Genomic DNA, 144,179 nt, shown 5'->3' with positions numbered 1-144,179 from the left:
ATGGGTTGCAGTTCCAGTCCCACACTTGGGAGTCTTTAGTACTACGCACTGCTTTTTTCACTGTTAGTAGTTTTTACATGAACACTGAGAGATTTGAACATTAAATTTTGCATCAGTAAAAGTGAAGATTCTTTCACATCTATGTTAAGCACTATATTTTCATCTTATTCCATTGTCTATTTTATACCTGTCATCAATGCCCAGCTTTATGCATCCTTCGTTTATCTGGTTCCTGGAAATGCCTTAAGGATTCTAAGCATGAATGCACAGACACCATTCCACAACACACAATCTTTCCAGGATATCTTTTATATGTGCGTGTTATCACTTGCAAAACAGGCCATAGGGATACCACAGGTATATTAGAATGTTCCTCTTGCAAACTTACTCATGAGAAGTGTTACATTTAAACTGTGTATCTGAACTATGCCTATCTAGCTGGCATCCTAATGACATTCATCAATGAGAAGGCATTCAATTTAAACATGATGCTAAGAAAATGCATAGCTTTCCAGATAACTTTCTTCATCATGATCAGTGTCACCTTCAAATTAGAGAAACAATGCAAAATCAATCTTCCTTGGAACAAAGATGCCATATTTCAAAAGAAAGATGAGGATGTAGGGACAAAATAGAACACACATCATGCACAACAAAAGCAGAAGAAAGGGAAGGAAAGACAACTTGGTACACCTGCCATTGAGATGGTTAAAATCCTTTGAATTCAGGCCAACAACGAGCAGGTGTATTGCATTTAGTTCAGGAATGGACACAACCTGTTTTGCAGGAAAAATATTAACAAATTGTAACAGCTTAAAGGGGTCTACTGAACAGGTGGATGCAAGAGAGATCTAGGGCACAGAGATCTGTATTTATTTATTTACTTATTTTATTTCCATCATTTCTATCCCGCCCTTCTCACCCAAGGGGACTCAGGGCAGTTTACAGATCTGGCAGAATTCGATGCCAATACACCACAGTACAATAAAATAAAACAATAAAACAGTTAAAAGCAGTTAAACGAAATTACAATATACAAAATTTAAAACAATATAAAGTACTTGAACCAGTGATTTCATGGCATTGGATCAGAGAGGGAAGACTCTATCACATGAAGCCACAATTCCCCAGCAGTCATGCAATCATTGATAGCAGCTTGTTATTGCACGTTCTTCCATGCACACAATTGCATTGATTTGTGATTCTGCATTTGTATACCCTTGTAATTAATTTCAAAAGCAATTTTCAAATTCCAGCTATGGTTAATATTGAAAAGCCAAATGCTAAAGTAAATTTAAAATTACCAGCTCAGGAATAGTGAATGGGAGAGTGGGAGAAGAGGATAAACCATACCCTGACAAAATTTCAGTGCTGGCACAGAAGTAGAAGGGACGATGAAAACTTTGCAGGATTAGCAGTTATTGATAAGTTAATCACAGGAAGGAGGCAGACTAGCTGTAGGATGTGTGTGGACTCTTATGATAGAGCTGTTTTACCTCCTTCGTGTGATAAACTCCACAGACTAGGAACTCTGATGGTGAAACGATTCTCCTAATGTCCATCAATCTCTCTGCATGAGTTATAAAGCACAGGTTTTTTTGAAAATATGTCTAAATTGCACTGGAGGTTCTGATGACAGCCATAACATTGTTGGTGACATAAAGGGTCAGCATTGCAGAATCAGAGTGGATCTCTTAGAGTGGCTGCTTGGATACAGGCTGTCCGAGACCTACCATCATGGAAAGATCTCATCCTTATTTGAATATCTTGTTCTCCAAAATAAAAAGGAAGATCATGAATTGTAGATCATAGCATTGTGAAAGAAAAGATAGGGAAGACAAGGCATGTCCTAAGATGGCTGTTAAGACTATCACACTGTTTTTTTGTTGCTGCTGCTGCTCCTGTCCTTTACTATGCTTGTGCCATAAGTCCCTTTCTCCTCTCCCACTGTGAACTTTTCAGCCTTGTCAGATTACTCACCAGCTGTGTAACAGGAACCCTTCAGCTGTTTGATGTATGTGGGGTGAGCATGTCTGTGCTTCATCCTGTCCTTTTGAGACCCTGTGTCCAAATACCTGATGCTGGGTGAAGATAGAAAGAAGACATTTGTTAACCCTTTATCTATGGTCAATAACTTGAGATGCTGCTGTCATAATCCTGTTCCTCCAAGTTTATCTTTGGCTCCAATAGGCTGTCTAGAGTCCTGATAATGCTCACTACTTTCCCCTCCATGCTGTGATCACACTTGTCATTGGCAAATTTATGCCATTGATTGGTTGAGTATCCTCAAGCTACTTTCATGATACAGATATCATCTGCCCTGCTTAGATCCATATCTCCAATCCCTTGATATGAGCAAATGGACAGTTGTTACTTTCAAGATTCTCTTTATTGTGATCCTTCAAAACCTCATGATGGAACTGTGCTATTCAGAACTTCACAGTCATTTAGTCCATTTAATGGCTTAGGTCCCATTCTCCTTGCAACCCCCACAGTGCCAAAGACCTCCATGAAGACATTCTTGCTAAACACAGTATCCAGGGGCAAAGAGTATTTCCTTTTAGCTGTCTAGCATGACCCTACAGAACTAGCTCTTTTTGAAACACTGGAGAGAGATGAATCAAACCTTACCACTTTCATGGTGCTGAGCCTGCAAGAAGAATCCTAATAGAAGTGTACAGAGATGAGACAGTGAGTTTAGGAGAGTATGGCTCCAGCATTATTTGCTTACCAAGCGCCAAGATTCCTGGGTGTTCTCTGGTTACAGGGAGAGAGGCACACTCCAAGGATAGGCATTCCTCTTCACATGTGCTGTTGGGAATGGCTGATCCCTGGAGGCATTTCCACTAATGCTGAAAACATGGCTGAGCACAGCTCCAGCAAGCTGCAAATCCCATAGGGAATGTTTCTGGAAATGCATTAATGCCCTAGCTCAGTTAAAGATCTGGGTTGTTGTTTTATTGGAATTTCAAAACTATACCGCAAACAATATGAACTTTTGCCAGATGACACACAAATGCTATCACTGTATCTCAGATTTGTGAGATAGCTTCTCACAGACACAGGGCATGAATGGCGCCAACCATGAGGCTTGGCTGATTCCATTTCCCTGAACTGGACCCACCAATCCACATCAGTGTAGGACCATGATGACAAATGTTTTTGATGGAACAAAACTCTTAAAGTTGCAGTCTCTCTTCTTTGGCATTTATCTTATTTCCCTACTGCTGATTCAATTCTACTTCCTTCAAATTTCATTTCATTTCCACTGATATCAAGATGAATCATGTCTTCCAGACCACAATAGACTCCTAGCACCTCCCAGCATTCCTCATAATTGACTATGCAGGTTGGAAGGGAGCTATAGCCCAACTATATTTGGAGGGATGAATGTGATACAAATCAGACTGCGTATACCTTTCATCTGAGGCCAGGTGAGCAGAACTGAATTTACCCAAGCGCTTCAAAAATAGATTCTTGTCTTTTTTGAAACCACAATATTCTTGACAGACTAAAAGAACATGATGATACTATAGATGCTGTTGCTTCTGACTTTGTAAAACAAGCATATGGAATCTTTTGTTCTCATGTATCCGTCAGGCCAATCCAGTATGTCTTATCTTGAAGGTTGTGGAAATCACAGTGTAGAACATGCAATTATTCAAAGTTGCCCCAACACAATGAGAAAAAGAGAAACATCATGTGGTTCCCTGATATGGATTATAGGCTGTTAACTGTTCAAGTGAGGCTTTTGCGACAAAGCCCTGCCGGAAGTAGCTGTATGTCGTGGGATGGGAGCCAGAGGGCTCCATTGCAAGTAAAGAGGAACTGTCACATGCTGCCGAAAAGTACCCCGTCTGATGAGGTCCTAATGGGAATGGCAACAACATCTGTACATGGTGCATTCTGCTACCTACTCAACCAGTAATAATGTTCTGCCTTCAATTCTGAGTTGCCTGATTATTGGACTACCAGAGGCTAGAGATCCAAATCAGCTAGCAATAAAATTTTAAACACAAATGATAAAGCAATTATTATTGTTGCCTTGAAATAATTTCTGACATATCATAGAATTTTCTTGATGTAATTTGTTAAGTGGGGGGTTTGCTTTTGCTTTCTTCTGAGGATGTGAGAGTGTAGCTTGCCCAAAGTCACCCAGTGGGAATTCAACTCCAGGTCTTCCAGTGTTCAAGTTAAACTTTTACATCACATTGGCCTCAGCTAAAATAGTAGTTGGTGCAAATGTCTGAAAGACATTAAAATCAATTCAATTAAAGTATTGTGTTTAAACATTAATTTAAAACAATTAGAAACACATAAATATGCATCAGTTAGTACATGATCCCTGAAGTTCTAATGGAAGGAGTGGTGCATTGTTAATATGATAGACTTATGTACATGATTCCCCAAAACAAAAGAGTACAAAATAATCTAAAGATTCTCAATATGATATCAATATTAGAGCAGAAGTAGGCAACATCATGTCTAAAACCACCACTAGGGACCTCTTCACACGGGGCTAAAATTAGCGTCATGTGCTGGTTTAGCCCAGGTCACCCACGGAACCCGCCAGTTCTCATCAAATGATGCTGGTGTGGCTTTGTGGATGAAGGAGGGCTGAGCCGGCACATGCCAGTCATGGAAGCCACGCGCTCCACGCTGCACCCCATCTGATCACCCTCAGCTGGAGCTGGGTTCCCCATGCTCCTCAACAAAGCAGAGCACTTCCGGTGGTCATGTGACAAGGTCATCGGTGATATTCAGAAATTTTTTACTGTTGCCATTTTTTTCAGGACATCAGCACTGAGGTAAGGAAACCCCATTTGAGATCAGTATGGCAGTCTAGATTACTGGGGATTAAAATATTGATCAATAACATTAAACCACGACACATTAGTTCTTTGGATTCAGAATTCATCTAAAACACTAAAGGCAGCACACTGAATGAGAAACAACAAATTCCAGAACATAATAGAAAGGTTTTGTTCTCAACATTTGTATCGATAATGTTTGCAAGGCTCAGAGATGAAAACAATTACAGTAGGACCTCTCTTTCCAGCTTTGGATAGGAAGCATTCTCACAGGCTTTGCCCACATCATAGAGGAAATCATCTGGATGCTTTTCATTATGTTGGCGGTGAAACACTGGAGTGCCAAACGTCCTTGTTATGTGAATAAGTCTGTCTTTAATAGAGAGCGAGGCATTAGAAAAATCCTCAAACAATCCCAATGGCTTTATATCTGGATAGGGCCCTATCCATGTGTGTAGAGTCTATTCCAACAGGGATGCCTTTCGGTAATTCACAACACAAACATAGCCAGAGAATGCAGAGTCTGTGATCCTTGTTGGCCTTACAACAATGAGCAGACAAAGGCACAAGCACAATGTGCTAATTGGGGGAAACAGCTTATGTATTCCTAGGTCAGGCTATCCACCAACTGCTAAAATATCTGGCAGAACAGCTTGACCATTGCTCGCTGGACATTATAAGGACTTCTGAGCACATGCCCTCTTCCAGTAGCTGTGAAAGGTTGTGGCTCTATATTTGTTGATCACATAAAATGAGTTATCCAACTTTGTATGGTCTTTATTCTTCAGTCTATATTGCTTCCCTTAAAGGATTGAATCTTTTATCATGTGATCAGGAAGAGAGAAAAGCAATGTGACCAGAATGTGCAATTTCTAGAGGCTTTTGGGAACCACAACCTATATCCTGCATAACCTTCTGCTAAAATGATGGTTTGCAGGGAAATTTGTAACATTTGAGAATTATTGGGTAACTAATTTGTGACCTGGGGTGACTCCTACCTTCTCAGTCTCAGAGGAAGACAATAGCAACCTATGCACATTTTGCCAAGAAAATCTATGATAGATTTGCCTTAGGGTTGCCATAGATTGGAAATAACTTGAAGGCATACAACAAAAAGGAAAACAACACCTGTTCAAAAACCCACATGTCAGCCTTCTAATAGGAAGTATTCCCCATAGCATATATTGTTAGAGTCTAAATACATTGATATATTTTGTGGCCCGTGTGTTTTACTGCTGTTCAAAAAGAAATGATTAAAAAAGGGAAATATTGTGATGTAGGTGGGGATAAAGAAACCAAACAGGCAGTGTTGGGCGAAACTTTTCAAAAAATGTAAACCTGCAGTAGATCAGATGTGATAGAAATGAAGTCTAATAATGAAAGGGATTTCACCCATTCTTCTGCTTTTTTAGTTTTATTCCTACCTATATTGTAGCCTACATACCTGAAGAAAGGGATTAAATTACTATTCTTAAGTCATTCTCAATAGAGCCTTACCATTCTGGAAAAAGGAGATACGAGCATACATTGGTTTATTTCCTATTTTAAGCCTGTTACAAACAGTATTGTTTGTTCAGTCTTCTTTCTATCTGCCAAAGACAGTGGGCTTTTGAAAACTAGAACAAGTAGTAACTATTTAATGACAGAACCTCTGGGACATCAAACTTCACTTATGAAATTGCAAAGAGATGTAGACTAAATAACATATGATTACTTTAAGTTGAATAACAAAACAATAGAGTGGCTAGAGTAGACCTGAATAAAGCCAACTTATATATGGTTGATCTTGATGTCAGGTTACACACCTTTGCCTTTTGGCCAGATAGTTGCAGCCAACACATTTGATGACAAAATATGGAGATATTCATGACCTCTTCCTCATAGTATATCCTGTGGCATTATGTTGAAGCTTTTGAAGAACCTTCTAACTGCAGTGATAAAGTTGGCAACACAAAGCTTGGAAAACTATTTAAAGAGAAATTAATATCCATTACTAAGCAAAGGTAGAATGATGTTCTGAGTTCCAAAATTCCAATTATGGATGGCTTAGAATACTTATTCATCTTAAAAGCAAATTTCAAAAAAAAGAAGAAGACGGGATTGCCTAGACTTTGTCTTGAAACAGTTGGTGATTTTTGGTTATCAGGCGAGCCTCTACATTTGCAGGCTGAGTTCTTTCCACCTTATATTCTGGGGGGGGGGGGGGATCCCCTTTCAACCAACACTGAAAAACCAAAAAGAAAAAAAAACAAGGCATCACTCATGTTAACCACAGAGCCTATCATTTATTTCTTTTGAATTGGGCTTTGAATGTTTGTCCCCCAGAAAAGTGATGTTTTTGTTTCACTTAAAAAAATATTTTGCCTTGGTGCAATTATATGGAAAATGCTAAATGTACATAGATGTTTTATTTGGCTAATGTAAAATTCTGGCAAAACATATTTAATTTGGTTGCACTTATGCTAAGGTTTGTATATGTACAGAATATGTAGAACAGATTTTAATAGGATAGTAACTCATCTCATGATCTGATAAAAATAACATTATACTATTTGGAAAAAAGATTGTGTTTTAATTTATTAATTGTTACCATTTTATGGATTCAATACTTACTGGATAAACTTTGATAATTCCAAAGGAAACTGGGAGTGACTAGGAGTGATGATGGTGGCTGAGTGTCAATGTGTACTAAAATGGCATGTACATTGTTAAAATAAGACCCCAGTTTCTGTCTGATATTGGAAGCTGATCAGGATTGGTCCTATTTAGTACTTGAATGGAGACTGCAAGTTAATACTGGGTCTTGTAGGATATATTTGGTAGAAAGGAACTGGCAGATTTACCTCTGAGTATTGTTTGACAAAGAAAATTCTTTGAAATTCATAGAGTGACAAGAGATTGGCAGGTGAGTTGAAAACACACATACAATGATACCACCCAATATCGTGTCACTGTATGCAATTATATCTATAGAACAGTTTCTTAACCTGTGGGTCTCCAGGTGTTTTGGTCTACAACTCCCAGAAATCCAGCCAGTTTACCAGCTGTTCAGATTTCTGGGAGTTGTAGGCCAAAACGACAAGGGACCCACAGGTTGAGAATCACTGCTATAGAGAGTCAATACTCTACAGTCCAGATCTATTAAATCAGTGGATTTTTTAAAAACTCCTCCTCCTCCTCCTCCTCCTCCTCCTCCTCCTCCTCCTCCTCCTCCTCCTCCTCCTCCTCTTCTTCGTCTTCGTCTTCGTCTTCTAGCTTCATAAGCAAGTGCTCCACTTCAAAAGACTCTCAAAACAATGGCCCATTATGCTTTTCTACAGTTAATCCACTAAAATAGAGGTCATCCAACACCTACCACATTACATCAAACATCCTTGATTATGGGACAGAAGAAGCATGAGATTAGTTACTGTTATTAATATTGTTTTACAGCTAATTGCACTAATTTTCTAATTATCGTTGGAAATTAAAAATGTGTACAATATCTCTGCCAGCAACTTTACTCTCTCAAAGTCTGTGGCCAGGGCATTTGCACCACCCTCAGTCAAAGAAATCAAATCCTCTTGGGATGTGAGAACTGGTGATCAAGTTGTTTCTAAGCAACACATTTTCTAGAGATGGATTTTCACTCTTAATCTTTGCAAGGACAGAGGCGATCAAAGAAGTCCTTTTAATGACCATTTCACTGGGCATTTACAGGAATATGGCTAGGAAAAAAATGTGAAACATCTTGAAAGAAAGTCTAACCGTTTTTATCCCTGCTTTGAAATGGAGTACATTTGTTACTTTTGCGCAGGCAGGGAATTAGACATTACTTATCTGTCATATATCCAAAGACTTCTGACCAAAGAAGGTCCTACACATCATACTGCAACAGCAAGATCTATTCAAAGGATAATTCCGTAAGCAGTGTAGATAATCTATGTGAAAGCATCGTTTCTTTAAATGAACCTGCAACGTGTAAAACAAATGTATGAATCCAAGAGTTCTTATATTTGGCCCAGATCGTATTCCCTCTGCAGCTGGCAGACATATGTTGTGCTCACTCACTCTGTTGGGAGCCCCAAACACCCACTGCAAGTAATAACATGTCAGCGAAATACAAGCTTCTTATGGCTGAAACCTTACCCTAGGGAGTAGTGATAATGGCACACATAAAAATAGCTCAACTGGACTACAAGTTCCTTCAAGACGTGCGTGTGAAGGAATTACTGGTCCCAGGATAGGAGCACAAGTTTTCATACCAAATCAGGTTCTCCCTGTGAAGGGCACTTTCTTTTGTGTGTGAAAGATCTCTTTAAGCAAGAACTCAAGGTGCTTTCAGGTGGAGAACCCCCTTTTCCTTTTCTTCCTAGCTGTCTTTTTTTCTGATAAGAAAAAGATTAAAGAAGCAGCAGAAACACAGAGAAGAATTCCTTATGGAAGACACCATTGTCTAAAGTCCTCTTATCAAACTGCAGAATAAAAAATTCTCATCTGGAAGTCCATTCCAAGTACTTTCAAACCAAAGTTTTGTTTTTGTTTTTTTTTTTGTTTTTTAAATGCATTCCTGCCACATTGACATTTTTAACTGGTGCAGCAGGATTTTCAAGAGATATCTTTTCCCTTTTGTAGCCCTTCTTTTTTTCTCTTAGAACAATAAATCTGTTAAGGAAGTGAGGGAGCTGATTAATGTGTCTTCACTAAAACACTATTCTATCTGTCTTTTCTAGTAATAGCATAACAAGAGATAAGGATTCGCTTTCCTTCATTGTCTTTTCACTACCTGCTTCTCACACTGAGCTGCAAGTTTGCTTGCAGATGGAAAATACAAGATATAGAAAACATCATTTTCCCTGGAGGTATGCTTCACAAGTTGGTTAAGAGTATGAACAGGCACATGTGAATTAATTTAGTGTATGTGTATATGTATATGTTTGCGTGTGTGTCAAGAAATATAGGAACAGTGTTTTAGTGGAGTTCAGCTGGCCCAGTAAGATACTATGGTCAATTGTATAAATGGGCTCTAAGAAATCCAGCAAAACCAATAGTGACACATTTACTTATTCAGTTCCCAATGTAGATTATCTACCAAGGTGACCCAAGCTGTCTCCACTTCATAGCTAAGCCTGAAACTAGAATGAAATGCATCTAGATGCTTCTAGAAATGCATCATCCAGGAACCCTTGGAGTGAAGAAACAACCACATGTTCTAGTACCTTGCCCAGATATGGAAAATTGAAGACCGGTTCCAGGAATCTTTAGAAATTGGATAAATGTGGATTCCAGTTGGCAGCTCTGAACTCATGTTCTATACATATCACAATAAATATCCCATGTGTTCAAAGAAAGCTGCCTTATTACACTGAATTCTACACTGGATTTAGCCTATCTGACTAAAATATTCATTCAGGAGGCTTTCTCAGCCCTGGGTTTGATCTGGGACTTTCTGCTTGCAACATTTATGTTAACTATGGATGTTTTTGAAGATATGTTTTAAACAGCTGCAGAACAGATGCTACTCAGCAGTAAAACTATTTCTATCCTTACATTGCCAGGTTGGAAAATTAAAGGCATTCAGAATGATGGCTGAGAAAAATTACCAACTAAGCATTATAAAGTATAAGAAACAGGAAGCCTGTACCTTGGCTAAATCATAAATCAGTGTCTTTACAAGGCTAGGGTAGCTGATGGCGGTAATTAATTTCCCCATGACTTTGATTTTAGTGCCCAAACTGAAGTTGAAATCTGAGAAATATTGTCCTCTAACTAGACATGTACATTGCTGAAAAGTGGGAAACACTAGGCATTCTGTATTAGGTTTATGAAACACTTGCCCTTTGGAGAAGTACTTTTGTATGACAAGCTATAGAGTCTACAAAATATATAGTACAAGAAAGAAGAGAATTGGGTTAGTAGAGGCAGCATCAGCTACCACTGTGAAACTGTTTCTAACCCATAAGTGAGTTAATAGTGAGTTATTTAACTGAGAAAGGAGAAAAAAGAAGCAATTGAAAAGGTCAAAGAAAGAGGGGTTAGGAGAGAATTACTATATGGTTGTAAAGGATGTCTCCAGACTTGACTGCAAGAGAAAGTGGGGAGATTTTCTGGTTTTCTTTAACAAAGTGCCCAAATTGAAGTTGAACTCCCTTGAAAGCTTTTTAAAAAAAAGAAACCCTGGTTCAGCTTCTTGGAATGAAAAGTTGCGCTGTTCTTCTAACGCCACCACTTTGCCTCCTGTGCAACTTGTGCATCCTCTCAATGTCACTATAACCTGGCAATCTTTCATCACATGACATTGAAACTCCTTAGCACAACAGCTTGCCTGGGTGTTTATGGTCTGTGAGGCTAGAAAAAGCGGACATCCTACTTGAGTTGCTAGGAAAACTAGGTAGAGATGCCATAAAGTAAGCTAAACTTTTAATAATATTTGACAACACATACAAAGTTATTTCTGTGTCAGGGACTTCTCTTGTCAGACAGATTCACCCAACACCAGTATTTTATGTGGAGAATCCATAACATGTGATGGAACAAGATATGCCATTAAACACATAAGGATACTGGTGAGGTAGGGAATCTGGATTGGCCACGTCTTCCTGGTGGACGTCCAAGGGGTGTGTCAGAATATGTGTCCACATAAAGTGTGGAGTGGCTTTAAGCTGCTAGAAGACCTCCCAGGTTTCAATCATCACACTCAAGCATTTATCCACTTTAATCCACTTTCAGTGCTGTGACTGCCTCGTGCAGAATTCTGGGACTTGTAGTTTAGGGAGGGGCCTTTAAACTAGTCATCCAGAGAAGCCTTGGGCTGCCCTAAACTGTAAACTCCAGAATTCTGCAGGAGGCAGTTACAGCATTGAAAGTGGATTGAAGTGGAAAGATGCTCAAGTGTGATGAGGTCCGATTCAATTCCCTGCTCAACCATAGGAACCCACTAGATGACCTTAGGCACACACACACTTAGTCACACAAACCTTGTGATAGGTTTGTGTTAGGGTTGCCATAAGCCAGAAGGTAAACAACAACAAAACTTACAAGACCCTTCTCTAGTTATAGAATCCAGGTTCCTCAAGTGTGATGAGGTCATAGGTTTCATAGCAAATGAACCAGTGCTTTGTATGCTCCCTCAGATAGAACTTACCCAATGTTCCATATGATTTCACCTTATTTAAAAAAAAATTGAAAGAACGAAACCTGCTTAGACAAGCTAAAGAGAAACAGAAGATCTTTTTAAGAAGAATGCAAATGGTACACAATTCATGCTATGCTTCATTACATGCTGCTATTTGCAGTGTTTTGCTATTATTTGAATACTAAATAATATTCATTGGTTTGCTATTTTTTAACATGACAGCATATCATTCAAATGCATACATCACACTTTAAGCCTCAGCTTCATAGAGCCAGTACAGGAATAATAATATATTTTCACTTCATACAGCACATTAATACAATAAAATAAAAATGTTCTTCCATCAGTTGCATTATACTTTATGAACAATTGTCTGTATTAGATCTTGTCCAGTTATCATATTCCATGGTAATATCAGTTGGGTGATAATCCTTCTCTTTGTGAATGCTCATCTCAATAGATTTCAGTGCAGAGCTAAACAAGCTGTGCCCTTCAGATGTGCAAGTATGGTTAGTAATTAGAGGACAAAGCACTTGGAGGTGATGGTGAGGGGGCTTGCGTGTTCCAATGAACCTGAGGGCACAACCACAGGAGTCACACACTCGCAGGAGTGGCCACAGGAGAGGATCCAGACCAGGAACAATCCGAAGACCCAAAGACCTCAATGGCGGAGCAGGCGGAAGATAACATGGTACATGTTACAATGGCTGTGAAGAAGGAAGAAGGCTGCAACAGACTGAGAAGCCACTCTCGTTGTGTTAACCACACCACTGCTGGAACCTCAATCTGTGAAGACTGTGTGTTGACCAACTGTGCACCGACCTCCACACATTAAAAAAAAAATCATGCACAGGCGTCTTCCAAGAAATGGAGGACCATCATCCTCGAACTACGAGGGATTGCCTAAGAAGAACTTCTGTTATAAGGAATGCCTTGGCAGTATTTGTGTATGCTGATTGGCAAACTTAAAAGTAAATAATCTGTTTTCATAAAAGCTATCCTAAGGTTTAGCATCTCCATAGCATCTGGATATGGTCTACAGGACATATATTTCTCATGTTATATATGACAAATATATGTCATATATGTCATAACTGCTGTTCCAAAGATTTATTGATTACATCAGATAAAGCAACCATCTCCTTTGTTCTTTAACATCATTAGAGTATTCACCATCAATTTGTATTTCTGGGCATGGAGTACCAGGGTCGATCTGGCATGTTGATTACAGAAAGAACCGATGTACAAATGCAACTAGAACCAAGCCCTAGTGGTCATTTAGAAATACATATACCGGTACATTAAGAGAAGTTTTTTTCACTCTCATGAAAAGTAATTTGAACATTTTGCCATACAGTTAATGTAATTTTTACTTTGCAATTTTAGTTATTTTAATACATATAAACAACTACTATCGGTTAAGGAAGTTTTTTTTAAAAAAAAACTTCATTTTTTTCATTTAATTATTTGTTTCTGTCAGCTTTCCATTGTTCTTTCTTATACAAAACCTTTCAAGTCAGCATTCAACACTATCAACATTATCTACACTGACTGCTTGAATTGAGACCAGTCTGGAGCAACAATCATCCAGGGCTGGCTCCAGAGGCAGGCACCTATTTTGTACCCAACCCATGGTGGTGACAGGGTCTACACAGTCCAGCTGGGCCAAAATGGTTTCAGCACCTTATATTCCTTGCTGCTGTTTCTGGAGGATGGCATAGCTCTGGAAGGTGTCCAGTGCTGATATCATCAAAGGTGTCTTAGGTAATCAGAGAAAAGGAGGTGGCAACGAATGCCCAATCTATCCTCTGATGAGGACAGGAAAATGGAGATGTGGTGGCAACCCATGTGGACATTGCGCTGTTCTATATCAGACCAATTTATGCTGGCAATGCTCTGTTGAAAGTACAGGGGTACAACTCCAGAGCATTTCCCAACTTTGTTTAGCACAGGGCTAAATCAGTTTAATCAATTTAAACATGTAGATATCCAGGAGTGACTTCTGGGTCACTGTGGAGTTTTTGGCAGTGTAGGCAATCCCTAAGTAACAACAGAACACATAAAGTATGTAGGTTCTTTTTGGCTTTTGCCTCAAATAGTCTAATGCAACTCTTGATAATTTTTCTTCTTTAATTGTTCTATACTACAGATGGACATCCATTTTGAAGTCACTGGGGTTTCCTAGATTTCAGTCTTGTTTTTGTGATTAAAAAAAACTGTTGCTAAAAAGGCTACAATTTGCTAGCCCTATCCTTAAGTTTTCAATTCATGGCTGCCCTCAATGGGATATGACCCAGGTTTAGAAAACACATCATGGACTCCACCGCCTAGCTTCATCCAAAACAGGTCTTCACCATAATCTTCTTTTTGAAAGAGCAGCTCAATTTGAGACCACTTGTATTTCTAATAATTCAAGCATTGTACTGAATATGCTGCCCTTGCTGTGGTCAAGTAGACTCTGTTCAATGATCTCGCTGTTCTCTTTATATCATGCAGAATACATGGATATTAATTTTTTTGTGCAAAGTTTCAGAAGGAATATGTGGAAGAAGAAGGAAGCAGAAAAGAGGACCATGAAAAATGTTCCTATTGTATAAGACCATTTATTTGAACTCTAGTGTTTTCAGTTGTGTATCTCAACAAGGTCTTCTATTTATTATTTATTTTCTCTCAGTATGACAGCTGGAAATTAGATCTCCATAATTACTCTATTAGGAACACAAGCTGCAGTGGATGTGTATTTAGTACATACTATAATTTTAGGCAGAAACTTGGCACAGAAGCAAAGTCATGGTATCAAATGATACGGATCCCAGACTTGTCTCAGATACATGCTCTGGGGTATCTTCTTGGAGATGGTTTATGTGGCAGTGCTGCTGAGTTTGAGATAACTCATCCATCAGACAAGTGTTACTTACCTATACTGTGTTCCTTGCAAGGTGCTCATCTTCTATTCTAACTGAATTGCACATTATTCTATTTGAAGAATAATTTGATCAGTAGTTTTTATGATAGTTTCAGTGCCTATAATGCAGCAAAGAAACTCACCCAGCTACATGAGAACCATATTTGCCAGACTGCTAGAAAAATCCTATCTCAGCAGAATATCAGTTTCTTTGATATTGAGCTGATGCAGGGATAGGCACTCTTCTTATCAGTTCCCAATAAAATCTTTGACAGTAATCTAAGACCCGATATGCCTGAGGTGAAAATGTGAGAGCAAGCAACACCATGGCTTATATAAACTTTCTGTATTAACCTCCTTCCCCATTCTGATTCCCCTATCCTTCACCCTTGTCAAAACAGATGCTACACATTTGCATGCAAATTTATGGATTAAATGGAAACTGAAAGTTTCACTTATTCAAGAATGTATTCACTCTAGAACTACTTGTGAGGCTCAGTTCCCCCCCCCCCCCCCGTGAAATGGCAAATACTGCCTCCTAATAAAAGGACATGTTAAACATAAGTTATATGATCAATCCCAAGGAAATCATATCACTGTACATACATTAGAACTGCTTTTCTGAAAATGGAAATTCACTCTCCTGGGATTAAAGTTTGGCAAATTAAAAACCTACAACTACAGCGCTTACCACACCGAACAATAGTGTAAAACTGCCTTATAGAGTACATTTGTTGACTGAACTGGAGATGTTTGTGACTAATGAGAAAAATATTTGAATAACCAATCTTATGGAATTATAATATTCTTAAAATATTATAACTAAATAAAATATTAAAAACAGGAAACAATCTAGGAAGGGGTATTTGTGTATTGCAATTATTTTACATTTGTTTGAAGTTATTCATATTGGTCTTTGTTGTGGAAGTTGTTGAAGAAATGTGCATGCTTAATCTCACATCTCTTCTGAGTCATTCATTGAACAACATCAATTAGGCACAGATATCTATGTCAACGTTCAAGAAAATGGTGTAAAGTAGATATAAACTATCAAAACGATTTTTAAATTTCCACTCTCATGTTAAAGTAAGTTCTAGCTGTCCATGTAATGCTATTTCTGAAGAAATAATAATGTTAATTTTACCATTCAAACATAAGCATACATGGATGTCAAAAGGCAAAATTGTCCATAATCTCTAGTATAAGCACAACAGGTAATCCTGGGTGTGCTACATGTGCTGCATGTGTATATTATATAGATGAATGAGTACCTGGTTGGGCTTGTAAGAGAGAGGTTCTCTAACACAGCCAAGAAATATACATGTCTATATCTTCTTTATGATAATATATTATACTTATGTTTGAATGGTGAAATTGACATTATTATTTCTTCAGAGACAGCATTACATAGACAGCTAGAACTTGAGAGTGGAAATTTTAAAATCATTTTGATAATTCATTCATTGAAAAAATCAAAAGTGCAATTGTCGAACTTTTAACAAAATTATTCAATTAAATACAGTGGAACCTCAAATTAAGAGTGCTCCAACTTTGAGTCCAGGTTGTGATTTGACACACAAGCAGCGTTTTGAGTTAAATGCTGGTGCCAGAGGACAGGGCTTTAGGGCTTCAGGAGACCAGCCTCCATGCTTTTGAGGAACTTTGGGTTAGTTGATTTTGTGTGGTTTTTATTCCTGATACGTTTGGCTTCATGAAGAGAAAGAGAGAGCAAGCAAGAGAGGGAGGCAGGAATGAGTTACCTATGAAGAAAATTATGTTTCTTCCTCTTCATTTTGAGCTTTGTGCTTCCTTGCCACAACTTTGTGCTTCTAGCATTTTAAAGTTGATCTTTCTTTTTATTATTACATGTGAATGTGTATTTATACATTATTTGTTATTTAGAAAGTACATTTTCTTATTTTAAAACACATAACAAAATTGTGTGTGTGTGTGTGGCCATAATGGATTAATAATATACTTGTACATTTGTATAGAATCGCTATCCATTTCTGTTTGTGTCATTAGTAAGGCCCCCATTTTCGTTTTCTAGCTCTTTCTGAAAATGGGCGCCTTTCCGAATTGGCGTTTTCATTCCACATCTGAAAATACAAAACTTTCTGGTCCATTGGCAGAAATGGGTGGCCTTCCTCAGGCTCCCATTCCTCTCAGTTTTAGGGCTAGAGGAGTGAAAATCACCACACATGGAGGGTCCATCAACCACTCTTAGCCCACTACTCAGACTACTCACTGGAGCAACTTACAGGGAGCAGTCAACCCCCCTGTTTGAGGAGCTCCACTGGCTGTCGTTCATTTTCTGGGCCCAATTCAAGGTTCAGGTGATCATTTACAAAGCCCTAAACATTTCTGGACCTGCCTACCTTCATGACCGTATCTCCTCCTATAAGCGTGCACGATCTCTGTTCATCAGAGGAGGCTCTCCTCTCGCTTCCACCCCCTGTCACAAGTGTGACTGGTGGGGATGACGGAGAGGTCCTTCTCTGTGGTGGCCCCCCGACTCTGGAACTCGCTCCCCAGGGAGATTAGGTAAGCCCCCACCCTGATAGCATTTAGGAAGAACCTAAATACTTGGCTCTTCCAACAGGCTTTTGGAGAATGAACTCCCTATCCCCATGATAGACCTTATATTTGCGGCCATTTCCTCATTTACTGCACTTTATCTTGCCCTATCAGTTTGTTTACAGGGTCCGCTCCTCCCAAGTTGCTTTCTCATTGACGGTTGTATTCAATCAACTACTTGTGTTATAATATTCACTCGTTGCACTTTGCCCAGTTCGTTTTTTACCTCTTTACTTGGGTGCCAAATCCATGTTTTATTATGTTTTAATATGATTATTATTTTATTCTTTTGTTATGCTTTTTTATATTTAGAGCATTGAATTTTAATAGCTATGTCTGTATTTTTTGATGTTTTTATTTGGTTTGCTGTTTTTATCCGGGCTTGGCCTCATGTAAGCCTCCCCGAGTCCCTTTGGGGAGATGGAGGCGGAGTATAAAAATAAAGTACTATTATTATTGTTATTTTATAATGTTTGGGTTATGTTATATCCCAGCCAGCCATGGCTTAAGAGCCTGATCAGGAGCTGAACTCTAACAAAGATGAGGCTTATTATGACTTTTCACCCAGTTCTGAGAATCCTTTGCAGCTCCAGGTGCCTGGAGAGATCAGCCAGTAAGAGCCGTTAATTGGAAGAGTCTCCTACTCTTCCTCCCTTGTCTGTGCCAGATGTTCTTAGCTCGCCTGAGAATGCGGATTTTAATCGAAGAGAATTTCAAATCGTGAGAGAAGCGCAAAACAAGGTCTTCGTAAAAGTCAACATCTGGCGTCCCAAGGGGATAGAGTTCCCATGGGAAGTTTTTGGGAGTATTGTTCTCCCTATTTTGGATTCAGTTTAGGATCCATAAAAGTGTTTTGCTCAGTGACTTCTTTGCGGTGTCAACTTTGCTCTTCCTTGAGGGAGGTTTTCCCAACTCTAGCTCCTGTTTGTTTCCAAGCCGAGTTTCCAGTTCCGTCGGGCTGGGCCGTGACTCTCGAGTAGAACCAGATTTCAACCTAGTTTCCACCTTGTTCCTGATCCAAGCTTTGCCACAGTTTCATCTACGTTCTTGTCTGTTTGCTAAGAAGTATTCTAGTGAATTTGAACTTTGCTATTTCCAGCCTTGTTTCCTTGTTTCAACTCAAGAACATTCTAACTGCTTTGGAGTGAACTTTTGCCCTCTGGACTTTGGATTATAATATTGGACCTTTTCTTTCACCTTATTGGACTAATCATTGACTTTCCTAAAAGAACTATTTCCTCCTCAAACTTTATACCTATTTTCATCTGGATTTATATTTGCTTTAATAAAGATATTATATGTTATATTGATTCCTGTCTGGTTTTTGCGTCTTCACGCTGCCTTGGGGTGCAACAGGTTATCCCTCGCTTTTTAGGGATTTTTTCTTTCTATAAATAAAATCTCCTTAAAAACATCCACCCTTTCCCCCTGCTGGCCTTGCCCTTCAACTTCTCTGGAAGCAGTAGTAGGAGGGAGGCAGGGCAGGGCACTATTCCTTCCTGCCAAATATCAGAGATGCTCCACACACCACACACACAACCCAGTGTCCAGCCCCACCATTTCACTTCTTCTTTAACTGGCTGCAATGGGGGGATTCCCCTCCCCTTCCCATCATTGTTGGCTATGTCATGGTTTGTCCTTATATCCTTTATTACGACCTGGCTTAAAAGCATCAGAGTTACTTAAAATACCACTATTTCTGTAATGCTTTCTCCTCCATCTGCAGAAAAAACTGGGTTTAAAGACAGGGCTTAAGATGCCGCTATTTCTGTGATGCTTTCACCTCTGTCTGTAGAAGAGAACTGGGCTTAAAGACAGGGCTTAAAATACAGTACCACTATTTCTGTGATGCTTTCCCCTTCATCTGCAGAAGAGGACTGAGTTTAAAGACAGAGCTTAAGATACTGCTATTTCTGTGATGCTTTTCCCTCCATCTGCAGAAGATAACTGGGTTTAAAGACAGGGCTTAAGATTCCACTATTTATGTGATGCTTTCACCTCTGTCTGCAGAAGAGAACTGGGTTTAAAGACAGCGCTTAAGATTCCACTATTTATGTGATGCTTTCACCTCTGTCTGCAGAAGAGAACTGGGTTTAAAGACAGGGCTTAAGATACAGCTATTTCTGTGATGGGGGGATCTGCAGAGCAGTGATGGGCAAGGCGAGGCAGGCAGCAAGCAAGACATTCTTCTCCTCCGATTGGCCTAACAGGCAGGGCTCAGAAGGAAATAGCAATTCTCCACGGGCCATGTGAGGAGTGCCACGTGGTATGAAAATCAGGCAAGGAAATGGTACCTGCTCCCACTTTCTGTACCAAGCTTATTTCCATTCCTGAGGAGGGATTCCCATTTCGGGCTCCTGCCCGAAACAAAAGGAACAAAAGAACGAATGAAATGGGAGAAACGGGTGCCTCACACATTTCTAATTAATAGCATTTCAATGCATTTTAATGGAAAATTCATTTTGACATAAGAGAGTTTGAGTTAAGAGCTCGGTCATGGAATAAATTAAACTCTGAAGTCAAGGTATCACTGTATTCAAGAAATCCAAAGATACAAATGTGTTGCATCTTTGGCTTTCTTGCCTGAGATTTCAACTAGTTTTTCATCCATTTTAAAGCTCCTAGTTCCTTTTAAATTTAATTTTAGTCACCACTGTCTGCTCAATAGAGGTGTGGATGTATACTCTTGCACACAGCCAGACACAGGGCACAGGTCTGTGATGAAATCGTGTTTTTATTTCCTCATCAAAATCCAGAGCAGGGCTGCTGGGGAGGAGGTGCTTACTCCACTCTGCACATTTTCTTATTGTAAGATTATCCCCAGAATTGCTTTTAGTCCCACAAAAGACACAGAAAAATATGAATTAGAATAAAGAGATAAAATTATAGGGCAATCCAAAGCAATGGTTTGATTTTTATGTTATACTAATTCATATAAAATAACATTTTCTAGCGCTCTTTAATATAGAATATTAAGAATTTGCTTCAGCAACTCTTTTGGGTTCATCACTTTTGAAGGTGCTCAGCAAACATAATCCATATTGTTGGAATTCAAACCCACATTGCCCAAGTCTGCAGTCCTCAATGAAGAGTAGTTAGTTAATTTAGAATAGGCTGAGGGTGTTCCCTCTCCCTTGACTCCGGAATGACTGTTGGAATGTATCTATTTCTTCTCTGCTCTCTGTTTCTGCTCTCATTCTGATTGGTTGAACAGAATAGATACTTTGCAGGTGCATGCCTTTTGTCTTTTGACTTCTACTTTTACATCTCAGTGTGTGTAGTGTGTATTGAGATCTCGCTCTGCTTGTGTGTCAGGAGAGATGTAGTGCTTGGTGATTTTTCCCTCTCTTTTTAAAAGTAATCTTTATTGGAAGTTCCTGAACCAGGCATAGTTAAAAGATAGAGGAGGTTGGGACGGGGGTGTTGGTTTTTATATTTTTAATTCTCTTTGTAATTTTTTTAAAATAAAAAATCATCTTTCCCCTTATCTTAGTCTATTTTCAGGGACCTTTCATTTCTGTCTTCTTTAGATTTATATCTGCAAATTCATATAGTTCTTCAATAGCTGCTAGTCAGTTACGTTCATGGATCTTCCTGTATGTTTCTTCATTAAAAATGTTGGTCTATCCATGTCCATAATTTCCATGGTTTTGTCTAACCAGTGATCTTCTGTTGGTATTTCTTCCACTTTCCAGTACTGCACATAAACCATCCTTGCTGCTGTTGTCAGATAGATAAACAGGATGTCTTTATATGTATCCAAATCAATATCTGTATCTATCAGTCCTAATAAGAAATATTCGGGTTTCAATGGAATTTTTATTTTCAAAATCTTCTGGCATGCCTCCTGTATCATTTTCAAATATTTTCTTGCTTTTTTACAAGTCCACCACATATGGTAAAATTACCCCTCTTGTGTTTTGCACTTCCAACATTTGTTACCTAGTTTCTGTGGAGTCATGTACCATTGGTAGAACATCTTTGTACCAGTTTTCTTTTAGATCTATTGCATTGTATATTTCAATTTCTTATTTCACATCTGGTCCCATTCCTTTAAACTTATGAGCCTCCCAATGTTTGTGGCCCACTTAATCATGCAATTTTTTTTATCAGTTCCATTTCAGTGGACTATTCTAATAATTTGTTGTAGATGCATGTTATAGTAATCTCTTTGAATCCTAGAAGAGATGGAGTGGTAGAGTCGCTAGGACCCAATTCTTTACAATTAAGAAATGTAGTTATTATTTTTGTAAATAAACCTTTTGGAATCTTCAAGATTTAACCCTGCATGTTTGCCTCCTAAGTTCTAACTTTATGCTCTGCTTGCTGTGAGCTGAATGCTCAACTATAAGTATCCCGCTTTTGTATTTTTGGATGCTCTGCTGTATTTTTGGGAGTTTTCTCTAACAGAAAATCCTAACACATATCAGAAGACACGTAGTAGTCTAAATGTTACCAATCAGGGCCCTTCCACACAGCAACACAACCCAGAATATCAAGGCAGATAGTCCACAATAGCTGCTTTGGACTGGATTATCTGAGTCCACACTACCATATAATTGAGTTTAATCTGGATTTTATACAGCTGTGTGGAAAGAGCCCTAATGGGTGTAGAAAACTGAGAGAATATAACCACTAGATAGAGAACATAAAGCCCTTAAGTTTGATAATGAAGATTGTTTGTAGTTTGTAGGTATTGGGGGTTTTTATGTTCAGGATGTAGCACTATTATTCTAGAAAAAGTATTTTTAATCTTTTCAGAATTCAGAATTATAAAATTAAAAAAAATTGGACACAGAGTTGACAACACACAACCAGATGAGTCAATATGTAGCTTCTAAATTCTCCTCGCAGGATACATCAATATAATGTCCTAGTGACTTTCAGGTATGTAACTTCAGTCCTGTAACTTGACATGAGACTTAAACATTTCTTTATTTTCAACTTATATATTAATTTATGAAATCTTTTCCACATAAAGCATATTTGTTACAAAGTACTTCACTTCAGTTCCACTTGGTATTATTGCTATTGTCTTTCACTCTTTTGGATACATAAAACTGTTATTATATAACTTCCAGAACAGTTATTTCGATTTGGTTATGCAACTTTCTTCTCTTTCTAATGTATATTTCTCCTCAGCCATCAAGCTGAATAACTTATATCTTATAGTCACTCTTTTCCATCGATAGTTTGAATGAAAACTTAGTCCCATAGGTCTCGCAGCTTCACCTGGCTGAAGACTTAGACTCAAAGTAGTCTTTTTTTTTCCTTCAGTACTACAACTGAAGCCTCGATCTTAAACAAATATCCCCTTCACTCTAGCTCCCTGGCTAGAGACTTACTAATTACAAACTGTTTCCTCTTTTTCCTCACAGCTAGCTCCACCCCTTTTTCTTGCTAGCCACTCTAAAATGGATACATTTCTATTGCAAAGGCTGCGTAACCATGGTGATGCATTGACCAATCAGATGTAGCCAACTCCTACCTGTTCTTGCCATAATATCAACATTACTATACCTAGACAAAATCCCCATTATAATTAGTTTTTACATTACATAGGTTTTATTTTAATGTCTTAATAAAATATTTAATTATTAAAAAAGAGAAGAGTGGGTGGGTAAGAGGGTGAATAAGACAAAGTTGGACCCTTGTAGTTTCTTCCAACTCTCTGATTGTATGAAGGTAAACAGTGGCAAATGCAATAGCTTTCTTGAATAAAGTGAATGAAACCTGGAACTCATTTATGTGCATGTCAAGTGAATGAAACCTGGAACTGATTTAAACTGTTGAGATGACAATGCTGTGAAATGCCTTTCTTTCAGGCCCAGTTGTGCATGAATTCTAAAACAAAATCTGATTCTGGAGTATTAAAATCCAGAGCATAAACTAATAGAATGATGTTTAATAAAACTTTTTTTATGACAATGAAAAATTATAAGTGCTGAACTTTTTGTAATATTTTATAAGAGAACAAAATTAGACAAATTAATGCTGCTACTGAATCAATAGATTTGGAACACTGGGAACACATTAAGACATGAGAAAGATACAAAATGGTCATCTGGAAAGATGAGTGAGCCTGACATTAGGGCAGTCTTGCTTTTCCACAGTGTTAGTAATGTATGCTTATGGCTAAGGCAAAGGAAGAGCGGTTGCATCTCACATTACAGAGGTGGGTGCAGGGACGATCATTGCAAGAGGCACAGGAGAATCCTTCTTCAGCTTTATCACTCTTGCATGATGACCCTTTTGGAAGCTGTGAATTCTTTCAATTAGATAAACTCTGGGGCAAATCCTTACTGCTCTTACATGTTTCCCCCCCTCCCCCCAAAATAACTTGTTTTCTGAGATACATTTATTCCTTTATGTCCTGAGACCTTACATCAAAAAGGCACTTCAGTTGCAGGGATAGTGGATTTTCTTAGTTTTGAATGAATTGTAGCTTGTACACCCATGAGCATCTTCCATGGGGAAAAAAACAGGTTGTTTACCTGTAACTATGATTTTTCAAGTAGTCATCTGTGAAATCAATTGTGACTTGATTACTTTGGACAATATCTACTGTGTGATGTAATTAGAAATAAATAACAGCAAACCTTGCCCTGTTTTTAGGCATTTAATGACCTTTAAAACCCACCAATTAAAACCATTACAGGTTGAGCATTCTTTTTCTTTAATTACAAAATCTGAAACTATCCACACAGGTGGCTATGGCTAAAATAGTGATATCTTTGCTTTCCGATTGTTCAGTGAACACATGCACAAAATTATTACAATATTCTATAAAATTATGTCTGGCTACGTATATAAAGCATATATGAAACACATAAAATTTTTGTGTTTAGATTTGGGTCCATCTATGTTTTATTATGTACATATGCAAATACAGGTATTCAAAAAAATAATAATCTGAAGTTCAAAACATTTCTGGTCCCAAGAATTTTGGCTAAATGGAGACATATATCCACCATGCACTCAAACATGCCTTGTTTTTTCCACAGTGCAGCTGGCTGCTCCTCTTCTGTTATTTGGACTAAATTTTGAATGGGCTTTGTATTGTTGTCATCCATAATGCAACCCCCTCCACACTTGCTGTTGTGCAGAAAAACTTGGTGGACAGAGTAAGGAGAGATTAACTTCTCTAGCTTCCTCCAGCCAGATGGTATAGGCCAGGATGGCAGGCTCATCTAGAATCAATTCCTAATTACACTGTCTTTTTTTTTTCATTTACTGATCTGGCATTCAACAGCATCATTTTCAATCCAGAGGGACTAAGGGTATCTAGGCTATTTTGTGCATGAGGCAGTTTGGGGGTGACAAATATTCTCTTACTCTGTCTTTCACTACCATATCTACCTGAAATGATCTTCCAGAACAACTAAATTAAGAGGACAGCAGCCCTAAAGATTCAATGGGTGATCAGTTCCAATTTTACACATAGTACACTTTAATAACATGATAGTGATGAACTTGGTTTTAAAGTCAATTAAATAGCAAATACAAAATGTTAACTAAAAAGCAATTTGTAAATCTTACTGATATTTTACAGCTGAGTTGTATGAGCTATATGTGTGCCACACATTTGTTTAGAATATAAGTTTATATTAATAATATTAATATAATATTAATGCTGCAATACATGCATATAAGTGCCAAGGTTATTACTGTTTTTGTGCTCAAGGATTTCTTTCAGTTCCTGAAAACTTTTATCCAATTCTATGTAATTTATATCAAAGATGAAGGCAATTTGGAGGTTGTGATCTGGAAAGCTAATTCCTGAAACAGTTTAAGGCTCCTAATTTCTGACACATTTGGTTCATCCAACCTGCCACTCTCTCAGAATAACAGCATTTCTAAATAGCCAGACAGATTGGTTAAATTTCTGAGTCTGCAAATTCACATGTTCTCAGAAAATTCAACTACTGGAAGTCTCAATTCACTTAGACATATAGAGCCAAACAACAAAGAGCAAATGTTTTTATAGAAAGAAATGACAAATAAAATATATCTAATTTTGGTATACAGACTGATTTTGGTATATACAAGATCAGTTCTGTAGGTTTGTTCTTAGGTTGAGTTCGTATGTAAGTCAGAAAGTTACATTTTTTAATGTAACTCCAGCTATCTATCTATAACTATATCTTTATCAATCATCTTTGGAAAGCAGAGGAAAGGGTTAACATTTCCGTGAGGTTGTTTTGCTGTCAGTGTCCCTGTTCAGAAAATTTCACCCCACTTTAATTGGATTTTGAAATATCTGGCTTGTTGTGGAAGAAAAATAAATTCTAAAACTTCAGTTAGGACATCTTTTCCTCACAATAGCTCTTCCAGGAGTCAATTTATCTCATTGGCTGTTGTCTCGCTCCTGTTATTAACCATGAGTTGTTTGTAAGTCGGATGTTTGTAACGGGGGGATTGCCTGTACAAGACTGGATATTTATCAGTGTAGTCTGGCTCTTTGGAGAAGATAATGCTTGGAGAAGAGAATGATGATGGGGAAAATGGAAGGAAAAAGGAAGAGGGGTCGACCAAGGGAAAGATGGATGGATGGTATCCTTGAAGTGACTGGCTTGACCTTGAAGGAGCTGGAGGTGGCCATGGCTGACAGGGAGCTCTGGCGTAGGCTGGTCCATGAGGTCACGAAGAGTCAGAAGTGACTGAACGAATAAACAACAAGTCTGGCTCTTAGCAATGCCAGTTGGATACTAAACCTATATGCAAATAGGCTAGAGATGAGTTACAGTAGAAGTCTAGAGGGACATATTAGTTCTCCATAAGATTTTGAAGGTCTGCACCACATTTGTGGGAAATGTGTTCCCACAAATAAACAAACGAAATAGGCGTTTTTTTTTCCCCTCATGCCTTATGGGCACATGGGTCATCCTGGACACCATTAGGAGGCATTTTAAAAGTATTTTTTATTGCAAAAAATGTTTTGAGTTCTAGAAGGGGCCAAGAGGCCTCAGAAATGTTGGAAATACATTCCCATTTTGGACCATTTTTTTTAAAAAACAAACAAACACGATCCTTGAGGGCCCATTGAGGGTCTGCATTTTGTCCAGCCCTGAAATAGGGAACACTCTGTCTGATTCCTACAAGCATGGGTGGAATAACACACCAGACTAACATATCAGAGAACTAGTGAACAGACATATTCTTTTTGAATAATTTTCCCAACCATGTTAACTTGTAGATTTAGATAAGTAGCCAATGGAAGCACTTCTACTTCAAACGGCTAAGGGAGGGGTTGAAAACAGACGAACTGGGAGGGGGAGGTGACCCCCATATCTAGTATCATGGATGTTGGTGTCCTTTTGTTTTGACCAAAAAACACCATAATATATCATGTGAAGCAGTTTACAGTGTACTAATGATTGTGACCTACATATTTCACAAGCATGCAATTGACCCAAAACCATTCCACAGCATATTGCATAGAATAGTAGTTAGACCTTGGAATGAAACTGGTAGCGTCTAGGCCCTCCATGAAATCTTGTACATTGGTAGTTGAGCTTCCCTCAATGGATCAGTATTGAACTAGTTTTAACTTTGTATGAGTATGAGGTGTCATAGTAAATTATGTTGATGACTTATTATGGTTGTGTTATATGTTTTGTATTGGTAATTGAATGTTTTGCCTATGTCGTAAATCATGCTGAGTCCCTTTGGGGAAATAGAGAAGTATATAAATAAAGATGATGATGATGATGATGATTATGCAATAAACAAGATGCTCCCTGAAGAGTTGTACTGCCTATCTGTACAAGAGTACTATACATGTGAACTCAACTGAGAAAGATGTTTATCTTTACCTCTTTGAGCGTTAATATCTTTAACTTGGAAAGATACCTGAAAATGTGTCTGAAGTCAACATAATTTTCTGTAGAGCTCTTCATGATACAACTCATTTTCATGAACCATTAAGAGGTGATACATTTTCATTATCTGAGCTTCAGCGCTTGTGTATTTAATTGTTTATTCCAATGATTACCAAAGTCATATGGAAACATTTAAACTGCTTAAAAGATTAGGATTTCCTACTATTAGCTGTTTACAGGTTTATATGGAGCATTTGATTTTAGAAATTACATCCACAACAGAACTCTTAATCATCCATTTGATCTCCTGAATTTCCCATATCTGAATTGCTTGTTTCTCATACTTTCACACATTCACGTGGCTTACTAGAGAAAAAGTGCCCAAGGCAAATGTTTTTATTTTAAAATAATCTTTTAGGATTGTTTTTGTTTTTTCCCCTCCCTCCCTCTCCCTATCACAACATTTCCTCAGCATCTGGCTGCCCTTGATTTTGCACGTTTGCTTGGGCTGGAAGCTTGGCCTGGTGATTTCCAACCCTTTTGCAAAGACAGATCCAGAGCCATACCATGTGGACTTAAAATGTTTTTAATTGCTATGCTTCTCTCAGATATGCCTAGTGGCTCTTAGTACTCCTTGAAGAATCCTGGCAATGGCATGGATCTGATGCCACTGACTGGGCAGAATGATGGAGCTATGCCAAGGTATCAAGGGATGCCAGACCATGCAGTCAATCTCACAGATAATCTTATGGGGATTTCATCAGAACACACCAGCTAGATATATATGCAGTCTCCCTTTATATATATTTATACACAGAAATATGCACATATTCCTTGCTCTTGGAGTTACCCTCAGATTAATTTTACATATCTCTTTCAGCTCTTTCTAATGGCCACATCACAATCGATACAATTTGCAGATTGTTGCATCTTCATTAAATATGAATGTTATAAAGCACCCTGGTGAATATTCATTTGTTGCTCCTCTACAAATGAAACTATTTAAAAATAAAATAAAATAATTATTACAGCATCAAGACCAATCTGGTGTGTAATCTGTCCTGCCCTAATCTGAAGCATTTCTGTCAGTACCAGTCTAACACACAAGCTACAATTTTAGGGATCTGTAAATATATAAAAAATACAATTTACTAAATTTCAGGGCTTACATAATTCACATCTTGGTAACACTATGCAGCTTCCTAAATGTAATTCAGTTAAATGCCTAAACATATTTTAACTCTGACTCTTGACTCTGAAAATACTACATTTAAATCTGAATTTGTGTTATTTTAATCCAACCAGCATTCTGACTCACTTCCGTGCCAGACTAAAGAACTCTTAACAATGTGTCTATATGCTTTGTTTTACAAAATGATTATATTAAATACCCCACCCCATCTCTGTGACAGGGAATCTCATATGCTTAGCCTTGTGTGCACAAGATTCTTATGGGGTTGTTGTATGTCTTTCGGGCTGTGTGGCCATGTTCCAGAAGCATTCTCTCCTGACGTTTCGCCCACATCTATGGCAGGCATCCTCAGAGGTTGTGAGGTATGGAGAAAACTAAGCAAAGAGGTTAATATATATCTGTGGAAAGTCTAGGGTGAGAGAGGTCAGTGTGAATGTGTAGTTAATCACTTAAATTAGCATTGAAAAGCTTATCTGCTGTCTTCTTCCTGCCTCTGGGGCATCCTTTGTTTAGAGTCGTTAACTGCCCTTGGTTGATTCATGTCTGGAAACCCTCTGTTTTCAGAGTACTGCTTTTTATTTACTGTTCTGATTTTTGAGTTTTGTAATACTGGTAGCCAGATTTTGTTCATTTTCATGGTTTCTTCCTTTCTGTTGAAGTTGTCCACATGCTTGTGGATTTCAATGGCTTCTCTGTGTAGTCTGACATGATAGTTGTTAGAATGGTCCAGCATTTTTGTGTTCTCAAATAGTATTCTGTGTCCAGGCTGGTTCATCAAATGCTCTGCTATGGCTGATTTCTCTGGTTGAATTAGTCTGCAGTGCCTTTCATGTTCTTTGACTCTTGTTTGGGCGCTGCGTTTGGTGGTCCCTATGTAGACTTGTCCACAGCTGCATGGTATCCGGTAGACTCCTGCAGAAGAGAGAGGATCCCTCTTGTCCTTCGCTGACCGTAGCATTTGTTGGATTTTCTTCGTGGGTTTGTAGATAGTTTGTAGGTTGTGCTTCTTCATCAGCTTCCCTATGCGGTCAGTAGTTCCCTTGATGTATGGTAAGTACACCTTTCCTCTGGGTGATACGTAGATGACACCTTCACGATTTGGAGCCATGGAGAGGAAGAACTCAGCAAGTTCCTGGACCATCTTAACAGCATCCACCCAAACATCCAATTCACCATGGAAAAAGAAAAGGAAGGAAAACTGCCATTTCTAGATGTTCTGGTCATCCGCAAACCCAATCAACAATTGGGCCACACAGTTTACAGAAAACCTACACACACAGATAGATACCTTCATAAAAACTCCAACCATCACCCAAGTCAAAAAAGGAGCACAATCAAAGCCCTGACAGACCGTGCACAAAGAATCTGCGAACCTCACCTCCTCCAAGGTGAACTCAACCACCTAAACTGGGCTCTACAGGCCAATGGATACTCCACCACAGACATCAGAAGAGCTGCAAGGCCAAGAACAAGCCATGAGAGTCAAGACAAAGATCCACCCAGAGGAAAGGTGTACTTACCATACATCAAGGGAACTACTGACCGCATAGGGAAGCTGATGAAGAAGCACAACCTACAAACTATCTACAAACCCACGAAGAAAATCCAACAAATGCTACGGTCAGCGAAGGACAAGAGGGATCCTCTCTCTTCTGCAGGAGTCTACCGGATACCATGCAGCTGTGGACAAGTCTACATAGGGACCACCAAACGCAGCGCCCAAACAAGAGTCAAAGAACATGAAAGGCACTGCAGACTAATTCAACCAGAGAAATCAGCCATAGCAGAGCATTTGATGAACCAGCCTGGACACAGAATACTATTTGAGAACACAAAAATGCTGGACCATTCTAACAACTATCATGTCAGACTACACAGAGAAGCCATTGAAATCCACAAGCATGTGGACAACTTCAACAGAAAGGAAGAAACCATGAAAATGAACAAAATCTGGCTACCAGTATTACAAAACTCAAAAATCAGAACAGTAAATAAAAAGCAGTACTCTGAAAACAGAGGGTTTCCAGACATGAATCAACCAAGGGCAGTTAACGACTCTAAACAAAGGATGCCCCAGAGGCAGGAAGAAGACAGCAGATAAGCTTTTCAATGCTAATTTAAGTGATTAACTACACATTCACACTGACCTCTCTCACCCTAGACTTTCCACAGATATATATTAACCTCTTTGCTTAGTTTTCTCCATACCTCACAACCTCTGAGGATGCCTGCCATAGATGTGGGCGAAACGTCAGGAGAGAATGCTTCTGGAACATGGCCACACAGCCCGAAAGACATACAACAACCCTGTGATCCCGGCCATGAAAGCCTTCGACAACACAAGATTCTTATGGATTATATCATTAGCCAGGTCTATAATAATCCAATTTAATTATTTTTGTCATTCTTCATTTAACTTGTTTCAATGTACAGTAGAGTCTCACTTATCCAACCTTTGCTTATCCAATGTTCTGTATTATCCAACGCAGTCCGCCTCCCGCCCGGATCCTCAGCTGTTTCTCTAGGCAGCAACGCACAGAGGGCCAGCACGCCCAACAACAACACAAGTACAGCCACATTCCCAAACAAGTGGCAGACATGTTGTAAAACGATGTTTTGGTGCTTAATTTGTAAAATCATAACGTAATTTGATGTTTAATAGGCTTTTCCTTAATCCCTCCTATTATCCAACATTTTTGCTTATTCAACGTTCTGCCGGCCCGTTTATGCTAGATAAGTGAGACTCTACTGTACATAAAAATGGAATCCTTAGAAGTGTGTATAGTACTATATAGTGCCCTTTATGCTGTCTAGTGATGTTCTATTTCCTTTTGTGCACATTTGAATGCATTGGAAACGTATCCAACCTTTTTTTACCTGTATATTTGATTTAGATCCACAACTGTGAAGAAACATGAGAAATAGCTACATTTTGGATTTTCCAAGGCAACATATTATTATGTCAGAAACTTTCATTTTGATGCAGCTGTGATATATGGCTGCTAGTGCCTACATAAAGCTGACATCTAGGATGTATATTTCTCATAATCATGTACTGAAAGAGGGGACGTGGTGGCACAGCAGATTAAACTGCTAAGATGCAGAACTTGCTGGCCAGAAGGTCGGTGGTTCGAATCTGCAGGATGGGGCGAGTTCCTGTTGTTAGCCCCAGCTTCTGCCAACCTAGCAGTTTGAAAGCATGCAAATGTGAGCAGATCAATAGGTACCACTTCAGCAGGAAGGAAATGGCGCTCCATGCAATCATACCAGCCACATGACCCAGGAGACATCTACGGACAATGATGTCTCTTTGGCTTAGAAATGGAGATGAGATGAGCACCACCCCCCAGAGTTGGACTCAACTAGACTTAATATCAGGGGGAAACCTTTTACCTTATGGACTGAAAGAAGCACCAAATTTCCTCATCAATTTCTCTTTCTGTAGATCATGAGAGTACAGATTTAGATGTGTGTTCATAAGATTGTACTGAAATCCATGACTATAATACAGTAGACCCTTGTTATCTACTTGACTTTGGTTTAAGGACTCCCTGTGGATATGAGTGCTCAGGTCACATTATATAAATGATGTCTCTTATGCAAAATAGCAAAACATAGGTTGCTTTTTGGATAAAAACATTTTCAAGCTGTGGATAGTGGAATCAGTGGATGCAGAATTTGTTGATATGGAGGGCCAAGTGCTGATTTCATCAGAACACACCATAGTGTACATATTCAAGGGTAGTGTTTTCCATCTGCATGCACAAAACTACTTATGCAACTTTAAACTGAATGTAAGTACCCTGCATTAGTCAAAGATGTCCAACTGCTTCTGTTAAGGAATTTATTTATGCATAAATCACCAACAGAATTCCTGACATTGTGTGTAAAACCATGCAACTTCTCACTGGAGGTTTCTACAGATCAAAATAGTCACATAAATCAGTTTTAAATGGCATCTCTCACCTTTGCCAAGATTTTAGAAGAGCTATGCCAAAGTTTCTTAGAAAAACAATAGGATGTTTCATTTTGATTGTGGCTGAATGTTAGTTTTTCTCAAATATTTTATCACAGGCACTTTACAGTGAATAGGAAGCATTGTTAATCCCATTTTCTTCCCTTGCTCACTATCCTCAAACAGAATGGTGCTATAAAAAGTAGTAGTGTTCAAGAGGTTGTTCAGCAATGACAACACCAGCAATAGAACTCAACTGAGTCCTTGTCTCATACTCTGGCTTTCTTGAATAGTCCAGATTCTCTCCTTTAAGGCCCTTATGAAATTATTTATAGGGCATTTACTCACATAGTCTGAAGGACATCAAATATTTCTAATTATATCCAGTCATGTCAAATGACAATCATGTCTTTAGTCAACTTTGCCAAACAATGCTTTACAGGAAAGGTTAGCCAAAAATGCCTGGAGTGAAGAATGAACTGCCGGGGGGAAGACAGGGATTGGTACTTGTGCTCATCCAACAGTATAAAAGGAGGTTTAGGACCAATCTGACTTGCCCTTCCAAAGACAGTTAATAGGTAAGTACTGGGTGGATTGCGGTGGACCTGAATGCATGTAGCACCCCAAAATTTCACACATGCCTGCTCATTCCAACTGCCAGTGCTAGTAATGCTGGAGGATTGACTTTGTCAACAGATTTCAAATGTGCCCTTTGATTTAGTTAGTAATTGGTGCCTTGAAGCCTTTTAAAAAAGCATTCAGCAACAAGAGATTCACCCTTTTTGTTTTACAGTCTTGTCCAGTGTTGACACTCCTCACTACCCATTTCGTGCATCAGGAGGTAAGACTCTGGTTTTACTCACTCTTGGGGAAAGGGTGATTTAAAGAGAACCTCCTTTTGGATCTGGGCTGAACAGACAGTTATTATTTGTTTTCTGCACGAAACTTTGCATGATGTTTGCATTCAGTCTCTATTACATGGTTTCCACATTGTGTGATGCATTGTTAGCAAGTGCTTCTCCCTATATAAGCACAGGCCAAGGCCTCTAGGTTTGAATTGCTGTCTTTTACATTATCAAAAACAGGTCTTCTTAATTTTTTTCACTCATGACCCCTTTCCACCCGAGAATGTTTACATGATGCTGGGTATACAGGTATATAAAATAGATATAAAAAGCCAGAATTTATTGATAACAAACCACCATTTGCAAGACTTGCTAAACAGGCAGATTTTACTTTTGTGGAGTCCAGCTAAAGCATTTCCTGCATGCTGTTGCTAACAGATTTGTATAAATGTCTAGCTGATATTACCTTTCACTTCTGCCACCTTTTTTGTGACCCCAACTTTGAGCTAAGGGAACCCCATGTGGGGTTGGAAGGAACCCACAGCTTAAGAAGCAGTGACCTACATTGTAGACTCATCTTGAATAATGTTCATAGCAGACAAACAGTTGGAAGCCAGAGTCTTGTCAATTTCTCAGTTAATAGCTCTGATGGAATCCATTTGGGAATGCATTTGGAATCAGTATGCTTTGTTTTTTTTCCCTTTTTTATTTAAAAATGATAGCTAACATTTCAGTTCGTTTTTCCTTTATTTTGATCGTTAGATAGTGCTTTAACATAGATAGATCTTGACAAACTAAACTAGTTTTTCAACCATGTCTGTGAGTTTGCAGGATAGCTACTTTAGTCTGCATACATTCAGCATCAATGGAGCATAACCTAATAGGGAAGAATGGCCCAATATAACTTTTCACACAGCTCCTTCCATCAAAAACATGGATTAACATTTTGGGAGTAGGGTAGCTTGCTGTGTTTCTATGATATTTATTTATTTATCATATCATAAGCAAACCAGGTGTACAGTTGTAATGTATTTAAAAACACCAAGTTAAAAACTTGGCATTATACTAAATGTGCTTTGGCTAGTAGCTGGTCACTTGGAGTGCCTATGGTGTTGCTATAAGAAGGTCCTCCATTGTACATGTGGCTGTGGCAGGGCTTAAACTGCATTGTAGTAGGTGATCTATTGTTTGCTCTTCTCCACACTCGCATGTCGTGAACTTCACTTTGTGGCCCCATTTCTTAAGGTTGGCTCTGCATCTTGTGGTGCCAGAGCACAGTCTGTTCAGTGCCTTCCAAGTCACCCAGCCTTCTGTATGCCCAGGAGGAAGTTTCTCATTCAGTGTCAGCCATGGCTTGAGGTTCTGGGTTTTAGCCTGCCACTTTTGGACTCTCGCTTGCTGAGGTTTTCCCTTCGAATCTCTCTGCAGATTTTAAAAAACTAATTTTTGATTCAAGGTGTTGGCGTGCTGGCTGATATCCAAACAGGAGATGGGCCAGAGATGTCACTGCCTTGGTCGTTTCATTATTGGGTGCTACTTCCTGACGGATGTCAGGTGGTGCAAAACCAGCTAAACAGTATAATTTTTCCAGTGGTGTGGGGCTGATGGTTAAATATAAAGCGGGAGATAGGAAAACCAAAGGGGACTAGAAACTTTTAGCAGATTTCATGTGTTACTAACTCACTTGGTTCATCAACATTTACATTCATTTTCTAATAGTTAAAAAAAGGTAAAGGTTTCCCCTGATGTTAAGTCCAGTCATGTCTGCCTCTGGGGGTTGGTGCTCATCTCCATTTCTAAGCCGAAGAGCCGGCATTGTCCGTAGACACCTCCAAGGTCATGTGGCCAGCATGACTGCATGGAGCGCCGTTACCTTTCCGCCGGAGCGGTACCTATTGATCTACTCACATTGGCATGTTTTCGAACTGCTAGGTTGGCAGAAGCTGTAGCTAACAGCAGGCGCTCACACCGCTCCCGGGTTTGAACCTGGGACCTTTCGGTCTGCAAGTTCAGCAGCTCAGCGCTTTAACACACTTTGCCACTGGGGCTCCTTACTTTCTAATAGTTAGGAATATATAATTTAATCTTTTAGAAAATGAATTCATAAAGGGTTTCGCCAATCAGAGTAAAGTCAGAACTACTAGGGGGGAAAGAATCACCGATCATGAAGACTCTCATGATTGTAGTTGACACTTCTTTACCATTAGCTGGGCTGATCCTCATGGATTATTTTTTAATCCAGTTTTGCATAGCGCAGTCCTACTGTTTTTAACTCACACTTGGCAAAAGGCAATGGAAGGGAAGGCAAAAACATTAAGAGGAAAGCAGTTATCAGGCTTGTTAGGCTCTGTCTAATCCAACTTTTGATTTACTATATAGTAAGCAAAATAAGAAATAATGAATGTCTTAGGCCCAACCACACCACGCTATTGCATTATAGTCTGCTTTAATTGCCATGGCAGCATCATAACACCCAAAAGGAAGTCTGTCATTCAAAATTTGACCTATTTATTCAGTTATGTGTTTCCTTTCTGAATTATACTCAACATTCTAAAGCTGTGTGTTCGGTATGAATTAAATGGAGTATGTGTTTAAAATAATCCAAAGTAGAGGTATATAATTTTTATGCAAACCTTTTCCTAAGAAAGATGAAACATTCTTGTTTTTCAGTGGTCCTATTTTTTCTCAGTTGTGTAGGTCCCAGTTTTGTTAGTACACACCATCTCAGTCTGCTGTCAGTACTAACAATGATATTTTATGAAGCTAAATTGTATGCAATGCTCCCTGTGTCGAATTGAGGTTCTCTGCCCTCTGGGTCTCTTGCATGTGTTGTCTGCCACACTGATACCAGTAGAGTGTTTAATCTAGAAATATGTAAATTCTCTGTACAAGTAAGGAAATTTCATTTACAGTAGAGTCTCATCCAACACTCGCTTATCCAACGTTCTGGATTATCCAACACATTTTGTAGTCAATGTTTTCAATACATCATGATATTTTGGTGCTAAATTCGTAAATACAGTAATTACTGCATAGCATTGAACAACTTTTTCTGTCAAATTCATTGTTAAACATGATGTTTTGGTGCTTAATTTGTAAAATCATAACCTAATTTGATGTGTAATAGGCTTTTCCTTAATCCCTCCTTATTATCCAACATATTCACTTATCCAACGTTCTGCCGGCCCGTTACTTTGGATAAGTGAGACTCTACTGTATGTCCTTATTTCACGAAACCATGAGCACTGGTTGAAGACTGTTAGAAAGAAAATAATACTTTCATATGATGTAATGAAGATGATCAGAGATACTTTTGGTAGCAGTATAAAGTTATGATCATCACATGGGCTGTTTTTCTCTCTTCTAGGGTTCTCTGTTAAACCACAGCCATGTCTTCGGATGCTGAGATGGCTGTCTTTGGGGTAGCGGCCCCTTATCTCCGCAAGTCAGAAAAGGAGAGAATTGAGGCTCAGAATAAGCCCTTTGATGCCAAGACATCAGTCTTTGTGGTGGACCCTAAGATCTCCTTTATAAAAGGCACTGTCCAGAGCAGGGAGGCAGGGAAGGTCACAGTCAAGAAAGAAGGTGGAGATGTGAGTATAGAAATACCAACCTGTGTGGGAAGGAAAGGTATAACATTTCTTCTTTATTCTCTTGGCTGAATGGCTTCTTGTTTCCTTGCAGACTGTGACTGTTAAGGATGACCAAGTCTTTCCTATGAATCCTCCCAAATATGACAAAATTGAGGACATGGCCATGATGACCCACCTGCATGAACCCGCTGTCCTGTATAACCTCAAAGAGCGTTATGCAGCCTGGATGATCTATGTGAGTACAGCTCTATATGTACTATTGTCTTTATAATATAATATACAATATTTATTTCTCAACGAAGTCCATTTGCTAGTTACCATTTCTTTACAGACCTACTCCGGTCTCTTCTGTGTCACTGTCAACCCCTACAAGTGGCTCCCAGTGTACAACCCCGAGGTGGTAACTGCCTACAGGGGCAAGAAGCGTCAGGAGGCTCCTCCCCACATCTTCTCCATCTCTGACAATGCGTATCAATTCATGTTAACTGGTGAGTTAGTCAGATTGCAACAGAGTGATTAGACAGAGGCCCCTTTTTACACTGCAATAAAAAATTCAGATTATCTTATTTGAACTGGATTATATGGCAGTGTAGACTCATATGATCCAGTTCAAAGCATATATATATATATATATATATATATATATATATATATATATATATATATATTATTACCGTCCATGGACCCACAGCTGTTAAGTGAATAACATACAAGAATTTACAGAACAGTCAAACTGGAGAAATTGCTAAACAAACACAAACTACACAATGTCAGGTAATACCTTGATCGGAGATTAGGCTCTTTCTCAGCCTTGCTGCCACTGCAAGGAACTTTGTCACTGTGAGGGTCATCTCATGGTGCTTATCCTCCATCAGATATCTGACCTCGTTGGGCTGAATAATAGTGGCACTGCAACAAGATGTGTTCTAATGATTATATTTCATTTTCACCGCACGGGCATAATCTTTGAGAGTAGGGGATACTGGATAGTCTGCCATTTAGCAGCTCTGATGGAAGTACATTTAGTCTCGCTTTTGTGAAGAGTCTTTGGTAATTAGACTCTGTGAGACTCTCAAGATAATTACATGACTTAAACGGCTCAGTGTATTTGAGCAAGCTCTGAGCTCTCCCAGGGCAATATCCCTCATCCGTTTCTTCAGTAATTTCTGTGCTGTTTTGAAACCAAGGTGCAGTAAAAGGGACGCTGATAGACCAATTGAGGTCACTTTATGATCAGCCCTCCTTGCCGAAAGGGTTGAGTGGTTTCAAATGGGATGAAATGTGATAGGCCCGTTCCCGATTTAAATACAATTATGTGGATTATCTGCTTTGATAATCTGGATTATTTGGCACTGTGGAAGGGGCCCTAGTTAATATCCTTTCCATAAAGTATTATAAATATTTTCCCCAGAAAAAGCATTTTCTGTAGTCAAAGAAAAGTTCAAAGAAAAGAACCATAAATTGTCATGTCTTACAAAAGACACAAATCCAAATTCAATTGCTAATTGAAAGTAGAGCAGACTTGTTGAATCATCTATAGTATGGTAAAGTATTTCCCCTTGGTTCAATAAGCCCATTTAAGTGGGGACTAGCAATTGAATTATATCTTAAACCCGACTTGTGGTATGGCCATATTTCAAGACCTTCTCATTGTTTTGTTAATGCATTTATTTTTCTGTTTTCATGTGACTTTACAATAATCTCAGCATAGTGGTATTTTGTTTAAAAAAGAAGGGTTTAAAAAAGTATAGGACTTGTAATGAAGAACAAAGAGATTCAAATTTATTTCATGCATGCTATAAGAAGCATTGCCGAAAGCCTTGGGTGCTTATAGTTTAGGTGTTAGATGTGTAAGTGTGCATTTTTCATTATAGTGGCCAAATGAAAAAGATGACCAGGTTTCTGTACTTTTAATGTCTGTGTAGAAGAGGGAATTTCAACACATATACAATATGTTGTCATTTAGGTTATCTCTACTGAGATATTTTTTTTGTACAGCTATTAAAGAGGCAAAAGGTCTGTCCTCTTTTCCTGTCTACCTTATTATTGAAATATAAGCATTTATTTCAGCAAGTGCCCAAGTGAAATTTTACAATGCAAAAATTAAGGGAAATTATTTGAAATAATTTTAGAATATGTATTTTCCTGTCGGTGGATCTTAACACATTTGTTTCAATTTGTGTTATAACTGCACACTCCAACCCAACACACAATAATATTTGGTGTTGTTTTACTTTCTCTAGATCGTGAGAATCAATCAATCCTGATCACGTATGTATGCTCCTTAGGAATACACTTTTAGTCAGAACAAGCTTTGTTGTGCAGTATACTGATGGATCATGCCTTTTTTCCATTTCTTTGTGTCAACAGCGGAGAATCTGGTGCTGGAAAGACTGTGAACACGAAACGTGTCATTCAGTACTTTGCAACAATTGCAACTACAGGTGACAAGAAGAAGGAAGAACCACAGCAAACTGGCAAGCTAAAGGCAAGCTGTAGATTGGAAATAATATTTGTTTGTTTACCCCATTTACCTTTTGTTAACACTGTAAACAAATAACTTAGCAAATATAATGTTGCAGGGCACCCTTGAAGATCAAATCATCAGTGCCAACCCCTTGTTGGAGGCCTTTGGAAATGCCAAGACTGTGAGGAACGACAACTCCTCCCGTTTTGTAAGTGTTGGATTTCAGAAATATGTTGAAGATAGTATCAGTGTGATTTTATCAGTCTTTACTTTTGTGCCATTTTTTTCTAGCACTTAAAAAAGGTAACATGGATTTTTTTTTACTAAGATCAACTGCTTCATCCTCCACTATTTCCCTTCCTGAGAAATCCCCCCCCCCCCCCCCGGGTCCCATGTCTCATAGTTACCGTATTAGGAATTCAGATCAAATGTATGGGTCTGGCATCTTCCATCTTGCTATGGGAAAAGCTAAGACTTGTTTGAACCCCTTCATGCTTCCATGGTGCTCAGTAATGGGAGCTGTAATGCCCACAGCCAAATTCTTCACATAAAGGTCACTGCCCACAAGGGGCTGCTAAGAAGCTCCCATCTCCAGCAGCTGCCAATATCTTCACCCTTGTGATAAACTGTATAACCATAACAATACATACATGCAGGAACAATTTATTCATTTGACAAAGATCACATATCATAAACTCCAGCATTCATCTCCAGCAGCTGTTAAGATCTGCGGGACTTGGGATGATCTCTACTCATATAATATTTACACCCTAGAACAATTTCTTCATTTCAAAACCACATTTCAATATTGGGCTCAGATAATGGTCTTAGTTATTCTCCAGAAAATGAATGACCAGCATCTGTAGTGGGGTTTCTGTTCCAGCCAAATCAGTAAGGTGGAACATTACTTTCATACCTTAAAGGCATATTTTGCTCAAGACCAATTTTGTCTAATAGATTATGGTAAGGTTTTTCTCATCACGAGAAACACCCTATGGCTGCAGCTGAACATTCATCATAGCTAACTCAGTATGTCAAGTTATTATTTGGCATGACCCTGAGGGTAGCTAGGCAACTGATATTAATGGATCAAAAACAGTTTCCAGGTATTTTGAACTTTAGCTCTCATAATTTCTGACAGTTAAACAAAAAAGGCTGGGGCTTCTGGGAACTGAAGTCCCAAATGCCTGGACAACTAAAGGTTGGGAACCACCAATTTTGGCTATTGATAGCCTGAAATCCATCTGCTGAAAAAGAGCTACTGATCCACTAGGAGCTGTGGAACAGATTCGTTACTGTAAACCACACACGTGTCAGATGCTACATCTATATCGCCCTTTGTTACAGTCTCTTAAACCCTATCATATTTTTCTTTTCTTAAGTAATCTCACCTGGTCGCTGCTGGCCTGCCATCTTTTCATCTTAAAAAATAATTCTCACAGCCATTAGGCAGCTTTAACCACTGCCCTATTCTGTAAAGAATGGGATGTAAATTCCCTTGCAGGCATTCACATTGCCACCACAGCTTTCCTAAAACTTGAAACTAGCCCAAATCTATGGTCCTCCGCATGTAGTTGGTCTGCAAGTCTCATCTGCTAATTATGAAGGGTCATAAAAGTAATACTTCCCCAACATTGTGAGGGCCATAGGTTCCTTGTTAAGGCATATGAGCTCTCTGATAAAGGCGCAGATGGATAAGTATTCCTACAATGCTTCCAGTGAGCACAGCTGCTCAGTTCTGGCTAGGAGAGAGAGAAGTTAGAAGACTGACACAATGCATAAATGTCTCTGAGATAGATTTGTGTATCTGCACATACAAAACATATTTCCTGCACAGACAATTTTGCTTTCTGCTCCTGAACAAAAACACATTTTTTACATAAAATAAGTAGCAAAATACAAAGATTATCAGGGATTCTCTTCAACAGGATTTCTTGTAGAAGATATGAAGGGAGAAAAGTAAGGCTCATAAAATATTGCTATGTGCCCCCATTTCATTAAAAAAAAAGTCAGGAGTCAATTCTCAAGGAGTCAGCCAACGAATGGAATAGAAAATTAAGGATCAGCCATCTGGCTGTTTCAATCACTGGTGAAGGGACACACATGGTTGAAGGTTTTCTATATGGATGGGTCACTTTCTTTTTACTCCGAGGCCACATTCCCTTTTAAAAAATGGGCATAGTAAAGCAAAGTTCCCCACCGAGCAATAAATGGGTAATGCTAAAATTAAAAGAGACATGCTGGTTAAGCAACTAAACTGAGTGACATCAATATAGAGCAACATTTTAGAAAATAGCCAGCTCCTTGGATTTCAAGAAACTTACTGATGTTGTTATGTGGCTGTAATTGTTTTATTTCCATTTTAAAAATAAAGCACACATCAATTGGAAATCAGTTGTTGAGCTGTTCTATCATATTTGTTCTGCACTAATATGCTATCTTATAATCAGCTTTCTGAACAAACATCCTGTTGTTACATTTGTATTTATTCAGATCAGTGGTTCCCAACCTTTGGGCCTCCAGGTGTTTTAGACTTCAGCTCCCACAGTTTCTAACAGCTGGTAAGCTGACTGGGATTTCTGGGAGTTGAAGTCCAAAATACCTAGAGGCCTAAAGGCTGGGAATCACTGATTTAGGGGATCTTATCATGTTGTTATAAATCTCACTAAAATAACTATTTCAGAAATGTATTATTGACTCTTTTTTTTGCATATTAACAACAATAAACCACTCATTAATTAATTCATTCAATCAATCAATAAAGAGTTGGAAGACAGAGGCTAGTGAAATATTTTAGCTACTTCTTAAAATCTGTAGAATTTGATATTAGATCTGCAAACTAGAAACTCCTGGCACTCAGAACATCGCAGATGACCCTTCCACACTGCTCTATATCTCAGGATCTGATTCCAAATTATCTTCTTATCCTAAATTAACTGGCAGTGGAGACTCATGTAATCCAGTTTAAAGCTGACAATCTGGGATCGGATCCTGGGATTGAGGCCAATGTAGATGGGGCCAGAAAGCAAGAACCAAGATTGCTTTGGCTTACTATTGGGATAGTACATTTAAAGACCTCTTGGGTTTTTTTCATGTTGGCATTGGTATACAACATTATGGTCAATCATAAATATACCACGTTTTGTAATTGACACTGTGAAGTTACTGAAATAAGGGACATTCTGTTTTAAATGTTTTGTATTAAGTCAACATGTTTCCCCAACAGGGTAAATTCATTAGAATCCATTTCGGTGCCACAGGCAAACTGGCTTCTGCCGACATTGAGACATGTAAGAAAATTGGCTAGAAGATTTCTCTCTCTTTCTTTTTTTTCTTCCTGATTTGTCTGCTTACAGGCTTGGCTAATTATACTCCATTGCTTTACCAGATCTGCTGGAGAAATCCAGAGTTACTTTTCAGCTAAAAGCTGAAAGGAGCTACCACATCTTTTACCAGATCATGTCTAACAAGAAGCCAGAACTGATTGGTAAGAAACATCTCTTTTTGTGGGTGGACTAAGCTGCTAGGATTTTTTTTCCAGTGTCTCCATTGCGTTGTGGATGCAAATAAATCCATATTTGTGTTTTCTCTTTATTCAGAAATGCTCTTGATCACCACCAACCCTTATGACTACCACTTTGTCAGTCAAGGGGAGATCACTGTTGCCAGTATTAATGATCAGGAAGAGCTGATGGCAACTGATGTAAGTAACTTGTACAAAGGTAACTCAAAAGTTATCCGCACACTGGTTATATTAAAACTTCTTATCAGAGCTTTTTGTACGAGGTAACTGTCTACACAGTCACTGCAGTGCAGTTTGCAACTGCAGTGAAAGAAAACATGGCTGCTACCCTTGTGATTTGCACAAATTAGAGCACCATTCATGATTTGTTCAACCATCAACCATGCTCATTACAGTGAGATGCTCACTGAAGAGGTGAAGCCTAAAATTTGGGCAAAATGCAGAGGACTGCTATCCAAAGGTGTTACATGGCAATGTACATCCACACACCACTGCTCATACTGTCAACACTAGTTCACTTTGAACTATTACAACATCCTACCTATAGTCCTGACCTTGCCCCATCAAACTATCACATATTTGGTCCCCTGAAAGAAAACCCTACGAGGACGAAGATACATATCTGATGAAGAGGTGAAGACAGTGGCACATTTGTGGCTTGCAGCTTAGCTGAAAACCTTTTAACAAGGGAATACAAAAGCTTGTTTACAGATGGAACAAGTGTATTAAAAAGCAGGGTTATGTTATGTCAAAAAAGATGCATTTATCTTTTCTGAAAGCTGATTAAAATAAACTCTACGTCCAGAGTGTGGATAATTCTTGACTCAAGCTCATAAAATTGACCCCTCGTGAGTGCTGGTTTGATTACAACCAGCACTAGTTTAGTGCTTCATTTTTTCAGCAGAAATAGGGAGTGAAACAGTCATAGATGACCTCCTTGCAAAAATGATGGTGAAGGGTATAATTTTTTTTAGGGATGCTGCCTGGAAACAGCAGTGGCAGCTGCTGTTGGTCCCCTTCCAATCTTTCTTTTAAACATAGCTTTGTAGCACTCCTGTTAGTTACCTGTCACACACCCCAAAGGTATGTAGCATCATTCAAGGAGCAGTGTATCTGGCTGCACCTGTGTACAATGATGGGACCCACAGGTGTCTGTGTGGTTCTTCACTCAATACTGCCTCTAGAATGATACTAATGAAGTCATCATGCTTCATGCTGGATTCGGCAGCACACGTCGATGATGATGATGATGATGATGATTATCTTTATTGTTATTCTGCCTTTCTTCCCTTGGGGACTTAAGGCGGCTAACATTTATTCACACTAAGCAGTTTGTAAATACAAAAGTTAAAAAAATTAAATAATAGGAAACAATCAGGGCAAGCTAACACCTCCTAACAAAAGATTATCCCAGGCAGGAAGCAGCCAGGCTTTGAAGCTGCATGGCCATTCAGTGCTAATCAGGCTGGCCAATTGCAACATTCTCACTTGCCTCAAACACACAAGAGTTCTCTTTCCCCCACACTGGACATTCCACAGGTATATAAACCACACTTGCCTAGTTTCCAACAGACCTCACAACCTCTGAGGATGCCTGCCATAGATGTGGGCAAAACATCAGGAGAGACTGCTTCTGGAACATAGCCAAATAGCCTGAAAAACTCACAGCAACCCAATTAAATAATAACAGTGTGGTGAAACAGAATTAAAACACAGCAAATACATTAAATACATTAAAATGGCTGTTAAAAATGCATATTCCCCCCCCCCTCCCCAAATCCCACCCACCCTCTCCAGAGCCTTCCCTAAAAACCTGTTGGCAGAGGAAGGTCTTGACCTTCCTTTGCTAACTGTCTAGCCCCAGTCAACCGTGGAGCCGGCAGGCTCCGATCACATGTTGTACTGCCACCTCCACCCTGACAACATGCAAGACTTCCTGTGTTTCCATTCCTTTAATGGAGGATGTTGCACACTCCATGCGTGCACCACGCTTTTCCCTGTGTGAAGAGCTGCCGGAGGAGCCCGGCAAAGCAGGATGCGTGGATGTGGAGCTGTGGAGAACCGCTGCTGAAAGTATGATGAGGCTGTTAATCATTATGTAGGTTACTTCCCAGCACATAGATTGGCACTTCTCCCCAGTATTGCCAGTAGAGCAATGTTGCATCACAATGCAGCTTTGTTCCAAAGGGAAACGTTTGCATTAGTTGGGAGGGAATTGCAAACTATTAATTGGTGAAATGCTTCCCCAAATTTTCTGGCTCCAAGTAAGCCAGTGAATTTAAAGTAGCATTTTTTTGCTCAGTATTTACTATAGATTCAATTGACAGGAAGCCATTGACATCTTGGGTTTCACTGCTGAAGAAAAGACAGCCATTTACAAGTTGACAGGAGCTGTGATGCACTACGGGAACATGAAGTTCAAGCAGAAGCAGCGTGAGGAGCAGGCTGAGCCAGATGGCACTGAAGGTATTTCAAAAACTTTCTGCTGGCTTCCAAAATAAATGTCTTATTCTGTGGAAACGTGTATTACAAAATTTCAAAAGAAATGAAAACATTAAGTTGCAAAGTCACATGCCAATCTTCCCTTATAAACAACGTCTCTTTTATAAACAACCAAATCAACACAGTATTATTATAACTGACCACCATGCAAAATAGGCTCCTTCTACATGGACAAATAAAATCTGCATTATCTGCTTTGGACTGGATTATATGACAATGTAGAATAAGATAACCCAGTTCAAATCAAATAATATGGATTATCTGCTTTGATAAACTGGATTATCTGGCAATGTAAAAGGGACCATACCAGCCATTGGTTGGTAACTGGACAAATTAGTTAAGAGAAAGATTTGTTCTGGTGTTAGATCCAGTGGTGTCCTTCCTCTCACCTTGGGAAGGCTCTTGTTAATTTTTTGAGGTAAATCTTAAGTGTGGTGTTATTTATTTCTATGATTTTACCTTGACTGGCTACAGAGACACTGTTATCTAATTTAATACTGATTTTCTTTAGCATTCATGTACTGAGAGTACCTTTCTCTCTTATATGTGCTCAGTTGCGGACAAGGCAGCCTACCTCATGAACCTGAATTCAGCAGATTTGCTGAAAGCTCTGTGCTATCCCAGGGTCAAGGTCGGCAATGAATATGTCACCAAAGGCCAAACCGTCCAGCAGGTAATGATCTATGAAATAAAACCTGATGTGTCAATTAATCACAATAAATATAAACTGGTCATCAGATTCCTGATCTCCTTTATATTATAGCTTTTGTACTTTCTAATTCCAGGTTTACAACAATGTTGGTGCTTTGGCTAAAGCTGTTTATGAAAAGATGTTCTTGTGGATGGTTGTTCGTATTAACCAGCAGTTGGACACCAAGCAACCCAGGCAATACTTTATTGGTGTGCTGGACATTGCTGGCTTTGAAATTTTTGATGTAAGAAAACAAGAAAGACAAACATGTAAAGTTATATGAGAAACAGCATCTTACCTTGTTTATATTAAGTCAGGGAACCATATCATATATTCCTTTGGAAAGCTATAATTGATTTGATATTACGTTAGCATACATGAACATGGGTTTACTACAGTTTTGATTTATGGCGTCATCAGATGGCTGGCAGCCGGTGGCAGTGGCATTCCAGTTCATAGAGGGGCATGAACTGGATCCGGGCTCCGCATCGCCCGGATCCAAGTGAAGTTGATCAGATGGGGTGAAGCGTGAGCACACGTGGTGTGAGAGGCTTCTCCCCATAGATTGTATGGCCACATGAGAGGTCTCATCGCCCACCAAGCTGACATATGATGGGAGCTGGCCAGTTCCATGGATGGCCTGGGCTAAAATTGGCACATGCTGCTGATTTTAGCCCTTTGTGATGAGGTGGTTAGTTATCTCTTGAAAACATAGACCACTTGCAGGTACTTTACAAGTATTTCCCTAAACTTGATATTAATCTTGAAGAAAAGTATCATTCATACTGCTGCCTTAAATATTCAGTATGGTGCACGTTAGGGGAAACAGATAGAATCACTTTATGACTGGCTCTTAGTGGCACCAAACAGAAGTCATTGCATCCTTAATGGATTTTCTATCCTCAATTGATTTTTATGGCAAGTGAAAGATGAGAATGTTGCAGATAGCAAACAGCACAGAATCTCTCTACAAATCAATGAAAAGTACTTGATAACAGCAAAATAAAAGCCAATGGTGAGAATGCTCATTCTGGACTGGAAGACTCTAACAATCTCATCCCAAAGGGTGGATTTTAGCAGCATACGCTAGCTCTTCCCTATATCACCCACACAGCTGGAGCCTCCGGTGGACTAGGGGATAAAAGCCTTGTGACTTGAAGGTTGGGTTGCTGACCTGAAGGCTGCCAGGTTCGAATCCCACCCGGGGAGAGCGCAGATGAGCTCCCTCTATCAGCTCCAGCTCCATGCGGGGACATGAGAGAAGCCTCCCACAAGGATGGTAAAAACATCAAAACATCCGGGCATCCCCTGGGCAACGTCCTTGCAGACGGCCAATTCTCTCACTCCAGAAACAACTCCGGTTGCTCCTGACACGAAAAGAAAAAGAAAAACCCACACAGCCTGTCAGCTCCCATCAAATGATGTCAGCATGGCTCCGTGGGTGATGTAGGGCAGAGCCGATGCATGCTTCCATGTTGTCATTAGAAGCAATGGGGGGAAGCCACATGGTCCACACTTCCCCCCATATGATCACCCATATCTGGATCCGGGTGATGTGGGACATGGGGCGTCGGACTCCCCATGCCCCCCAACGACAAGAGGCAATTCAGGCGGCCATGTGAAAAGTTTGTTATTTATACAGGAACAAAAACATATATAGATTAGATTGACCCATAAACATACGAAGACCACATATATTTTGTACCAGATTTCCCCAAAGTCCAGTTATTGTGTGAAACAGATTACAGATTTTCTATGAAAGGCATCTTTAAGGGTACTGAAATAATAACATTGGGTGGACATTTACTAAAAATGCATCTTCTTTTCCTGTAGTACAACAGCTTAGAGCAGCTGTGTATCAACTTCACCAATGAGAAACTGCAACAGTTTTTCAACCACCACATGTTTGTGCTGGAGCAAGAGGAGTACAAGAAAGAAGGAATTGAATGGGAGTTTATTGACTTTGGAATGGACTTGGCTGCCTGCATTGAACTTATTGAGAAGGTATTTGATATACTCTGAAATGGTTTGAGCGGTTTAAAGTTAAATAGAAGATTGTCTAAGAAAAAGCACTTAATATGCACAGACTTCCTGTAACTGCAGTACTGCTTGTAGGAAGGCTACCAATAGAGAGCTTGACATAAAACTAGTAAAAGGAATATTTTATACAATGAGGTGAATTGGATAAGGCAGTTAACTGGAAGGTGCTCATGGCAATTTTGACTAAATATTTCCATGTCGTTGTTATATGTATGTCTGTCATTCATTATTTCTTGCATGTGCTAATTGCTCAGTTTTAACTCGGTTGTTACGTGGGATCAAGGCATCTGGCCTAGCTAATAACATAATTGTGTGGCAGCTCTTAAGAAGGTTTCTTTTTTTCATTTTTCTAGTACCATGTATGTACAAGGTGCTATGAACAGGTTCCTATCCTCAAAGGCCAGCAGCCTATAAACAAACACAAGTAACAAAGAGAAGGGCACCAGACATGGGGTTATTATTTCTATCATACTTCAACTTAAGTATAGCAAGGAACTAGCACCAGGCTATGTTCCTATAGCTCTTATGGACAGAATACTATTATGACAAAAAGCACATTAGATGTTATAGCTGGAAAAAGTTAAAGAATAATTAGAAATCGAATGACTTGAAGGTACACAATATATTCCTCTGAAAGGCTTTATTCACAATAAACATGTATGTATGGGATGTATGTTCGAATGTATTAACATTTGTTAATGAGAGTATGGTGCAAATGGCAAGCTCTGTGAATGACGGCATTCAATTTCTTTACTGTCAAAAATCATTCAATGAACAAGTTATTTCAAAATCCAGTTTTTTCAGTCAGCTGACTTCTAATTAATCTTATCCTTCCAGCCCATGGGCATTTTCTCCATCCTGGAAGAAGAGTGCATGTTCCCCAAGGCAACAGACACCTCTTTCAAGAACAAGCTCTATGACCAGCATTTGGGTAAGAGCAACAATTTCCAGAAACCCAAGCCTGCCAAAGGCAAGGCTGAGGCCCACTTTGCCCTGGTGCACTATGCGGGCACTGTGGACTACAACATCACCGGCTGGCTGGAGAAGAACAAGGACCCCCTCAATGATACTGTGGTGGGGCTGTACCAGAAATCATCCATGAAGACTCTCGCTCTACTGTTTGCTGATCGTCCTGCAGATGCAGGTAACAGTTGTAAAATCAACTCTTTGACTCATAAATATTTCTTTTGAATAATCGGTTAAGTCTCATTAAACCTTTTTAAATGTCTCTTTTAGAGGGTAGTGGTAAGAAGGCTGCCAAGAAGAAGGGTTCTTCCTTCCAGACTGTGTCTGCTCTTTTCAGGGTACAAAACAATATTAAAATCCCCTTTCTTTGTGACAGTTGAAAAAGATGTTGTAAACTAAGTTGTTGCTTTTCAATTTTTTTAACATCCTTAGTATTTTAATATTCTGAGAAAGTTATTCTGAGAGTACTTGAAGAAAGTTTTTGTACTGGAACAAATAATTGAGACTTTTAAAACTATTTTTTTAAATTACAGACTTTAAAAAAGCATGTTCTTATCTTTTCACATAATTTTCACAACAAATGTGAAAAAATGATTTTCTAAAACTCTAAAATATAATCTGCAATCAGTACACATGCCATTTTGCAAAGAGGATATACTTCTGTGTCACTTTATTATATATAAGTTAGCAATACAACCACAAAATACCGTAAAATAACTAGCTGTTTGTATGACTGTCATAGACTTTCTATGGTCAAGGAGGCAAGTTTCAGTTAAACCTGAATGGCAATTCACTCCAAGTGCAAATAACTACAGCTCAATTATCAAATAAAGCTTTAGAATTACGTGTTAGGAACGTATGTGAAAGCTGGTGTTTAACTCTTTTATATCTAAAATACTGTATCTCCCCATCTCCACTCAACAAACTGCATGAATACTTATCCTCTGTTGGCAACAAATACCCCTTTTCTGGTTTGTTGCACAAAGTATTTATTTTCTGGTCCTACAGGAGAACTTAAACAAACTGATGACCAATCTGAGGAGTACTCATCCACATTTTGTGCGCTGCATTATTCCCAATGAAACCAAAACACCTGGTAAGAGCATTGTCCTATAAATGTATATGTGTGACACTGTTTTTCTTTCTGTATCATACCATTTCATGTTGATTCCTGATTTGATTATTTTGAGAAATGCATAGTATACATTGTGATATCCATATTTTCTTTGATTTTCCTAAGGTGCCATGGAACATGAGCTTGTGTTGCATCAGCTGAGATGCAATGGTGTATTAGAAGGCATTCGCATTTGCAGAAAAGGATTTCCCAGCAGGATCATTTATGGTGATTTCAAGCAGAGGTCAGCTTGGACGTGCTATGAACTCCATTTGTGCATGTTGTACATTTTATTTTTAATGTTTAAAATCAGCACTTAAAAATTATAAATTAAAGCAGACTAAGCTTATTACGTGTTCAGATCCAGTAGAGTTGTTGTCCTAGGACCTTTCTACACAGTCCAGAAATCCTGTTTTGACCAAAAGTTGCTTTTGGATATCCAGGGACTCTCAGTCAGTAACACAGGGTAAACCCGATTAAACAGCTTCTACCTCATATTACACAAATTCCAGAATAGTCCTGCACTTCTGCATTAATGTGGACAGCTGGTCTGGTTTTAATTTGAACTGGTCACTGTCCTCCTGGTCCAGCACCACAATTTTCTTTCCCTGCATTCAGATTGGGCCCATGTTGTCGTACTGTGGCACAATACAGCAAAGGTAAGATGACTATCAAGTGGAACCAAATTAGTTGCAATCTCACTGGATGATCTGGATTCTATCTTGCTGCCGCTGCAGGATGGAGATGGGCAGTGTAACCCTCACCAGGCCCAGTCCAAACTACTCTGAACTGATGTGTTGATATGCCTCTGTGCTAATTTCTCCCATTCTGAGAAAGCTGTCTTGAAATCAGTGGACATAGGTCTGAAAAGACATGTATAGAATTGTGCCATTTTTTTTGATAAAAAAACACTATAGATATCCCATCAGAATGAAGTGTATTGCTTTCTTGGTATGTTCTGACTGTTTTCATGGATATTTTAAAATTGTCAATTTCACTAATGCCCTAATATCAGTTCTAGGCCAAATAACTGTAACAAATTGACTTTCATGGAAAAACGTTCAGTTTTCTATTTTTTTCCCAACAGATATAAAGTTTTAAATGCAAGTGCAATTCCAGAAGGCCAGTTCATTGATAGCAAGAAAGCTTCAGAGAAGCTTCTTGGCTCCATTGATGTTGATCACACACAGTATAAATTTGGACATACCAAGGTATGACTAATTTATGATACAAATGACTTTTTAAATTGTACAGACACTGTGTGTAGCATTCCATAACACTTTATTTCTCCAGGTGTTCTTCAAAGCTGGTCTTTTGGGTCTTCTGGAGGAAATGAGAGATGATAAGCTCGCTCACCTGATAACACGCACACAGGCTATGTGCCGTGGCTTCTTATCAAGGGTGGAATACCAGAAAATGTTGGCAAGGAGGTATGACACACCTTTATACTTATTTAGAAATACTTGTTATTATGGGTTTAGCTTTACCGCTTCTGTGACTACGTTGTTAATTCTATTCACTGGTGCTCCATGTGTTTTGATCGCGCCTGATAAAAATTACTAATTTTTAAAATAATTTTTGTTAATTTAAAGATATTTTATTTTTCCCCAAATATGAATCAGATTTCAACATTTTCTTAAAACAATTAGTAAAGAAAGATCTCAGGCCAAAAGTATCATCCTTTTTTAATGAACTTAAATTATTCTGAATAACTATTTGAAGTGTGCCTACTTCCTAATGCAATCTTTGAAGATATTTTAGGGTTAGTTTTTGCAATTTACTAGGGTGTTCTCTTTATTCTGGGTGTTGCAATGTGCTATCAGAGATTGCTTTAAATTAGTGGTTCCCAACCTTTAGGCCTCCAGGTATTTTGGACTTCAGCTCCCAAAAATCCCAGCCATCTTACCAGCTGTTAGGATCACCTGGAAACCCCAAGGTTGGGAACTACTGCTTTAAATTAATGGCCCAATTTGATGACGATTTTAATGTTAAATTATTCCCTTTTATTCTCTGCACCTTGGTTTTGTTTGTTTGTTTCTGCCCCAGTTTGTGTTTACCTTTTTATGGCTATAAGGTTCTTGGTAAAGTTTGGAGTGCTTTTCAATTTTCACAAAGGTGTTTGTCCATAAGCAATCAGAGCTTGACTGAAGTACTACATGACATGTAATCTATAACTTAATTTTGTTGACAGAGAAGCCATATTTTCTATTCAGTACAATATCCGCTCATTCATGAATGTCAAACACTGGCCATGGATGAAGTTGTTCTTCAAGATAAAGCCTCTTCTGAAGAGTGCTGAGTCAGAAAAGGAGATGGCCAATATGAAAGAAGAGTTTGCAAAAACAAAAGACGAGCTTGCAAAATCGGAAGCTAAACGGAAGGAACTTGAAGAAAAAATGGTGTCCTTGATGCAAGAGAAGAATGACTTGCAGCTCCAAGTTCAATCTGTAAGCACTAGCAACATCTTTTTGTCATACTGATTTTATTAATGATATTAGTTAGCAGTATTATGAATTTAGTTATCCCAATGTAGTGAGTATATATTGGGCTATTTAGGTTTTCGAGGAATTATGGCTATATATAATAAATTTATCTTCACACAATATATATATATAGCTCTGAAAGTGAGCATAAATCCTTCAAAACTGTATTCTAATTCTGAATAGGTAAGGTAAAGGTTTCCCCTGACATTAAGTCCAGTCATGTCTGACTCTGGGGGTTGGTGCTCATCTCCTTTTCTAAGCAGAAGAGCCGGCATTGTCCGTAGACACCTCCAAGGTCATGTGGCCGGCATGACTGCATGGAGCGCCGTTACTTTCCTGCCGGAGCGGTACCTATTCTTAATAATAGATATAGTATTAATATTTATCTCTTTTTTCAAATTAGCATTTACTCTAGACAGCTTAATATTATTTACAAATCCAACCAAAGTTTCTATGTACTTAATGAGAGACAAAAAGAAACGAGAGCACAAGCTGATTTTGTGGTTATACTTAATTTTATAGAAAATATTTGTTGAGAGAAAATTGTCACAAGGATTTTTTGGGAAATTTTCCAGCCTGGTTTGGCTTCTTGATTGTGGAAAGTATCCAAAAATGTACCCACAGAAATCACAGCCTCAAATACACATCACCTTTGCTTAGATATGGTAGAGCTGTTATCCCAGTTTGTGAATAAAACATCTGTATTGTTAAAAACAATAATGGAACCAATGGATTATATATTTGAATATAAACATGATAGTTACTGTAACTGCAAAAACCCAGTCAGGCAATGAATTTTTGAATAGGGTTAGACACAATGGAATTTGACACAAAAACAAACATGGAAAGACCATGTGTGTATTTTTCTTGAACACGATGTAACTATTCTCCTTCAATGTTAGAAACAAAAAATGCCACAAAGATTAAAAATACTCTTAGGTTTACTCATTTTAATACTACACTTGATTTTAGGAAGCTGATGGCTTGGCAGATGCTGAGGAGAGATGTGACCAGCTGATCAAAACCAAAATCCAGCTGGAGGCTAAAATTAAGGAGCTGACTGAAAGGGCAGAAGATGAAGAGGAAATGAATGCTGAATTGACAGCAAAAAAGAGAAAACTAGAAGATGAATGCTCAGAGCTGAAGAAGGATATTGATGACCTTGAGCTAACACTGGCCAAAGTTGAAAAAGAAAAACATGCTACAGAAAACAAGGTAGTAACTGAAATGTGCCCAATTCTGCCGAATACTGCATGGATAATGAACAATATGGTAGTACATTTAATTGTTATTTCCCCCAACTATAAAAGGTGAAAAATCTCACTGAGGAGATGGCAGTCTTGGATGAGACAATTGCCAAGCTGACCAAGGAGAAGAAAGCCCTCCAAGAGGCCCACCAACAGACCCTGGATGACCTGCAGGCAGAGGAAGACAAAGTGAATACTCTGACCAAAGCCAAGACCAAGCTGGAACAGCAAGTGGACGATGTAAGCACAAGGAGAACACGGAGAAGCAGAGTTGTGAGGTGAAGGTAGTGTTATCATGGCAGGGTCTTAATGAACGCTTTCTCTTCAGCTTGAAGGGTCCCTGGAGCAAGAGAAGAAGCTTCGTATGGATCTTGAAAGAGCCAAGAGGAAGCTTGAAGGAGATCTGAAACTGGCCCAGGAATCCTTAATGGATTTGGAAAATGATAAGCAACAGCTCGATGAAAAGCTTAAGAAGTGAGTAAAATCTTCCAGAAAATAATAATAATAATAATAATAATCATAATAATAATAATAATAATAATAATACATTATTTGTATTCTCCCCTCTCCCCGAGGGGGCTCATAGTGGCTTACAGCAATGTCACAATATAAACAAGGTAAATGATAACAAACATATAGACAATTTAAATTAAGTGAATTAACAATAACAAGCTAAATACATAAAAATTAAAACAATCAGCATAACACAAGGGATATCATTCATAAATGATATAATATAAACAATACTTACACAATAATACCATTAAAATATCCCAGCTGCTGTCATAGTTAGGTCCAGTTAAAAATTTCCTAATAAATTCTCGACCTATTGCATAACAATACATTTAACCATTTTCAAAGGCCTGTTTCCATAGCCAGGTTTTCAATTCTTTCCCAAAGATCGATAGTGTGGGAGCGTGCTTAATTTCCCTGGGGAAGGTGTTCCAGAGCCAGGGAACCACTACTGAGAAGGCTTTCTTCCTCATCCCCACCAACCATGCTTGTGACAGGGGTGGGACCATGAGAATGGCCTCCCCGGTGGATCTTAAAGTCCAATCAGGTTCATAGGAGTAGGCATGGTTGCATAAATAGGCTGTACCCAAACAGTTTAAGGCTTTGTAAGTGATGACCTGCACTTTGAATTGGGCCTGGAAACATATAGGCAGCCAATGGAGCTGTTTTAACAAGGGGCTGGTATGTACCTTGTAATTAGCTCCTATTAAAAGCCTGGCCATTGATCTTTAAACTAATTGTAGTTTCCAATTCAGAGACAGCCCCACATAGAGTGCATTACAGTAATCCATCTGAGATGTAACTAAGGCATGGGCAAAGGACTCTTTTGAGGATTTTATGGCAAACATTGTTCATAGACTAGGAATTAATACTTCATGTTTGTGACATATAGGAAAGACTTTGAAATCAGCCAGCTCCAAAGCAAAATTGAAGATGAACAGATATTGGGCTCTCAGCTTCAGAAGAAAATCAAGGAGTTGCAGGTAAGTTAATCTGACACTGCCTCCCTGTTGCCTGGGGCAATTAATTCTCCTGGAACATGTTGTTGAGTATTTGTGGTTTCTCTTTTTTTCTCTAGGCCCGTATTGAAGAACTGGAGGAAGAGATTGAGGCTGAGCGGGCATCTCGGGCCAAAGCAGAGAAGCAACGGTCTGATCTCTCCAGGGAACTTGAAGAGATCAGTGAGCGTCTGGAGGAAGCTGGCGGGGCAACAGCAGCCCAGATTGAAATGAACAAGAAACGTGAGGCAGAATTCCAGAAAATGCGTCGGGACCTTGAAGAGGCCACCTTGCAGAATGAAGCTACAACAGCCGCCCTCCGCAAGAAGCATGCAGACAGTACAGCTGAACTTGGAGAACAAATTGATAACTTGCAGCGTGTCAAGCAAAAACTGGAGAAGGAAAAGAGTGAGCTGAAGATGGAGATTGATGACCTTGCTAGCAACATGGAGTCTGTGTCTAAGGCCAAGGTGTGCTAACAGTTTAAAATCCATTGTAAAAACACAGTAGGTTCATTTCTCTAGGTTTAAGCTAGATTAGAGTAGAAAAGTTGTGGTTCCCCCAAAATAATACAAAAAACCCCCTTTATTTATAAATTAAATATTTTAAAGCATCAGAAAAAGAGGTTAAATTTGATTTTACAAGATACCAATATTAACTATAAATATTAGAGATTATTAATCAAAGATCCTTATCTGTCTATGGTTAATCATCCATCCATAAAGTGAGCGGCTTTTAAAAGGATTTTTCTTGTACAGCTAATAGTCTATATTAGTCTGTTTCATATGCAATGCTCTTTTTTCCAGACCCTTTCTCCTTTATTAGGGAACTAGCTTGGGGACCGGCGGTGCCCGGTTATTTGAGAAAGGCATTGTTTTCCTGTGTTCCAAGTTTAGTCTAGGTCCAGGGTCAGCGGGGTTCAGTGGCTGCAGGTGAACTACAACTTCCATATGGAAGTCCATCCATGGTCCATCCCACTCCAAACAGCACCAGGATGTATAGTAGGTCATGGGGACTGTATGTGTCAAGCCTGTTAGAGTGAGTAGGTGGAAGCCTGTTGGTGGTAGTTTTTTGCCTCAGTGAGGGAGGCAAAAAACTACCACCAATGGAGACAAAAAACTGAGGGGAGTGGGTAAGGGGGGGGGAGTAAAAGTTTTCATAAAGAAACCCAAAACCATCCTTAAAAGGAAAGATTAAAAAGATAGTCATTATTGAAGTGCTCATTCATTGGAGGTGAACTATAAATCCCAGTACCTATTACTCCCAAACTTCCAGGCCAATTCCCTTCCAAACCCACCAGTAGTCAAATCTGGGCAGATCGGGTCTGCATGGGAAGTTTGGCCCAGACCCATCATTGTTTGGGTTCATAGCATTCTGGGTGTAGGTGAAGTACAACTCCTCTAAATTCCCCAGTAGGAGTCACAGTGCTCTGACTTGATGCAGGGTGAACTACAACTTCCAACATGTGCAGTTAATCCCCAAACTCCTCTAGTAAGTTTAGTTGCTGCTCAATCCTTCTGTTATGCAGAGAGATTTGAAAGGGAAGGGCAGTGGGTGGGGCCATGCAAATTCCACAGCAATGGAGAACCCTGGGATGCCTGCCTGTGGTGGAAGAAAAAGCAAAATCTAGGATTAAATGGTCCCCAAATGAAACCATTCCTTGGGTGGTGAGCCATAGTGTTTGGGAAGGACATTGGCAGGGGCTGGGCTACATGTTCATGGAGCTCGCTGTAACCCTAATGTCAGGGCAAAGAGGTGACTTGCTGGATTCTCAGGCCTGGGAAGTATAGCCTGTTTGTGGAGGCTGGAGGCTGTCTGTGTGAGTGGACACCCGTGCCACATACAGGTTTTTGCTTTTATTATGGATTTAGATTTAGATTAGATTTAGATTAGATTTAGATTAGATTTAGATTAGATTTAGATTAGATTTAGATTAGATTTAGATTAGATTTAGATTAGATTTAGATTAGATTTAGATTAGATTTAGATTAGATTTAGATTAGATTAGATTATTGATTTCTATATTAGTACACATGAATCAGAGAGAAGGGGGGGGGGAGGAGATAAGTGAAAATAAATTTAAACTACACTGAAGACAAGTAGTGTGATTCTTTCTTTTTGCCTCTATACTTATAGGCCAATCTTGAAAAGATGTGCCGCACCCTTGAAGATCAGGTCAGTGAGCTTAAAACAAAGGATGAAGAGCAGCAGCGGACTATTAATGACTTAAATGCTCAAAGAGCTCGTCTGCAGACAGAATCAGGTATGATACTTAAGAAAACAATTGAGATAATGGGAATCCCTGAGAAAAGGACACTGGTGGCTCTTAAGAAGATGTAGATTTTTAAAAAAAAAAAATTATATGATTTAAGGCAAATCCATATATTGTTATGTATTCTGTGCTTCAGGTGAATTCTCGAGACAAGTAGATGAAAAAGACCAGTTAATATCCCAGTTAACTAGAGGCAAGCAAGCTTTTACTCAACAAATTGAAGAACTGAAGAGACAACTTGAGGAAGAGATTAAGGTGTGGACCTTGAATCAAGAGTTTCTCGTATTATCTTTCATAATGTGAAAAATATTAGAGACACATGACAGTTTCTTTCTTGCAGTCTCACTAATACAAGATCTGCCTCATTGCAATTAAGAATTCTCTAAACAGAGAGTGTTTGTTTTGACTGTCTGAATCATCTATAATGCTGCATTAATTCTCTAGGCAAAGAATGCATTGGCACATGGTCTGCAATCTGCGCGCCATGATTGTGACCTCCTTCGAGAACAGTATGAAGAGGAGCAAGAAGCCAAGGCTGAGCTCCAACGTGCCATGTCCAAGGCCAACAGTGAAGTTGCCCAGTGGAGAACCAAATATGAGACTGATGCCATTCAGCGCACTGAGGAACTTGAAGAAGCCAAGTAAGTACAAGGGTCGGTCAAAGACCTCCAAATAGACAGGGGATTGATTTTCCATGTTGTCAATCTCTGGTTTACAGAGTTTTTAAACTTAGGCACCAACTACACTGACCATTTAATGCAGTTTGAAGCTAGCTTCAAACCACAGTAACCAGACAACAAACTGCCACAAAATATGCAAAAGAAAGGCCTTAATGCACACCAGTGCTCTGCGATGTGTGTAATCAAAATCCGGAAATCGAACTGGGTCCAGCATTTCCTATGTAACCATCTGCACAGCAAAACCACTTTCTTCAATACTGATTTGAAACTGCATTAAATGGTCAGTGTAGGTGTGACCTTAGTGGAAAAATGAGAAATATTAGAAAACTTATTATTTCATCAGAACTTGTATGGCATATAAATTAAAAATTCTTAGAAGCTGCCTATTTCTGACTGCAAAAACAATTTGCTAAATAACATTATAATATGATTTGGTTCTATCATAAAAACTCCCTCACAGTGACACTTGCTCCATCACACAGGGGAAGCTTCAGCTGGGTGGGGCAGGAGTGTGCTGGCCTCATTGGAGCCAGCACAAGGGAGGCCTCCCATATTAAGAGGGAAGTATCAAATGATGTTTCCACTCCTATCCATCCTCCAGCTGGAGTGAAAGCATTGTGCAATGCTTCCAGACCTAAATATAATGAGGTTAATAGAGTCTCAACCAGGGCCATAGCCAGAAAAATGTGGTGTGTGTGTGTGTGTGTGTGTTTGAAACTTTTTTTAGTGAATCATGAAGAATAGTTTCATAATGCAAAATCATTTACAAATCAATCTTCATCAGTAAACACCATGGACACTTAAGACAGATAAATTTCAGTGGATACTCATGGGGATTTGGTTAACCAGGTAAATTCATGAGTAAACCAGGTTTTTTTTAAACCTGTAAAATTTTGGGGGAGGGGGGTTGAACCCCTAACTCCCTCCCCCTTGGCTACAGCCCTGATTCAGCATAGTTTGTGGCAGCCACAAAAATGAAGTTTCCAGAGTAAAACAACTACTTTCAAAGTAACTACTGCACAATTAAATAGGAAATAGCAATCATGCCTGAACTCTCCCTAGAAGCCAAAATGACTTTATAGAGACTGTCATACTCTCGCCATATCATGAAAAGACATGGCTTGCTAGAAAGTACAATAATTGTAAAGTAGAGGGCAGTATGAAAGGAGAAAGGCTGCATGTCAGAAGCCTTCTATACTGTCATATAAAATCCAGATTACCTGCTTTGAACTGGATTATATAGCAGTGTAGATTTATATAATCCAGTTCAAAGCAGATAATGTGGATTATTTGATTTGATAACCTGGATTATATGGCAATGTAGAAGGGCCCTCAGATTGATAGATCCAATCAAGGAAACCACAACTGCTTTGAATTTGCAAGATCTGAGCAGGGCTGTTAATGATAAGATGACTTGGAGGTCCCTCATTCAAAGTCGTCTTGATAACAACGGTAGAAATGTTTTAAAATTAAATACATTATTGCAATGTAATGGTCACGGGTAAACACAACCGAATCTATTATAGTCCCCTAATCAGTGTTGTGATTACATTTCAAATAGAAAAAAGCTTGCCCAGCGTTTGCAGGATGCGGAGGAACATGTAGAAGCTGTGAATTCCAAATGTGCTTCCCTTGAGAAGACAAAACAGAGGTTGCAGAATGAAGTGGAGGACCTAATGATTGATGTGGAGAGGTCCAATGCAGCTTGTGCAGCTCTAGATAAAAAACAAAAGAACTTTGATAAGGTTTGATATACTTAAATTTTACTTTGATAAACCATGGTTTCATAAAAAATGAAAAATGAGAATTTTTGATAAAGGTTGCAGATCACATTAAGTCCTTTCCCGGTGGCATGTTGCAGATTCTGGCAGACTGGAAACAAAAATATGAGGAAACACAGTCTGAACTGGAAGGTGCACAGAAGGAGTCTCGCTCTCTCAGCACAGAGCTCTTTAAGATGAAGAATGCTTATGAGGAATCCTTGGATCAACTGGAAACTCTAAAACGCGAGAACAAAAACTTGCAGCGTAAGACCATAGCATTTACATAGACATTTACTTGTGTTTGCAAGAGTTGGACTTTGGTTGCTTTATATGCAATTTATTTTTCTCTTAAGCAATTAATAAGACTCAGTCCAGCACTCCTATTGTATTAAAGCTTTAATTAATATTAATATTGGTAGAATGACATGTTGTACTCTGTAGCTAACCGGGCATGTTACTAATTTATTCTTCACTTGATATTTTTAATAGAGGAGATTTCTGACCTTACGGAGCAAGTTGCTGAAAGTGGAAAAGCCATCCATGAACTGGAAAAAGTGAAGAAGCAGATTGAACAAGAGAAGATTGATCTCCAGACTGCTCTGGAGGAAGCTGAGGTGAAAATGCCATTGATGAAATCTTTTGAATTATTCAACATAACACAAAATAATAATAACAATAACAATAATAATAAACTTTATTTGTATTTCACCCTATCTCCCCAAGGGGACTCAGGGCGGATTCCAACATACAATGGCAAACATTCAATGCCTTCATAAAAACAAACACTGACACAAAATCCCAGAGAAACTCCGTATATGAAAATAGCATTAAAGCCTAACATCAGTAAATTAAACCTAACATCAATAAATTAAACTACATGTAGTCAAACAAAATTATATAATAACATAAAATCCAAACTAACATCCACATTAATTTACAATAGCCAACTAGAGTTCACAGTGTGGGTTGGTTATGTAGGTAAATAATGATCATTGGGCTGGCGTGGACTAGGAAGGTCCAAATACAATTTAGTTCTCAGCTAGGGGCCCGGTAGTGATCTCTCTCTATCTAATCCTCCTCCTCTCCATATGCTAATGAGCATAAATAGGTATTCAGTTGTTTTTTGAAGGAGAGGAGGGAGGGGGCCAGCTTTATTTCTTTAGAGAGGGAGTTCCAAAGGTGGGGGGCAACCACGGAGAAGGCCCTTTCTCTCGTTCCCACCAGCCATACTTGAGATGGGGGTGGGACCGAGAGCAGGGCCTCCTCCACTGACCGCAGAGCCCAGGCTGGTTTGTAAGAAGAGATGTGTTCGGTCAAAAATGTCTACCAACTTCAACTACTGTTCTATTAGTACTGTCTTATTAAAAACAGATTACTGTTTATTAATGCTGCTGAATATATTTTCAGATAATGATTCTACAATGTACTCATTTTTTAAAATTTTGGTTTTAAGGCCTCACTGGAACATGAGGAAGGCAAAATCCTTCGCATCCAACTGGAGCTCAACCAGGTGAAGGCTGATATTGACAGAAGAATCGCAGAGAAGGATGAAGAAATTGATCAGCTGAAGAGGAATCACCTGAGAGTAGTGGAGTCCATGCAGAGCACATTGGATGCTGAAATCAGGAGCAGAAATGATGCTCTGCGTCTTAAGAAGAAGATGGAGGGAGATCTGAATGAAATGGAAATCCAGTTGAGCCATGCCAACCGACAAGCTGCTGAGACCTTGAAGAACCTCAGAAACACACAAGGGATTCTCAAAGTACATCATTACTTATATAATGAGACTAGAGTTGTGATTCTTATTGTTCAAAGAATTTGCTTACAAAATATCTCCATATCCTTTTTAGGATACACAATTGCATTTGGATGATGCTCTGAGGAGCCAGGAAGATCTGAAGGAACAAGTGGCCATGGTTGAGCGCAGAGCTAACCTGATGTTGGCTGAGATTGAGGAACTCCGGGCAGCTCTGGAACAGACAGAGAGAGGCAGGAAAGTGGCTGAACAGGAGCTTCTAGATGCCACTGAGCGTGTGCAACTCCTCCACACACAGGTAAGTTTCTATTTTGTATGTGTTTGGATAATCCCCAAAATAGTATTAAGCAAATAGAAGGTAGCCATTATAGGCCATGATCCTATAAAATACTGGCAGGGCATAAAGCCATGAAGTTCTGAGAGGCTAAGTGGTCAGACATATCAAGAGCAAGAACAATAACATTAGTGAGGGTATTCTCTACCCTCTCTTCCAAACAAAATGATGGCTGCCTGATGCAAGACAACCTCCTGCTTGTTGTCATGGCTGTTTCACTCATGTTCATTGCACATTGGACTTGATTATGGAAGAAACTGTGGGACATTCAACAACCATAAAGCCTTTAAAATCTCTGCACACCTCTGCCAACCAAACATGACAGAAACAACCTAACCAGTATCTATATTTAAAAATGAAATAAAAGCATGCATGATAAGTTGACTTAGCCAATATTAAATCAAATGAGACCTGATAAATCTTGAGAGACAAATCTTGACCTCCAGAGCACTGTCTCTCATATTCTATACTGAGGAGTGAAAAAGATAGTTAAGTAAAGATAGGAAAGCCAGAAAGTCCTACTTGATCCCATGGCTTGCAAAGCCTATATTTATTGAGCATAGTGAGGGGGGTATGGATGTTCAAAAGGGACAATGTTAATTTGAGTACATGGAATTAGACCTCATTCTGCTACCACTCTCTGGTCCTGACCAATTCATGAAATAGTGGTCTGAAAACAAATTGAGGGGCATAGATAGCATTTTCCATTCTCCTTGTTTTTTTGCATAATAAATGGTTTGTTCAGCGTCTAATGATGCTAATTGTAAGGCCGCCCTGAATCCCCCTGAGGGGTGAGAAGGGTGGGATAGAAATGCTTGTGATAAATAAATAAATAAATAAACTGGTAGGATGACTGCCGATATCTTGGCGAGCATATATGTGCATGTAGGTGCAGTCATATATTTGATCCTTCCTTATATATTGTGTTGACATGTGTCAAACACAAGGCCCATGGTCTGAATCTGACCCACCACATCATTTTATGTGGCCTGTATAATGCCAGATTAGAGGTTCTATGCAGGCAATCATCCTTACATAAGCTTTTAAAAACCTGTAACTTCTAGTAGAACATAAGTTAAATGTGCATAACGCCTTTGCGTTCTTGAAATGGCCCTTGTTTATTATCTATCTTATATAACAGCTATTGATAAACATTTCTTCATGTTTTTAAAAGTTTCTATTCCCTAGGACTATAAACATGATATAGTAAAAGTTCTACAGATGGCTTCATCAACATAGTGATCTTCATGCCAATTTAGCCTGTATGAGCAAATTGCTCTGATGATGGTGATGTCAGTATTAGATGCCACAGTAAGATAGGTTTCTTAATGCTTATGAAGACTGCAACAGGGGAATTGAGGAATTATCATAACAATACATTACTATCTGTTAATGATTAATACCTCTGTTCCCTTCCCTGTGGCATTTTTGAACCCATTATCAACATTTGTTGTTTTTGTCAACAGAATACTAGCTTAATCAACACCAAGAAGAAGCTGGAAACGGATATTGCCCAAATCCAGAGTGAAGTAGAGGAGACAATTCAGGAAGCCCGTAATGCAGAAGAAAAAGCCAAGAAGGCCATCACTGATGTAAGTTGGAAGATGTTTCCTAATGAATTATTAAAATTTACAGCTACCATGCATGGCTTTTTTAATTGGATGGTTCTTTTATTATTAGGCAGCCATGATGGCAGAGGAGTTAAAGAAGGAACAAGATACTAGTGCACATTTAGAAAGGATGAAGAAGAACCTGGATCAGACTGTGAAGGATCTGCAACACCGTCTCGATGAAGCAGAGCAGCTGGCACTGAAAGGCGGGAAAAAACAGATCCAGAAACTGGAGGCTAGAGTATGTATGCAGTACCTCATACATAACTGAATTTCATAAAGTAATTGTCCATGACTTTGTCTCTCTCTGATTTGTACCACTTTATCCACATGAAAAAAAAGGGAATAGAAATTCAATACTTACCTTAAAACTGCACTGGGAAATCTTCTCTTGTTCTATTTATCTCTGGACTTCATCACATGGACTTCTGGCTCTGTCCTAGGATGCTTCCAGACCGGAGCCAGCCAGAGCCCATCACACGACACAGCACTACTTCTAAAGGGGATCCATTCTGGCTCCGTCCAGAAAGTGTCATAGGACCGAGCCCTGAGAACACGGGAGGCTTCCCGTGTTCTCATTAGTTAGAACAGGGCCAGTGCGGGGGGAAGGCGGGAGGTGGCACTTTCCCCAGTGTGATGGGGAAGATGACGATGTGGGTGATGCAGGAGACAGGATGATAACAGTTTTCCCCGCTGCCCCGGCAAATTCCCCTGATGTCACCTGTGTTAGCGTCCTCATTGTGATGAGGTTCTTTGTGATGTTGACAGTAATCACTTCAACCTCTATACTCACCAGCATATTTCACATTAAGGAAAGGAATAGATTGGTGGACTTAAAAGATTGTAAACAAAAGGTCAAGAATATATATCAGCATACAAAAACTAGCTAATGTCAGACTGATAATTAAGTATTTGAGGAAGCAGGGACACTTTTCTCCAAAAGTGACCATAGAAATCGACTATAGAGGAAAGAAAGAAGGAATTGTGAATTCCAATTGATCAAGGGAGGGTGAAAAGAATCAGATACAAGAAGAGTTTATCAAAGGTGGGAATGGAAGTTTCAGCAATTCATTCAGTTCAGATAAGTTTTATGGCTTCATAAATACACATTCTCATTATTGTCAGGATATTAATTAAAGTCTAGATACTTTCCTTATTCTATGCCAGGTTCGTGAGCTGGAAGGTGAATGTGAGAACGAACAGAGGCGTAGTGCAGAGGCTATCAAAGGTGTCCGGAAGTATGAGAGAAGAGTGAAGGAAATGACCTATCAGGTGAGGCTTTTAATATTTTCAAATGCTTTGGGAAAATGGGGTGGCTTCATGTGTGTGAAATGAACTCTCATCCTTCCTTTCATACATCTTTGTAGGCTGAGGAAGACCGGAAGAATATACTCAGGCTTCAGGATCTGGTGGATAAACTACAACTTAAAGTGAAAGCATACAAGCGACAATCTGAGGAAGCTGTAAGTATCATGTGGCAATGTGAGGCCTGTGAAGACCCCCAATCCCTTGAAACCATCACATCAAGTAGAACATTCTCACAATGCAATCCAATAGGTTTTTCTGTGGTTTCAGCAATACTATAATTTCTGCTTTTCTCCATGTATTAGGGACTTTCCTTCCCCGTATTATACTACAGTATTAAATAAACTTTACATTTCTGGTGCTATTATTTATATTGTTACTTTATAAAATTCGGCTGTAAAACCATCAGATCCTCGTGCTTTGGCATTTTAAAGTCCTTTCATTGCCTCTTTTATTTCCTGTTTTGATATTTCAGTATTTAACATTTGTTTCTCCTTGTCTGCTAAAGTTATATTTAATTTTTCATCATTGTATCTTTTCTTATCTTTTTTTATATAACGTTTGATAATATTTTGCAAGTATTTTTTATATTTCATTTGAATTTTTTGTGGTCTTATTCCCTTGTCCTTTAATCCCTCTTGCCCTTTGTTTTTTTCTTTGCTTTTAAAAAGATAATTGGCTAAGCTTTTTGTCAAATTTATGTTAAGTCTATGAATGTCATTTTAATTAATATTTCTTTCTTCCATACTGGCATAAGCTCCAAACTTTTACATTCTTTTTATCTTTTCCATCTGTTTCTGAATTTTTGTATTAAATTTAATCCGTTGTTATTTTGAAGTGTTCTCAATGCTTTAATTAACTTTTGTCTATTTGCATTTCATTGTTTTGCAACAATTTCTCCTTTAATGTGCAGTTATTACAGCCTTAGCTGCATCCCATACTGTACTTATTGATTCCGAGCCCTTATTTTCATTAAAGTAGTATTTAATTCGGTTTATATTTATAATCCCTATCCTCTTTTTTGTGATGATCAAATTTTTATATTTCCATATTCTGTTCTTCTGTTCATTATTCATTTCAAATTCTATAGTCAGTGGTGCATGATCTGATGCCAGATTATTAATTAAGACTAGCGACACAAATCACATAACTCCCTTGTTTCATCGGCTTCACCGACTGCTGGTCTGTTTCTAAGCAGAATCCAAAGGACTGTTTTTGATCTCTAAAGCCTTATATGGCTCAGGACCAGTTTATTTTAAGGACCATATTCTCCCTTACTGAAGTGCCTATTTTGATATCTTCTGGGGAGGCCCTTTTCTCTCCTCCAGTACCCTCACAACTAGGCTCTGGAACTACAAGAGAAGTTAGATTGGTATCCTCCCTCTTTGTGAAGACAGAGCAATTTTCTTTTGTTTCAATGGGACTTAAAAGATTGAATGTGTAGGTTGTATACACCTTGTATAACGTGCTGGATTTTTAACCTATTATTTTGATGTGCTGTTGTGTTGTTTTTAATAATTCATGTTTTTAATTAGTTTTTAAGTAATTTCATCTGTTTTTAACTTACTCATTTTTCAAATTTTAACAGTTTTTTTTAATCTTTTGCAAGCTGCCTTGAGTTCTGAACTGGGGAAAAGACCAGACAATGATGATGGACATGGCGATGATGATATGATGATAATGATTCAATCTCTGTTGTTTATTAGGAGGAACAATCCAATGCGAACCTTTCCAAGTTCCGCAAGATGCAGCATGAGCTGGAAGAGGCCGAAGAGCGGGCTGACATTGCTGAGTCCCAGGTTAACAAACTCAGGGTGAAGTCCCGAGAAGTGCATAAGAAGGTTGTCGTAAGTGAAGAATAAGATGCCTTGGAAGCTGTGAAGTGAATGAGGAGAAGCACAAAATGTGAAGCTCTTTGTTCCTTCATGTATTTATTGTCTTGTTTTTCCTCAGTGTTTAGAAAATAAAAGTTGTAGAAACCATTGCATATTAAAACAGGTGTGTGTTTTTCTTTTAAAGGGGATCTAGTAATTCTTGGTAGTGAATTTAACATACACATTTCAACAAGGCTATCACCTTCAGCAAAGATAGGCAGCCATGCACTAGGAGATGTTTTTACGCTGCAATCCACATAATTTCTCATGACGGATGTAGGTTGTTATGGGTTGATGGGAAATAGAAGTCAAGAACAGAACGATAGCCACAGAGCTCTATCTGGTTATGAGAAAATGTTTGCATCAATATACAAATGTTTGAAAAAGTTATTTTTTTTACCACATCCCCAAATCTATCTGCCAGTTTATCCTATGGCTTCTTTTCAAGCTACATATAAGCACCCCCAATTTATTGTGTGATAAGTATATCATCATGAAAATGGAGGTTTCTTGGAGTTGAATAGCTCAGTTGGCCTGAGTCACTCTTTTGAGAAAGGGCAAATGACCATAAATAACATGTGTGTCAGGATCTATATTGTATAAGATTATGCCATTTTATGTCATTTTTATCAAATATTTTTGTCTTCAATGGGTCTTCTAAGTATGGGCCTGGAAAAAAACTGATGAGCTCTGGTCCTCTCATTCTCTTCAAGTAGGGTTGAGGAGATAGTTAAGCACCTATACATCAAACAGGACTTAATCAGGTCTAACTCTTTGCTCAACTGTGACCTATGGGATCTAAAGGAATAGCTTGGCATTTGGCTAATCCCTAATGCTTAGTTGCCAAGAATATAAAGGTTCAAGATGCAGAAACATGAGTGTGTTCTAAATAAGGCTTGTGCATCACCAATAGTCCCAAAATGTCAAGTGCTAATGTAAGAATCTATTAAATCAACATATGGATTTTCATATAGGCTTTCTAAAACATCTTTATTAGAGTCATGAAACCTCATGTTAAATGGATTGTGGGCTAATAATGCTTTCAAATCAGAATTAAATTGTGCATTGCATACCTTGTTCATAGGCTGTTAAAGTGGTTCAGGTATAGTTGTTTAACATTTTGTAACCCTACCATGTTGAGGAGAGAAAGACCAACTAAAAACTGGTAGAGCTAAGAAACATGAAATAGATCCAGCCCAAGGCATTCAGCCTCTCAAGTTATTTTGGAACATGAAGCTGAAAATCCCACAACAGTAACTCCTTGTTATTGGTAGTAAAAATAGAATAACTTAGATATTTAACATTGACATTCCAAATGTGCTTCCCGGCGACCTAAGCATGGTAAGTATTTCATGCATTTAAACAGTAATTATCATATTATTTAGTACACCTTTCTGAAAGGTAACAATTCCAGACTGAACATGCTAATGTGATGAAGGATGAGCACTAATAGCAGCCAAATCTTGGAAAGTAGAAATTTGAGAAAATTAATAATTGGGCAACCAAATGGTTATTAGCAGTGTATGAAGGGAAGTAATTGTTATATGTGTTATAGTGGAACCTTCTGCAAAGTCAAGTACATCTGCTCTTGGGTTTCAAGTATGTCTGATCTTAGGATTAAAAACCTGGAAGCAGAATAAAATGACTGAGCTAAGTAAAATAAACGTTATAGTTGAGACCCATTGAAGTAAATGCTGTATCCAGTTATGGCATCCAATCACTTTTCTACATTTAGTTGTTCATATCCTAAATATACTACTTTGCATTTAGATAGCCAAAATGCTGTAGTGGTTTGAAAGTTTGACTATGGCCTCATTCACACTGTCATATACTGCAGTTTGACATTTATTTATGCAATGCTTTTGACACAAAATAAATAAAGTTTGGAACTGCATTATATGGCAGTGTAGGTGGGGTCTATAACTCTGTAGACCAGGGTTTGGATGCCCATTGCGTGACTTTGTGCAGCTCACACACACACACATCCCCAGTTAACTCCATGATAAATTCTCCTCAGGGATGTGCACGACAACTATATTAAACACCACCGCCATATCCAGTTGTTCTCTATAATGTGTACCAAATTCATGTTATTGTGCATTTGCCTGCCACACATTTCACCAAACACTATGATCAAAGCAAGGAAATATCTTAGTTGAAATGGTTGTGGCATTAAGTACAAAAATGTACCCCTTTTCTGAGGTTAAATGCAGTTCTGATGCACATAGCATGTCCTATTTCCCCAGCATAGCCACAGCCTTCTCTCTTGAATACTTCTGATTTGGTGGGTAGAAAGCTTTTGTACAGGTGATCTTAATGCTTTGGTGCCCACTGTTGTATATTTGTACTATGCTAACATATAGGATCTGGCAAACAGTAAATTGCATCACACTGTACAGAGGATTCAACCCAGAGAGATGCCATTTTCTGCATTAGCCCTATGCTTTCTTTGATATGGAATTTCGTCTTTTACCTGCTGCTGGACAGCTGGTCATTTTTTTCAAAAATTCTGAAATAATCCGAATTAAATAGGTACAAATAAAAGGGGCAGCAATTCTGAAAGATGCAAGATCTGTCTTACTCATGTTTGACATAATGCTTCTGTCATGGCTTAGCTAGTTCAAAGGAATGGAGGAGTGCGGGTGGTGTGGGAATGGCAAGGAACTGCCCATTACAAATCAAGAATCGTAATGTGCATTCACTACAATCCGTAGTGCATACACTCACTTCAAACTATCAATTCTATGACACTTACAAACTGCGGAAGAAGTTCCAAACTATGATCAGGGTTGATAAATATTGTTGTATTTGCTTTATAAGGAATGAGGTCAAAGAATGGAGAGACATCCTTACAGTACCTTATAGTCAGTACGTTGCCCATAGCTCGATGACAGAGCTCTAGAAGAGCCAAAATCTATACTGGGAAAGGCAAACCATATGGAATAGGGAATTGCCTTGGTTTGTTTGTGGGGAAGGAAGCATTAAAGGACAGCTTCACTCTGCAGAGGAGGACATGCATCTTTGTAGCAGCACGTGAACATCTCAGGCTCTTCATATCTAATTGAAAGTTTTTTCATTCTTTCATCACCATTTCTCCTTCTCAACAACCTTCAGATTGCAGACATTCACATTGCTTCGTGGCCTCTTCACTTGAACTGTGTTAAAGAGCACATGCTCTTTATAACTAAAATTCTAATCATGTTCTAAAGGGTTTGTGAGCATAGTAGTCAGTCATCTAAACTGGTAATCATAGAAGGGATGCCAAGTGTCCTAAGACTCCTTCTTCTCATCTGTCAGCATGTCTATTTTTCAAAGTTTATAATGTCATGAAAGTGATTTTTCTACCGCAAATCAGGCTTCTCACATGCCAACAATTTATGTAATACAATATCTGACAATGATTGTGTTTATGCTGGTATGTATAGATGTGTGTGTTTGACGTGGTAGCAGTAGAAAGGGCAGTTATTTAACTGTTGTGTCAGTAAAAATTTAAAAAACTTGAATGAAACCAAATTTCTTATTTTTCAAAGGGAATTGTTCTGTATGAAGAGAGGCTTTACATTTGAATAATTCAACAGGAAAATACCAAAAAGCAGCAAGTTCTCCAAAACATATATAGAAATGATACAAGTACATGTAGGAATGCAGTGACCCGCGTGTTTCTACTCTAAATATATCCCAGGATAATATGAGTAAGAATGATACTTGCAGTCAACAAACAGTGCCAAGACAATACTTTGCCAGACATATTTGACCGGTGACAGAGGAGGTGCTATTATCTGTGTTATGCTAACCATGAGCAGACCTTATAAAAGAGTTCCTGGGACCTGCCTTGTCTTTGATCTGCCTGTTCTTTGCATGCAGCTTCAAGGTAAGTTACAAAGAGAGCCACAGGGATGGCTCAGAGGCCTGGAATTCTACACATCCTATGGCCATCTCGCTGCCTCTAAGCTATTTTATATCCGGATATTGGAACCTTTTCATTCATTCACTTATCCTTGGAACTTTTTTGGGAGAAGTAAAAAGTTTCTTTTTATTATTTATTTTTATTTTTCAGTGTTTGCCATCCTCAAGTCTACCTAGAGCTTCTTGCACAAGGTGAGGTAAGAATGAAATATGCTAATATCATCACATCACTGTAGCTTAACCGCTGCTGAGAATGTATATGAAATAGTTCCATCTTCTATGAACATTTGCAAAACACAGGGGAAATAATTCCAGAAAGTCAAGTTTCAGTACTAATAGAATTAATAGTAAAAAAAATATTTAAAGAAATCAAAAGTAGAATTATAAATAGCTTTAGACGTAGTACTAAGAAAAATGTAACATTTTATTTTAAAATTTGAAATGACCTGATCTTGTAGGACTTTAAAAGAAGATGTAACAATGACTCAGTACATCTAGTAGAATTCATTTAGAATTAATACATTGACACTATTTTAGCTACCATGGCTCAATGCTATGGAACCATGGGAAATGTAGTTTTGCAAGGTCCTCAGCCTTTTCTGCCAGAGAGTGCTGGTGTCTCACCAAACTACAAATCCCAGGGTTCCATAGCATTGAAACATGGCAGTGAAGATGCAGCTTTAGTGATAATTGAAAGTGCAAGCTTAATAAAGAACTGGTTTTAAGCCACTGATCGTTGTTCCCCCAACAAGCCTTCTAAACCAGTGGCTCTTGAGCTATTTGATTTGAAGGTGAGCATTTTTTTCACCAATGTGCCATATTGGTACCTAGTTTCCTAGACAATTGTCACAGAGTAGCAGTTAGTACCTTGCAGACACAGGTACTGGGGCACAGGGCATCTCTTGGAGTATCATTGTACTAAATAATGCTTCATATTTAGACATGCACTGAACATGGCATGCAACAACCTTTAAGTTTACCCTTAAATTTCTGGTAAAAGAATCTGGAATAGGTGGAACACCAAAAAGCACAGAGGACAGAATTTAAGATAGATAGCGTAAATGCTAAGGAATTGAAGTTTGAGTTTAACTATTTTTTCCCCGAAACAATGGAGAGGTTTCCAAAGAGTGAAGCTCAAAAATAATAAACTTTTCAACTCTTTCCAAAGATAGGAAATAAAAGAGAAGAAGCAGTTTGCTTTTGCTACTACATTTTCAAACTTGATTCAATACCTTTTTCCACATTCTATCAGGATAGCATCCATATTATTAATTATGGAAAGTAATTATTTTGACAAATTTCTTTTGCCAAAGATAAACAGATGTATCTGAAACTAACATCATCAACTTAACCCAGCTCGCCTTTTTCTTGACCCACTTACCATATATACTCGAGTATAAGCCAATGCACATATAAACCGAGGCACCTAATTTTACCACAAAAAACTAGGAAAACTTATTGACTCGAGTATAAGACAAGGGTGGGAAATGGTAAATTTTAATTATAAATATAGATACCAATGACATTACATCAATTGAGGCATCAGTAGGTTAAATGTTGTTGAATATTTACATAAAACTGTAATTTAAAATAATAATAAGACTTTAATAAGATAAGACTGTCCAACTCTAGTGTTCACCTATATACTCAAGTATAAGCTGACCTGAATATAAGCTAGCCAGGACCCTCACTCGACTATAAACCCCCACTCTGTCCACTTTCCGTAAAGACTTGAAAACTTGGATGTTCCAATGTGTTTTTGAATGATGCCCCTGATTAGGTTCTGCCCAGCCCAGCTTGCTTTTTCAACACTTTACTCTCAGCCCTAGCCCTATAGTCTGTGTTTTGCACAAGCCCTTGTACTACCCTCTCGAATTGGACCGTGCCCACTTTTCTGACTACTGCTTGTGGTGTCAATTGATGCATTTTTATGATGTTTTTACTTTTCTGGTTTTAAATTGTTTAATTACTTTGTTTATTTGTTATATGATTTTAACTGTGTTTTGCCTTGTAATTCTTATTTATACTGGGCTTGGTCCCCATGTAAGCCGCCCAAGCTCCTTCAGGGAGATGGATATAAGAATAAAGTTACTAATCCAAGGGGGGCTTTTTCAGCTCTGAAAAACTCAGCTTATACTTAGTATATACAGTATTTTATGTTTAATTTCTCACAGTTATGATTTGTCATTAAACAACACTATCATACTTATATTCTGATGATCTCACTGATTATAGAATAGGAACATGTGCAATCAACTCATTTGTTTACCTAGTATTATATTTATTGATTTGGTGTGACACTCGGGAGATTCAAGCAAACATCTGTCCCATCATATGTATTTGAGTTTTCTAACTAGAAATTCCAGATATCAAACTTAGTACCTCATCAAATGGAAAAAATTGCCCATCGTACAACACTTTTACTTACCTCATAGTCAACAATGGGGGGAAGCTGGGCAGCAGACGCTCCCCCTAGTGGGATGTGGTAAGGGGCAAGGCAGGCCATTCGGGGTGCAGAGCAATGGGTTCCCCACTCCCAATATCAGCCACAATGTGTGGCGAATCTCATCCTTAATGTGATAAAATCCATTAGTCCTTTTGCTTATAAAGTATGTGTTTTACAACTAAACTTGGTGAGATACTGTTGCTGCTTAGTCAAATTTAGGATGTAAAAGTTCAACAGAACAGTATAAGGAATATGGAAAGAAAATGCTTTTCGAAACCAAGTTTACAAATAATCCCTGTTTTGTGTCTACTGAAAGCAATATGAAGAAAACCATCACGCTTCCCACTAGAGTGAATATGCACTCAGATAAGAAGCTGAAACTCGTGTGTCCATACCATTTCCCATGCCTATCAATTGAAAGGATTCAAAATATATGTTGATTAATTAGTACATGCAAATCAGATTTTCTTCTCTGAATTGAACTGGGAAATTGTTGAGAGTGATGTAGATTGTATGCACAGGGTTTCAGTTTATTTTTATTCATTCATTTCTTATATTTTAATTGCTCAATAGGCATAATTCTTTGGCACTGTATTATGGTTCCTTTTCTTTTCTTTTCTTTTACAAAGAAAGGAGCTTTTCCTCTAAAAGATACAACTTTCATCAAAGAAAAATAACCTTTGGAGGCAACACAGCGAACATCTGCATAAAAAAACAGATGCAGCAAAGGGTTGATGAAAGTTACAAGAAGAAAACTAAGTAATAGAAAGTCTTCTGTTTATGTGAAAACCTGATCATCCTTTTTGTCTATTTAGTCTTTGTTGGTGAAGTACTCCTATAAACCGCAGCCATGTCATCAGACGCCGAGATGGCCATTTTTGGGCCAGCTGCTCCTTACCTTCGAAAATCAGAAAAGGAAAGAATAGAAGCTCAGAATAAACCTTTTGATGCCAAGAACTCAGTTTTTGTGGTGGAACCTAAGGAGTCCTATGTCAAAGGCACCGTCCAAAGCAGGGAAGGAGGGAAAGTCACAGTCAAGACTGAAAAAGGAGCTGTGAGTAAACTGTAATAAATACAGTACATTTTTCCCCACCTTTATACTTCCTAAGATATAAACGGTTCTACTCTTTTTTTTCCAGAGTGTAACAGTAAAAGAAGACCAAATCTTTTCCATGAATCCTCCCAAATATGACAAAATTGAGGACATGGCCATGATGACCCACCTCCATGAACCTGCTGTGTTGTATAACCTCAAAGAGCGTTATGCAGCCTGGATGATCTATGTGAGTACAGTTCTTGTGTTCTGCTTATGTTTGATTTTTATTTTGTACTCAGCTGACACGCTATTATGGTTATAAATTAGATCTTAGATGTTTAAAAAAGTTGTGTGGCAACATGCATTTTCATGCAATATGGCAGTTACTGACAGGTAGGCAGGAAAGGTTCATCCTTCAGTTTCTCTCTTTTAACTGCCCTTTACCTCAACACTCCAACACTTCAATGTATTTCCTTTTGGAAGTAACTAGTTACAAATAAATCATTAATTCTAATTAATTTAATTCTACAATAACAAATGTGTAATATACTTTTATCTTCTGCCTCCTCCCTGATTTCCTCCCCTGTGCCAGTTCCTGGGAGGCCTTTGCTGTTTTCTCTGTCCACTAAGCTTCTCTCCCAACCTGCCTCTGTTGCTTTCTTCATCCTTTCCGGCTGTTTAACTCTCCACCACATCCCCCCCTTGGTGCTTTCCCCTCCCAGTACTTCAATTCATTTAATGAGCTGATCCCAGAGCTCTTACTGCCTGAAGGAGGGAATCCATGCAAGGATTCAATCAGCCATCTTCCTAGCCTATTTACTGGTCCAGAATCTTTCTTGCATTCTGTCTCAATGTGCAGGCTCAAGGTGATGTTTCCCCTTTTAAAAATTGATTATGAGCACAATTATTGGTGCCCTTTTAAAAATGGTGGGTTCTTCAGAGAGTTAAGACCGTGACAAGTACTCTGGGGTGCAGGGATTTGTTTTTGAAAAAACAAATGTCTCATCTTCCTCCTCTTGCTAGCAAGCTCTGTGATGGTGAAAACTGAGACAGAGAAGAGTATTAGATAGGTAAGGCTATAGCTGTGTCTACACCTACCTGAGTAATCTGGGTTATAGTATACCAGAACTGCTCTGGTGCAGCCCAGTAGACAACCAGTCCAAGGGCGCATCAGGACCACTGCTGCATCTGCATCACAACTAGCAAGCAACGTCCTGCCAGATGAGACAGCAGTGGCTCAATTAAAGTTGTAGACGGTGGATTAGGGCAGATCCAGACCACTCCAGTAGTCCGTTACTCTTAAATTTTAGAATCATGTATAAATTCTGTGTTCTCTTGAGTTGCATTAACGGCTAGATGCAGCATGTCTGCTGTGAATCCTGCCATGCATCATGTGGACCCAACAGTAAATCCACTATATTTTGGTTATGTAGACGAGATATGGCCTTTATGCCCACTGTCCATTCTGCAGTATTACAGCATCTTGTTTTCCATTCCAGTCTGTAGAGTTATAATGTCAGATAGGAAAATAAGGTTGAGGGCGAAAATCTTACCCCATTTCCCAATTAATCCATCAAGCTAGGAACAGGAATAAACTGGACCTGTAGTTTTCCCTTCAAAGTGAGTGGAAACACACAATGATAAGGCAAAGCATTTGCATAATACACAACACAATGATATTGCTTCCTTCACTGAAGCCCTATTTACACTGTCGCATAATCCAATTTCTGAATCCAGATTATTTGCTTTGAACTGGAATATATAGCAGTGTAGACTCATATAATCCAGTTCAGAGCAAATCATCTGGATTCAGAAACTGGATTATATGGTAGTGTAGATCTAGCCTGAGTGGAAATGTTTGTAGTGTTGGGAACATTGAATGTTTCTCAAAATTAAAGACAACATACTAATTCTAAGGCATACAAAATTTCTCTAAAAAAATAATGACCTGATATTTTAGAGAGCTATTTTCTCCATGAAAATGGCAAATTCTGGTTGCCTGATTTTTTCTCTATTTTTGAATAGGTTATATTAGTCAGAATTCAGATTTATTTTTCTTTACAACCCTCTTGTAAAGAGGCTTTATGTGCTTTCCTCATTGTCTCAGAATACAACAATATTGATAAATGTATAAATGTAATTTTAAGGTGGCTCTATTCCTCTCCTTCCAGACCTACTCCGGTCTCTTCTGTGTCACTGTCAACCCCTACAAGTGGCTGCCAGTGTACAACCCTGAGGTAGTATCTGCCTACAGGGGCAAGAAGCGTCAAGAGGCTCCTCCCCACATCTTCTCCATCTCTGACAATGCGTATCAGTTCATGTTAACTGGTGAGTAGGTAGCATCATTTGAAAATTTGATGTTTCTTCTAAGTTTCTTTTTGAGGACAATGTAATATAATGTGTCTTGGTATCTGAGATTGTAAATGATTCAGTGTTTTGGAAATTAATGAGGCCATAAGTAAATGAGGAACTGGACAAATATTGGTTTCTTAGCATTCAACAAAGAAATATGCAAGTGATATGTATATATGATAGGATCCTACTACTCATGTATTTTGGATAGGTACTTTCCACTACATTCATATTTAAAAGTTTTTAGATGCTTCATGTGTAGCATTACTAACAGTAATTTTTAAAACTTTTTTTCCAGATCGTGAGAACCAGTCTATTCTGATCACGTAAGTATTCTTGTAGAAAATGCTTTGTCCTGTTGAAACAATTGAAACCCATTTTCACTAAGTAAACCATTCACAAGTCTTGTACAACTTTAAAATGAACAAGTCATATTTTACATAAGCTTTTATGGACCATAGCAGATTATAACAACAAGATTTAAGTCACTTCATAACCTCAGTGATGGGTGGACTGGACACCAAACAGCAGTTCCAATATAGACTTACAAAAATGGGAATTTCTCAGAGGGGATATGAGTGCTAAAAACAATGTAAATTAAATAGACTAAATGTGTCAAGAGTGAATATGTTCACTCAACATTTTTCCTCCCATAGCCAGAAATCACACATGCGGCACAAATCATAGTCAAATTGAAACATAGAAGATAGAAGGCGCTTTTTTTTGCTACAAATAGAGGAAGAAGTTATCTCTTTCCTCCCCCTTATGATTGCCTCTCCCACCCCTTAAGACCCTTCTACACTGACAGGCAATGCAAAGGCAATCTGTCATCCCAGACACTGAATCGGCCCTGCATGCCATCCTGTCAAGAACTCAACTGCCCAGCTGTGCTGAACGTGGTTTAGTGCTGCTGGCAGAAACCCTAGAGGTCCCCTACCCCCCGTGTTGCAGCTATCCCCAGCCATGGCATACCACCTCCCTGGTCTTCGGCATTCTGGCTGGTGTCAGTCAGAGCATTGCTGTGTAAAGGGAACTAGGAAGGGGGAGGGGAAAGTGGGATGACAGGTGTCCTCCCTCCCATCTCACCCAGTGCATGGGTGGTAGGGGAAAATGATAGGTGACTGCCAGCCTGTGTCCCCGGATGCTTGAACGAAGGGAAAAGTGAGATGGCAGTCGACAACTGCAGCCAGTTCCAATTAGGAGCCAGCCCAGCTGTCTTGACAGTAACTAAGTTGGGGGAAAACCCAATTCCTAGGTCAGGATTCACTTGCTTACACTTCCTCTAACCCAGGGGTCCCCAAAGTAAGGCCTGTGGGCCTCCAAACCCAGCATCTGCCCTAAACTGTAGACTTAGGATCATCCTTAGTCTGAAATGACTTGAAGGTACGCAATAACAACAATCTTAATTAACTTGACTATTTCATTAGCCAAAAGCAGGCCCAGTTATTTATTTCTTTATGACATTTATATCCTGCCCTTCTCACCCCAAAGGGGACTCAGAGCGGCTTACAAGATATATGTACATGCAATATTTTACATTATTAGCATAGCAGAATATTAGTATTATATATTACTATATTGTACTATACCACTATACTGCAATATTTTTAATAATATTACATGTAATATATAATAGATAATTATTATATTACTATAGTGTATTATTATTAGTATTATATTGTATTATATTATAATATTATCAATATTATATGTATATACAATATATTATATAATTAGCATAGCACAATATTAGCATTACATATTACTTTATTGTTGCAGGGGGGAGGGGCTCCCAACTGATGACCCAGAAGACATGGTGGAATTATGTCTTCCTGGCTCCCCTTTGTCACTCTTCACTTCCCTTAGAAATACTGGTCCATTTATGTCGGTTAAAATTGTTCTTCATTTTAAATATTGCATTGTTCTTTCACGTTTTTGGCACTATAAAAAAGATATGTGCAGTGTGCATAGGAATTTGTTCATGTTTTTCTCAAACTATAGTTCAGCCCCCAACAGTCTGAGGGACTGTGAACTGACCCTCTGTTTAAAATGTTCGAGGACCCTTGCTCTAACTCTTCAACGCACAAATAGAATTCTTAGGACACAAACAATGGAGGCTCTTTGTTTGATAATGGAAAGGCATACTGTCGGCGATTGTTGTCCCCATCCCTTAATTCCCTCCCAAAAAACCATAGCAATATTCTGCTTCTATAACATTGCAAGCAATGAAATTGGTGAATTGTCTCTTGTGAATGCAAATATTCCAACTCTCCAATAGAAGTCACATTTTTTCTCTTTCTACCGGATTTGAAAAAGTTTTGAATGTTGAGGCAGATGATTGGAAAATTAGTGTTAAATTCTGGTCTGTGCCTAGATTAGCATGAAGCCTCTAACACAGGGGTCCCCAAACTATGGCCTGCGGGCCACATGCGACCCATCAAAGCCATTTTCTGGCCCCCGTGGTGGCGGCTCCCTCCTCCACTGAGGAAGGTGTGTGCGGTGCAAAGGAGAAGGAGGGAAAAGCGTGTGCCTTTCCCTCCTCCCTCATCCCGCACACACCTTTCCCACCACTGCCAAGGAAGGCACGCACCGGGCAAAAGAGGAAGTGGGAAAGGCGCATACAGCGTGAGTGAGGAGGCAGGAAAGGTACGCGCCTTTCCCTCCTCCGTCATCCCATGCACACCTTTCCCACCACCATTGAGGAAGGCACGCACGGGGTGAGGGAAGAGGGAAAGGGGCATGCCTTTCCTGCCTCCTCACTTACCTTGCATGCGCCTTTCTCACCTCCTCTTTCACCTGGTGTGCGCCCTCCACAGATTTGCTTGTTTATAACGGGATTTTAGTTATTATTTTATCAATAATTAATTATTATGGGGTGTTTTGCTAGTGCTTTTGTGCACAAAGGCAGAAGGGGGTTGGACTAAATGGCCCAAGTGGTCTCTTCCAACCCTCTTTATATTTTTATTATGATTATGATTATTAACATTGAGGCTGTATTTTTTCCTGTTTGTTTTGTTCTTTTACTTCAAAACATGATATGTGCAGTGTGCATAGGAATTTGTTCATAGTTTAAAACTATAGCCCGGCCCTCCAACGGTCTGAAAGACAGTGACCTAGCCTCCTTTTTAAAAAGCTTGGGGGCTCTAACCTCATGGGGACCCTAAGCAACTGATCAGTATGCTCATGCTTTAAGACGATGCTGATCGTGAGGCTGATCTAATGACACAAAAACCTCAGTAATCAGTATAGCCCCTAATTGGCTCCTTTTACCAAGGTAAGCTTGAGAAGTCTTACACCAAAATCCTAGGTGCTTCGCAGGCATAGAAGAGAGAAAAAACAGGCAGAATCTCCACAATTATACTTTAGAGTAATGATGGGAGTGGTGTGACTATGCAGACACTGTTGGGCTACAAGTTTCAGAAATTTTAGCCATCACAGCTAATGGTCAGGAATGCTTTAAAAAAGTGCAGTCCAACAACATTTGGAAATTGGCTTAATTCTCACCTGTATCTTAGAAGGATATAATGTCATTGAAGAATCTCAGTCATGAATGAATTTTCTATAACAATTGGCTTTCTTTTCTTTTTCTTCTTTATCAACAGTGGAGAATCTGGTGCTGGAAAGACTGTGAACACGAAACGTGTCATTCAGTACTTTGCAACAATTGCAACCACAGGTGACAAGAAAAAGGAAGAAGCCCCAGCTAGTCAAAGTAAAATGAAGGTAAGTTTGTAGCCAAAAGAAGAATATACTCTGCAATGGTAAACAGACGATAAGAGATAAATCTATCATATCATTTCTACTGTAGGGAACACTTGAGGATCAAATCATCAGTGCAAACCCTTTGCTGGAAGCCTTTGGAAATGCCAAGACTGTGAGGAATGACAACTCCTCCCGTTTTGTGAGTGCAGTGCAAAATCTCTAAGCATAATTGTTAGCCTTTACTTTTGTTAAGACTGAGACATTGATTAAGTATATGCAGAATATGCCTGCTGGGATTGTTAATTAATTTTTTTTTCTTAAAGGGTAAATTCATCAGGATTCATTTTGGTGCCACAGGCAAACTGGCTTCTGCTGACATTGAGACATGTAAGAGAGATTTCTTAAAATGTGTTATCTTTTCCAATCTTCTTTTTCGTGATCCCTGGACTAATTAGACTCCATTCCTTTGCCAGATCTGCTGGAGAAATCCAGAGTAACTTTCCAGCTAAAAGCTGAAAGGAGCTACCACATCTTTTACCAGATCATGTCCAACAAGAAGCCGGAACTGATTGGTAAGAATAGCCAATACTATCTCTTTTTGTGGGTGGGCTAAGCTATTGGGACTTTTTTTTTGGGCCGATGTCTTCATTGAGTGGTGGATGGGAGTGAACTCATGTCTGTGTTTTCTTTTTTTTTTCCAGAGATGCTCTTGATCACCACCAACCCCTATGACTTTCACTTTGTCAGCCAGGGGGAGATTACTGTTGCCAGCATTAATGATCAGGAGGAGCTGATGGCAACGGATGTAAGTAACTTACAGACTCCCATCACTGGCAGGGCTGTAGCCAACGGGAGGGGGGGGGATAGGGGTTCAACCCCCCCCCCCCAAATCAGTTTTTTTAAAAACTGGTTTACTCATATATTTTAATTGATTAACCAAATCTCCATGAATGTCCACTGAAGTTTATCTGTCTTGAGTGTCCACTGAAGTTTATCGATGGAGCTTGATTTCTAAGTTCATTTGCGTTATGGAACTACTCTTCATGATTCGCTTAAAAAAGTATGCCCCCCTCCCCCGATCACTGGCTTGCCATTTCCTTCATATCCCTGGTACCCCCTTGGAACAAGCACATCAGTGGATGGGTGAAAATTGTTTTCAATTACCACACCCCTAAATTCTGAAGGAAATAACTTGAGGTTTTAAAAGGACTGAATGTAAGAAAAAAGCCAAACTGAGTGATTCACCTAATCCACAGATAGACCAAGTGCATTCTCCAAGCTGTATTGGACCACTTGCAATCTTCTATTTCCAGTAAACATGCTGGAGTGCTCTTTTGATGTCCCAGGGACATTTTAAATAAGTTGCAGGGAACCTTTCACAGTTTTGTGACAAAATGTGTCTGATTCCCCAAACCAAAATGTAACTCCTGGCCACTTCCTTTTTTATTTTTCTTCTGGGCCAATTATTTGCAGTCTGTGAAGTCCTTCTGTCACAGGACAGAAAACTAGCCTGGTCTAACTTTACATTTTATGTAGCAAAATATAAAAGTTTGGGTGTGATGGTGACCACCTCTTTTGGTCAGAGGCTGTTCACACCTCATTTGCCGTGATGTAGTATTGTTTCAATGGAAGAATATCTAGAGCCAGTAATTGTGGAAATTGGCTTCCATAGTGTCTGTCTCCAAACAACAATTCAGTGAATAGGAAGATCTAGTTTTGGCTTTACATTAGATTACACATAATCTTAAAAACTGGTTCAGTTTTCAGGATGCTATTAACATTTTGGAGATTAACTACTGATAAAAGCCTATTCATTGGCACAATGTTTCCCGAAATGTTGTCTTCAAATGAATTTAACGCACTAGTTTTGTTTAGTATATACTACTGATTCAATTGACAGGAAGCCATTGACATCTTGGGCTTCACTGCTGATGAAAAGACAGCCATTTACAAGCTGACAGGAGCTGTGATGCACTACGGGAACATGAAGTTCAAGCAGAAGCAGCGTGAGGAGCAGGCCGAGCCAGATGGCACTGAAGGTATTCACATTCACACTAATGTTTCATTGCAGTGCATATTATAGGTACAGAGGACTATGACATCATATGTATAATACACATTCCATTTTGCAGTCCCTTAAGACATTCTAGTTTATTATTTCTATTTTCCTCATAAGAAAGACGCGGGTAATGTGCCCGCATCTTATTACCCTCATTAAACTTTTAGCCTTTAAAGATTGAGGTAAGAATAAATTTGCATAAAATAATATAAAGAATATTTTTATTTCAGGATTACACTTTAATGTATCTACTCTTTCTCCAGAGGCTTCAGTGCTGCATTTGTCAAGCACTGACATAACATCTCTTCTGGTCCAGATTCTGCCCTGTTTCTGGAAGAGAGAGAAAGGGAGAAAGGGAGGTGTAGTAATTTGGGGGGAAATGGTGTCTAAAATATATTTTGAAAAAACTCAGGGGTTGAGACTGCCCAGTTCAGTTTGGAGCTACAAGTAGAGGATTGGAATCCACATGTGCTCCTGCTCCAGGTACAAATACAGCCTTCAACCATTTTTTATCTGCCAATATTAAAATGCCAAAGAAAGTAGAGTAGATTTAAATTTAGTGTTTGGCTTATGTCAAACCTATGTAAGAACAAGTAAGTTATTTTACCTCCTATAAACCTGGGATTTGTGCCCTTTCCAATATGCATTGATAATCCCCTTCTAGCTTAAACAGTATACACTGGTTTCATAATTTCTCACCTTTGTTCTTAGTTGCTGACAAGGCAGCCTATCTCATGAACCTGAATTCAGCAGATCTGCTAAAAGCTCTGTGCTATCCCAGGGTCAAGGTCGGCAATGAATATGTCACCAAAGGTCAAACTGTCCAGCAGGTAATGATCTATGGAATAAAACCTGATGTGTCAATTAATCACAATAAATGTTTTCTGATCTCCTTTATATTATAGTTTTTGTACTTCTTTGTTTCAGGTGTACAACAATGTTGGTGCTTTGGCTAAAGCTGTCTTTGAGAAGATGTTCTTGTGGATGGTCGTTCGTATTAATCAGCAACTGGATACTAAGCAACCAAGACAGTATTTCATTGGAGTGCTGGACATTGCTGGCTTTGAGATTTTTGATGTAAGGAAATAAGGAAATGGAATCTTGGGTTCTCCACACTCCAGCTCCAATGCTTGGAGTTCATTTTTCTTCTGGGATCTTTCTTTCTGGGAGGTTAGCTCAGAGTAAGAGATGAGTCTCCACAAGTTTCAAATTCATTACAGAAAAAATGCTGAAGTGACAGAGGGTAACAAAATGTGTTAATCGAATGGTAAGGCATTACCATGCATACTGTATATATTAATGTATGAGTCAATCTCATGTATAAATCAAGGTTTTGAGGCCAAAATTATGGAATTGGTTTGAGCTGTGAATAAGTCAAGGATCATTCTGAGGAGAAGGGAAAGCTCCAATACCACCTCGGGAGATGAGTTGCCCCTGAGAGTCTCCAACCATTTTCCCACCCAGACATTAAAAAAGGCCAGAAGCTGTGTCACAGTAGAGAGTCAATAGGTTTGGTGATTTTGCCTTTTACAATTCAGAGAAGGAAATTGTTCCTTTTTTTTGATAAGAGTTAAGACACTGTGCTCATATTGAATAATAAATAAATATTGACCCATGGATATGTCAACCCAGGTTTTTTGGGTTGATGTTAAGACTACATTTTCTAGACTTATACATGAGATTATAAGGTATTTTCAAGAATCAGTTAGTACTTAAAACAGATCATACTACCAGACTCAAATCTAATAAAAGAGGAAAAAATTAACAGGTCTTGTAAATTAAATAATTAATTAATAGGTTTGGTTTTTTTAAAAAAATGTAGAATGTCCTGCATGAAGCTGATGGGGTACTTAAAATCTTCACGGCTGTATATATCTAGCATTTTCTTAAAATTTAATACAATCTCTATTTGCAGCATTCCTGTTTGCCTATGTAATCTGATCATTGCCCAACACGCATTTTGATGCCTCAAATCTTAGACCTGCTTCTGGATATATTTGACCTGCTGATTTAAAAAAATGGCATCAATGTTCCCCTATCAGCCCTAGTTTTTGAGATACAGAACAAATGCCATTTACCAGTTGCCATCTGATCACCCACAGAAAATCATGACAACCGTATCTAAGAAACTAGAGCTGATGCAATCTATCTACTGCAGTTTTCTGAATCAGCACCCCCAAATAACCTAAGGAACAGGTCTAAAAGCTAAGACACCAAGATTTTTTGGGGGGGGGGGGGGTTGGGCTGTGTTATGTTAGCTACCTAATTAATTTGAATATCTAATACATAGATGAAGGGAAATTGTACATTGAAATACCAATCAAAATAATATTTATTATTAAGTTTTTTTTAAAAAAAAAACTAGTGTTAAGATTGAGTGCTACTGATTTGTGTGTTTAAAAAAAATATTTTCTCACTTTATTTTTCTAGTTTAACAGCTTGGAGCAGCTCTGCATCAACTTCACCAATGAGAAACTGCAACAGTTTTTCAACCACCACATATATAGATTAGATTGACCCATACACATACGAAGACCACATATATTTTGTACCAGATTTCCCCAAAGTCCAGTTATTGTGTGAAACAGATTACAGATTTTCTATGAAAGGCATCTTTAAGGGTACTGAAATAATAACATTGGGTGGACATTTACTAAAAATGCATCTTCTTTTCCTGTAGTACAACAGCTTAGAGCAGCTGTGTATCAACTTCACCAATGAGAAACTGCAACAGTTTTTCAACCACCACATGTTTGTGCTGGAGCAAGAGGAGTACAAGAAAGAAGGAATTGAATGGGAGTTCATTGACTTTGGAATGGACTTGGCTGCCTGCATTGAACTCATTGAGAAGGTATCCATAAACAAAGTGTTAATCTTGCATACCATTTAATCCAATTGCTTGTGCTTTAACAATGAAAGAACTGAATTTTCTCCATATCAGATACATATGCAGTAATAAATAGTTAGCCAACAATACTTTGGGTGGATATAACAAAGGCAAATAGTCTGAAGTAAGTACTAATGGAATCCCAATTACCTCTAAGTAAATATGTCTACACATGTTTTAAAATGTAAATGCCAACATAAAATGTGTACTGGTTGAGATAATAATAATAATAATAATAATAATAATAATAATAATAATAATAATAATAATATTTCTTACCCACCTCTCCTTGTGGCTTGAGGAGGGTTACAGCATAATTAAAATACATAAGCATTGTAAAAATTCTATAAATACACATATTGAAATCTATTTCTATAAAAAATTCTGAATTCTCTCCTAAAAAGCATACCATATTTGACTTATAAGATGTAACCTATTACTCTCTCATATATTTTGTTGAATGTTGCAATTTGCCACCTTGATTAGCATTTTAATGGCCCACAGTTTCAAGGCCTGGCTCGTAGCTGCCTGGGGGAATCCTTTTCCGGGAGGTGTTAGCTGGCCCTGATTGATTCTTGTCTGGAGTTCCCCTGTTTTTTTAGTCCTGCTCATTATTTACTGTTCTGATTTTAGATTTTTTTAAATACTGGTAGCCAGATTTTGTTCATTTTCATCGTTTCCTTCTTTCTGTTGAAATTGTCCACCTGTTTGTGGATTTTAATGGCTTTTTTGTGTAGCCTGACAGTGGTTGTTAGAGTGGTCCAACTTTTCTGTGTTCTCAAATAATATGCTATGCCCAGGTTGGTTCATCAGGTGCTCTGCTATGGCTGACTTCTCTGGTTGAGTTAGTCTGCTCTGCAGTTCCTTTCATGCTCCTTGATTTGTGTTTGGGTGCTATGTTTGGTGGTCCCTATGTAGACTTGTCCACAGTTGTATGGTATACGGTAGACTCCTTCAGAGGCGAGAAGATCCCTCTTGTTCTTTGCTGAATGTAACATTTGTTGGATTTTCTTCGTGGATCTGAAGATTGTTTGTATGTTGTGTTTCTTCATCAGCTTCCCTATGCAGTCAGTGGTTCTCTCAATGTAAGAACATCCACCCAGGGAACGTGTTCTTACCATACATCAAGGGAACCACTGACCGCAGAGAAGTCAGCAAAGAGCCACCCTCTCAGACTACTAACTCAACACTTGGTCCCACATCCACGTCTTTAGCCTTTTCCTGAAGATCAGGAGGGAGGGGGCTGTACAATAGCTACTGTTGTGATATTTATTTAAAACTATGTATTTATTCCTAGCCCATGGGCATTTTCTCCATCCTGGAAGAAGAGTGCATGTTCCCCAAGGCAACAGACACTTCTTTCAAGAACAAGCTCTATGACCAGCATCTTGGCAAGAGCAACAACTTCCAGAAACCCAAGCCTGCCAAAGGCAAGGCTGAGGCCCACTTTGCCCTGGTGCACTATGCTGGCACTGTGGACTACAACATCAGTGGCTGGCTGGACAAGAACAAGGACCCCCTCAATGAAACAGTTGTGGGGCTGTATCAGAAGTCTTCAATGAAGGTTTTGGCTTTACTGTTTGCTGATCGTCCTGCAGAAGGTAATTTTTTAATCACAGCTCTATATAGAAGCAAAGTCCATCAGCCGTCACAGCCCTTTAATGGGAATGCTGGCACAGTGCACTCAAGTGACCGAATTTACAATTGATCCAGCAGAACAATTAACTAGTTGTCCTTTTTTCATGCTCTGAGAGTTCACCCAGAAACTCTGTGGATTTTGTCTGGACTTCACTCTAACACATCAAGATTACCATCAAGGCAACAGGGCAAGATGATATATGAAAAATCTCACCATCCACTTTGAGTTTTTCACTAGTAAAAATTATAACAACAATAAGGGAAGATGTACCTATATTTGCATTTTACCCAACCAATGGGACTATAGTTGTATTTTATTCACCCATGCCTTGTTTACTTATACAAGCCCTTTGGAAGGTAGCACATTTTCATTCCGAATCTGCACTTTCCAGCACAGTAGTAGTTAAACAGAATAGAAAGAGATTATTTTTTGAATGGAAGAGTAAAGACTTTAAAGTTGGGAATAATTTCCTTTATTGGCTGAAGATCAGAGAATGGCTCAGGCTCTAGATATGAAATGTGAAGCACAACATACTTTACACAGTTTAAATCTTGGTAATTATTGTAATATGGTTTATGATATAAAACCATATACTCCATTCTGTCAAGTCTTATAACTTTTATTATGCAGCACACTCAAGCCATGCTTCAGGATAACCCTGTTGCTAATACTGTAAATGATTATTTACAGTTCAGATCCAGAGATGTAATGTAATGTTCTCCCATAAGAATACCTAACAATCTTCTGTAATCTGACTAAATATTATGTACTCTATTTCACATTGTACATATCAAGAAATATTGTTTATGTGGGAGAATAACATGTAAGACCCTGTATGTATATGTTTTAATTGCAACATTTCCTTTTATTTTTCAGAGGGGAAGAAAGCTGCAAAAAAGAAGGGTTCTTCTTTCCAGACGGTGTCTGCTCTTTTCAGGGTACAGTGAAATCTTCACTTTGGATGTTCTATCCATACAAACTCAGTAGAGCTACTGGGATATACATCATGGGGGAGGACTGGATTTTGGTACAGAACATGTGTTTCATATGCAAAAGGTCCCATTTTCAATCGCTGGCATCTTCAGAGTCATCTTGGAAAAGCCATGGGGAGGCACCACCCATCAGTGTACAGTACATAATATACTCATCTAGATAGACCAGTTTGTTTAGACTGAGTTAAATACAGCCGATTAAAGGTATAGATAAGGAGCCCCGGTAGCGAAGTGTGTTAAAACCCCCAGAGTCAGACATAACTGGACTTAACATCAGGGGAAACCTTTACCTTTACTAAAGGTATAGATAAATTTGGTTTTAAAATGCTACCAGGGTATTCAGGTCAAGTCTTAGATCATGCCAAAAGTATACTTTTGTGAACTTGATTCTTTCATATCTTGATTCTTCCATATCTTCCTGTTACATAATAAAAATTAGGGACTCATTTTTCTTGAAATACAACTATCTGTAAAGCAGACATTATTTTCTAATCCTACAGGAGAATTTAAACAAGCTAATGACCAATCTGAAAAGCACTCACCCACATTTTGTGCGTTGCCTCATCCCCAACGAAACTAAAACCCCAGGTGAGATAAAGAATCACATTTCCATTTTAAAAATACAAATATCAGACACCCATAGTGTGCTTTGTGGTAACTATATTTTCTCTGATTTTCTAAGGTGCCATGGAACATGAGCTTGTATTGCACCAACTTAGGTGTAATGGAGTGCTGGAAGGTATCCGAATTTGCAGAAAGGGATTCCCTAGCAGGATCATTTATGGTGATTTCAAACAGAGGTTAGCAAGGCCTCGTCATCTGAACATATTCTAGTTATCTTTATTATCTCCCTTCCGCCATCTAATACCTTGAATACTATTTCTGATTCTGTATCATAAAATTTTGTTTGGGAAGAATTTCAAACAGGAATAGTGTAGCATTTAAGAATGTAAAGTGAAGAATAGTGGAACTGGATCAGAAGTAACAGCAAGAATTTCTCATTCCAGTCTTGAGCAAATTCAACAGCTGTGTGGGTTAATAACCCCTGCAAAAGCAGTTGTTTAAAGTTGAGAATAACTCTCTTTGAAGCCTGTTATATTTTGCCACTCTTCCTATTTTAGGTAATTAGTCTATGGCGGTATTCCTTCAGCATTTATTGACAGATTCTGCAGCAGATGTGTTATTGGTCTAATTCAATAGAGTTCTTCTTATAATCATAACTCCAAATGACATGTATTCCCACCTTTTGATTTCTCTAACAGATACAGAGTACTAAATGCTAGTGCTATCCCGGAGGGGCAGTTCATGGATAGCAAGAAGGCTTCTGAGAAGCTTCTTGCGTCCATTGATGTTGACCACAGTCAGTATAAATTTGGCCACACCAAGGTAAAATTACTCTCTATCATAATAATGCAACATTTAAATTTGTTGAATGAGTAGTCAGTACTTTATCACATTTTATTTTTCCAGGTGTTCTTCAAAGCTGGGCTTTTGGGTACTCTGGAGGAGATGAGAGATGACAAACTGGCCCAATTGATTACACATACTCAGGCCGTGTGTCGTGGTTACTTATCAAGATTGGAGTTCCAGAAAATGATGGAACGAAGGTAACTGAACTCATAACACAATGTAACATGATTTTTGTTCCTGGCTTATAAATGTCCTTTCCTAATTGGTTTTATCATTAAAAACATGGAAAAAATGTATTAAACTGCAAAAATGTAGTTTTTGCTGAACATCCTGCAGTACATTTTTTTTATAATTTTTCAATGAATATCTCATAGAGTCTCAGCCAATTCAACATAGTTTGTGGAAGTCACTAAAATGAAGTATAACTACTACTTTCAAAGTAGTCATACAGGAAATAACACTTTCAAATCAGGAACAGGAAAAAAATTCAAATTTTGTTACATAGTGTAATCACATTAACAAACACAACTGACTGTAATATAAAATACAGAACTAGCAAGCACAATTGACTATAATATAAAATACAGAACTGTTTTCCATCACGTGCACCAGTAACAGGTAGACATCTCAACTTCTTGGGTACTGTATCTACATAATACAGTAGCGAACATACATTTTTCACATCAATGCCCCATTTCATACATACATGTAAAATGTTTTAGAAGTATGAAGTGCTATAAAATGTAGTATTTGATAAGTCCACTCACATCAATTTCTCCTCTATTACTGTTACTATATGGACTGTAAACACTATATGATGAGATCTATGCCAAGAATGCAAAATGAGGATTGAGCCTGAAAATAATGTTACTGAAAGATGCTTATTGGACATAAATCTTCCTATTTTCATGTGTATTGCCACACAACCCCCCTTTACCTGTTAAAAAATTAACCAGAGTTGAGTACAGCAACAAAAAGTTTAGAGAAGATTGAAGAAACTCTTATCACACTGAGTTTATTCTTAATCTAATTATTCTCTTACCATCCAGAGAGTCTATCTTTTCTATTCAGTACAATATCCGCTCATTCATGAATGTCAAACACTGGCCATGGATGAAGCTGTACTTCAAAATAAAGCCTCTGCTGAAGAGTGCTGAGTCAGAAAAGGAAATGGCCAACATGAAAGAAGAGTTTGAGAAAACAAAAGAAGACCTTGCAAAATCAGAGGCCAAACGGAAGGAACTTGAAGAAAAAATGGTGTCCCTGATGCAAGAGAAGAATGACTTGCAGCTCCAAGTCCAGTCTGTAAGCAGTGACATCAAAGTTTTGCTATATTAGCCTTATGTGTGATATAATTTGGTTTGAGAACATAAAAAACAGCACACAATATTTCACCAAAATTGTCTGACCTTAATTAGACTGCCCCAGATATAATTCCATATAACAAATCTGAAAATCAATATTGGTAACAGTATACCAATGAGGTTTGAGGTAATTCATTTACTAGGCTTATTAGTCCAAATGGCAATAAAAATGTGCACAGATTATTTGAATATAGATTTTCATGTTTATGACAAAGCTACTTTATGCTTTTATACAATACAACTCTTATATTTTTAACAAATTATACAGTTGTAGACAAATAATGTACTGCCATATGTAATGCATTGTAACTTTCTTATGTAGTGTATAAAAACAACAAATGAGTAAGATCCCCATTTATCCACAAATTAAATATTTTACATATTCAATACTAAGAGCTGATTCAAGGGCATGTTCCTTGGTATAACTAGATTGATTCCCTCCTGCTGAAATAAATGGCTTCAAGCACTGAATTCTGACTGACTGACCTTTCAATCAGAAAATAATCTTATGTTCTATTGCATACCTTTTCACTTTTAGGAAGCTGATGGCTTGGCAGATGCTGAGGAGAGATGTGATCAGTTGATTAAGGCCAAAATTCAGCTGGAAGCTAAAATTAAGGAGCTGACTGAAAGGGCAGAAGATGAAGAGGAAATGAATGCTGAGTTGACAGCCAAAAAGAGGAAACTAGAAGATGAATGCTCAGAGCTGAAGAAAGACATTGATGATCTTGAGCTAACACTGGCTAAAGTTGAAAAGGAAAAACATGCTACAGAAAACAAGGTACTAAACCAAATCAACTGGTCAAACAGTCAAAATGTTGTATTGACATTGTATGGTGTGATGATATCTCACCAAGATGTATTATCTTCCTGTTATTTCTAAAAGGTGAAAAATCTCACTGAGGAGATGGCAATCTTGGATGAGACAATTGCCAAGCTGACCAAGGAGAAGAAAGCCCTCCAAGAGGCCCATCAACAGACCCTGGATGACCTGCAGGCAGAGGAAGACAAAGTGAATACTCTGACCAAAGCCAAGACCAAGCTGGAACAGCAAGTGGATGATGTAAGCACAAGGAGAACACAGAGAAGCAGAACTCTGAGGTGAAAATAGTGTTGTCATGGCAGGATCTTAATGAACGCTTTCTCTTCAGCTTGAGGGGTCCCTGGAGCAAGAGAAGAAGCTTCGTATGGACCTTGAAAGAGCCAAGAGGAAGCTTGAAGGGGATCTGAAGCTGTCCCAGGAATCCTTAATGGATTTGGAAAATGATAAGCAGCAGCTGGATGAGAAGCTTAAGAAGTGAGTAAAGTTTTTCCAGGAAATGATCTTTTGAGGTTTTTATGCCAAACATTGTTCATAGATTAGGAAGTTAATACTTCATGTTTGTGACATAGGAAAGACTTTGAAATCAGCCAGATCCAAAGCAAAATTGAAGATGAACAGGCCTTGGGCTCCCAGCTTCAGAAGAAAATCAAGGAGTTGCAGGTAAATTAATCTGACACTGCCTCCCTTTTTCCTGGGGCAATTAATTCTCCTGGAACATGTTGCTGAATATGTCTGGTTGCTCCTTTTTCTCTAGGCCCGTATTGAAGAACTGGAGGAAGAGATTGAGGCTGAGCGGGCATCTCGGGCCAAAGCAGAAAAGCAACGGTCTGATCTCTCCAGGGAACTTGAAGAGATCAGTGAGCGTCTGGAGGAAGCTGGCGGGGCAACAGCAGCCCAGATTGAAATGAACAAGAAACGTGAGGCAGAATTCCAGAAAATGCGTCGGGACCTTGAAGAGGCCACCCTGCAACATGAAGCTACGTCAGCTGCCCTCCGCAAGAAGCATGCAGACAGTACAGCTGAACTTGGGGAGCAAATTGATAACCTACAACGTGTCAAACAGAAGCTGGAGAAGGAAAAGAGTGAGCTGAAGATGGAGATTGATGACCTTGCTAGCAACATGGAAACTGTGTCAAAGGCTAAGGTAAACATACCAGATGATACCTTGGTTTTTTATTTGGTAGATGAAGTGACACTAATGTTAAGTACAGAAAGATATATACAAACCAAATAAAATACACAGTGCAGTTGACAACATTCTAATCAGAATATCAAGTTCTAAATTGCAAACACATGTTTAACTGATATCTTTAAGATTTTAGATAGCCGTACAGCTGTCTCCCTCTCGCCATAGCTTCTGATAAACATACCTATTCTGCCCAGTGGTGGTATTTTACAATGGACTATCAGTTTTATTCATTTGTACTCTGTTTTTAATCTTGTTTTTTGAAAATTATTAACAAGTATTCTGTAAATATTTCTGAAAACAAATCAGTCCAGACAAACTTGTTAATTTAGACCCATTCTTTGTACAAATTGGCTGTGTTCAGGTAACACAAATATTTAGGTAAAGGATGAATCCTGACTGTGATTGCCTTATTGGTGCACACTATGTGTTAGCACTAGAAGCAAGTAAAGAAATGTGTCTAGGTTATTGTAGTCTTTGAGTGCTTTCGCTTCTTTTGCAAATAAGGAAAGAAAAATAAGACAAGATCAATTCTAGAATTGTTCTTTTTGTTGAGACAAACCAAAAAGGGGAAGGTGCAGTGTGCAGAAGACATAACAAACCACAGAGTAAGATGCCGTATTTGTTAGTTGCCTTTATTATAAATGGAATATCAGGACTGCATTCACTAGTATGCTGCCCACATTATGTGTCATCCAGACTCACCTATCTCCCCACCTTGAAAGCTTTCTTTCTCTATTTTAACTCTAGTATGCTACTGCAGGAGAAAGAGATCAGGAATTGTCAGTCTCAAACTATCATTACAGAAATATTTTCAAAGAGTAGCTAGATGTTATAGCAGAAATACCACGAAGAAGCCAAACAAAAGTCTGTGTGTATTTTAAAGTTAGTATCCTTCTGTAAATTCAAAATAATTCCAGTATATTTAATATTCAATTCTTCCTTTTGGACATTTCACCTATAGGCAAATCTTGAGAAATTGTGCCGCACTTTAGAGGATCAGCTCAGTGAAATCAAAACGAAGGAAGAAGAGCACCAGCGCACTATTAATGACCTGACTGCTCAAAGAGCTCGTCTCCAGACAGAAACAGGTAAGATACTACAGCAAATAATTTCATAAATCATAAAGACTCTCATATTTAAGGGTCAAACAAGGCCCAGTTTTACCAGATATATCCAAACGACGACTCCGGTAAAACCGAATTAATTTGGGACAAAACAGGAAAACTCTGCTTTGTCCTGAATTAATTAGGACCTGGATTAGACTTGGGTCTTCCTGAAAGACCTGGGTCTAATCCAGTATGGGCCCATGGGGACTCTGGGCTGAATTGCTCCTCACCCACCCCCTTCACCTGGCACATCATTTCTATGCACCAGGAGGCCTCCAGCAGCACGTTAATGGTGGCTGGGTAAGTTATTTTATTTTTAAAGGGTTTCAAAAGGTTTTTTGGAGTGAGGGTCAAGGTATCCGTGTGTTCTTCTGGAAGTTTCCGGGAGAGCATCTAGACACCCACTACTGAAAACATAGGTCTTGTGTCCTGGTGTGTGGACAGAAGGCCACCCTGGCCTGGGTTTTTACGCCCAGGTCAGGCAGACTTCTTCCCTATGTGGAACTAGCCTGAGTTAATCAGCACTCATGGAGATTGCTAGAAGCTGGATAAATGCAGTTTCTGGTTGCTTGTGTGTTACTATTAAAATAGGACTAATACTATACCCCTTACTATATCAAACCATAAACTCTCTATTGACTTGATATTAATATAAAAAAGCAATTGAAATCAAATTAAGACAAACTCAATGTAACAAATTTTATTTTATTATACATGTATTTTAATTTTTATTTAAAGTATTTTTTCTTAATTTTTTTCCAGTTACTTAAGAGTTTTGTTTGCTCGTGTTCCAGTTAACTGAGAATGCACTGTACTTGTTACTTTGCCATAATCAAATTATGACTATTCACTATATTTGTATTATTTGATTAAATTAAGGATGTTTTTCATTTTCCTAAGGCTTTTGAGCCATGCAACCTGATCCTAATCTTATTTAGACATAAACGCCATTTATTTAACCAGGAATTGCTTTAACAAAATGCATATTTTAAAAATAAAGTGTAAATTTTGATTATCATTTCAATTGATTCTCTCTTCCTCAGGTGAATTTTCACGTCAAGTAGAGGAAAAAGATTCATTGATTTCTCAGCTGACAAGAGGAAAACAAGCATTTACTCAGCAGATTGAGGAACTTAAGAGACAGCTTGAGGAAGAGATAAAGGTCAGGATTTAAACAATTACATTTTTAAAATTATTATCTGAACAAATTACTACTTTTTTTGATATGGGAAAAATACTCTGGGCTTTGAAAGAAGCATGGCTTGAATATCTATTATGATTGCTTTGAAGCATAAAGTTACTATACAGATGCTTTATTTCCCAGACTAAATTTTCCAGGCCCTTCATCCTTATTGGAGAGTCCTGGAGAATTTTATGTATGATCTAATTATGGCCCCCTGGACAATATTTTTCTTTTAGGCAAAAAAGGCATCTACTCACCAGTCTTAAAAAGTTAAACCTAAATTGGGTATAGGATTACAGGATTACAGTCTAAGTATTATTACTGTTAAATATTTGGCTCCAATTCTGAAATTTGTTATACAACTTGAGTTTCTTAGTCAACTGTTCTTTCACTTGTCCAGGCTAAGAATGCATTGGCCCATGGCTTGCAATCTGCTCGCCATGACTGCGACTTGCTCCGAGAGCAATATGAAGAGGAGCAAGAAGCCAAGGCTGAGCTCCAACGTGCCATGTCCAAGGCAAACAGTGAAGTCGCCCAGTGGAGGACCAAATATGAGACTGATGCCATTCAGCGCACTGAGGAACTTGAAGAAGCCAAGTATGTACAAAACTGGTGAAAGAGAGAGGAGGGAGGGAGCTTGAAAAATTAGACATGAAAAAAAAAACATTTAAATGAAAAAAGTTTCTGTATTTGACAGAGAATATGTGAGGAGGTGGTAGTGGAGAATACTGTTAAAGTCAGTGAAGAAGAATAATTCACATACTGATTTTGCCCTCTGTTAACACACTGGTGGCGCAGTGTGTTAAAGTGCTGAGCTGCTGAACTTGTGGACCAAAAGGTCCCAGGTTCAAATCTCGGGAGCGGAATGAGTGCCCGCTGTTAGCCCCAGCTCCTGCCAACCTAGCAGTTCAAAAACATGCAAATGTGAGTAGATCAATAGGTACCGCTCCGGCAGGAAGGTAACGGCGCTCCATGCAGTCATGCCGGCCACATGACCTTGGAGGTGTCTATGGACAATGCCGGCTCTTCAGCTTAGAAATGGAGATCAGCACCAACCCCCAGAGTCAGTCACAACTGGACTTAACGTCAGGGGAAACCTTTACCTTTTTACCTTAGTGCAGCACATAAATTTCTTTGCATTCCAATGTATTAACATCAAAGGGCTGATGATAATGTCTTGGAAAGAGCATGTTCCCAAAGTTCCTTCAACATTTTCAAACTGTAGGTAATATTAAGTAGCCATGATAAAGAATGGTTGTGTGTTCTCATTACAACTCACAATGGATGACACTTGAGCAGTTGTATACATTTGAATCCCCAATAAGTGCTACAATTTCATTTCACCAGGAAAAAGCTTGCCCAGCGTCTGCAAGATGCCGAGGAACATGTAGAAGCTGTGAATTCCAAATGTGCTTCCCTTGAAAAGACAAAACAGAGGTTGCAGAATGAAGTGGAGGACCTGATGATTGATGTAGAAAGATCCAATGCAGCCTGTGCAGCTCTAGATAAGAAACAGAAGAACTTTGATAAGGTATTTTTGGCAACAGCAACAATGATTAGTAAATGTTACATAAAGGCCTCAGAGCAAATAAAGTAATTATTTGATAAATTACAGATTCTGGCAGACTGGAAACAGAAATTTGAGGAAACTCAGTCTGAATTAGAAGCTTCACAGAAGGAGTCTCGCTCACTCAGCACAGAGCTCTTTAAGATGAAGAATTCTTATGAGGAATCCTTGGATCACCTGGAAACTTTGAAGCGCGAGAACAAGAATCTTCAACGTAGGTCCAACTGCAAATTGAGTCTTCCTTATCCAAAATACTTGAGAAGGAGGGGATATCTGTATTTGCGTATACATAGTGAATGAGGTAAAGGAGCGGGGTTCCTCAAGGAACTCTTGTTCTACCACTGCCAGAACTTTGACAGGGAAAACAGAAAAGGGAAAAGAGGGGAAAGAACTCAACCTACACAAGATTTCACAAAAAAGCAGATGCCCCAGATGCTTAATGCCTTTCAGCACACTTTCTGCCCTTTTAGCAAAGTAGCCAGGAAAAGATGCTTCTCTCTGCTGCCCTGTGAGTTTTTTTTCATTCTCTCTGGGCTGGACACAGATGATGGCCAATGTGGTCTCTTGGTACACTTGCCACCCATTTACAAACAGCCAACCTGCCACGTTGCTCAGGCTAAAGGCAAGAAGAGAAGCTTCTGGGATGTCTGCTTTTTACAGAGGTCTTGTGTGAATGAATGGAGCTGCAGGACCTGTAATTCTTCCCACCTACCGTCATCAAATTTCTGAAAGCAGTGGAACAAGAGCTCCTTGAGGACAAACTCAGTGTGACTAGCCCCCTTTCCCCAAAGACAGAAGTGGGCAGCTGGTGGCACAAAGTTTTGGGTTTCAAAGTATTTCAGATTTCTGGAGAAGGGAAATGGAACCAGTACTACTTCATTCTTAGACCTCAATCATTGGTTCAAAGCTGACCAAAGACAAGTTGCTTAAGACAGAGCAGCAAATGACAACTCTTCTATCCAGCCAATGTAATGCTGGCATAGTTCAACCTGCAAAGTCTCTGACAAAGCATCATTTTACAAAGCCTTGTTATGTTTGTCAAGCCTATATCTTGTTTTTTAAAAAAACGAAACAGCACTTGCCTTGAGAGGATGTTGAAGGGGAACTGGAGAAACACAGTCCTTTGATGTCAGTCTGTAGGCAAGATAGGAGAGAGTGTGAACAGAAACATACAGAGAAAGGTAGAGGCTGGAGAGCATGTAATCCTGACTGGGATAAATCATGCTAACCACTAATACATGGTAATATAATTCATATAAATGCTATTCACCTTTTTATCTCTGTGCGATGCTAACAGAGGAGATATCTGACCTCACGGAACAGATTGCTGAAGCAGGAAAGGCTGTCCATGAATTGGAGAAAGTGAAGAAGCAGATTGAACAGGAGAAATCTGAAATACAGGCTGCTCTAGAAGAAGCTGAGGTAATCATGTAGTTACTTATAGAAAAAAAGTATGCCACTGAATAGTCATTTTGTGATATATAATAAAACGGGCAACTAGAGACATGAATATAATAATAGATGAAGAACTTTGCTGGATTAGAAAAGACATCTTTCTAGGCCATTAATCTTTTTCCCACTGGGAAGTCATAAATAGGGCATGAAGTCAAAATCCTATTCTTGCTGTTACCGCAGAGCATATATTAGTTGGAGGGCTACTGATTCTACAGCCAGCAATTCCATTTAACAGACATTACAAGCACACATTGCTAGCCTTGTATTATAAGCAACTCTCCTTTCATTTAATGCATTTCACTTCTTAGGAAATTCCAAATAACAGAGCTGTGGAGAAGCACTTCCTTGTATCTGTCTTGGATATTTTGCCAATTAATCCATTGAAAAACTGCAACCTTGTATTAGAAAGCAGACAAATTGTCTCTGTTCATAACTCCATATACTGTAAATGTCTTGTTACTTGGCTCAGAAATGTGTAATTTTATTAACTCTTTGGTTTTAAGGCCTCACTGGAACATGAGGAAGGCAAAATCCTCCGCATCCAACTGGAGCTCAACCAGGTGAAGGCTGATATTGACAGAAGAATTGCAGAGAAGGATGAAGAAATTGATCAGCTGAAGAGGAATCACCTGAGAGTAGTGGAGTCCATGCAGAGCACACTGGATGCTGAGATCAGGAGCAGAAATGATGCTCTGCGTCTTAAGAAGAAGATGGAGGGAGATCTGAATGAAATGGAAATCCAATTGAGCCATGCCAACCGCCAAGCTGCTGAGGCACAAAAGAACTTCAGAAACACACAAGGAATTCTTAAGGTATTAATTATTATTAGTATTACTACTACTACTACCACTACTACTATTATTAATATCATTTACATGCCACTTTTTATCTCTTAAAAGGGACTGAAAGTATATAGGCACTTCTATAATGAGAAAATTGAGGTGATTCTTATGATCAAAGAATTTCTTCACAATATTTTCTCTGTTATCTTTTTTCAGGACACACAACTGCATTTGGATGATGCCCTCCGAGGCCAAGAGGATCTCAAAGAACAAGTGGCCATGGTTGAGCGCAGAGCTAACCTGATGCAGGCTGAGATTGAGGAGCTTCGGGCAGCTTTGGAACAGACAGAGAGGGGCAGGAAAGTGGCTGAACAGGAGCTTCTGGATGCAAGTGAACGTGTGCAACTCCTCCACACACAGGTAAGTTTTGCTATTGCAGATTAAGGACCACATCGCATTAAGGCTGTGATTCACCAAACATCATGATGAATTTGGTGAGGCGTGGCAGGGAGTGAGAGGAACCCATTGGCCCTTGCACTACATTGCCTGTCTTCCCCCTCACCTCATCCCACAGGGGAAGTGTCACCACCCAGCTTCACCCCAATGCTTTCTCTGCAACATAAGAAAACTCCCGTGACACTTCCACTTGAGGCATGGAGTCTTGCTGGAAGTAGACTGATGTCATTTGATGGGAGCTGGTGGGCTCCGTGTCTCAAATGAAGTGGAAATGTCATAGGACGAGCAATTTTGCTCATCTGATGAGTTCATAAGTTGCATTTGAGGGATGGAAGAGCTACTTGGACTTGGTGTCTTCATTGCATGTTTAGGTGAGCAGATGTTCACATCTAAGTAGCTGCAACTGTCCAACAACATTATTCATTAACTTACAAAAGCCATGGCCTTTTTTCAAAATAGAATACCAGCTTGATCAACACCAAGAAGAAGTTGGAAACAGACATTGCCCAGATCCAGAGTGAAGTGGAAGAGACTATTCAGGAAGCTCGCAATGCAGAGGAGAAAGCCAAGAAGGCCATCACTGATGTGAGTTGAACAGACTTCCTTTAGAAACTATAATCTTGTTTGCAGCTAGCATACATAGCTTCCTGACTTGGGTTATTTTATTCCATTAATAGGCAGCCATGATGGCTGAGGAACTCAAGAAGGAACAAGACACCAGTGCTCATCTGGAGAGGATGAAGAAGAACCTGGACCAGACTGTGAAAGACCTACAGCACCGTCTGGATGAGGCAGAACAGCTGGCACTGAAAGGAGGGAAGAAGCAGCTGCAGAAACTGGAGCACAGAGTCAGTATCTCTTCTACCTCTGCAGTCTTTCTTTATCCATTTTGAGTTAGAAGAGATTTGTCTGAATTCTAATGTTGAGCTTATTCCCTCAGGTGCGGGAGCTGGAAGCTGAAGTAGAGAATGAGCAGAAGCGCAGTGCTGAGGCTATAAAGGGTGTTCGTAAATATGAGAGGAGAGTAAAGGAACTCACCTACCAGGTGAGGATAGGACAAGGCAAATTCAGGTGTTCATGGATGAATTTGTAAAAGTGGTTTGTCCAACACATTTACTCATACTGCTATTTACTTCTATTTATTCAGTCTGAGGAAGATCGGAAGAACGTTTTGAGGCTTCAGGATCTGGTGGACAAACTGCAGATGAAAGTGAAAGCATACAAGAGGCAATCTGAGGAGTCTGTACGTATAATTACGAATCTCACACAGTCTGACATAGTCATGAAGGCTAGTTTGACAGAGAATAAATCTTGAATTTGCATGCATGCACAGTGGTCAGACATGTTCAAAATGAATAGCAACTGTAAATAGATACTGTCATGTATATCACAATATATAGACATGAGCTTGCAATAAAATGTGCAGATGTGATTGCTGACTCAACAACTACATCCTTGTAAAGAAACCCATAGAGTAGGAAAACTGCCTTTTAGACAAATTCTCCTTATCTGAACCAATATGTGTGGTACTAACATAGCCATGGCTCACTTTAACATAACATTTAGGTCCAGATTTCAGTGTTAAAAAGTACTACGTTCGCTCCTCTGAAACAGTCCAGTTCTTTGTAGTGTTTTTAACAGAGGGACTCTAAAGAATAAGAACTATTCAGGGAATCAACTTTTCTTATATAACCTTATGTTTTTCATGAAACACTGTGGGTGTACATCTTGCTTGTAAGAAATTTCTGTAATGGATCAGTCACTATAATCTGTGATGTTTCCATTTCCTATTTTTAGCAGCTATATCCTGTTTTTTAAACAATCAATCTGACCATGATCCAAAAGCAATCAAATCCATGAGATACTTTGAAAATGTATTCAAAGACAATTAATTTTTAAAAAATATTTTGTCTTAAGAACAGTTTTTAGAATTTTTGTTAAAATGTGGATTCTAACTACATTTTAAAAAAAATCTTACTCTGTAATTCATATGAGAAATCTGAGCAAGTTGGACACAATTCTCCTTATTTTTATTTTATTTACAAAGATGCACTTCCCACCTTTCATTTGGGGAAGCCTGGCTGGGAAGTCCTTTGCATATTATCTAAATATCTATCATATATAATGGAAAAAAGACTGATTTTGGAGTTTATAATGGGTTATGGGATGGGTTCCACACACACACACACACACACACACACCTGTCATACATGTACACCCAGAAACAATTTGTAAAAGTTTGCTTGAGATCTATTTAAGGGAGCAAAAAAACTGAACTTGTTCCTACACTTCATATATCCTAAAATTTATCCAGCTACATTAATATGAAAGTGAATAATCTTTTTTAACTGGCATAGACCATCCCAAGCAATTCACAGAAGGATTTCAAGGAATAGTCGAAGCAAAAAGAAAAGAACAAATATTTAGACTTAATTCTGAGAGTTCAGGAGATGAAGTAAAAGAGGGAACCTAGACTATATTTGTCCTTGAGATACTTAGAAAGTGATGGTGTGGTATTCAGCCATTAGTGCTTGCTCACATAACCCAGTAAATTGGATCAAGAAGTCTGAACAGGAACCACCTCCTTTTCCCCCTGTAAATTTGAGTGAGATACTTTGAATGGACACTAGATAATGCTACACCATTTCTAGAAACAATGCTCTTAAAAGAAAAGACAATGTTTGTTTATCTTTGCTCATGGTTCCTAAAAATAATGTATAATATTTAAGTGTCAATTTGCCAGCATACAGATTTTTTTCCTTCCATTTTAGGAGGAACTATCCAATGTGAATCTTTCTAAGTTCCGCAAGATTCAGCACGAACTGGAACAGGCTGAGGAGCGGGCTGACATTGCGGAGTCCCAGGTGAACAAACTCAGGGTAAAGAGTCGAGAAGTGCATAAGAAAGTTGTTGTAAGTGAAGAATAAGGCGGCCTAGAAGATCCACAGTGACTGAAGAAAAGCACAAAATGTGAAATTCTTTGTCACTTCCTCTGTATTGTTTCCCTTCAGTTTCTAGAAAATAAAGACTGTAGATTCCTTGGCAAACAAAAAAGACGCCTTCGTGTTTTACTTGAATATATTATTAGTAACTTTTTAAAAATACACACCCTTAATTCTGTTCCTTATAAATTGAATTCCTAACATAAGTAAGGATTGGCGAGAAAGCTTCAGCTGAGAAACTTTTTCCCCATGATAACTCTTCCAGGAGTGAATTTTCCTTCCAGCTTGTAGATTTCTCTCACTTCCTATTGTCTTATCCCCATTCTTAATTATGAATCATTTGTAAGTCAGATGTTTGTAACTCAGGAACTGCCTGTATAGACACAGAATTAGCATCAGTAGTGGAGCCCCTGGTGGTGCAATGGGTTAAACCCTTGTGCCGACAAGACTGCTGACTTGAAGATTGGGCTGCTGACTTAAAGGTTGCTTATTTGGATTTGGGGAGAGCCCGGATGAGCTCCCTCTATCAGCTCCAGCTCCCCATGCGGGGACATGAGAGAAGCCTCCCACAAGATGGTGAAAAACGGCAGAACATCAGTAGCTTTTTTAACAGAACTGGGGTTGGTTCCTGAAGGCGATTAAATGTCATATGGTGATTTCCAGAGATAACTAAAGGCATTCCAATTCAATTCAACTAAACTAAAGCTCTATTTCTAAAAAGGTCAGTTAAATTAAAGGCAAAAGCTCAAAGTTAAGTTTTGAAAGGATAAAGGTCATTTATTTTCAAATATGACGCCAACCATAAAAATCAATAAAGATCTCAAAAGTGTTGTGTCAGGATTACTGTAATGACTGAATATGGCAGGAGTCGATACTTATTTCTCCCTAGTCTGAAAAATAATCTGTGTTGTCATGTTCCAGGGCACTCTCATTGGCTTGCTGGAGTTAAGAAAGATGTCATAATACCAGCTACAGTCACATTCCAACACCATTTTAATAAAACAATAGTCTGAAAGCATGCGGGTTGGCTTATCTTATCATATTTGCAATGGGAAAGGTTGCCCAGCAGACATTAGACATCCCCACACCCCACTGGGTAACTTTAGCTAAGTATTTGGAATTAAAGTTACTTGTGATTTTTCTGATTCTTGAGACACTGAGACACTCAATCAAAAACATAATCAACTGCCACAATCTGTTCCCATTTTTTAAAAATTGAAGGAAAAATGGACAAAAGACCATTTGGGGGACAGAAAAAAATAATTTTTGATATATTGAAGATTTCCCAAATTAGTCACAAAATGACACTTGAAAATGCATTAAAAACTTCTAGTCTTAATCAGCACAGAGGAAACTAGTGCAAAGAGTTATATCCCTATACTATTTCTCAGTTTCAATTACTCCCTCAATTACATATCTCCACACTAAAACAGTGGATGTGGCTCTTAATGAGACATGCCACATTATCATAGGATGTCTATGCCCCATACCACTAGAGAAATTATACGTGCTGTTTAGCTGGTATGGCACCACCTGACATCTGTCAGGAAGTAGTGGCCAGTAATGAAAGGACCAAGGCATTGATATCTCTGGCCCATTTCCTGTTCGGATATTAGCCAGCAGGCCAATGCCTTAAACCAAGAAATAGTTTTCTACTACTACTCAGAAAGCGAGAGTCCAAAAATGGCAGGCTAAAACCCAGAACCTCAATCAGCGGCTGATATCAGATGAAAAGCTCCCTCCTGGGCACACAGAAGACTGGGTGACTTGGAAGGTGCTGAACAGACTGTGCTCTGGCACTTCAAGATGCAGAGCCAACCTTAAGAATCTGGGCTCTGAAGTGGAGTCCTCGACATGTGAGGACAAACACAGACAACCTACTACAATGCAGTTTGTGCCCTGCCATATGCATAATGGTAGACTGTCTTACAGCAACACCAGAAGAACTCCAAGTGACCAGCTTCCTGGTCAAAGGAAATCTAGTATAACGCCATGTTTTTATATTTTTGGTTTTAAAATACATTATAACTGTATTCTCAATTCGCTTCTGACATGATAAATAAATAAACTACTCCCTACTACTTTTGGAGTATGAAGATAATATAAAGGCATCCTAACACATATGGGGTAAGATACTGTCTGCCTTTGCTCCACACGCTTCAAGAAACAGTAAAGTTTTTTTGGGTAAGAGGCAAGGAAAGTCCTAAACATCAGTTTCTTTTGTTTCTGAGTATCCAATGGCAGCAACAAAAGGGCATTTTCATTCAAATGAAGCCTTGTTTTGTGCCAGGTAAAATATAAATTCTAATTCTTACAGGTCAGCTGAAATATAGTTAGGATTGTCACCAGGAGAGGTTTTGGTGCAGCTGGCTGCTTTGTTCAGCTCAGCCTGTGTGTTGGGAAAGGAATGTTATTCAGTGCTAGGCGCATACACTAATGAACAATTGCTGTTTTTCCTAAGGGAAACAGATGGAGTATGCATTGAAAGCTAGAAGGGTGCTGACAATCACAGACCATATTACCAAACTACCAGAATATCTCTCTGTTGTTAGACCAAACAGATACGTCAAGAAGCCAATGGTTGAAATACTAACTCACACAGCTGAATTTCTGATCCTCAGCTCCTAAAGCCTCAGAATGCTAAACACTTCTGCAACTTAGGTTTGTGCCAAGTGTGTGATTTAACCTCCTAAAGTTTCCCTAAGATCTCATCACTCAAACTCACATTTAGAGCTGCTGCTCACAGATAGCATGATGGTTTTCAGAGATGTCACCCCTCTGTTGGAAAGCTTGTTGAAACAAAAGTCCTCTGTTTAAAGGCACCTGCTGTGTCAGGGGTGGACAACTTCCTCAATCGTCCCCTAACTTTGGAGAACCACATATGACTCTATTTTAATTTGAAAGACCCCTTTCACTATTTTGAGGACACTGTCAAAATTTCATCAGACTACTCCGCATGTGTTTCACACCCAGATAGTAGCAGCTAGCTCAGGCATGGGCAAACTACCTCCAGGTGTTTTGGACTTCAACTCCCAGAAATCCCAGCCAGCTTACCAGCTGTTAGGAATTGTGGGAGTTGAAGTCCAAAACACCCAGAGGGACGAAGTTTGCCCATGCCTCAGTGAGGTGCTTCCACATCAATTGGAAGATGAATCTCTGGGTTTTACTGGAACCATCTGAGGTGCTGAACCTATTTGGAGAATAGGGTTAGATAGTTCCTTTATAGCAGGGATTCTCAAAATTTTTCAGTCACAGAGGCCTTTTTGAAGCAAAGGTTTGTCATGGAGCCCTAAGAAATATTTCTATATTATATATGTATATCAGGCATGGGCTGCATTGCATTTTAAAATTAGACAGACAGACCAGGAACGTGGTAAATAGATGAAGAGTATTTGTGTGAACTAACTGAAAAAAAATGAACAAATGTTAACCAACATGAAAAAGGCGCAGGGGGAGGAAGGGTCTGGGCGGCAAGGAAAAGCGTCTGGGCAGTGAGGAAAGCAGGGAGAAGGGGTCTGTGCTTTGGGAGGATGCTGCTGTTGCTGTTTAGGCAGCTCCAAACTTTAATTTTCGTGCATTTCTCAGGAGGAGGAGGAAAGAGGAAGAGCCGGAAAGCCGCATGGTACCATGGAGCACCTGACTATCACTCATGGGACCCCAAGGGCCCCACAGAGCACAGTTTGAGAACCCTTGCTTTTTAATATGTCCAAAATTGAGATAACATTCACCACATCTCATACATGGAGGTCACCAATAACAGCTATATTTCTTCCATTTTTCTTGTACAGATGTTTGAGAATTTCATCTCAGCTTAGCACATTCATCATAAAAGATTAAAATAACTTGAGGTTTACAAAATTTGAATATGGGAGTAAAAATAACTGACAGATTTGCTCTATTCCTAGGTGCCACCTGGACAGCACACTGAATAGACTATATGGTCATAGTTTTCAAACTATATTCAGAGATGCTGTATTTAGATTTAAATAAAAGTAATTATTTCTAAGGATGCATTTGTACATGTCCTTTTTAATACAAATCAGTGTCCCTTTTATATTATAGGGAGGGGGTGTATAAGTGCTATTTTACCAAAAAGGCAATAATGTAGGAGAGGTATCAAAAGAATTCTCAGAGTTTTTTTATACCTTGGCAGGGGGTAACATGCTTGACAGTGTCATGCACAGTCAGTGGGCAACTTCCTCTTTGATTGAGGCTGGTCACTACTATTTCGAAAGCTAAAGAAGAGGCTTCAGCAAGAATGTGGTGCTTCTACATCTTTATGTGGTGGTTGGCATGCAACAATATGATAAGACACAAAAAACATGCAGTGGTGTCAATTTGTAACGATTAACAGCTAGACTACTTTATGGATTAGTTTTCTATTGTTGACTGAGTGACAGATACCAACAAGTCTACCATGTTCAGATTTCAATATTATTTTGAAATGCAAATTTGAATGGCTAATTCATATTTAATAGAATAGTGTATAACTGAAACAGCAAAACTGTGTAATTAAGCAGATTTTAAATCGTTACAAATATGAGCTCTGCTTTAAATTTACCAGCCTTTTCCTTTGCACAATAAAATTGGCATTGGGTTTGCTGTGAGTTTTACGGGGTATATGGCCATGTTCCAGAAGAATTCTCTCCTGACCTTTCACCCACATCTATGACAGGCATCCTCAGAAGTTGTGAGGTTTTCACATTTTACCACAATAAGTATATACAATTTTCTTGGAACAATAGGATACCTTTTCGTTGCTTCCATAATAGCATCAAGTTCATATATTTCTCTTCTGAAAGTGTAAGGAACCTTTCTAGCATGTGTCTCCTAGTCTTTTCCATGTCCTTTCACAGCATTTTATACCTAATGATCTTAAACATTGGAACAGTAATCCTACAATCTGTAATTAAGTTAACTGCTCTAGACTCTATTAATTTCTTATATTCATAACTTTCATCACCCTTTGTTTTCAACACTGTCAGATTCCAAAAATATTGCTTATAAGGGATGTAGGTTGTTTATCATCTCCTCTTCTCTCATTTCCGAAGATCCTTTATCTGCTAACTCTGTGTGTGTGTGTGTGTGTGTGACCTGTTGACATATGGCAACCTCATGAATTTCACAGGATTTCTTAGGCAAGGATTGATCAGAGGTGGTTGTGCCAGTTCATTCCTCTGAAACATAGCCTACAGCACCTGGTATTTGTTGGCAGTGTCCCATCCAAGTGCTATCCAGGGCTAACTCTTCTAAGCCTCCAAGTTCAGGCAGAATCTAGTGCCTTTAGAGTATTCCTAGGATATTTCAACCCAGTGCTGGAGTGCTCCTTTAACTTCTTGCTCCTAAAGATTTATCTTAACAAAGAACAGAAAAGGTTTTCTTGCTCTTCTTCAAACTTTTAACCCAGCCTCTTGTTTCATAAATAACATGAATTCTTTTTAATCGCTTCTTCTTCTTCAGGGAGAATATATAGGCAACCACCACCCACTTCCCCCCTCCTCTTGTCAAGTTATTTATAGATTGATTCATGGAGCTGATCTGTCTAATTATATCTATTCACGTCAAATATGAATGGGAATCCTGATAGGAGTTAAGATTGCCAAAAGGGTTTTAACCTTAGGCAGAAGGGGTGGCTGCTGTGTATGCAAATCACTTCCTATATAAGTAGCCCTGGTTCCAACCTCATACGTCCTTGCACCAACAGCTTGAAGGTAAGTGTGCAAGGAGCTTGATTTTAAAAGGCGTGGGATCTTCCTCCAAATTCTTCCCAGCCTAGTGCATTCCTGCTGCCTTCTGTACTCATGAGCAGAGACTGCCTATGTCAATAAGGATTTAAAATCTGCCTTCATCCATTTCTACCATGTCATTGATTGCTAGACCTGTGATAAAGGAGCTATCCTTTTTATTTTTCAGTATTGGCCAGCTCGACCCTGCATTGTTACACCTGATAACACACAAGGTAAGACCCCAGTTTACTTAATCCCTGAGCATAGCCAATACACACCAGGGAGGCATGTGCATGCTACTCAATAGGTAGATCAGGGAATCGGGATTCAGCCTATGCTGATGAGATTAAGACTTCCCTTAAATCCCAAATTCACAACTGGGGTTTATTCCTGGCTCAGTCCAGAACATGGATGTCCAGATTTCTGTGGTGTCCTGGAATGCATTTGCACAGTTAAGAGTAGTGCTCTTCCTTGAGAAGTCAAATCTAGCTGTGGCAACACACATCTTGATTATATCTTGTAGCACACTCTACATGGGGCTGTCTTTGGGAACTCTTTGGAAACTTCAGTGGGTCCAAAATGCCACAGGTAAAATGCTAGCTGGGACCATATAATCATAGAATCGTAGAATAGCAGAGTTGGAAGAGACCTCATGGGCCATCCAGTCCAACCCCCTGCCAAGAAGCAGGAAATCTCTTGTTGAAAGAACTCCAATTGATAGTGGTTCTTTTTTTACATAATTCAAAGTGCTGATCAGGACCATAGCCAGAATAAAAATAGGGGGGGGGGGCAGTTTGAAACTTTTTTGTAGCGAATCAAGAAGAGTAGTTCCGTAACGCAAAATAATTTAGAAGTCACACTCCCTTGATAAACTTTAGTGGACACTCAAGACAGATAAACTTCAGTGGACACTCATGCAGATTTGGTTAATCAGTTAAAATTCATGAGTAAACCGGGTTTTTTGAAACTTGAAAATTTTTGGGAGGGGGGGAGTTGAACCCCTAACTCCCCCTTCCTCTTGGTTACAGCCCTGGTGCTGATCATGACCTATAAAGCCCTATATGAAAGTCACTTTGAAGCTACTAGTCTCAAAGGAAGACTTTCTCTCATTTGACCACTCACGCAAGTCCACCTGGTGAGGACATGGGAGTCTTCTCAGTGGATGTTTCCACATTCAGGAATTCCCTTCCATGGGAGGCTAGCCTGGCTCACTCAAACAAACTTTGAACAAGTAATTGCTTGCAGGGAAGCTGCTTCTGGAAGGGGGTGATATACTCAAATTTAACTATTTTATGCTTTTTATTAATATCTCATTCAATTCCATTTATTATTTTAATATTGCAATATTTTAATTGTGCTTAAATACATTGTTCTGCTGTTAGCTAATTTTGTTTTATTGATTGTAAACTGCTTTGGGTCTTACACCTAGAGAAATGTGGCATATAACTGCAGTAAATAAATAAATAGGCAAACTGCTTCATGGACTCTGTGAGGCTGTATCATAATTTGTGCTAGCAGGAGATAGGAATTAAAATAGTTCCCTCAGTGATACTGATAGTCTTACTAACCCAGCCTTTCGTAAAAGAATGTCTGGAGCAAAACAAACTGATAGGTCAAATTCAGGATGCTTTATGGGAGAGATTTACAATACAGACAACATCATATTAAGCTTTTTCTTAAAATGTTATTACAGTAGACTCTCAGATAACTAGTACCCACGAGGATTGTTGATTAATGTAATTTCTGGTTGCTTGAGAGTTACTATTAAAATAAGTCTATCTAATACTATGCTATATCATACCATAAACTCTGTATTGATATTAACATTGAAATATAATAATTAAAAAATTAAAAGCAACTAAAGGCAAATAAAGACAAACTTAACTTTAACACAGTTTTACTGTAGTATAGAAACAGCTTTGTGAATGCAACATTATTTCTTACATTTGTTTGCTGGTTTCTTGAAAGTTCTAGTTGCTTGAGTCCCAGTTAACCAAGTCTACTGTATCTTGTTTACTACAAATATATGAGATAAAAATACATAAAAAATAAAATTAAAGTAGTTGATTAAGCAAATATCCTTTTATAATTTAAGCATTAAAAAGTCTAACAAGCCTGAATTTTTAAACTACTTTTAACAGTAACGGTTTATTTTATTTATTTGTGAGAACAATTCATATCCTGTTCTTCATTTGCAACAGCAATTCTCAGTGCAGTTTGCAAGAAATTAAAAAAAATGTGTATCCCTCAAATTAAAATTATCTTTTAACCTTGGCTAATCTTTGGGCATTAGCAGTTTATATTATCTAGTATCATGAATGATGAAACAAATCCCATGGAAATGAACTTATGTAAGATCTAGAATTCAGAAAGCATTGTTGTTGTTGTTGCTGTTGCTGTTGTTGTTGTTGTTAGTAGGAGTAGGAGTAGTAGCAGCAGTAGTATTTGTTAGCTGCCTCTCTCCATGGCACAAGGTGGGGTACAACAGAGTTAAAACAGATAAAACACAATACCACACACACACACACACACACACTACAAAGATTAAAACATGATACTAATAGAAGGAAAATTTAATATTCATAGTTTAAAATTGACTGGGTAGACCTACTGAAAGAGAGAGGTCTTAAATTCTGACAGCTTATTTAATGGTCAGAGCTCTCCTGGCAGGGTCATTCCACAGTCTCAGGAAAGCCAATGAAAATGTCCTCTAGGTGATGGTTGCCAATTGGGTTTTGGCTGGTTGAAGTAAGCATCCTTCAGAGGACGGAAGTGTACAGGGCGGATTATATTGAAAAGTGACTGTTAGGAGTGGAGGTAACCAATTACTTCTCTTTAGAGGGTCAATTGGCCCTCTGCTGGCCAACTATGCCTATGGGGCATTTTTGGCAGCCCCCCCCCCCCCCACCGCCGCCGCCTCGGATTTTGCAAAGCACTTTGCATTTTACTAAGTCGATTTTGTTCTGTGGTCTGGGTTATATTGAGATCTGCTGCAGCACATTAAAAGGCTTTTCTCACACTTTCCTTTAGCTTTCTTAAATGCACTGCAACCTCCTTAATCCGAGGTGGTATGTGTTTTATGGCTACTACAATTTCAAGTCATTTTAGAGCTGTATTGAATGATCAATAATTCAGTTCAGGATGAAATTATAGGCCTTGAAGAAATTACTTGAGAAATAACATTGGAAATATTCTCACATTTTCACAAAGTGATTAATATTTTTATTTGTTTCAGATTTTTTATTGGCTGAGCTGCACATTGTAACTCTCAGCCATGTCATCAGATGCTGAGATGGCTGCCTTCGGGCCCGCTGCTCCTTACCTTCGAAAGTCAGAAAAGGAAAGAATTGAGTCTCAGAATAAGCCCTTTGATGCCAAGAACTCAGTTTTTGTGGTGGATCCTAAGGAATCCTATGTCAAAGGCACTGTCCAGAGCAGGGAAGGAGGGAAAGTCACAGTCAAGACTGAAAAAGGAGAAGTGAGTAAAATGTAATAAATATAGTACTATTATTTGTTTTCACATTTCTACTTTCTAAAATATAAACTGTTTTATTCTTTCTTTTCCAGTCTGTAACAGTAAAGGAAGACCAAATCTTTTCCATGAATCCTCCCAAATATGACAAAATTGAGGACATGGCCATGATGACCCACCTCCACGAACCTGCAGTCTTGTATAACCTCAAAGAGCGTTATGCAGCCTGGATGATCTATGTAAATATATTCTGAATTAGCATTTTTCTACCCTTTTATAGAGCTCAATTTAATGCACCAGTATCCTGTATTTTGGAATTAAAAGAAACATTTTATGATATTGAAAGTATCAACAACAGGCAGACTAATGTTTTGATAAATTATGAATTTGTGATATCTCAATCTCACATCTCCAAAATTGCAAGTTGTGTTGATCCTTATCAACAAACCATTTCTAGCAGTTCCATTTCCACCAAGACTGGGTCTTTTCTCAATTTATTACATATTAATTTCCTGTCCAAAACCAAGTCATCCCAAAACACTTCAGATTACAACAGCAATAGTTTACATCAATACAGTGTTACTGGAATGATTCATTCCTGTCATCTTATAGCTTCAACTACTGGCAGAAATATAATTGTAACTAAGATCAAAGGGAACAGGATAGACTAAGTGGGGTGGTCTATAACATTGCTATCCTTGCAAATGAAAAGGTTAAAGCACTGTGAACTCCTGTTGTGCTACAGTATTGCTGACAGAATAAAATAAATTCTTCTGTTCTTCTTACAGACCTACTCTGGCCTCTTCTGTGCCACTGTCAACCCCTACAAGTGGCTGCCAGTGTACAACCCTGAGGTAGTATCTGCCTACAGGGGCAAGAAGCGACAAGAGGCTCCTCCCCACATCTTCTCCATCTCTGACAACGCGTATCAGTTCATGTTAACTGGTGAGTAGAAGAATTAATCTGAGAGAATTACAGTAATATATTCCCAGGGGAAGTGTCAATCTTTCTGGGATATATGAAACCCAGACAAGATAGCTAATAATTACATCAGCATTAAAGAGCTATCTCAGAAAAAAGATCAGTGCTAATTATCTTGCAGCTTAATCCCTGGTCATGCAGTGATATTGACTTTACGTTTCACCAAAATACAGCAGAGGGTCAGCTATCAAGGAAGAAAACAAAACAAAAAATACTGCTTATAACTGTTCCCATGTTTTAATGTCAATTAATATTAAGTATGATAATTTCATTTTTTACATGTATGTGTTTTTAAATTGATACTTGAGGCAATACCTATGAGGAAATTACTCTAGTCCAGGGGGTCCCCAAAGTACGGCCCGCGGGCCACATCCGGCCCATCGGAGCCATTTATCCGGCCCCCGCGGTGGTGGTTCCTTCCTCCTCCGCCAAGAAAGGTGCATGTAGTGTGGAGAAGGAGGAAAAGGCACATGCCTTTCTTATCTCCATCGCCCCACAGGCACTTTTCCCACTGCCGCTGCTGAGGAAGGGCCGCACGGGGCGAGGAAAAGGTGTGCGGCTTTCCTCCCTCACCCCAGGGGCAGCTTTCCCACCATCGAGGAAGGGCTGCACGGGGGGAGGAAAAGGCATTCCTCCCCCGCTGCGTGGGGCGCTTTCCCGCTGCCGCTGCTGAGGGAGGCAGCGGGAAAGGTGAGCGCAGGGTGAGGGAGGAAAGGTGCATGGCTTTTCCTCGCCCTGCACTCACCTTTCCCGCTGCCACCGCCGAGGAAGAGCTGCACGAGGCGAGGAAAAGGCATGTGACTTTCCTCCCTCACCTCGCGGGCAGCTTTCCCGCTGCCGCCGTCGAGGAAGGCAGTGGGAAAGGTGCGCGTGAGGTGAGAGAAGTGAGAAAGGCGCACGCCATTTCCTCGTCACGCACGCAACTTTCCCGCTGTCGAGGAAGGGCCTCACGGGGCGAGGAAAAGGCGTGGGCCTTTCCTCCTTTCCTCCTCGCTACCGCTGAGGAAGGCCTGCACAGAACGAGAGAGGAGGGAAAGATGCGTGCCTTTCCTGCCTCCTCGCTCACCTCGCACACTCCTTTTCCTCCTCCTCCCTCACCTGGTATGCGCCTTCCTGCAATGGAGGAGGCGAAACAACAATAGAGGCATGCCTGTGGTAAAAGGTAGAGGGCTCCCGTTTTATCTTGCCACACAGACTCCCTCCTTTGCAGCCCTGTCGTAGATTCATTTTTCTTGAAGGCTAGCAATTTCTTCCAACCCTGATTTTTAGTGTATTATTATTGTTGTTGTTGTTGTTGTTGGTCAGGGGTGCTTTATGTTTTGGTTCACAAAGGGAGAAAGGGGTTGGACTCTATGGCCCAAGGGGTCTCTTCCAACCATGTTTATTATGGTGTTGTTGTTGTTGTTGTTGTTGTTATTGGGTGGCTATCTGTCAGGGGTGCTTTGATTATGATGTGATGCACAAAAGCAAAAGGGGGAGGGAGTAGATGTCCCAAGGGGTCTCTTCCAACCCTCTTTATTATTTTGATGATGATGATGATGATGATGATTATTATTATTATTAACATTGAGACTGTATTTGTTCCTTTTTTGTTTTTGTTTTTACTTCAAAATAAGATATGTGCAGTACGCATAGGAATTTGTTCATAGCTTTTTTTAAAAAAAAACTATAATCCGGCCCTCCAATGGTCTGAGGGACCGTGAACTGGCCCCCTGTTAAAAAAGTTTGGGGACCCCTGCTCTAGTCCTTAGAGCGGAATGCCTCTTCACACACTGCATATCTTGGTACCTCATGATAATGATGAGGACCCATGGGGCGATTTGCCAGCCCCCGTGGTGGGGCAATCCTGGTGCTGCACCTTGCTGGCAGAGATGCTTCCCCATCACACGTAGGGAAGCATCACTGCACGTCGTTCCCTCATGCTGGTCCTATTGTTCCTAAAGGAGCACAGGAACCCTCCCATGTTCTGGACACAGTGTCATAGGATGCTTGCACCCTAGTTCATTGATGTAGCCTTGCCAGAAGTCAGCCTGCATCGTGTGATGGGCATGGCACTCTGTCGATAAGCTATCCTAGGACACTTGCAGTTAATTGTTTGATGAAGTTCTTATTCACATAAGTAATACTAATATTCCTTGGGCATATGAAGAAACATGTTGTATTCTGTTTGCTTTTTAATCTCCATACCATGAATACCCATTAAACATTTTTGCAGAGCTAGAATGGTATATGAAAGTGGGTGTTAAATTACTGGATGTATGGAGCACTCCCAAAGATGTACATCCTCAGACATAAGGACCTAAAGCCTCCAAGGAAGAAGGGTTTCCTCCTTTGTTTCGGGAATGGACTCCCCCCTCTCACTTAGTTATGAAGTTGCCTGTGCCGGCTCTTGAGTGTCATGTGTGAAGGATGTGATCCTGGGGGTTCTCAGGGGAGTTTGGATCCAATGGCTCATGGTTCTCCTCCTACTCTTCACCTAATTTCAGGGCTTTTTATATGTTTGCAATGGTAGAAACACCACTGCCTGTGGAGCTTTTCTGGGCTCAGTGTTGGACTCTATAGTAGAAAGCCACATTCAAATAATCCCCACCTACTTCAGTGAATAGGTTTGGGGCTTAAAATTGCTTTGTTTATCCTTTGTTCTTAATTATAGCCAAAGGAGTGCCTCTCATTCACAATCTGTTAAAACACAATGTTCATATGGTGAACCTTGTTTGCTGTCATTACAGGAATTCTATATTTATTACAGTAGTTGACAGAGTGCAGACAAAGGAGCATATGATGCCACTCCAGATACTTTGGGTGGGTGGGTGGAATCATTCCTGGTACCTCCAAAATTCCCAGGACTGTTTTTTTTTTTGGGGGGGGGGGGCAGAAAAAGAAAAACAAAGCTTGAATGCCTCTTCACATCAAGTGCTGCAATTAATTTTGTAAACAGATGATGGGACTTACAATAATACATCAATAATACATGTTGTAGAAGACATTTCTATGCAAGATACACAAATGGGCACACTCTGGGGATGGGAGTATGAGACACTGGCAGAAGAGAGTAGCAGTTTAGCCCCATGGCTGTTAAGATGCAAGATACTGTAAGTTTTCATATCATTCTCCATGCTGTCCAATATCTAAACAAACCTGCTTGGTGAGGTCATTTGGCGTTTTGGAGTTGTGTGTCATCAGTTTGTGGATGAAACCCACTTTTATTTCTCCGTATCATTGAAGTCAGCATGGACTCTAAGCTGTTGAAATCTATAATAGGCTGGATGTAGACCAATAAACTGGATAAAATGGAACCTCTGTGGATTCTTAGGTCCACAAATTAAATAAATAACCTGTCCTGGTTGGAGCTATATTTCCTGAGCAGGTGCTTGGGAATACTCTTGGCTTCTCTTACTGAAAATAATTGCACTTCCATTCTGAATTCATTGTTTGTAATGACATCTTAATCCCTGAAAATCCTAGGATATTTGCAGTACAGTGTTCCTTCACTTGTCGCGGGGGTTATGTTCCAGGACCACCCGCGATAAATGAAAATCCACGAAGTAGGGACACTATATTTATTTTAATATTTATACCTTATTTTAGTAGTTATACACTATTATTTGCTGCCTGGCTGCCTCCCAACATGGAGGGGGCGGGGCCAGTGGTGACGTCCCTCCCGCCCTTCAGAGAAGAAGAAAAAGAAGAAGAGGCTTATGGGAAGAAGAAATGATTCCTTCCTTACTTCCTTCTTTGCAGCCCCTCCTTGCCATCTGCTTCAATGGAGGAGGAGGAGGAGGAGGAGGAGGAGGAGCTTGGGTGGTCTCAGCAAAGCCTCTGCCTCTGCCATTTCTGTGTGAGGGAGAAGGAGAACGGTGGGGGAAGTGGAGGCACACATACACACACATGCACGTACACACATAGAAAGGTACCGGTATGTGTATTTCCCTTTGGGGGGGAGGGGAGAGGAAAACTGCAAAATAGTGAGGCCGCGAAAAGCGAACCGCGAAGTCGTGAGGGAACCTTGTATTGCCTTTCCTTATACAGTGTTCCCTCACTTATCGCTGGGGTCAGGTTCCAGGACCACCCGCAATAACTGAAAATCCGCGAAGTAGGGACACTATATTTATTTTAATGTTTATACATTATTTTAGTAGTTATACACTATTTTAAGTCTTTATCAACCAATCATGTGTTGATAAATGGCCTCCTTCTCCTCCCGTTGCTGCTTGGGCTCCTTTTCTCTCCCTTTGGCTTCTCCTTCCTCCTTCCTTAGGCTGTAAATTGTAATTTTTATGATTTATAATAGTCTTTTAGAGTTTATTGAAAAACCGCAAAACAGCGAATCCGTGAGAAGTGAACCGCAAAGTAGTGAGGGAACACTGTAGATGCTTTCACAAAAACAGAGGTCTGCTGGGGCAAGGGCTCCTCTTTTGAGGAATGCCCTCCTCTTGGACACCTGATTGACACAAATTGTGGTTACCTTTAGGTAACAAAAAAAACATGAACTTCGTTAATTTCCCTCAAATACAGTGCAGAGGGGTTTCTAACAGTTTTAATCTTTTAAACCTGCTTCAATTGGTTAATGTTTTATATGTTTTTAGTCTGCTTAAATTATTTTGTATTGCTTAAAACTGTAAATACTGATTTTACCTGGGTGCCATCCTGACATTTGTTGATAGAAGATATGATAATTGTGTGTATTGGATTTTATTAGATGCCACCCAATGCTGAAAATTCTGAGCCAGCAATCCAAGATATGCATTGAAATCTGCAATCTTTATAAAATATGCAAATTATTTTGCACAATTAATTCTAGTTTTCATTATAGTAAAGAAAGAAACTACTTGGGCCACTGGAATTCAGCCTAGCTGAACTTTTATCTCTGATTACTATATAATCAAGTATATCTTTGCAGCCATTAATATGTGTGTTTTAGAATATACAGACAGATGTAGAAAGATTCTAAATTATAGCAATTGTGTGTTTAATAAAATTCTGTCCTATTGCAATGCTTATAGCTCTGGTGGTAACAAATCAAACACACAATCTTGGCTTTATCCCAGCTATTTGTTATTTATCATAAAATGACTATATCCAAACCATAATAATTAAAAATAATTATATGTACTGAGACCTCAATTAATTCAATGAGACTCTGTTTCAAAGGATAGCCATAATATTCTAATAAGTCTCTGTACTTACATCTCTTTCCAGATCGTGAGAATCAGTCAGTCCTGATCACGTAAGTTTATTTCTTTTATTGGAATCCATATTAAGTTTTCCACTGTGAAATATCACCTATTACCTTGCTGATTACATCCATTTCCATAGAAAATTGCCAAAATTCTGCATCATCGGAAGTAATTATACTGGTAGAGTTTGATTGTCATGGTTACATCTGAAAATGTTATCTTTCCTAAACTTATCATTTTGGCCTGACAGTACTTCAATCAAAGAGTTTCAGGGACAGTGCAGATGGGGAATGACATCTGAGAACACAGCCATATAACCCAGAATATCAAGGCAGAATAACCCACAATATCTGCTTTGAACTGGAATATCTGAGTCCACACTGCCATATATCCCAGTTCACAGCAGACAATGTGGGATTTTATTCCGCTATGTGGAAGGGGCCTGAGGTGCCCAAGGCAACTCAGGAACAGGCAGCTGGAGGATCCCTCAGGGCTCTGCAGAACAGCTTGTCTCAAGACATCACTTCCTAGTTTCCTGATCTACAGCTCCTCAGAACTCTCTGCCTGAAGCACTGTCAGGATGAAATGGTAAGGCTGGGCAGTCATTTTCAATGGTTAACAACCATAAATACAAATCCATAGTTTATAAACTTAGTGGAAAGGATGCCAGATAATCTCAGTTTTCCAAGAGAGAAATATTTCAATCACTTATTCATATGGGCCTCTAGTTATTTAATCCACTGCGAAAAATGGGTGGTTATTGGCTACTAATCCTCTTTAATTACGTATAATGCTATGCTTTCGTCAACAGTGGAGAATCTGGTGCTGGAAAGACTGTGAACACGAAACGTGTCATTCAGTACTTTGCAACAATTGCAGCCACAGGTGACAAGAAAAAGGAAGAAGCCCCAGCCAGCCAAAGTAAAATACAGGTACATTTGTAGGTACAGTAAAATGAAAAAAAAGATGAACCACTTACACAAGGCAACATGCAAGTATGTTTTTTTCCACAAAAAGATGACTTCTGTTTCACTGAAAATGATTTAACGGATATTTTCATTGCAGGGTACTCTTGAAGATCAAATCATCAGTGCCAATCCCTTGCTGGAGGCCTTTGGAAATGCCAAGACTGTGAGGAATGACAACTCTTCACGTTTTGTAAGTCTTTAATACTGTACTTTCTGTCCACTTTTGCTAGGTATAAGGTCTTCTCAGATTGTAACTTATAATAAGTGCCCAATAAACATTTGGGAAACCAGTCACTTATCATACATAATTGTATTCCTTTTCCTCTTTTTAAAGGGTAAATTCATCAGAATTCATTTTGGTGCCACAGGCAAATTGTCTTCTGCTGACATTGAGACATGTAAGCAGTCTACCTTTTCTTTCTTCCCTCCCTCCCTCCCTCCCTCCCTCCCTGTTTCTTATCTGATGACTTCTGTTTCTTCTTTCTTCACAGATCTCCTGGAGAAGTCCAGAGTTACTTTCCAGCTAAAAGCTGAAAGAAGCTACCACATCTTTTATCAAATTATGTCCAACAAAAAACCAGAGTTGATTGGTACGAGCTTCTGCTTAGCAGAATATTTAATTTTTGTGAAAATATTGCCATGGATTATTTATATATTGTGTGAAAAAATTACTATATTTGTTATTTCTCTTTTCAGAGATGCTTCTCATTACAACCAACCCTTATGACTTTGCATTTGTAAGTCAAGGGGAAATCACTGTTCCTAGCATAGATGATCAGGAAGAGCTGATGGCTACAGATGTAAGTATAATGAATAGGTCAGATTTTGGCATACAATTATGTGGTAAAACAAAGAATATTAACTTACAAATCTTTATTAAATTGTCAGAGTGCCATTGACATCTTAGGCTTCTCATCTGATGAAAAGACAGCCATTTACAAACTGACAGGAGCTGTGATGCACTATGGAAACATGAAATTCAAACAGAAGCAGCGTGAGGAGCAGGCTGAGCCAGATGGCACTGAAGGTATTTGTACTATTTGGGATGGAAAAATCAGCAAAAGGACTAACAGCCACAGTCCTCAGCTGCTCCTTCCTTCCATTTGAACAGCTAAAGCACAGAAACAGAGCCCAAAGGCTTCAATCCTATTTGACACTAAACCGGAGATAGGTCCCATTTAACTCAGTGGGACCTGGCACAGAACTAATGTGTATAGAATCATAAAATGTTCTGCAACTGTTTTTTTCTTCTTAATTCTTGTAAGGTCTATCATAATGCTGTTTTATTGATAAGTCTATCAGAAATTATTGTTTGTACATACCTTCTTCCAACATAAATAATGCACATGGGATTCATACAATTATCTGCTTACCTTTGTTCTCAGTTGCGGACAAGGCAGCCTACCTCATGAACCTCAACTCTGCAGATCTATTGAAAGCTCTGTGCTACCCCAGAGTCAAGGTCGGCAATGAATATGTCACCAAAGGTCAAACTGTCCAGCAGGTAATGATCTATGAAATAAAACCTGATGTGTCAATTAATCACAATAAATGTTTTCTGATCTCCTTTATATTATAGCTTTTGTACTTCTTTGTTCCAGGTTTACAACAATGTTGGTGCTTTGGCAAAAGCTGTCTTTGAGAAGATGTTCTTGTGGATGGTCATTCGTATTAACCAGCAGCTGGATACCAAGCAGCCCAGACAGCATTTCATCGGGGTGTTGGATATTGCTGGCTTTGAAATTTTTGATGTAAGGAAATGGGGCCTTCACATTCATTGTATTAAATAAGCTGAGGGAATTCTAGATGTTTTTAGCAGTTGAAGTATGTTAAGCTCAACCATGTTCTGAATGCAAAGGCACTGAATGAGTGAAATTGTTTTCAAGCTGCCAACAAGAATGATGACTGGCATGAAAATACCTGGCACAGAAAGGAAACTGTTGAAATCATTTGGCACAAAAGACATAGTGATGAATCCAAGGCATCTATCTCTAGGCCCATGGCAGAGTGTAAGGAGAGCACTAGAAAGTGTAAAAAATTGTGAACTGAGTGCGTATGTTTAATCTTGACCAAAATTTTAGAACATAAATATTTGGCAGGAATAGGATCAGCCATTAGCTAAATTTGAAAAAATGTGAAAAGGTCAGGGCAAAGTAACACTAAGGTTGAAAGGACTATGATTAAGAGGATTGCTAAAACTGTGGTCTCATTTGAAAATATTTTTGCATTGTCCAGTTTAACAGCCTGGAGCAGCTCTGCATCAACTTCACCAATGAGAAACTGCAACAGTTTTTCAACCATCACATGTTTGTGCTGGAGCAAGAGGAGTACAAGAAAGAAGGAATTGAATGGGAGTTCATTGACTTTGGAATGGACTTGGCTGCCTGCATTGAACTCATTGAGAAGGTTTCTTACTATAATTTGTTCAACATGAATATAATAATAATAATAATAATCATCATCATCATCATCACTATCATCATCATCATCATCATCATCTTTATTTATACCCCGCCACCATCTCCCCAACGGGGACTCGGGGCGGCTTACATGGGGCCATGCCCAGAACAATACAATATCACAGAATATAAATAGAACAACAAATCATAACACATTAAACAATACAATAAAAGATAATATACACTCCATTAAGCAAAATCAAAAGAATAATAAAACCAATACTATATGTGCAATCAGTCCTGAATTTAGGAACACACTGAGATCATCTTTAATTCTAATAAATAGTAATTTTTTCTGATATTCATGAATTACAATAATTATTAGGAAATTTCAAAAATTTACAATCTACATTTGTCAAGCTTATTGTCAAGCTATGGCATTTGTTAGGCTTATTGTGTTTGATTTTTTTTTTTGAATGCTTACAATGAAACATTTGCTTTTTCCCATACTAATTTAATTTGCTAATATTGTATCTGTCTGCTCTCATTGTTTCTCTCCAGCCCATGGGCATTTTCTCCATCCTAGAAGAAGAGTGCATGTTCCCCAAGGCAACAGACACTTCTTTCAAGAACAAGCTCTATGACCAGCATTTGGGCAAGTGCAAGAACTTTGAAAAGCCCAAGCCAGGCAAAGGCAAAGCAGAGGCCCACTTCTCCCTGGTGCACTATGCTGGCACCGTGGACTACAACATCAGTGGCTGGCTGGAGAAGAACAAGGACCCCTTGAATGAAACTGTCATCCAGCTCTTTCAGAAATCATCTATGAAGACACTGGCATTACTCTTTGCTGATCGCCCCGCAGAAGGTAATTCTTGATCACAGCTCTGAACAGAAGCTAGGTCTGTCAGCCATAACAGCCCTTTAACAGTTTCATAGAAGATAACTCTTTGTTATATAATTTTATTAACTATCCAATTCTATTTAATCACTCAAAGAATATCTAATTATTTTGTATTTTGATTTTTAAATGTTATTTAGAGGGTGGCGGTGGCAAGAAAGGTGGAAAGAAGAAGGGTTCCTCTTTCCAAACTGTGTCTGCTCTCTTTAGGGTAAGTACAATTCCTTCTACTTGTGAAAGGGAAATATATTTATTTTAAATTGATAAATAGTTATCCGGGAACAAATTCAAATTATATAACCAAAACAAAGCCAAAGGGAAAAAAAACTAGATGCAGAGGTCTGAAGGATGCTTTTAGGAATGGTAAGTATTATTTACAACATTTATACCCCGCCCTTCTCACCCAAGGGGACTCAGGGTATGACAACACGCAGAAGCCATCTGAAACTGAGCAAGGCCTATCGAGGATAGCATCCTGAGACTGCTTAGTTACAGATAGCTTCATTATGCCACTATATTGTTTCATCATATTCAACTTTATACGGTCTGTAAAAGTAATGATGCAATGGCAGGGTGTTCAATTGCAGAATCCCTAAAAAGATTCTAAAAATGTGTTGTCGAAGGCTTTCATGGCCGGGATCACAGGATTGTTGTATGTTTTCCGGGCTGTATGGCCATGTTCTAGAATACTTCTAGAACATGGCCATTCAGCCTGGAAAACATACAACAATTCTAAAAATGTTATTAATTGTTCAAAGAGAAATGTATATGTGGATAAGATACCGTATTTTTCGGTTTAAAAGACGCACCTGATGATAAGACGCACCTAGACCCACATGTTCTTGTTCTTGTGAAATGCCTCCAGCTTCCTCCGCCGGCCCGGGAGCAGCGCGTCTTCCCCGCTGGCGGGCGCTTGCGGGGCGGGCATTTTCCCCGCCGAGGCCGCTGGCTGCTGTGGGGGCCGGTGGTTCATGCCTAGCCCTTCCTCCTCCTCTTCCTCCTCCGCTGGCTTCCTGGCGATGGCGGCTGCTCGGCCTCGAGAGGGGAGGAGGAGAAGGCAGGCACAGCGGCGGCGGCGACAAGCGAGGGGCGCCTCCCGCCGCCAGCGCCTCCTGCGGGGCCTACTCTGAAAAATCCAGGCGGCGGCTCAGTCCCGGCCTGGCCTCTTCCGTCTCGGAGGGAAGGAGGAGGAGGAGGATGGCCCCTTCCCCCCGCTCGCTCTCAGTTCCCAGAGCCTTCTTCTTCATATTGCATTTATAAGACGCACTGACTTTTCCCCTCTATTTTGGGGGGGGGAGTGCGTCTTATAAAACGAAAAATACGGTATATTTAAGAGAATCTTGAACATGATCTCAAGTCTTATATAAGTTATCTTTTTGTCAAAATGTGGATCTATTACTCAGTTTAAAAACTATTTCTGGAAGTTTTGTAGTGAATTGCACTTTATTCACATGTTGAAATAACAAATCCTTCTGGTCCCATAGGAGAACTTAAACAAGCTGATGAGCAATCTGAGGAGCACTCATCCTCACTTTGTGCGCTGCCTCATCCCCAATGAAACTAAAACTCCTGGTAATGAAAATTAGTGCACTAAAATCAAAAGAAAAATGTAATATTGCACTGAACCCACTGAATTCTGTCTTGTAATGCTAATTGCACTCTAATATCCTCTAAGGTATCATGGAACATGAGCTCGTATTGCACCAGCTGAGGTGTAATGGAGTACTGGAAGGTATTAGAATTTGCAGAAAGGGATTCCCTAGCAGAATAATCTACGGTGACTTCAAACAAAGGTTAGTAGGCCCTAAAATATTCAATTTTTATGATTCTGAATGTTTTAAAATATATGCACTATTAAACAAGTTTATTCGGATATCAGTTCTACTCAAGGCCAGTTATCGCTATTTCCCAGTAGGTGCATTTAAAATATCTTACATACTTTTTAAAAATACTGTCCATTAAAGGATAAGTGCATGTAGTTAAGTGAGTGAGGATAAGATGGGATCTAACTAATTTAATCATCCAGTACATAATAATATCCCATTATGGATTTTTGTATTGCATCCATTTTTGTAGCAAGCTAAGGCTTCAGGAGAGTCTAGGGACAGCATGAACAGTAAGGTACTGTTACTGATGAATCTACCAACAATCATCTACATTGACCATTTGATGCAATTTGAGGGCAGCTTGACAGCATAGTGTGTGTGTGGGGGGGATATATATGGAATCATCTGCATGCTGCAACCACTTCCTTCTCTGCTAGTTTCACACAGGCCTAAGTGGACAGTGTAATATGTCCATTGTTGGATTTTCAGCTGAATTCGTAGCTGAACACAATGATTTTGATGGTTCACTTGATGGGCAATCAAGAACGATATGCTTTTGTTTGTCTGACCAAGGGTTGAGTGGTTTGTCACTGCCTTCCTCTGAGAGTGCGACTTGCCCAAGTTCAGCTGATGGCTTTCATGACTGAATGGGGAGTCAAACCTTGATCTGCCAGAGTCAACAAACAAAATATTTAGGAAGAGTTCCCTGGACATGTAGTAGTATAGCTAAATTCATCAGCATCATCATCAAATGTGATAATAATAACCATGAGGGTCATTTGAACTTGAACATGTCCATTTGTATTTTAGAATGTTTTTATGAATGTTGGTATAAGTTAATAATTTTTAATCTGATTTATAGTGTATTGTATAAGTTTTATATGTGTGTTTATTGTAAGCCGCCCTGAGTCCCCTCTCGGGTGAGAAGGGCGGGATATAAATGTTGTAATAAATAAATAAATAAATAAATTTGTTCCATTTGATAGTATGCTTTAATGAAGTAAAAACTGTGGGCTTCTCTAAACAGATACAGAATATTAAATGCAAGTGCCATCCCAGAAGGACAATTTATTGACAGCAAGAAGGCTTCTGAGAAACTTCTTGGGTCCATTGATATTGATCACGCCCAGTATAAATTTGGCCACACTAAGGTAAAATTACTCTCTATCAACATAATGTAACATTTGGATTTGTTGAATGAGTCAGTACTTTATAACATTTCATTTTTTTACAGGTGTTCTTTAAAGCTGGGCTCCTGGGTACTCTAGAGGAGATGAGAGATGACAAACTGGCTCAATTGATTACACGCACACAAGCAGTGTGTCGTGGCTATGTGATGAGACTGGAGTTCAAGAAAATGAATGAAAGGAGGTAGGGTGTTGCCTTATTGAGTCCTTAGATTCTACATAGCAGTAACCAAGAACTGAGCTAATAGATTAATGAACTGTAAATACCAAACCTTAGTTTCAATGTCTCGGTTAATTCTGGAATTAGTCTCAATATTTATTTTCTCTTTCCTACAGAGAGTCCATCTATTCTATTCAATACAATATCCGCTCATTCATGAATGTCAAACACTGGCCATGGATGAAGCTGTACTTCAAGATAAAGCCTCTGTTGAAGAGTGCTGAGTCTGAGAAGGAGATGGCCAACATGAAAGAAGAGTTTGAGAAAACAAAAGAAGACCTTGCAAAATCAGAGGCCAAACGGAAGGAACTTGAAGAAAAAATGGTGTCCCTGATGCAAGAGAAGAATGACTTGCAGCTCCAAGTCCAGTCTGTAAGCATTTTGTGATGCTGTCTTCCTGTTCATTTGGGATCTGATCAATAAGGATACTGCATAGCTAAATATAAGCTTCACTGAAAATAATGCTCCATTTTCAAAACTGATCATTTCCAGGTCAGTGGGGTGGTTAATCCACTTTGGGTTTTTGTTTGACCTGAAAAGGTGCTATCTAAGGTTTCGGTTCAATACTTTGTATAGCTCCTATTAAATATGGACTAAAACCTGGAATGGATTAATTGCCCCATTCAAATGATAACCATCAGCTGCCAGTGACTGGGACTCACAATAAAGCACAAGGTAGTGGACAAAAGGGAAGAAGTAACATCAAAATGCCCTATCCCTTCTTTTTCTATTTTTACTCTGGTATTTTTGTTTTTTCTGTTCTGAACTTCTTCCTTTTGTTCTCTCTCTCCATTCTCACCTCAAGCCATTCTTCCTCTTTTGTTTAAATTTACCATATCCAGCATCCCATCATGTATCTTCCTTTTTCTGCTTCACCACCCCCCTTCCCTTTCTTGGATAAAAGTGTCCAGATTAGGTCATGGGTTCCTTCATTAAAATAATTCAACTTCTATCATTTCATAATGACACAGCCTTTGAAGGGAGGAGTTCTGCTCCTGGAACCTGCAGCAGAGCATAATTTCAGCATTGAAGTTGCTAGTTCCTACGAAAGTAAGCCAATCAAGAATTTTTTTTTCATGTTAGGAGCAACCAGAGTTGCTTCTGGAGTGAGAGAATTGGCCGTCTGCAAGGACGTTGCCCAGGGGACGCCTGGACGTTTTGATGTTTTTACCATCCTTGTGGGAGGCTTCTCTCATATCCCCGCATGGAGCTGGAGCTGGAGCTGAAAGAGGGAGCTCATCTGCGCTCTCCCCGGGTGGGATTCGAACCTGGCAGCCTTCAGGTCAGCAACCCAACCTTCAAGTCATGAGGCTTTTATCCCCTAGGCCACTGGAGGCTCCTTGTTAGAACATAAGAACTCTGGAAGGTTCTATAACTGTATCTGTCTTCCTCCTGTTTTCAGTAAATTTCTTGGGAGACTTGGGCTTGCAGAAAAAGGTGATGGCAGCAGTAGGGGACCAAAATGGTAAAAGGTCTGGAAACCAAGATCTCTGAGGAGCAGCTTAGGGAGCTGGGTATGTTTAGTCTGGAGAAGATACAAGGTGACATGATAGCCATATTTAAATATTTGAAAGGATGTCATAATGAGGAGGGGGAAAGCTTGTTTACTGCTGTGTCAGAACAATGGATTCAATTTACTTCCTGACACTAAGAGCTGTTCAATACTGGAATACAGTGCCACAGAGCATGGTGGAATCTACTTCTCTGGGGTTTTTATACAGAGGATGGGTGGTGATTTGTCAGGAGTGCTTTGATTGTGTATTGCTGTATTGCATTATGTGTTCTGCCTAGACAACTCTTGTGGTCTCTTCCATCTCTATGTGAGTGCTTATTTGATATAAAGGCAGAGTCTGAGTATCTTTCTTCAGGAGTCTATTATCACCTATGCTGTAATCTCTGCTTCTAAGTATAACTCTTTTCCATGAGAGTATAGAAATGCAATTTAAATGACACCAAGAGCTTCATTCTTTAGTTAATGAAGATAAAGAATCAGGGCAAACAGATATATTTTCAATGTTATCTGTTAATAGGAAGCTGATGGCTTGGCAGATGCAGAAGAGAGATGCGATCAGTTGATTAAAACCAAAATTCAGCTGGAAGCTAAAATTAAGGAGTTGACTGAAAGAGCAGAAGATGAAGAGGAAATGAATGCTGAGTTGACAGCTAAAAAGAGGAAACTAGAAGATGAATGCTCAGAGCTGAAGAAAGACATTGATGATCTTGAGCTAACATTGGCTAAAGTTGAAAAGGAAAAACATGCCACAGAAAACAAGGTACTAAATCAAATCAACTGGCCAAACAGTCAAAATGTTGTATTGACATTGCATGGTGTGATGATATCTCACCATGACCTTTCTTTTACTTATAAAAGGTGAAAAATCTCACTGAGGAAATGGCAGTCTTGGATGAAAACATTGCCAAACTGACCAAGGAGAAGAAAGCCCTTCAAGAGGCCCACCAACAGACCCTGGATGACCTACAGGCAGAGGAGGACAAAGTGAATACTCTGACCAAAGCCAAGACCAAGCTGGAGCAGCAAGTGGATGATGTAAGAACAAGGAGAACATGGAGAAGCGGAACTCTGAGGTGAAAGTAGTGTTGTCATGACAGGGTCTTAATGAACTCTTTCTCTTCAGCTTGAGGGGTCCCTGGAGCAAGAGAAGAAACTTCGTATGGACCTTGAAAGAGCCAAGAGGAAGCTTGAAGGAGATCTGAAACTGGCCCAGGAATCCACAATGGACTTGGAAAATGATAAGCAGCAGCTGGATGAGAAGCTTAAGAAGTAAGTAAGGTCTTCTCTAGAAGATAAATTAAGAATTATTTTTGGCACACATTGTTCTTAACCCTTATTATGGAATTTATTATTTAATATTTTGTTATTAAAAGGAAAGACTTTGAAATCAGCCAGCTCCAAAGCAAAATTGAAGATGAACAGGCCCTGGGCTCCCAGCTTCAGAAGAAGATCAAAGAGTTACAGGCAAGTTAATCTAACTTTGACTCTCTTTGGCCAGGACAATTAATTTTCCTGGAACATGTTGTTGAGTATCTGTGGTTGTTGCTACTTTTTCCTCTAGGCCCGTATTGAAGAACTGGAGGAAGAGATTGAGGCTGAGCGGGCATCTCGGGCCAAAGCAGAGAAGCAACGGGCTGACCTCTCCAGGGAACTTGAAGAGATCAGTGAGCGTCTGGAGGAAGCTGGTGGGGCAACAGCAGCCCAAATTGAGATGAACAAGAAACGTGAAGCAGAATTCCAGAAAATCCGCCGGGACCTTGAAGAGGCCACCCTGCAACATGAAGCTACTTCCGCTGCCCTCCGCAAGAAGCATGCAGACAGTACAGCTGAACTTGGGGAGCAAATTGATAACCTACAACGTGTCAAACAGAAGCTGGAGAAGGAAAAGAGTGAACTGAAGATGGAGATTGATGACCTTGCTAGCAACATGGAAACTGTGTCAAAAGCAAAGGTAAAAATATAATGGGAGAAAATGTAAAACTGTTTGATGTGATGTTAAGTAACAGGAATATACAAGAAATCAGTCCATGTGATTTTTATTGTATATTTAATTGCTGCTTTGATTGATAGTGCCTTTTCTTATGAATGCACTCTATTTCCAGTCCATATTTCTCTTATGTGTCCATTCCATTTTTTCACCAAACTGCATTTTTGGAAAAATTAAGTAGAATTCTTAATTTAATTGTTTCCACCAAAATTTTATATCTTACCTGCCTGTTCTCATAGCTCCCGGTAGGTTATGACATAGTTAAAAACACATAATCATCATAAACATGAAAAAAATTTTACATATTAAAATGTATTTTTTTCAAATACACATATTAAACTACACAGAATAAAGGTTAAAATATAGTGAATACAAGGCGCAAATGTAAAATTAATGATTAAAACTAGCTGGGTAGGCCTACTGTAAGAGATAGGTCTTCAGCTGTGTTTAAAATTACAACAGGTCATTCCACAGTCTTGGGGCGGCCGATGAAAAGGTCCTCTGGGTGATGGTCGCCACTCGGGTTCTGGCATGCTGTAGTCGTCATCCCCCAGAGGATCTAAGTGTTTGGGACAGACAGTATATATTTTGTAATATTTATTTATATTTATGTTATACTTAAAACATCTATTTTACTTTGCTTTTTTGAACTGAGAATTGTATTATAATTTTTAGAAAATCGGAAAAAATTTAGGAGCTATTTTTCAGCCACAAAAAGGGAAATCATAAAATGTGATCTAGAAAATATGAGTTAGATGAGTTTACTTTTTTTTTTAAAATCGCAGAATATTTACTATTATAGCACAGTTTCCACATTCAAGTTCTTTGCAAAGTCAGTTATTGCCACAGCAGGTATGGATTTGTTTTCAACATATGTGTAGATTTTTGTTTTTAGTGCAACTAAATGTGTTTGCCATACATCTGAATTTATATATTATTGTTTTTAAATAGCTGCATATTTTCTTGATTTTTACGACAAATCGTTTGAAGACTATTTCATTGGTTTTTTAATGCCCATTTTAGTCAGCTCTTGAGAAATTATCCCGCTCCTTGGAAGATCAACTCAGTGAGGTCAAAGCAAAAGAGGAAGAACACCAACGGACAATTAATGACTTAAGTGCTCAAAGAGCTCGTCTGCAGACAGAAACAGGTTTGTACAGCAAAAGCATTCTTGATCCACTTGAGATATGTGAAAGGCAAAAGAGGATATTATAAATAATCTTAAAGAATATTAGTATTATTATGGTAAAACCTGACGGTAATACAGCAGAAGCAATGCTGATATTTGCAGCATTGTTATCCGCCTCTCCTCATGGCTCAAGGTGGGATAACATAGTTAAAACATACAGAGAAAACACAATTCTCTCCATATATGTGTGTGTGTTCACATAAAATGTAAAGTCAAAATTCATAGTTTAAAATTGACTGGGTAGACCTGCCAGAACATATAGATATTTAATTGTGATTTAAATTTTGGCAGCCAATTTAGCTAATGAAGATCTTCCAGCAGGTCATACTACAGTCTAGGGATGGGCAAGGACCTTTGGTTGTCCATTGCCAGTCAGGTTCTGGCTGGTCAAAGCAAATGTCCTCCAGAGGACTTCAATGTCCTAAGAGGTGGATTATACAGGATAAGGCATTCCTGTTGGTAACCTGGACCCAAACCATGTAAGGCTTTAAAGGTCAGAACCCAATGTTTTGTACTTTGCCTGGAAACTAATAAGTGATAAAAAACCATTACAGTTTTGAAGTCTACAGAATAATACCCTTAATAAAACAGTCATTTTGAATTGCATTTTGAGAATTTTTTGCCACTCTTCTATTTTTCAGTCTATTTCAAACCATTTTTCAAAGAAACTAAAGGCTATTTTAAAAGTAATGAAAACTGTTACTAAGCTATTTAGGACAATCAATGGGCTAGAAATAATGCCTTGCTTTTTATATTACTTTTAAACAGTCCATGTGGTCCATCTTCAACTTCCTTCTACCATTTTAGTTTATGGTGTTGACCTTCCTCTATTCTGTTCTTAGGTGAATTGGCCCGCCAAGTAGAAGAAAAAGATTCTTTGATTTCCCAGCTCTCACGAAGCAAACAAGGTTTCACCCAACAGATTGAAGAATTAAAGAGACAGCTAGAAGAAGAAATAAAGGTGCACAGTAATTTATAATTATGGTTTTCCATATTGCTTGTCTGTAAGAACTTCTTGTAAAATACAGCTAACAAGAAAGAGTCTGCTAAGAACAAGAAAAATACTGTAACTGTTAGTAGATTTTGGTAGAAGGGAAAATTTGGATTGTAATCTAAAGCATATTGACTAGAGAGTAGTCCTGTTGAAAACATGCAGGAGGTTTCACAGCTACACATGTAGTGTCTAAAATAAGGACTTTAGAATCAGGGAGGGTACAAACAAGAATATGATGAAGACATGGAAAGGGACTGCAACAAATGGGAAGTTTTGAACTTGACAGAAAGATTTCAGCACATAATTTAACTTTTTCCTAACTTTTCCAGGCTAAAAATGCATTGGCCCATGGCTTGCAATCTGCTCGCCATGACTGTGACTTGCTCCGAGAACAATTTGAAGAGGAGCAAGAAGCCAAGGCTGAGCTCCAACGTGCCATGTCCAAGGCAAACAGTGAAGTCGCCCAATGGAGGACCAAATATGAGACTGATGCCATTCAGCGCACTGAGGAACTCGAGGAAGCCAAGTATGTGACTCAAGCTGGACTTATTAAAATATTTTAACTAGATAGATCCACCAGGTGGACATATGGGGTTGCAAAAATAGCAGGGAATCAGCTTCTGGAGATGGATCCATGGACTGCTAAAAAGACAGATCAATGATCCAAGAGCAAATCAAGCTTGAATCTGCCTAGAAGCCGAGATGACTAAATCATTGTGCTTTGCCCATATTACCAGAAAAAAATGGCTCACTAGAAAAGACAATAATGCTTGGTAAGGTAGAAGGCAGAAAGAAAGAAGGAAGATTGCATTTCAAATAGACCTCAACTCATGGTGACTTCATGAATGAGAAACCTCCAAGTCACTGAGTCTACTAGACCTGAGTAGGTTTGTTTCGTGATGGAGTGACGTGGAAGACTCTCATTTGTAAAGTTGCTATAGGTTGAAGTTGACAGCAGATATCAACAACCATACTTAATTATTTGCCATGCTCATGGTAAATAATCTTTCTTCCTTTAGGTTTAAAAAACTATTTACCACCTATATATTTTTATGTTCCAATTAGGAAAAAACTTGCTCAGCGTCTGCAAGATGCTGAGGAACATGTAGAAGCTGTCAATTCCAAGTGTGCGTCTCTTGAGAAGACAAAACAAAGGCTGCAGAATGAAGTGGAGGACCTAATGATTGATGTGGAGAGGTCCAATTCAGCCTGTGCAGCTTTAGATAAGAAACAGAAGAACTTTGATAAGGTATTTTTTGGCAAAAACAGCAACAACAAAAACAATCATTAGGGTCTTTTTGTGTTAAGGCCTCATGTCTGGTAAATTAATTGCTTGGTATTTTACAGATCTTGGCAGAATGGAAACAGAAATTTGAGGAAGCTCAGTCTGAATTAGAAGCTTCTCAGAAGGAGTCTCGCTCTCTCAGCACAGAGCTCTTTAAGATGAAGAATTCTTATGAGGAATCCTTGGATCACCTGGAAACTCTGAAGCGGGAGAATAAGAATCTCCAGCGTAAGTCTCCAGTTTACTCTTTTAAAAAACTTACTCTTTAAAGAACGATAAGCACAGTAGTGAAAAGCTAAGAACATGATAAACTGTAAGCATGTCTTGCTTCCAAAGGAAAAGTCCAAATATATAACCTTATACACTCCTTCTCTCCAGTTCTGGTACAGACACCAATATGTTATTAGTACTGAGTGAAATACTAATAGTTCAATCTTGATGGATGACTTAAGAAGAGCCAAAAATGTTCCCCTCTTCTCAGCTCACTTTTGTTTATCCTCACCCATGTAAATCTATTTTTTCTTTATTCTATTTAACAGAGGAGATATCTGACCTCACAGAACAGATTGCTGAGGGAGGAAAGGCTATCCATGAATTGGAAAAAGTGAAGAAGCAGATTGAACAGGAGAAATCAGAACTCCAGGCATCTCTAGAAGAAGCTGAGGTATACTTATTATTCTTAAGAGGAAACGGGATATGATCCTTAAATTGTGCTGTGCTCTCTCTCTCTCTCTCTATATATATATATATAATGAAAGAACATTCTAAAAGTTAAAGGATTAGAAACAGAATATAGTAGACAGCTAGAGCAAAAATAAAAACTAACTGATATTAATTATACTCTAAGGTTTTTAGAGCTTGTGTGATGTAGATTTGAGTATTGGACTAAGATTCTGGAGAGTAGGGTTTGAATCACTGCTTGACCATAGAAACCCACTGGGTGACTTCCTTTGAAACTGCCTCTCTGCTGTCCCTCGGGCAGCAGACTGAAATCTCTCTATTCAGGCAGGTTTTTAAAGACAAACATTTTTAAGACTGAGCCAGGGGGTGCTCTGTAGTGTTGTATGCATTTTAATAGGCTTTTAATGGTTTTAGCTAATTTTAATAGGTCCATGTTTAATTCTATTTTAGTGTTTATATGGTATAGGTTTTAAATTGTACATTGTATTGCTTTTAGCACTATTAGCTGATGAAAGTGGGGTATTATTAGAAGCATTAGTAATAATGGAGAAGAAAGTTATATTTATGAGTGTTATTAATTCATTTTCCAAAGGCTTCTCTGGAACATGAGGAAGGCAAAATCCTCCGCATCCAACTGGAGCTCAACCAGGTGAAGGCTGATATTGACAGAAGAATTGCAGAGAAGGATGAAGAAATTGATCAGCTGAAGAGGAATCACTTGAGAGTAGTGGAGTCCATGCAGAGCACACTGGATGCTGAAGTCAGGAGCAGAAATGATGCCCTAAGGGTTAAGAAGAAGATGGAGGGAGATCTGAATGAAATGGAAATTCAGCTGAGCCATGCCAACCGCCAAGCTGCTGAGGCTATAAAGAATCTCAGAAATACACAAGGGCAGCTCAAGGTATGGAGAAAACCATTTCCAGCAACTGTTGGAAGAACACTGAAATTATAACGATGCCCATGACTTTGTGTCTCATGACAATTTGTCTTACAGGATACACAATTACATTTGGATGATGCTGTGAGAAGCCAAGAAGACCTGAAAGAGCAGGTGGCCATGGTTGAGCGCAGAGCTAACCTGATGCAGGCAGAGATTGAGGAGCTTCGGGCAGCTCTGGAACAGACAGAGAGGGGCAGGAAAGTGGCTGAACAGGAGCTTCTGGATGCAAGTGAGCGTGTGCAACTCCTCCACACACAGGTATGTCTAAACACTGTGACCACATCTACGCTGACCATTTAATGTAATTCAATACTAGCTTCAAACTGCAGTAGCCAGACAACACAGGCCCTCATCACATTAAGGTCGCAATCCGTGGGACAGCAGGGGGGGGGGGGAATCACCATGCAGCATGGTGAATCCATAGGGCAATGGGGGGGGGGGGCAGCTTCCCTCTGTTGTTGTCTATGGAACATGGGAAGCCTCCTGTGTTCTGAGGGAAGTGTCATGGAGCCCTGCTGTTGCATGACCTCGTATGATGGTGTCTGGTGGGCTCAGAAGAGGGAGCATTCTGGCAACATGCTAGGATGGCCATTTCTCCTCATGTGATGAGATCAAAAGTCCCACGAAAGGGCATGAAAGACAATTCTTAATGTGCACCAGTGCTCCATGGTTTGTGTATTTATCATCCCAGCTTCATATGTAATCATCTGCACAGTGAAACTACTTTTTCAATATCAGTTTGAAACTTCATTAAATGATCAGTGTAGATTGGGCCTAAGACAGTATGCAAATTGTTCAAAAAGGCGAAAGCTTAGCTTGATGAATATGTCTTTCTCTCTCTTATGCTCATAATGGTTGAGGAAACCAAATCTATAATGTAGTGATTTTTAAGCCCTTGATGAAACTCTTTGGAGATTATGATCAATAACAAATTCCACAGTGTGTAAACTATATGGTTTTTGTCTCCTTTAAAACTTTGATGGGTATTTGGAAATAAGGCAAGACAAGGAACACAGGAAAATGTTTAAGAGAGTACTTCTTCATTTAACTGTTCAAAATCAACATCTGAGATGGTAGTTTTCTACACTCTAATGAAATGAGTCTTGATGTTCAACTTTTACTTTTTCATGTAAAGCAAAAGACCACAAATTCCGCACACACACATACCTAGGACACTAGCTTGATCAGCACTTTGTGACCACCAACAATCTTCTATGTTTTTTACACAGAACACCAGCTTGATTAACACCAAGAAGAAGCTGGAAACAGATATTTCCCAGATCCAGAGTGAAGTGGAAGAGACTGTTCAGGAAGCCCGCAATGCAGAAGACAAAGCCAAGAAAGCCATCACTGATGTGAGTTGGACAGACTTTCTTTAGAAATTATAATTCTGTTTACAGCCAACATGTGTAGCTTCCTGACTTGGAATATTTTATTCCATTAATAGGCAGCCATGATGGCTGAGGAACTCAAGAAGGAGCAAGACACCAGTGCCCATCTGGAGAGGATGAAGAAGAACCTGGAGCAGACTGTGAAGGATCTCCAGCACCGCCTGGATGAGGCAGAACAGCTGGCAATGAAGGGTGGCAAGAAGCAGCTGCAGAAACTAGAGCACAGAGTCAGTATCTCTTCTACCTCTGCAGTCTTTCTTTATCCATTTTGAGTTAGAAGAGATTTGTCTGAGTGCTAATGTTGAGCTTATTCCCTCAGGTGCGGGAGCTGGAAGCTGAAGTAGAGAATGAGCAGAAGCGCAGTACTGATGCTATCAAGGGTGTACGCAAATATGAGAGGCGTGTAAAGGAACTGACCTACCAGGTAAGAGTGAAAAACATTTGCTTACAATTAAACTAAAAAACAACCAAATCTCATGCTATCATTCTGCAAGGACATCATCATTATGATTCTATGATAATACAAATCATAGCTAACAAACTAATGAAAGTTGTATTGTCCCTCTCCAAAATACTAATGGTTATCCATTTCCTGAAATTACTCTTTAAATCTTTTCTATGGATGCTCTTTGCCTCAATATGTTATATGTGTTTCTACTGTTTTGCCTTTATTGATGAAAGTCAAACTGAAGAAAAGCTGTAAAATTACAGATAATGACTTTCTTCCCTCATTGTCCTAAATTTATTTAGTCTGAGGAAGATCGGAAGAATGTTCTGAGGCTTCAGGATCTGGTGGACAAACTGCAAATGAAAGTGAAAGCATACAAGAGGCAATCTGAGGAATCTGTAAGTAACGTGCTTAAAATAAAACAGTTCTTTTTGTTTCACAGAAGATAATATGAAGTTACTATGAACCTCTTCACATGGGGCATTTTTGTCCCATTTTGCCGTTTTTAATTGTGTGCCATCACATGATGCAGGGCAGGCCTTGCCCACATTCCTCCCAAAGTGGAGAAGTGCCAAAAGCTGCTTTCTCTTCCACTAGGGGGAGGAAAGTGTAGTTTGGGTAGTTCCAACAGAGCTACCTGCACTTTCCTCCCCTTTTTGCCGTGTGATGGCAGAAAGGATGATGGAGCAATGCACATTGCCACCCTTTCTGCTATCGGATGAGAGGAGGGAAAGGGGATCAAAGCACCCTCTCCTGTCCTTTCCATGTGATGAGGGAAGGAGGGAGGGCACACAGGATGCCATGAGCCACCCACGTGGCTTCCTGTTTGTCAGCAATTGCCAGTGCAATGGCATGATCCAAAAGGGCAATTTGAAGAGGTTGAGGATGGGCAAATACATGACTCGGAATAGTGTAGTCAACTGCAGGAAAGGAGATTCCACCTAAACTTTAGAAAGAATAGTAAAAGCTGTTCAACAGTGGAATATACTGCTCAGAGAGTGGTGGAGTCTTCTCCATAGCAGGAGGTTGGACTAGATGGTCCTTGTGGTCTTTTCTATGTTTCTATGAGTCTATGCTTAGGTGATACTACAGATGAGGGCAGAGAGAAACAAAGTTTGAAATGGAAGTAGTGTAAGGAAACCAGTAACATAGCATGACAGGATGTAGAGTAATACCAGGAATAATTTTTAGAGATGTAAAATGGGATTGACATTTCCATAGGAGACAGGAGTGTTGCTAAATATCTTTCAGATTTCTTTGGTGAGTCTGTTTCACAGGCCTTATCAACCGATGAAAGATTATTATTCGCATGTTTTTCTTCCATCATAATGACAGACTGGTAGAAAAAGCTTTATGTGTAGAATGAGAGAGGGTTATAAGCAAGTTCCTAATGTATTTCCCCTTCTTCCATTTTAATCATTGTATAAAATATCAACACATAATAAAGGTGCTTTCTCTGAATTTCTCCAGAAAGATACTTTACCGACTCTGGAAACCTACTTCGGCCCTGAGATTTTCAAAAGAGACTGTTCTCTCACTTAATAGATATGCTTTTGCATCAAATAAAGCAAAAGTAGAAATTTCTGTACTGTGGTGCTCACAACTCTGTTTCTGTTCTCAGGAGGAGCAATCCAACGTCAACCTCTCCAAGTTCCGCAAGATTCAGCATGAGCTGGAAGAGGCCGAAGAGAGGGCTGACATTGCAGAGTCCCAGGTCAACAAATTGCGGGTGAAGACCCGTGATGCTGGGAAGCAAGTCAAAAGTGAAGAATAAGCTTGCTGAGATACTTCAAGGTGACTGAAGGGATGCGCAAAATGTGAAGCTCTTCATCACTTTGATTTGTAGTTGTTCATTTCTCAATGTGTAGGTCCTAGGAAATAAAGATGGTAGAAGCCTTTGCAAACATTAAAATGTGTAACCTTTATGTGAACTCTGCCATACCTCATGCTATCTCCAGCTCTTCCTCGTCTTGTTGCTATCTGGTCTCCAAACCACTGAGTAAGACTGGAACTGTAATCTTGCATCATTTGTCTGGGAATACATTTAAGTGAACTCAGCTGGGTTCACTTCTGAGTGCGTTCACCATGTATAGCTTAGATTTGCAGTCACTTATGAATGTAATAGTTGCTATTCGTAGGTGAATATGCTTCAGCTTTATGAAATGTATAGCAAGGTTTTAGATCAGTGCTTTTCAACCTGTGGGTCCCCAAGTGTTTTGGCCTACAACTCCAGTTTACCAGCTGTTAGGATTTCTAGGAGTTGAAGGTCAAAACATCTGGGAACCCACAAGCTGAGAACCACTGCTCTAAAAACAACAACACTTTATTTATTTCTGCGAGAGATACTTGGTTTATCATTTCTTGACATCAGCAAAGGCTTAAGCAATGCAGGGGTGAACCCAGCAATTATACAGGATTATAGATATCCACAGGGATGAGGTTGTGCTCCTAGTCAATCGTAAGACAGATCTGGGAGTCAGCTTGTGTTAGATGGGGTCACAATTCCCCTGAAAAAGTAGGTTTGCAGTTTGGGGGTACTCCTGGACATGAAGGCCCAAGTATCAGCAGTGAACAGGAGTGTCTTTGCACAGTTAAAACCAGTGCACTAACTGCACCCATTCTTGGAAAAGTTGGACCTAGCCGTGGTGGTACATGCCTTGGTCACATCCTGGTTGGACTACTGTAACGTGCTCTACGTCAGAAACTTCAGTTGGTTCAAAGAGCAACTGCCAGTCTGCTAACTGGGGCTGGCTACAGGGAACATACAACACTGGTTACAGCATCTCCACTTGCTGCCACAAAATGCTGGTTTTGACCTACAAAGCCCTATACCACTCTGGTCCAGGTTATTTCAAGGACCATTATCTCTTTTTATGAACCTGGTAGACATCTACGATCTACTGGGGAGGACCTTCTCTCTGTGCACCTCAAGTGCATTTGATGAGAACATGGGAGAGGACTTTTCGGTGGCTGCCCAGACTGTGAACTCCCTCCCAAGAGAGACCAGGATGGCCCCACCCTGCTGACCTTCCACAGGCAGGACAAGACCTTCCTTTGCTAGGGTTTTTTTTTTTTATCGTGTCAGAAGCATCGCTTCTGGTGTGAGAGAATTGGCCATCTACAGAGATGGTGCCCAGGTGACACTGAGATGTGTTGCTAGGAGGCTTCTCTCATGTCCCCACAAGCTAGAGCTGACCAACAGGAGCTCACCCCATCTCACGGATTCGAACCAACAACCCAACCTTCAGGTCAGCAGCTCAGCTGGCACAAGGGTTTAACCCATTGCTCTGTGACCTAGTCTATGCATCAGCAGAAAGCAAGCTTGTCCCTTCCTCAATATGAAAACAAACTTGTCCCAAATATTTAAATATTTAAAATATTTGAATATGTGATGGTCAGGAATTCAGACATGGTGGTGGTGCCATGGAGGCAGTGACAGCCCAGTAGAGTCGATGCAGCCCTAGACCATCCATGCCACAACCTCAGATTAAACTCTGAAGGCAGATTTACACCAGATTAAACTACCCAAGGTAAACACACTTTCTGAAGGGTTAAAATTATGGCTCAGATGAGAAAGATGTGAACAGTGACATTGTATTAATCGTACTCTCAACCGATAAGAATGACATATTACACATTTCACAAAGATTAATAGTACAAAATACAAAAAGTATGAAAAGAAAGGAACTATGAGTCCTAAATGGCTATTTGGAATTAAACAGTAAATTATTTCAAAATAAAATACAAAGAACTATTAAAATTTAGAATCAAGCACTAAAGAATAATCACTAGGGCTCCTTCTACACTGCCATATAATCCAGTTTATCAAAGCAGACAACCCACATTATCTGCTTTGAACTGGATTATATGAGTCTACATTAATAATAATAATAATAATAATAATAATAATAATAAGTTCAGCTGTACTGTCTGCATGCTTCTTGCAGGGATCGAAACTGGAAAAACGTAACAGCGAGCTCACCTATTAGAAGCTCTGCTTCACAAATTGTAGGATGCAGTTACGATTTTGCCATTATCAAAAATCAAGTATTCAATATGTTATGCTAGCACAATATATTAGCATATTATTTTTATTTCATTGTGATATTACAGATTAATTGGTTGTTATGGAATGGGAACAAATAAAATATACGTGTGCAAACAGATCGAAACTCTTTAGTCTCCCATGTTCCTATACAGACGCATCTATTATAGAATCATAGAATCAGACAGTTGGAAGAGACCAAGTGGGCCATCTAGTCCTACCCCCTGCCATGCAGGAAAGGCACAAAGTACTCCAGAAAGATGTCCATCCAGCCTCTGTTTAAAAGCTTCCAAGGAAGGAGCCACCCCCACACTCTGAAGCAGAGAGTTCCACTGCTGAAAAGCTCTTATGGTCAGGATGTTCTTCCTAATGTTCAAGTGGAATCTCCTTTCCTGTAATTTGAACCCATTGCTCCAAGTCCTAGTTTCCAGGGCAACAGAAAATAAGCCTGCTCCCTCTTCCTTATGACACCCATTCACATATTTATACATGGCATGTCTCCTCTCAATCTTCTCTTCTGTAGGCTAAACATAGTCAGTTTTTTAAGATGCTCCTCACACAGCATGATCTCCAGACCTTTGATCATTTTAGTTGCCCTCCTCTGGACACTTCCAGCTTGTCAATATCTCTTTTGAACTGTGGTATCCAAAACTGGACACAGTATTCCAGGTGAGGTCTAACCAACGCAGAATACAAAGGCACTATGACTTCCCTCAATCTAGACACTATACTCCTTTTGATGCAGCTCAAAATCCCATTGATTTTTTTAGCTGCTGCATCACACTGTTGGCTCATGTTCAACTTGTTGTCCACAAAGACTCCAAGATCTTTCTTACATGGACTGTTGTCGAGCCAGGCATCACCCATTCTGTGTCTTCGAATTTTATTTTTCCTGCTTAAGTGTAGTATCTTACATTTGTTCTTGTTGAAATTCATGCTGTTGTCTTTGGCCCAACTCTCTAATCTGTTAAGGTCATTTTGGATTCTGATCATGTCTGAACCATGTGGCACTCTATATTGGGCCATGAAGTCATCTTCCATTTAAAGGCTCCTAAAAGTTAAAAAAAAAAAACTTTAGAAGTCTAAAAGCTCATCTACAGGGACATCATAATGCAGCTTGAAACTAGTTTAAGAGAAAAGTTTCTTTGTGTGGATGATTAGATTTGACAGTCTGGAACTGGTTTGAGGCCAGATGGGTGATTATATTGAATATGATACTTGGCCTCAAATCATTGTGCAAGCTCTTTTCAATTCTCTGGAGAGATGTGCATCAGTACTCTGGAGGAATACGGCGTGGAAAAAATGGAAAGTGGACAGTAGGAGGGGAGGTAATCAATTATCCCACCAAGGGGGTCAGTTAGCTCCATGTGACACTTGGGGTGCTTATCAATAGCTCCTATTTAGGAGTCTGTAACAACAGAAGTGATGATTTTACCCTGGACCTGGGATACACTGGCATCTATTGCAGTGCACGAAAGGGCTTAACTCAAACTTTCCTGTGATTTTAATGTTTTATACCCTTAAACATCTAAGACTGTTTTCACAATGGAAAAACCATTAAGCAATTTACCTTCCCATAACAGCTGTTTAAAGGGGACCTTCAGAGCCTGAGTAGCTGGAAAGTCTTCCTTGGAAATGTCATCCTGTGAGAGAAAGATGATGCGCTGCTCCCTCTGAAGAGTTCCCTGCTCGGATTAGTTAATCTCCCAGCAGCAACAAGCCATAACCAGCAGCTGGCAAGAATTGGCATTTTCCCCATTGTATACACCAGGACCCCAGTTAGTTCTTTGGTTCCTTTTTTCTGTGCCTTGGGCACACTTCCTGCCATGGTTTAAAAAAAGAGAGAGATGAAGCGGACATTAATTCATGTACCAGTCCCCAGGCAAAGGAGGTACATCTTAAGGCAAACACTGCTGGATAGGCTTTCCTGACCTCAAAGCCTGGGGCTGCTTCTCCAGGTTTCAGGGCCAGGGAGGAATCTCAGGGTGAGACCACTGCCCTGAAATCTTTTTTAAAGTGCACTGTTGAATCCAAGTGCTTCAGACTATTTCTGAGTAGTTTCTGTAGCCTTTTCAGAGACTGCCTTTTCTACCCCTCACACCTTTGCCTCATTTTTCTGACTTTTTAGTTTTTGTTTGAATGATACGTATGCTCTAAGCCTTCTTAAATTGTGAACCTCAACCTCAAATAGGGACCCCCTAGCACAATGTTGGCATCCTAAAAAATTGACAACACTAAAACTTCTCTGAACATCATCTACTGGCTGTTTTGGATATTTACACAAAACTGTTGTGCAGTGTTTACAGTGGACTCTGCAGAAGATGCTTCAGCTGTACTTCATAAAAAGGCAAATCTCTGTGTTTAGAAAGCCTTGAAGATGCTGATTTTTTTCAGTAAATGTTTTCTTTTATATAACTATTTTATATACATATATACCTGGATTCACATAAAAATTTATTGGGCCAAAAGGGGTCACAACTGATAAAGTTTAGAAGTCCTTTTCTAAGCAACTGTGTTAATATGTCATACTTAATGGTATTACCAGGCCCTGCCCCCATGATATCACCAGGTAGCATCCCTAGGCTTTGAAATCTCAGGATAGAGTACTGATAAGCATATACGTTTGCAGGAGACAAAAAAGGTAGCAAGCTCCACTAGCTATTTTCATTTTTCTTTTTAAAAGCCACAATGCATTTTGGCCCATATGAGAAAAGGACTTCTTTAGGGGCATTCAATAAAAATCTCTCTCTCCAGAAGCTTGCTCTGCAGCAACTGACATCTCTCATTTGGAAGGTATCATGTAGCCATCCTAGAATCATAGAATTATAGAGTTGAAAGAGACCTCGTGGGCCATCCAGTCCAACCCCCTGTCAAGATGCAGGAAAATCGCATTCAAAGCACCCCTGACAGATGGCCATCCAACCTCTGTTTAAAAGCCTCCAAAGAAGGAGCCTCAACTACACTCTGGGGCAGAGAGTTTCATTGCCGAACAGCTCTCACAGTGAGGAAGTTCTTCCTGATGTTCAGGTGGAATCTCTTTCCCTGTAGTTTGAAGCCATTGTTCTGTGTCCTAGTCTGCAGGGCAGCTGTCACGACCCAGGCTACAGAGCACCAATAACCATACGCAGAGGCCAGATTCTATCTAATATCTTTATTAAGGAAATATATAAAGTTAATAAAAGCAAATGTAAAAGTTAGTCCAGAAGCAGACCTTTCAGGAAAGGTCAAAATTAGTCCAAAGAAACAATGTCCAATATGAAATATTAAGGTCCAAAGTTGTAATCCAATAACCGAAACACTCACTTTGCCAGGCAAAGTGAGGGGAGATGACAAGGTCCTTTAGTCCATGAACTTGAGCAAGGCTAGGAATTAACTTGATACTTGAAAACAAGGCTTGAATCGTGGCACAAGGTAACAAGGAACAAGAACAAGATCCGTGGAATTACTTGGTAAAATCCGTGAAACAAGGCAAGGTTTAGTCCTGAAAGGCGAGGCAAGGTCCGTAGGTAAACAAGGCTGGGAAACAGGAGCGAAGGCTTGAAAACAAGAACAAGGCTTGAACAGGAACGAGGCTTGGATCGGAGCGCGCTGTCCAGACACAACTCGCTCCGGAGGCTGACGAATTGACTCCGCAAAGTTACTCCGCGGGTAAAACACCTATATAGAGTCTAACTTTCCCGCCGAGAGCAGTTCTCTGGGAACCAGAAACGAAAGCTAATCTCTGAGACCAGATGTTTGACTCCTTAAAGATTCTCATGGAAAGCAGGCTTAATTGGCTAAATTCTTAGCAATTATTCTAGCACTCCTGCGCGAGGCCGCTTCCAAACCTCTCTGTTGTTTACAAAACTCATGGCGAGAAAACACAGGAGATGTAGCCTCAGTGTTTGTTTGACATACTTCTGGAACATAACCCTCTTGCAGGTGCAAGGTTCCCAGATCTGGCTGGGAAGAATCTGTCTGGGAAGAATCCAGTTCTGACTGGGAAGGTAAAAAACCCAAGTTTTCTTCTTCATCAGGCATCACAATGTCATGAGCAGGACTACAAGGCCCATGGGTCATCACACTATCCCCCTCCTCAAGCCCCCTCCCAAACTGGGACTCTCTCCCCGAGGCGCGAGGTCGTGGCTTGGCGGGATAGGTCTGATGAAAGCGACGGGTTAGATCAGGAGCATGGACTGTGGAGGCGTCTTCCCAAGAGCGTTCCTCAGGGCCAAAACCCACCCAGTCAATGAGATATTGCAGGCGGCGGCGGTGAAAGCGAGAATCCAAAATGTCCTGAACCTCGAACTCGTCCTCCCCATCCACCAAAATAGGGACGGGGGCCGGCCGGTCTACATCTGGCCGCACACCATCCGCCGGAAGGAGCAGGGAGCGGTGAAACACTGGGTGAATGCGCATTGAACGCGGAAGTTGGAGTTTGAAAGTCACGGGGTTTAATTGCGCCACCACTGGATAGGGGCCAATGAAACGGGCATCTAACTTCCGGCAAGGGCGATGGGAGGGCAAAAAGCGAGTGGACAGAAAAACCCGATCTCCTACCTTGATTTCGGGGCCCGGTTGGCGATGTTTGTCCGCGTGACGTTTATAGTCCTCCTTGGCTTGTTC

The 144,179-nt window shown here is 39.2% G+C and overlaps 2 protein-coding genes, 2 long non-coding RNA genes and 1 other non-coding gene across 18 annotated transcripts in view; 3 read left to right on the top strand and 2 right to left on the bottom strand.

Annotated features, from left to right (window-relative positions):
- LOC103277813 (uncharacterized) overlaps positions 1-2,716 on the bottom strand; it is a 54,425-nt gene extending 51,709 nt beyond the window's left edge. The window contains exons 1-2 of the long non-coding RNA XR_505693.3: positions 2,632-2,716; positions 1,981-2,081 (exon numbers count right to left, since the gene is read on the bottom strand). This is a non-coding gene — a long non-coding RNA (uncharacterized LOC103277813). The remainder of the gene's footprint in view (positions 1-1,980; positions 2,082-2,631) is intronic.
- A 30,170-nt stretch (positions 2,717-32,886) lies between these two features.
- Positions 32,887-67,072, top strand: LOC100555394 (myosin-1B). The gene is made up of 40 exons (XM_003217085.4): positions 32,887-32,953; positions 33,169-33,216; positions 36,588-36,813; positions 36,905-37,048; positions 37,145-37,301; positions 39,057-39,084; positions 39,184-39,301; positions 39,396-39,488; positions 42,507-42,570; positions 42,669-42,767; positions 42,880-42,983; positions 45,131-45,269; positions 45,860-45,978; positions 46,091-46,240; positions 47,830-48,000; positions 48,874-49,180; positions 49,273-49,340; positions 50,011-50,098; positions 50,243-50,360; positions 51,204-51,327; positions 51,410-51,546; positions 52,308-52,563; positions 53,572-53,814; positions 53,910-54,086; positions 54,175-54,320; positions 55,252-55,342; positions 55,438-55,827; positions 57,494-57,620; positions 57,766-57,884; positions 58,074-58,270; positions 59,871-60,054; positions 60,171-60,336; positions 60,562-60,686; positions 61,526-61,834; positions 61,923-62,126; positions 63,629-63,754; positions 63,843-64,013; positions 64,940-65,044; positions 65,140-65,235; positions 66,784-67,072. The coding sequence occupies exons 3-40, from the start codon at positions 36,610-36,612 to the stop codon at positions 66,937-66,939; spliced, it is 5,820 nt and encodes a 1,939-aa protein (XP_003217133.1). The 5' UTR covers positions 32,887-32,953; positions 33,169-33,216; positions 36,588-36,609; the 3' UTR covers positions 66,940-67,072.
- A 3,204-nt stretch (positions 67,073-70,276) lies between these two features.
- Positions 70,277-102,359, top strand: LOC107982410 (myosin-1B). 2 transcript variants are annotated; one of them, XM_016991312.2, is made up of 40 exons: positions 70,277-70,822; positions 71,009-71,049; positions 74,119-74,357; positions 74,443-74,586; positions 76,511-76,667; positions 76,990-77,017; positions 80,294-80,414; positions 80,500-80,592; positions 80,717-80,780; positions 80,867-80,965; positions 81,095-81,198; positions 82,294-82,432; positions 83,164-83,282; positions 83,380-83,529; positions 85,133-85,303; positions 86,637-86,940; positions 87,855-87,916; positions 88,471-88,558; positions 88,653-88,770; positions 89,233-89,356; positions 89,441-89,577; positions 90,430-90,685; positions 91,283-91,525; positions 91,631-91,807; positions 91,896-92,041; positions 92,137-92,227; positions 92,322-92,711; positions 93,718-93,844; positions 94,906-95,024; positions 95,446-95,642; positions 96,393-96,576; positions 96,661-96,826; positions 97,910-98,034; positions 98,571-98,879; positions 99,066-99,269; positions 99,765-99,890; positions 99,983-100,153; positions 100,246-100,350; positions 100,453-100,548; positions 102,077-102,359. In XM_016991312.2, exons 3-40 carry the CDS (start codon positions 74,154-74,156, stop codon positions 102,230-102,232), a joined length of 5,814 nt encoding a protein of 1,937 aa, XP_016846801.1. In that variant the 5' UTR covers positions 70,277-70,822; positions 71,009-71,049; positions 74,119-74,153; the 3' UTR covers positions 102,233-102,359. The 2 variants fall into 2 exon arrangements, with proteins under 2 accessions (XP_016846801.1, XP_016846800.1); XM_016991311.2 differs by having other exon boundaries at positions 71,009-71,054.
- Positions 97,690-123,066, bottom strand: LOC134296266 (uncharacterized). Of its 13 annotated transcripts, none has more exons than XR_010002896.1 (6): positions 122,678-123,065; positions 119,945-120,083; positions 116,154-116,260; positions 109,918-109,989; positions 97,883-100,503; positions 97,690-97,746 (listed from the first exon to the last, which is right to left on the bottom strand). It is a non-coding gene; the product is annotated as an uncharacterized LOC134296266 (long non-coding RNA). The 13 variants fall into 13 exon arrangements; XR_010002903.1 differs by having other exon boundaries at positions 122,695-123,065; XR_010002900.1 differs by lacking the exon at positions 109,918-109,989.
- On the top strand, positions 107,850-137,441 carry LOC100555588 (myosin-1B). The gene is made up of 40 exons (XR_001729938.2): positions 107,850-107,958; positions 108,161-108,206; positions 111,209-111,451; positions 111,541-111,684; positions 112,234-112,390; positions 117,626-117,653; positions 118,415-118,535; positions 118,669-118,761; positions 118,906-118,969; positions 119,063-119,161; positions 119,268-119,371; positions 119,460-119,598; positions 119,957-120,075; positions 120,173-120,322; positions 120,807-120,977; positions 121,532-121,835; positions 122,009-122,079; positions 123,353-123,440; positions 123,544-123,661; positions 124,722-124,845; positions 124,929-125,065; positions 125,218-125,473; positions 127,132-127,374; positions 127,473-127,649; positions 127,738-127,883; positions 127,988-128,078; positions 128,176-128,565; positions 129,625-129,751; positions 130,633-130,751; positions 131,114-131,310; positions 131,850-132,033; positions 132,132-132,297; positions 132,609-132,733; positions 133,343-133,651; positions 133,745-133,948; positions 134,920-135,045; positions 135,138-135,308; positions 135,401-135,505; positions 135,832-135,927; positions 137,151-137,441. It is a non-coding gene; the product is annotated as a myosin-1B (transcript).
- The last annotated feature ends 6,738 nt before the right edge of the window (positions 137,442-144,179 follow it).

The sequence above is a fragment of the Anolis carolinensis genome, chromosome 2 (genome assembly GCF_035594765.1).
Source record: "Anolis carolinensis isolate JA03-04 chromosome 2, rAnoCar3.1.pri, whole genome shotgun sequence".
In the NCBI taxonomy this organism is placed as follows: domain Eukaryota; kingdom Metazoa; phylum Chordata; class Lepidosauria; order Squamata; family Dactyloidae; genus Anolis; species Anolis carolinensis.
This window is presented reverse-complemented; position numbering and strand designations above follow the sequence as displayed.

Excerpts from the sequence above, each read along its gene's own strand:
- LOC107982410 (XM_016991312.2), top strand. The coding sequence starts at position 74,154 with ATGTCATCAGACGCCGAGATGGCCATTTTTGGGCCAGCTGCTCCTTAC. Across the intron at positions 92,712-93,717 it reads AAACTGTGTCAAAGGCTAAG|GCAAATCTTGAGAAATTGTG; the intron begins GTAAACATACCA and ends TTTCACCTATAG. Across the intron at positions 99,891-99,982 it reads CCAAGAAGGCCATCACTGAT|GCAGCCATGATGGCTGAGGA; the intron begins GTGAGTTGAACA and ends TTCCATTAATAG.
- LOC100555394 (XM_003217085.4), top strand. The coding sequence starts at position 36,610 with ATGTCTTCGGATGCTGAGATGGCTGTCTTTGGGGTAGCGGCCCCTTAT. Across the intron at positions 37,302-39,056 it reads GTATCAATTCATGTTAACTG|ATCGTGAGAATCAATCAATC; the intron begins GTGAGTTAGTCA and ends TACTTTCTCTAG. Across the intron at positions 60,687-61,525 it reads CTGCTCTGGAGGAAGCTGAG|GCCTCACTGGAACATGAGGA; the intron begins GTGAAAATGCCA and ends TTTGGTTTTAAG.